Raw genomic sequence first — 113,174 nt, 5'->3', positions numbered from 1 at the left:
ATCCAGTTCAGAGTAAAGAAAAAGGGAAGGCACCAACCTTGAGCTCCTAAAATGTGCTAGACCCTTTACATGTATTATCAGTAAATCTTCCCAACAGCTTCATTGTTCGTCCTGTTTTGCAGAAAAGGAAATTGAGACTCAGAGAAGGTGACTTACCCAGAGTAACACAGCTAATTAGTGAGACGGCTGGAGCCCAGGTCTGTGCGCTCCAAAGATTCTGACTGCAGCCCTCACCTGTTGGGGATGGGGCTCTGGACTTGGAGAAAGGAGAGCCACTTCTCTGCAGCAAGAGGCTCTGCAAGAAGCCCAGAACAGGCAGGGTGCTGTAGCTCACGCATGTAATCCTAGCACTTTGGGAGGCTGAGGTGGGAGGATTACTTGAGCCCATAAGGTTGAGACCAGCCTGGGCAGCATAGCAAGATCACTGTCTCTACAAAAACAAAACAAAACAAAACACAGCCAGAGTCAGGCATGGTGACGCACACCTGTAGTTCCAGCTACTGGGGAGGGTGAGGCAGGAGAATCCCTTGAGCCTAGGAGTTTGAGGCCTCAGTGAACTATAGACCCATCAACTGCACTCCAGCCTGGGTGACAGAGCAAGACCCTGTCTTTAAGAAACAAACAAAACAAAACAAAACAAAAACAAAAAAACAGAACAGCTTCCCTGGTCATTTGTAAAGAACCTTTAATGGATTGTACCACAGGGCAAGACTTTCCCAGGTATCTCAAAACATATTTCTTCTCCAGAGATTAAGGTGGGGAGGGCAGGTAGGGGAAGGAATAGGAGGAGTTGAGGTGGAAATTCTCATTGGTGAGGCTGTTGGGGACACAGCAGGATTTGTTTTTTGTTTTTGTTTTTCTTTGAGACCGAGTCTGGCTCTGTCACCCAGGATGTAGTGCAGTAGCACAATCTCGGCTCACTGCAACTTCCGCCTCCCGGGTTCAAGCAATTCTCCTGCCTCAGCCTTTTGAGTAGCTGGGATTACAGTCATCTGCCACTATGCCTGGCTAATTTTTTTTTTTTTTTTTTTTTTTTGTATTTTTAGTAGTGATGGGGTTTCACCATGTTAGCCAGGCTGGTCTCGAACTCCTAACCTCAAGTGATCCACCTGCCTCGGCCTCTCAAAGTGCTAGGATTACAGGCATGAGCCACTGCACCCGGACTTTTTTTTTGAGACTGAGTCTCGCTCTGTCACCCAGGCTGGAGTGCAGTGGCGCGATCTCAGCTCACTGCAACCTCCGCCTCCCAGGTTCAAGCAATTCTGCCTCAGCCTCCTGAGTAGCTGGGATTACAGGTGTGCGCCACTATGCCTAATTTTTATATTTTTAGTAGAGACGGGGGTTTCTCCATGTTGGCCAGGCTGGTCTTGAACTCCTTACCTCAGGTGATCCACCTGCCTTGGCCTCCCAAAGTTCTGGGATTACAGGCATGAGCCGCCATGCCCGGCCGTTGGGGGCACGGCAGGTTAATGTCAGCTCCTACAACTGTGAAATTGTTGAGGGATGAGAGAAGCAGTTTCTACAACTCACATCTGGTGACCAGGCCTTTAGATGAAACATACTATCCCAATGATGCCACAGTCTCCCCCTGCCTTTCAGCAGAGACAGAAGTGGGTAGCAGGAGTGAGAACACTCCTGTACAAGGCAGAGGCTGCTGGCCTTTGACCTGGAGAGACGGACACTAAGCCAACCTTAACTGAGTAGCCGGAAATGTTAATGAGGGAGCAGAGTACCAGAGGTGCAGGGAGAGCCTGTGAGCCAGATTAAGTAGGATATTTAAAGCCAGCCTGCCTTGGGTAGTGTTTAAAACCTATTGGTACAGGAAGCAGGACCTTAGTGACATCCAGGGGCCCACAGACTCTGTTTGAAGGAATAAGATGATGGTGCAAGCGTTGTTTGTGACTCGTCAGGAGTGGCAACCCTTGGGCGTGATGAGTGAAACCTATTCACGGTCCACCTGAACCAAAATGGCATCCAGTAGCTGTGGACACTAACTCTTTAAAAGGGAAAAGAAGGCTAATTTTAGCGCCAGGCGCGGTGGCTCACGCCTGTAATCCTAGCATTTTGGGAGGCCGAGGCAGGTGGATCACGAGGTTAAGAGATCAAGACCATCCTGGTCAACACGGTAAAACCCCGCCTCTACTAAAAATACAAAAATTAGCTGGGCATGGTGGCACACGCCTGTAATCCCAGCTACTCGGGAGGCTGAGGCAGGGGAATCGCTTGAACCTGGGAGGCAGAGATTGCAGTCAGCCGAGGTTACACCACTGCACTCCAGCCTGGCGACAGATTGAGGCTCTGTCTCAAAAATAAAATAAAAATAAATTAATAAAATAAAATAAAAGGGAAAAGGTTACTGGCTCACGCCTATAATCCCAGCATTTTGGGAGGCACGCATGGATGGATTGCTTGAGCTCCGAAGTTCCAGATCACCCTGGGCAACATGACAAAACCCTGTCACTAGAAAATTACAAAAAATTAGCTGGGCATGGTGGCATGCACCTGCAGTCCCAGCTACTCGGGAAGCTGAGGTGGGAGGATCACTTGAGCCTGGGAGGTCGAGGCTGTAATGAGCTGTGATGGCACCACTGCACTCCAGCCTGGGCGAGAGTGAGATTCCCTCTCAAAAATAAATAAAAGTTAAAAAAAAAAAAAAAAAAAAAAAAAGAGCCAGGCATGGTGGCTCATGCCTGTAATCCCAATACTTTGGGAGGCTGAGGTGGGTGGATCACTTGAGGTCAGGAGTTCAAGACCAGCCTGGCTAACATGCCAAAACCCCATCTCTACTAAAAATACAAATATTAGTCGGGCATGGTGGCACGTGCCTGTAATCCCAGCTACTCAGGAGGCTGAGGCTGGAGAATCGCTTGAACCTGGGAGGCGGAGGTTGCAGCAAGTGGAGATCATGCCACTGCACTCTAGCCTGGGTGACAAGAGCAAAACTCCATCTCAAAAAAAAAAAAAGGTTGGGGGGAGAACAATTTCAAACCAAACCAAATTTGAAGCTCTGAATATAGAAAGGTATAAATAAGACTGGTGGAGAAAAAATGTATTCGATCCCCAAATTTATTCAAGATACAAAAGCTCTAGGTGACAACAACAACAAATGTCTAAAAGAATAACCAACATATGTCGGTATGGTGTGGGAAGCTAAAAATAAAATAGTAACCAACAAAAGGAAAGAAGCTCCAAAGAAAGACAAGAAAAGCAAATTAATTTCCAAGAAAACCAAGGATGACAGTGTAGAAATGTCAAGACTGAGTGAGCTAGAAAACTGAGATTGTTTGGGTGACTTCTCATGATTCCAGAGGAGGCCCACGAAATAGCTGCTCTCACTCACAGGACAACCTGGGCAATTTGAGAGGGAACAGAAACTAGATGCAAGTCATGAAATGCCTGGGAAGATTTAATTTGAGGAGAAGGCCCCATGGTTTCTAGGAGAGGCAATGGCGATGTCTGATGTTCTTTTTATTTATATATATATTTCTTTGAGACAGGGTCTCCTGGTGGTGCAATCACAGGTCACTGCAGCCTTGACCTCCCAGGCTCAAGTGATCCTCCCACCTCAGCCTCCCAAGTAGCTACAGGTGTGAGCCACTACACCCGGCTAATTTATATATTTTTTGTAGAGACAGGGTCTTGCTATGTTGCCCAGGCTGGTCTCAAACTCCTGAGTTCAAACAGTCCTCCCGCCTCCGCCTCCCAAAGTGCTGGGATTACAGACATAAACCACCACATCCAGCCAATATTTGATGGCCTAGAGGGGTGAGATGGGGTTTGGGCTTTAGTTATGTTGACCTGGGTTGGAATCCTAACTTTGCCACTTAAGAACTGTCTGAATTTGGTCAATCATTAATCTAAACCAACCTCAGTCTTCAGGAGCCAGGCACAGTGGCACATGCTTGCAGTACCAGCTGCTTGGCTTGGGAGGCAGGATTGCTTGAGCCCAGGAGTTCAAGTTCAGCCTGGGCAACGTAGCAAGATCTTGATTCTAAAAAAAATAAATAAATAGGCCGGGCGTGGTGGCTCACGCCTGTAATCCCAACATTTTGGGAGGCAGAGGCAGGTGGATCACCTGAGGTCAGGAGTTCGAAACCAGCCTGGCCAACATAGTGAAACCCTGTCTCTACTAAAGATACAAAAAAATTAGCCGGGCGCGGTGATGGGTGCCTGTAATCCTAGCTACTCAGGAGGCTGAGGCAGGAGAATCGCTTGAACCCAGGAAGCGGAGGTTGTAGTAAGCCAAGATTGTGCCATCGCACTCCAGCCTAGGCGACAGAGCGAGACTCCGTCTCAAAAAATAAATAAATAAAAATAAATAAACAAAACCTCAGTCTTCCCATCTGAAAAATGCAGACAAAAGACCTATTTTACAGGGGTACTTTAAAGACTAAATGAAATGCATATGGAATGCCGGCACAGGTAGCACAGATAAAAGATAAATAGGCACTACTCTGAATGAAATCTAAGTAAGTTTGCCCACATTATTATTTTTTATTTTTATTTTTTGTAGAGATGGGGGGGGTTCTTACTATGTTGCCCAGGCTGGTCTCAAATTCCTGGCCTCAAGTGATGCTCCCACCCTAATATTCCACAGTGTTGGGATTACGGGTGTGAGCCACTGTGCCTGGCCCATGCACATGATTAAAGACTGACTTGGAAGCCTGGATATGTGGATTTTTTTTTTGAGAGGGTCCCACTCTTGCCCAGGCTGGAGTGCAGTGGTGCCTTCATGGCTCACCACAGCCTCAGTCTTCATGGGCTCAGGTGATCCTCCTACCTCCCTAGTAGCTGGAACTACAGGTACACACCACCAACACCCAACTAGTTTTTGTATGTTTTGTAGATACAGGGTTTCGCTATGTTGCCCAGGCTGGTCTCGACTCCTGGACTCAACTGATCCTCCTGCCTCAGCCTCCCAAAGTGCTGGGATTACAGGTGTGAGCCTCTGTGCCCAGCCATAAGTGGATTTTTAAAATTATGGATAATATACATTTATATAAGGCAAGGTCTTTAGGGAAAAATAATCCATCTTTTAAATTAGCAAGCTATTTTTCTCATCTTAAACCCCACAGCATTCTCTGTTAACACTCAGCTCAGCTCCCTCTGACCTCCAGAAAACTTGGTATTCTATCATTTTCTTGCTCACATTGAGTCTCCCCGGCCAGATTTTAAACTGCACAAGCAAACACTGTTGCCAAACCATCCATTACATTCCAGATCTTGAGTCACTGTCAACAGGTCTGTGAAAACCTGGCAGTCAGAGGTGTCACGGTAAAGGCAGGAGCATCAGGGTGTGGAAACCTAGAGTAAACCTAATCGTTCTTCGCCCAGAGCCGTGGTTTGGCTGCAGTTGGGGTATCTATGGTTTTGGCTGGAGACTGACCCCAGGAAGCTGTGAAGCAGTAGCTCAGAGCTTCAAGTGGGTCAAAGTGTTTTCCTGAGAATAGGATGAAAATGTGGGGACTCCAGTCTGGCAAGCCAAAGGCAGTGCTGGAGTACAACCCAACCTGCAAAATCCTGGCAATGTGGCATAGTCAAGGGCTCGCTGCCTCAAGCCAGAACATTAAAACAAGCAGGCAACAAACAGTCTTGTTTTTTTTTTTTTTTTGAAATGGAGTCTCGCTCTGTCGCCCAGGCTGGAGTGCAGTGGCGCGATCTCAGCTCACTGCAAGCTCCGCCTCCCAGGGTCATGCCATTCTCCTGCCTCAACCTCCCAAGTAGCTGGGACTACAGGCGCCCGCCACCACGCCCGACTAATTTTTTTTTTTTTTTTGTATTTTTAGTAGAGATGGGGTTTCACCGTGATAGCCAGGATGGTCTTGATCTTCTGACCTCGTGATCCACCCGCCTCGGCCTCCCAAAGTGCTGGCATTACAGGCACAACCGGCCAACAGTCTTAATAGAAATAAAATAACAACTGGGAACAATGATGTACCCTGCCAGAAGGCAGGTAACACAACCAGGATGAAAACAATCAGGTAAGCGCAGTAAGCTTGCCCAACCCATTCACTATCAAGAGAAACTGGCTGCTTGGGAGACCTTTCAAATAAGTTAGGTGACTTAAAACAGAACTCCTCTGTACCCCACAAATCCTTCTGTATCTGTCAGCAACAGCCAGTTATGCACTGACAGGCTGGCAGTCCCTCTACCTCCCCTCGCATCCCCCCTTCTGTGCTTTGTCCATAACAGACAGTGGTGTTGCTGGCACAGATTGAGACACTGGGTAAGCAAAAATGAAAGCAGGGGAGGCCAGGCGCGGTGGCTCACACCTGTAATCCCACCACTTTGGGAGGCCAAGGTGGGCGGATCACTTGAGGTCAGGAGTGCGAGACCAGCCTGGCCAACACGGTGAAACCTACTAAAATACAATAATGAGCCGGGCGTGGTGTCACATGCCTGTAATCCCAGCTACTCAGGAGGCGGAGGCTGCAGTGAGCCAAGACTGTACCTCCAGCCTGGGCAACAAAGCAAGACCCTGTCTCCCAAAAAAAAAGCAGGGGGAAAAGATCGGGCTGCGCACCCTGAAGGAAGAGACAGGAGGTTGAAGTTCAGGAAGACAAGATGGAAACATTCTTATATCCAGATCTGGGTGGTGCCTGCACAGAGCACACATATAAAACTTCACTGATAAGTATGCTTAAGACCTGTGCCATTTCCTTATATAACCTACACCTCCATGAAAACCCAAAACAAACAGGCCACAACCTCCCTGTTTGCTATCCTTTATTAAAGGGCCCACATCCTCATGGGACTCCAGCCAAACCAGTCAGGTCCCCCAAATATAGCAGGAGGCCTGGAAGGGGAGGGGAATGACTTATGATCCTACCATGCCTCCGAAGAAACAGAAACCACCACAGACAGACAGACAGACACACAGGGCTGGGGAGAACTTGCCTCACTCTCAGTCCTCTCCCGCCTTCCCCTACTCGAAAAGAAAGTCAAACACTGGCTACGCAGCCCCCCAGCCCCCCACCCCACCCATAGCAGCGTTTGTGGGACACACCCCCTTGCAAGGGGTGGCCCCGAGGCAGCTTCCTATCTCTCTCTTCACTTTGGTTTGCTCCTGGCAACTCCGTGCCCTCTTCCTTTCCTCAGCCTCCGGCTCGGTCTCCCCCTCGTCTTCTATCACCTACTCGGACCTTCTCTCTCATCTCCTGGGCCTCCCTGCCCCAGCGCTTCCAGGGAAGCAGTGTCTCGGGCGTCTTCCCTTCTCCTAGCAAGGGGCCCCACCAGGCCCTCTGCCCAGGATGTGGGACTCACACAGCCGCCCCACTCTCCTTGAGGTCAGGGGCAGAACGCTGCCGTCTCATTCGTGGGGGAGTAGTGTATGGGGGGTAGCGGGGCCCTGGGGGCCGCTGGGCTGGGTAGGGTTGGGGTGGCTGGGGATAAGAGTTGTGCTTTTTGGGCTGGAAGTGCTGGGGTTCAGGCTGTGCAGAACCCACTCCCCGGGATCGGCCCCCTCCATCCAGGGAGTTCCTGCGGGGATGGTGGGACCTTCGGGGACTCGGAGGCCGGCGGGCAGGGGTGGCTGGAGGGGGAGTGACCTCCTCAGGGGGTTGGGGCGGAGTTGGAGCCTCCCCGCTCCCCATCCCTGGCCAAGACTCCCGGTGCTGGGGGTTGCTCTTGAAGGGGAAGCGTAGCTTGCAGTCGTGAGGGGGCACAAAGCGGGCTGGGGGCCTGCGCAGCCCCCCGCCCCGGCCCCCAGAGCCCTGCAGTCCCTGCAGCCGTAGCTGCTCCTGCTTGAGCCAGCGAAGACGACCACGACGGAAGGCAGGGTCCTCCTCCATGAGCCGTGACACCCGCTCCCAGCTTGACAGTGGTGGCGAGGGGGGCCGGGCTGACGGCATGCGGTCACTGGGGGCTACCTCCTCTGCTGCCTCTGATCCTTCAGGCGGGGCCCAGGGGACCTCACCACCTTCTTCATTCTCATCCTCATGATCCTGGGAGGGAGGAGTGAGAGAAAAGGAGAAGGGAAGTGAGGAGAGCTGAATCCTCAGGACATGTGGATTCAAGAGGGACCTGGAGTGGCTGGATGTCAAAGGGTCCAGAGAAAAGCCTGGAGATAAGGAAGCTCGAAAAATAGCGGTTTAGGGCCAGGCGCGGTGGCTCACGCCTGTAATCCCAACCCTTTGGGAAGCTGAGACGGGCGGATCACGAGGTCAAGAGTTCAAGACCATTCTTGCCAACATGGTGAAACCCCGTCTCTACTAAAATACAAAAAAAAAAAATTAGCCAGGTGTGGTGGTGAGCACCTGTAGTCCCAGCTACTCAGGAGGCTGAGGCAGGAGAATCACTTGAATCTAGGAGGCGGAGGTTGCAGTGAGCCGAGATTATGCCACTGCACTCCAGACTGGCAACAGAGCGAGACTCCGCCTCAGAAAAAAAACAAAACAAAACAGCACACTTTCTATCAGTGGGTCTTAGACTTCACTGTACTTCAGAAACACCCAGAGCTTACTATAAATGCAGATTTGTCCCCAAAGAAGTGGATTCAGTAGGTCTGGGGTGGAACCCAGGAATCTATTTTAATTAGCAGCCTGGTGACAGCGAGGTATGTGGTTCATAAACGATATTGAAAAAAACCATGCTATACTTCAATGCAATTTTTTCCAGACTTGGGGAAGGTTAGGCTCTGAGATGGAAGGTTCAGACTCCTAAAGGGAAGAGCTGAGGGAGGAGAGAAGGGAGGGAGAAGGCCGGTCCTACCTGGGCCAGGGGGATGACCCTCTCCATGCGGAGCATGCGGTCCCGCAGGGCCTGCAGCTCCCGGTCCTTGCTGCTGTTCTGCAGCTTCACCTCCTGCAGAATCCCCGTCAGCTTGTCGATGTGAGCCCGGAGGTCCTCCACCTCCGCCCCTCGGGCTCCCTCCTCACTGCCACCACCACTGCCAGCTCCACCTCCTTCCTCCTCGCCTACAGTGTCCCAGACATCCCGGGCCACAGCCCTCCAGGCGTCTCCGGGGCCCTCTGGCTTGCCATAGGTGCGACACAGCTCCCGCATCTTGAGGGCGGCCAGGGCCTCAATCTCAGCCCGCCCGTGGCGGAAGTCAGCCAGGGCCACCTCGTAGCAGATCTCCTTCACCGCTTGCATCTTCAGGTCAGCCATGGTGGCCCAGCGGGGGTCTTTGCCCTGCAGCCTGCGTCGCTGAGGGATCTGATAAACCCTGCGAGGGGCCCTGCGCTTGCCACTGCTGGGCAGACCACAGCGTTTGACAATGGTCTGGACAGTGGTGGGCGGCAGCTGCTCCCGCAAGGAGGAGATGAGCCTCCAGCTCTCTTCACAAGAGCGCTTGTCAGAGTCATCCCCGCTGTCCGAGTCTGCATACTGAGGCCAGAGAAAGAAAGAGGAAGAGAGGGCTAAGGACATCCAGAGCCCATGTGTCTTGGCCCAGTGTGTCCTAAGGACAGTGGAAACACGCCCGTCAGGGAGCCTGGGTTCAAGTCCTGCTCCACCCCAACAGCGCACCCTTGGGCAGACTGCTTAACGCTGCTCCTCTAGACAACAGAGATAATGACGGGATCTACCTCCCAGTTCCATGTGGAGTACTTAGAACCATGGCTGGCACCGAGAAAGTTACCATAAGTATTAGTGGTAGCTAATCAAGTGTGGAACTTTGTGCAAGACTTAAAAGACCATTGAGGGGTCGTGGCTCGTGCCTGCAATCCCAGCATGTTGGAAGGCCAAGGCAGGAGGATCACTTGAGCCCAGGAGCTGAAGACCAGCCTGGGCAATGTAGTGAGATCCCCATCTCTACAAAAAATAAAAAATGTAGCCAGGCATGGAAGTGCACACCTGTGATCCCAGCTACTCAGGAGGTTGAGGTGGAAGGACTGCTTGAACCCAAGGAGTTCCAGGCTGCAGTGAGCTATGATCAGGCCACTGCACTCCAGCCAGGGTGACAGAGCAAGATCCTGCCTCAAAAACAAAACAGAAAGTCCACAGCTGGGTGCGGTGGCTCATGCCTGTAATCCCAGCATTTTGGGAGGCCGAGGCAGGAGGATCACCTGAGGTCAGGAGTTCGAGACCAGCCTGGCCAACATGGCGAAACCCTGTCTCTACTAAAAATACAATAATTATTAGCCAGGCATGGTGGCAGGCTCCTTTAATCCCAGCTACTGGGGAGGCTGAGGCATGAGAATTGCTTGAACCCAGGAGGCGGAGGCTACAGTAAGCCGAGATCATCCCACTGCGTTCCAGCCTGAGTGACGGGAGACTCTGTCTCCAAAAAAAAAAAAAAAAAAAAAACCACAACAATCTTAATACCAACACAGGTGGTACTTGGATATGGTGAAAATCATAAACTTGGCCTAAGAAACTGGAGTATGGGAAGGCCTGGTCAACTGGAGGAATCTTCCTTCCTCACAATGGATTCCTCCTGTAGTCACATCTCTCTTCTGGCTTTTTCCCCTTGGACCCTTCCCCTTACCCCCATGCCCGTTTCCCACTCTGGCTCAGCGGTGAGCACTGCACTCGGACTCAGGCTTGCGGCTCATCTGCCCATCAGCCTATCCCCAGCCCCTGCTGCCCCTCACCAGTCGCTGCTGCTCCAGCAGAAGATCGGCTTCTTCCTTTTCTTTCCGGTACTGATTCTCCAGATCCTGCAGCCTGTTATTGGACAGGGAGGGAAGGAAGAGCAACCCTGGTGAGGTATCTGACAAGAGGAGGACATGGGCCCAGAGGCCCGGGAGGGACAGCCAAGACGGCCATGGGGCATGTGGGTACCCCCCTCGCACCTCTTCTCCATTTCCAGCTTGATGTCGATGCCTTGCTGCTCCAGCAGCTCCTTCTGGGCAAAGTTCCAGTCAACTGGCTCAGAGGGCGGTCCTGGGGGTGGGGGGACCCCTCGTTCCCGTTCCAGCCTCGCCTGCTCCGGGTGGTTGAAGCGGAAAACGTGGTTCTTGCCCATCACAATCCTATTCCCTAGAGATGGGAGGAGGGAAAAGTAAACTCGCTCCCCAACAGCACCAAATCCATCCCTACACCCAAGGCATAGAGAATCTGGTGCAGGGGCTGTGACACCCTCCCCTCCATCACCCCAAGTCTGAAGGCAGCTGGAGCCTATGCTCCCCTGGCTGACACCCAGGGACCAACCCCATTCCTGTCAACCAAAGGGAATTGCGAGAGCTTGGCATCCTCTTCCTGTTCCCTGTAGTGGAAGGAGAAACCAAGACCTGACTCCTTGACCTTCACTTCCCAGTTCCTTCTTTATATCCCCGTGCTATTTCTGATGTATTTCGGGGTCCTCCCCTAGGATGCACCCAGAAGGACCTCCTTGAGACTTCCTACACACAGCCACACCCCAGAACCCTCACTCTGTGACACATCTTCTACCTGACTTCAGCACCAGCGGCTCCGTCACAAGCTTCCCATTCACATACGTCTCAGCTCCTTCACAAGGCTCCAGAGTGACCACCACTGAATGGAGGGGCAGTGGAAGGGGAAAGATTAGACCCTGGAGGAAGGTGCGTCATGGTCACAGACTCCCACCTTGCCTTACCCCAAAAAACCACACATGCACCACCAGTCCCACCCCCAGTACCTGTGGGGGGTGCCATGGCCCCTCTGGTGGCAGGCAGCACGGGAAAGGAAGAGCAGAAGGAGGGTTAGAGCCCCAACTACAATTCCCAGAAGCCTCTGCAGTGGCTCCTGACTCATCTATCTCTATCCTCCCCAGCAGCAGCTTAGGAAACCAGTAATTGTCAAAAGGATTCATTCCTCATGTTTAACTGCTCAGAGGCCCTGTCATTTCTGCCTTCCAGATGTCCATTCCTACCTTTCCCACTGACATTATCCCTGGTGGGGCCTGGGCTCCTCCAGCAGGCTTCTAGCCCACCTCTCTGCCTCATGCATCTTGCAAACTGCCACCTGATTCATCTTCTCAAGCCACAGCTGACATGTGACAAGAGAAAGTCAACCCAACCCAAACATCCATCAAGCTGCTCCTCAGTACAAATCACTGAGCCTGCCAGTTTCTGGGGACACGAAGATGCACGAGGCAGCTCCCTGCCCTCGAGGAGCAGTGGCCATTGCCACAGAGGAACCCTGGTATCCCAAAGGCCCAGGCTCTGCAGCTCCTTAGCCAGGGATGCTGAACAAGTCAATTTAACTTCTGTGATATTCTATAAGATGGGATAATGAAGTCTGAATGAAGAGTGGTTAGAAGGCCCAAATAAGTAAACCATAAAATAACATGCAAACATGTGTTTTATTATTGTAATACTTATACTAGAAGTAACAGAGAAACACAGAAACTGGGATGAACTATAATATCAGGCAGGGATGGGGACAACGGATGCTGCTGGGAGAACAAGGAGAGCAGAGGACTCAGCTTAGGAGCAGAGGGAGACTCAGAAGATGATGGGGAAGAGAGGCAGCCAAGGGCATCACGGTGGGTCGGGGAAACAGCAGCAGCAGAAGTGGACAGCAGGACGGGATGCGGGGGTGCCATCTATCCCCACCTTTTCTTCATTTCCCATCATGCCCCAAGATTCATTTATTGATTCAAACCCAAATATACCACACTCCTACTATCTTCCAAACACTATTTTATTAGGTCTCAGAAATACAGTGGTGATATAAAACAAAAAATCCCTGCTCTCATAGAGCTTACTTCTGTCTGGTAAGACAGACAATAAACAAGATAATCTAAAGTCATTTAATCATGATGGATGGCTTTTTTTTTTCTTTTTTCTTTTTTTTTTGAGATGGAGTTTCACTCGTTGCCCAGGCTGGAGTGCAATGGTGCAATCTCGGCTCACTGCAACCTCTGCCTCCTGGGTTCAAGCAATTCTCCTGCCTCAGCCTCCTGAGTAGCTGGGATTACAGGCATGCGCCACCACACCTGGCTAATATTGTATTTTTAGTAGAGATGGGGTTTCTCCATGTTGGTCAGGCTGGTCTCGAACTCCTGACCTCAGGTGATCCGCCCGCCTTGGCCTCCCAAAGTGCTGGGATCACAGGCATGAGCCACTGCGCCTGGCCAGATGCCATTTATTAAAACTAAAAGAAGAGGGGAAAAAGGCATTTAATTCTATTAATATTTTTAAAAGCAGATAATCTAAAGTCCTCTCTAAAGAAGGGAATAGGGTTGGGCGCAGTGGCTCACGCCTGTAATCCCAGCACTTTGGGAGGCCGAGGCAGGTGGACTGCTTGAGCTCAGGACTTTGAGACCAGCCTGGGCAACACAGTAAAACTCTGTCTGTACGAAAAGTACAAAAATTAGCCAGGTGTGGTGGCACAGGTGTGTAGTCCCAGCTACTCAGGAGGCTGAGGTAGGAGGATCACTTTAACCCGGGAGGTTGAGGCTGCAGAGAACCATGATCGTGCCACTGCACTCTAGCCTGGGTGACAGGGCAAGACCCTGTCTCAAAAAATAAAAATGAAAATGAAAATAAAAAAGGAGGGAATAGGTGTTATGCAGGGAAAGTGGGGCTGGGTGAGAAGACTGCTCCAGCTTGGCCCAGGCAGCCTTACCCTGAACCCATGATAATCTGACAGTCTAGGGCAGAGCTCACAGCACAGCCCCTGGTGCCTGCCATCCTGTGTCTGAATCCAGTTCTGCCATTTTGTTTCGTCTTTTGCAAATCACCTAACCCCCGAGAGCCTCAGTTCTCTCACCTGTGAGCTGTGTGAGAAGATGCGAACGCAGAGTAGATGGCCAGTAAAAACCATTCTTCTACATCCGTACCTGTCTGTGCTGCCCCCGTCCTCTCTGCCTGTCTCTGGCCAGGTCTTAAATCTGCTGTTAAGAACTGAGGCCCAGGCTGGGCGCGGTGGCTCACGCCTGTAATCCCAGCAATTTGGGAGGTCAAGGCGGGTGGATCACCTGAGGTTGGCAGTTGGAGAAACCCTGTTTCTACTAAAAATACAAAATTAGCCAGGTGTGGTGGCACACACCTGTACTCCCAGCTACTCGGGAGGCTGAGGCCGGAGAATTACTTGAACCCGGGAGGCAGAGGTTGCAATGAGTCGAGATCGCGCCACTGCACTCCAACCTGGACGACAGAGCGAGACTCCAACTCAAAAAAAAAAAAAAAAAAAAAGTGCTGACCATACACGCCCCAGGTCCCTTGTCCCCTGGAAGGTGTTAGGCCAAGCACTCCTAGGTCTCTGAGGCACAACGCACACACCAGGTCCAAGCTGACAGACAGCACATGTGTACCACGTCCTTCCTCCCTACCCAACTCATTTTCACAGAGACTTTGATTGAGCTTATGTGAATCCAAATCATTCTATTTTTTTTAAAGTGTCAGAACGAAAACAAACTGGTGACCTCAAAAATACACCTCAGCAGGTACAATGGCTCACGCCTGTAATCCCAGTGCTTTGGGAGGCCAAGGTGGGCGGATCACATGAGGTCAGGAGTTCAAGACCAGTCTGACCAACATGGTGAAACCCTATCTCTACTGAAAATACAAAAATTAGCCTGGCATGGTGGCGCGTGCCTGTAATCCCAGCTACTTGGGGTTGAGGCAAGAGAATCACTTGAACCTGGGAGGTGGGGGCTGCAGTGAGCCAAGATCATGCCACTGCACTCCAGCCTGGGGGAGACAGCGAGACTCCATCTCGAATGGAAAAAAAAAAAAAGGCCGGGGGCAGTGGCTCACGTCTGCAATCCCAGCACTTTGGAAGGCCGAGGCAGGCGGATCACCTGAGGTCAGGAGTTTGAGACCAGCCTGACCAACATGGAGAAACCCCGTCTCTACTAAAAACAAAAATTAGCCGGGCATGGTGGCGCATGCTTGTAATCCCAGCTACTCGGGAGGCTGAGGCAGGAGAATCGCTTGAACCCAGGAGGTTGAGGCTGCAGTGAGCCCAGATCGCGCCATTGCACTCCAGCCTGGGCGACAAGAGCAAAAACTCCATCTCAAAAAAAAGAAAAAGACATCTCGGCAGTCATAGCTGGATAGAAGCAGGTTTTCCACAGGGATAAGTTCCGATATTCAAATACAGGTTTTTACTTAAAAAGGATCAGAGTGCTAGTTTTGGTTAACAAGATCAAGAAGCGCAGGATCTTCTCTTCAGCAAAATCCCACCCTCTGGCTCACCAGTGTCCCATTTCTACCTCAGAACCCTCGCCAGTGCCTGACCACGCAGTAGTCTGCCTTCTCAGGGTGGGTGCAGAGGGCCGGGCCTGTGGTATTCCTCCATTCATACCCATGAGCCCGAAGCCCCTCTGAGGACAAGGCTACATCCCATCTTTATATGGCTGCCCTCCCTGGTGCCCGACCCAGACCTCTGTGTTCAGTGTGTGGGGTGGAACATGGGGCCTCTCTCCCTGTCTGGCCTCTCTCACCCCCTCAGCCATTACCTTCTCCATCTGGCTGGGGGATGCTCCGGAACAGACAGTGTTGCTCCCGAATGAACTGTCCGGTCAGCTTGATGTCCATATCTACTTGGCCGACCCTGGGGAAGCAACGGCCAACGTTTGTGAGCATGTGCCAGACTTTAACCAAGCCCCTCCTCAACACCAGTTTATCCAACTCAATGAGCCAAGCCAATTATTCCCATTTCACAGATGAGGAAGCAGAGGCTCAGGGAGGTGAAATGGCTTGCCCGGGGTCATTCTGGTGGGCAGTGGTGATGCTGGGATCTGAGCCCAGGTCTGCCTGACTCTGAAGCCATGCTCTTAGTCACCATGTTATACAGCAGGCTCACTTCTCTTGAAGCTGGGAGAGCATGCAGGGCTGTGGAGGCAGCTGTTTAGAGATCTGAGGTATCTCCAGGGACCACCAGGGAAGGGAGACACCAATGTGGCCAACCCTTGGCAGCCACACCCCAAAAGCAGAGGCTGCCCCCCAGGCCGCTGGGTACACGCTACCTGGTGACGCCATCTTTGATGTGGTAGAGCAGACACTCAGACATCAGAGGGTCTTCGTTCAGGTTCACCAGGTGGGGAGTCTACGTGGGGAGAGAAAGGTGGTCAGGGGGAGCCAGCCAGGGGTGCTATGGAAAGGAAGAAAGGGAGCAGTGGGAGGAGACACCCCTCCAGGCCTGGCACTGCCAGCTGTGCCCCCTCACTCTGGAGAGCTGTCCTGCCCTCTGTACTCCTCCCATCGACATCCCTCCACCCTGATGACGTTCTTCGGTTCCCACCTCTCACACCAACCGCCTTCGGGACAGCCTGATCCACCCTCTCCTCACACAAGGGGCCTACATCCAGGTCAGCAACTCTTCCCAAGGCCTGTCTCTTCAGAAGCACCTCGACCCACCAGGCTCCCTGACCAGAAGCCCCGGACCCCCTGCATTCTCTTCTTCTTCCCTATATTCCTCTGTCTCAGGTCCCATCATTTCTTTCCTCAAAATGTACCTTGCAGCTTCTGGAGAGTTGGGGGAGACTGAGTGAGCAGACTGGTACTCCCCACCTTTCAACCTTGAATTTCCTACACACATGAATTACTTTCACAATTTAAAAATAAAAAGTGTCACTTCAACTTAAAAGCAAATGGAACAAACGTGTTTCTTGAAGCAGACTCCCTGACTCTTCCCCAGTGACTACCCCTCCCTGGGCTCTTTCACCTCAAGCCTGGGTCCCTGCAGCACCTGCCTGGGGCTGTCCCTGCCTAAGGTCCCCAGCTAAGTCCATCTTGAACACCTGAGTGATTGTTACGCTGCTCTGTGCTGAAAACCTGGCCCATTCCCTTCTCCCAAAGCACCGTCTCCTGACTTGTTTCCGTTACAATAGCCCTGCCTTTGCTGGGCAGTACTCTGGGTGGCGTACAGGCCATGCTGCCTCTGTACCCCCATTCATACCACTGCTGCCACGCCTGGGGAAGTCTCCCTTCCTGCCAGCTGCTGCCGTGCCACACACCTGTCCATCCCTTGGCACCACCCTGCCCCAGGCCCACTTGCCTTCCTGCCACCCCTCAGGTCTCCCAGCTTCCTGCCCACACCTCGCTATGGCCATGTCTTTGCTTCTCTGCTGAGACCTCTCCAGCTGGAACCCCAGGCCCGCTGGACTTGAGCCTACTTTTTCCCCTGGCATCCCTGGGCCTCCTCCATGTCCCGGCTCCAGTCCACCTGTCCAAGCCCCCCTCCCAGGCCTCTCTCCCAGACTCTGTACTTCCACTCAGCGGACCCCTGAGCACTCCCTCCAAAGCAGGCCTCCTGCATCCCTGACGGCCAATGTCTCCAACAACAGCCCCCCTCCCGCTCCGCCCCCACCTGCCAAAATCATTCACTTCCTTCACGTTCCTCCCAGTCTGTCTGAAATGCAACTTCCTCCAGGAAGTTTTCCTAAGCCTTCCATAAGAACACAAGACCCCTGCCTCTGCTGCAGAAGGACTGCCTGTGGCCTTTCTACCTCACCCTGGTGAAGCGCTAGGCAGGGTACAGAGATGAGTCAAGCCCAGGCACTGCTGTCCAGTCAGTCAGGAAATGAGAGTGTCAGCTAGGGGAGGTGAGGCTTGGCATGGAAACACCATTACAAGTGGGAAACGGATGCCTCATGGAGGAGTTTCTGATTGTCTCACGCCCTTGCTTAAGTTCATTTATTCATTCATTTGTTCCCAGGGGGTTGAGTGCCACTGTGTTCTAGGAGGGACTCACATGCAAAGAGGAACAAAGTGAAGAACTATGGGATTTCAAGGGGATTAGGAGGACTTAATGGAAGGGTAACATGGGAGCCGGCCTTTGAGGACGAGGAGGGTGTGGCCACGCACAAGGAAGAGCGCTCCGGGTGAAAGCAGCCTGGACAGAAGCACGGAAGCAGAAAGCACAGGGTACAGAAGGGAAACAGCACGGAGTCGAACCTCTATTTCTCTGGGAGCCACCTAACACTCAGAGCCCAAAGCTGTGTCCCCCACAGGTGTCTGTGTATCTTGTGCATCCGCCCTTCACCCAAGTGCTCCAAGGATCACTCCTGCGACACCTCTCCTGAGGGACTCCCATGCCCCTCCCTACACTGCAGTGTCAGGCCTGCTCTGGGACTGGCAAACACTGATGGGCTCCGGAAGCAGAAAGCAATCTATCCCTGGGGAGAGGGAACACGATTTGAGGCGGTGCTTCTCAACTTTTTCTTCAGCCCTATAACTCTGTTCAAAATGAAACCTTCTCTAGAAGCCTAGGACATCAAGCAGATAAGCAAGAAGCCGCTCAGGCCCAGGCTGGGGGTGAGAGCCCCAGGGTCTGGTCCTGTCCCTATCCTCAGCCCCTGAGAAGGCAGCTCAGAACCAGGTTTGAATACCACTGATTTAAGCAATCCTTAGCCCCGGTGGTGGGGGTCTTAGCAAGAGGAGGCTCCCTCCAAGAGAAACTGTAGTTTTTTCCTCTAGGACCCAACCATTCCCTGTTGGAGCTACTCACACCAAACCCATTTCCCCCATGAGTCTAACAGTTCTCTCCTCTGGCTTCAGACCACACGGCTTTTAAACATGAGAATAGTTCATCCTCACCACCTTGAGAAAAATGTAAAAGTGAACTACCCTAAGACACCTTCTCACCCATCACACTGGCAAAGAGAAAAGTCTTACTAAGCCAGAATGTGGGAAAGGGCAAGGGGAAATGGGCTGTCTTATATGTTACCCTTGGGAGTATAAATTGGTATGGTTCAAAAAATTAGCCGGGCGTGGTGGTGGGTGCCTGTAGTGCCAGCTACTCAGGAGGCTGAGGCAGGAGAATGGCGTGAACCCGGGAGGCGGAGCTTGCAGTGGGCAGAGATTGCACCACTGCACTCCAGCCTGGGCAACAGAGCGAGACTCCATCTCAAAAAAATAAATAAATAAAATAAAATAAATTGGTATGGTTATAATCTTCAGAGGGCACTTTGGCAACACAGATTAAAAATTTTTTTTTTTTTTTTGAGACGGAGTCTTGCCCTGTCACCTGGGCTGTAGTGCAGTGGCGCGATCTCAGCTCACTGCAAGCTCCGCCTCCCGGGTTCACGCCATTCTCCTGCCTCAGCCTCCCAAGTAGCTGGGACTGCAGGCGCCCGCCACCACGCTCGGCTAATTTTTTGTATTTTTAGTAGAGATGGGGTTTCACCTTGTTAGCCAGAATGGTCTCAATCTCCTGACCTCGTGATCCGCCCACCTCGGCTATCCAAAGTGCTGGGATTACAGGCATGAGCCACCAAGCCCGGCCTAGATTAAAATTTTACATGGCTACCATTTGACCCAAAATCTCCATTTCTAGGAATCTGCTCTACAGATAACACCCATTTGTAAGACTATGCATTGTAGCCTTTTTTGTAGTATCAAGGAATCGGAAACAATCTGAATGTCCATCAGTAGGAAGCTGGTTAAATACATTATCTTACATCTACACAATAGAATACCCTGACACCGTGAAAAAAAATAAAGGAAGCTTTAAAATAAGGTATGCAGGCCAAGCACGGTAGCTCACACCTGTAATCCCAGCACTTTGGGAGGCCGAGGCCAGCGTATCATTTGAGGCCAGGAGTTTGAGACCAGCCTGGCCAACATGGCGAAACCCTGTCTCTACTAAAATACAAAAATTAGCCCGGCGTGGTGGTGGGTGCCTGTAATCCCAGCTACTTGGGAGGCTGAGGCATGAGAATCACTTGAACCTGGGAGGCAGAGTTTGCACTGAGCTGAGATTGTGCCACTGCACTCCAGCCTGGGCGACAGAGTGTGACTCTGTCTCAAAATAAATAAATAAATAAATAAAATAAGGTATGCAACTACAACTATTAGAGAGGCCATGAACTACAACTATTAGAGAGGCCATGAATGTGTGCAAATGTGTATAGTCCTATATAACATATGCCTGTACATGTGTTATAACATCTCCTAGACAGCATCTCTAGGAGAACATTTTTTTTTTTTTTTTTTGAGACAGTCTTGTCTGTCACCCAGGCTGGAGTGCAGTGGTGCGATCTCAGCTCACTGCAACCTCTGCCTCCCCGGTTCATGCCATTCTACTGCCTCAGCCTCCCTAGTAGCTGGGATTACTACAGGCGCACACCACCACACGTGGCTAATTTTTTGTATTTGTAGTAGAGACGGGGTTTCACCGTGTTAGCCAGGATGGTCTCAATCTCCTCACCTCGTGATCTGCCCGCCTTGACCTCCCAAAGTGCTGGGATTACAGGTGTGAGCCACCACACCCGGCCCAAGGAGAATATAGTAAGAACTCATAACGGGCCGGGCACGGTGGCTCACGCTTGTAATCCCAGCACTTTGGGACTCCGAAGTAGGTGGATCACGAGGTCAGAAGTTCAAGACCACTCTGGCCAGCGTAGTGAAACCCCATCTCTACTAAAAATACAAAATATTAGCCGGGTGTGGTGGTGTGCGCCTGTAGTAATCCCAGCTACTCGGGAGGCTGAGGCAGAAGAATCGTATGAACCCGGGAGGCAGAGGTCGCAGTGAGCTGAGATTGCACCGTTGCACTCCAGCCCGGGTGACAGTACGAGACTTTGTCTCAAAAACAAACAAACAAACAAACAAAAACTCATAATGAAGGCTGCCTCTGAGAGGGGAAACTTAAGGGTGGGAAGGATGGAAAGTTACTTTTTTTTTTTTCTATAACAAAATGCTGTAAACTGAGAGACTTTTCACTGTACACACCTTTTAGAACTATTAGAATGTTCTTTCTGGTGTGTATTACCTTTATAAGAACAATTAAAACAAGAACCCTCTCCTTTGGTCTCCAGGCTTTGTTAGGTGGCATCTCTGCAAGCTCTCCAAGGAAGAAACCTCCACCCCACCAGTCTCCCCACTCCTTTCTGCTTTTTCTCCATCCCTGCAACCGTGGTGGAAGCGGCCCAGCTCCAGGTGTACAAAGGTGGCTGGAAGCCATGCTGAGAGCCTCTGTAGCCCCTCTTTCCACCTAGGTGTGGCTGGGTCCCAGAAGAGTCTGGCTCCCGCAGAAGGACCCTAAAGCCCCAGGGTACCCAGCCCCAGACAAGACCCCAGAGAAGCAGCCTGGCCTGCTGCCCACAGCTCTTTCACTCCCTCACTGTGACTTGGGCCAGGCAAGGCAAAACCCCTCTCCTCTTTTCAGAACAGGGGTTCAGTGATCCCTGCTTGCTTAGTCCCCCAGATGGACCTGGCTTTACAAAACAGAGAGGAGCCTTGTTCTGGTAAGCCATCACCTCTTCCAGGCAGCCCCCAGTGACCCTGTCTGGCTTAGAGCACAGTGTATCTGACTTAGGGCCTGATCCTCTGCTGCTTCACACCATGGTCCAGACAGGCTGGGCTGGTTCCCTGGTGGAACTGGAAGTTCGTGCTCTGCTCAAACTGCCCTCTGCACCATCCCTTCATTGGTATGCACCGGTACAGCGGTGCTGGCTGTCTATAGCCAGTGTCCTTTCTGACTGGTCAGTCCCTGTGCCGGATGGTTATTAATATTTGGAGTATCATTCCTGCCTCCACCTGAGCCTGACCTCTTCTGCCCTGCTCCTTCCTTCCTTTCAGCAAAGATTTATTAGGCACCTAAAACCTGGCGGCAGGCATGTGTCAGGCACTGGTGTGTCCCACTCACCCCAACATGTACCCCAGGCTGTTCAACCTCATGTTGGCCCTACTCCTCCATACCCCCCAAGTCCTGTCCATCTTTCAGGTTCCACTTTCCAAACCACTTTCTCCAGGAAACCAGCTGCAGCATAGCTCCAAGCTACACGGGTGCCTCCATCTATATAACCAACCCCTCGCTGCACTGGCAACCACTGTCTTACAACGTAGTGCTCACGCCTCCTCTATTCTCTTTCGTCTTGTCTTCCCAAGTTATCCTTTTGAAAAACAGATTTCTTTATTATCTTTTTGAGCATGCACAGAATACAAAACTCAAATGATACAAAAGCATGCACAGTGCCTCAGTCTCTATCCCAACCAACCTCCAATTTCCCAGGTCCTCTCCCTCTCCTGAGGCTGACTGTCAAATGGCTGGAGGGAGAAGGCAGAGATAACTAAACAACACAGAGATGAGGTGACAGGGGAGGGGACAGAAATGATGGCGGGACAAGCCAGGGACCTCAAAGGGAGTGATCAGGGACAGCACTCACTACCCTGCACCTGCTGCCTCTTTTCTAGACATCCAGAGAGCTCTCTAGGCCTCCTCGCTCGATTCCTCACTCACCTTCTTTGGAGAGAAGACACCCACAGTTCCCCCATCCTCCCGGACGGCCACCCCCATCTCAGCCAGCAATGCTTCTCTGTGGGCAGAGGAGAGGCAAATGTCAGTCTTACCTTCACTGCCCATGACCTCCTTCCCTGTGGGGCCTGACCTCCCTCGCAGCCTCCAACTCCACCCAGGACCCCAACTGTCGGCCCTCACACCTCTCCATCCTCAGGGCTTCCGTCTTGCGTAGCTTCTCCTCCCACGTCTCGTTCAGCTCAGCTATAATCTTCTCTGTCTCCTGGGGGCATAAGGGTGGGTAGGTTTCAGGATGGTCTGGGACAAGCAGACCCAGGGTAGGGATAACCTACCCTGGGGCCACGCTACTCCTAGAATTCCTTCTTTCTCAAGCTTGACTTTGGAGAAATAAACTCCCAGGAGTGCCCAGACCCCCAGCCCTTGCCAGCTCCAGCTTCCCACCTGCAGCCTCTCCATGGCTTCCTCAGGCCCAATCTGGGGCTCCGTGTTGGGGGAGAATGATGGCTCCAGCTCCCCATTATGTGTGGTGGGTGATGAGGGTGAAACTGGAGCCGGGGGAGATGACACAGCTGGCAGGGCGCCTCTGACACTCCCTTCTTCTGTCTTCAGGCCTGGGAGGGAGACAGAGGAAAAAGAATGAGGCTAAGGAAAGAAGGAGCTGATGAGAGACATCCAGGAGACCAAGAGCTTCACAGGAGGACCAGTCTGTAAGGACTACAGAAGACCGCTGGTCAGCCTCCTACCAGGCAAGGAGCCCTCCTACTGCAGCCATGGCAAATGGGCACCCAGTCTCTCAGCTTGAACTCCAGGGGTGGAGAGCTTGTTACTGAAGGAGGCGGCTAGTCCTTTCCACTATTAGATGACTTGCACCATCAGAAAATTCTTAGGTGGGGCTAGGTGTGGTGGCTCACACCTGTAATCCCAGCACTTTGGGAGGCCGAGGTGGGTGGATTACCTGAGGTCAGGAGTTCGAGACCAGCCTGGCCAACATGGTGGTCTCTACTAAAATACAAAAATTAGCCTGGTGTGATGGCACACACCTGTAATCCTAGCCACTTGGGAGGCTGAGGCAGGAGAATCGCTTGACCCCAGGAGGCGGAGGTTGCAGTGAGCTGAGACCACGGCATTGCACTCCAGCCTGGGCGACAGAGTGTGACTGTCTCGAAAAAAGAAAATTCTTAGCTGGGCCAGACACAGTGGCTCACACCTGTAATCCCAGCACTTTGGGAGGCCAAGGCGGGCGCATCACCTTAGGTCAGGAGTTCAAGACCAGCCTGCCCAGTCTAGAAACCTCTGTCAAACTTTTTTTTTTTTTGAGACGGAGTCTCCCTCTGTCACCTAGGCTGGAGTGCAGTGGTGAGATCTTGGCTCACCGCAACCTCCGCCTCCTGGGTTCAAGCGATTCTCCTGCCTCAGCCTCCCGAGTAACTGGGATTACAGGCGCCTGCCACCATACCCAGCTAATTTTTGTATTTTTAATAGAGATGGGGTTTCACCATGTTGGTCAGGCTGGTCTCGAACTCCTGAACTCAGGTGACCTGCCTGCCTTGGCCTCCCCAAATGCTGGGATTACAGGCATGAGCCACTGTGCCAGGCTAAAACCCCCGTCTCTACTAAAAATACAAAAATTAGCCAGGTGTGGTGGCGGGCGCCTGTAATCCCAGCTATTCAGGAGGCTGAGGCAGGGGAATCGCTTGAACCCAGGAGGCGGAGGTTGCAGTGAGCCAAGATCGAGCCACTGCACTCCAGCCTAGCGACAGAGCAAGACTCCATCTCAAAAAAAAAAAAAAATTCTTAGCTGTGTTGAGCTGAAACTGGCCCCATGTCATGTGTGCTGGTGTTTCTAGTTCTGCCCTCTGGGATAAAAAGTCTTTACTGCTTTCTCTTCTGCAAGAAAATCCCTCAAATGTTAGAAGGCAAACATCCTAGCTACCTTATCCTTCTCTTTCCAAGAACACTCATACTCCCCACACTGTGCCCCTCAGCACCCTACCTATCCTCAATGGGATGATCTCAAGACTGAATGCAGGGTCCACTCCTGACCCAGTCAACACGGATTACACATCCTCTGATTTGGACACTGTTTCCATCAGTGAGGCTGAGCATGACACGCTAGAAAGCACTCCACTGAGATCTGTTAGCTATGGTCCACTTCAACTCTGATGTTTTGCAAGAACTTCTGTCAAGAAAGTTACCCAGTAGCCTAGCCTCTTCTCAACAATTTACTGTTTGACCTGTAAGTATATATTGCCATTTTTTCCTGTAACGGTCATTTTATTAGTTCCAGGAGCCTGACAGGTACCTCTGGATCCTGATCCTCCCCTACAGAATTAGTCCCTCCCAGCTCTGTAACATCTGAAGACATACGTCCCCTCTCCACATCTGTGTCCACGTCACTGAGCACATGAAGGGTTTCATAGTGTGTGGTCCCTGCCTGGCTCCAGGACTGGGCAAAGGCAAGTGAGGAGGGATGGGGTGGGCCAAGGGGCATCCCTGAGCTGCCCCTCCCTGGAACCTCGACCTTCCAGAGCAGAGGCTGACAGTCCCTGAGCCATCAGCAGTTCCCGTAGCCGGGCTACTTCCTCCTGCAGCTCTCTAATCAGCCGGGCATTAGGGTCCTCGTTGATGATGGCATTGCAGCGGATTTGCTTAGTGCGGTCAGCATACCTGGGTGACAGAGAAGCAGGGTCGGTGAGGCCTGGGGGCAGGGGACCCTTGGTCTGCTGTTTCTCCTTCCCCCTCTCCCAGGTCTCAAGATATTGTGGCAGGGCTCCAGCATCTCCCCCGTCTCACGAGCAGGGTCCTGAGCAACTCACCTCTGAACTCCTGGCACTTTTCCTATGCTGCCCCATCCCTGCTAGAGCCAGAAGCCTCACCTGAGGGTGCTGAGAGTCTCCTCGTAATTGATGTCAGCAGGGCTCAGGGCTGCAATCATTGCTGTGCGTGAGTTCCCACCTGTGAATGGATTGCAGGGAAAGGCTTTAGCTGAGGGAGGGGCTAAGAAAAGTCAGACCGGGTCATAGGGCTGGGGCCCACTGCCCAGGCGGGGGTCTTATAGGGTCATGGTCTGAGGTAGGGGAATCTAGGGGGTGGAACTAACCATGACATCTGGTTATGGGAGGGAATGAGGTCAGGGAGATATTTCTGCAGGACAGTCACAGAACCATGGAAGGGAGATGAAGTCAGCAGTGCAGCAGTGGGTGTGAGATCAGGGATCAGGGAGGGGTCATGAGTAGCCAGGTCAGTGAGGCCCTTGGCTTGACGGGAGGGTATGGCCTTGTTCTCAGCATCAGGAAATCTTCAAAGGATGTTCCCTTTGAAGGGTCAGTGGGAGAAGTAAGACAACAGGATTTGGGATTCTCGGCATAGCAAGGGGATTTGTCAGACATATCAAAAGAGTTTGTGGGATGTGTCAGGGTCGGCAGAGAGAGAGGAAGAGGTCCTAACCCAAATTTTCCTTGAGCAGCCAGGTGAGCACAGAGTCCCTGTAGGGGATAAAATCCGACTTCCGCTTCTTTGATTGCTGGGGGATCAAAGGGGGAAAGAGGTTAGGGTGGGTCACTCCCCTTTCCCAAGCCCCTTCTCTTTCCACTGGTCTCACCATATCTGCAAGGGCCGAGATCACCTTCCCTAGTGTAGTCAGGGACTTATTGATGTTGGCTCCCTCCTGGAAAAGGATGAGGAATGTGGGGATGAGACCGTCTTCTCCCAATCTGATCCACTTCCCCTTCCTACCTCCCCAGTGAGAGTCTCAGGTTCTGACTAGAGATCTCCACATACAGCCCACAACACTGCCCCACAACAAACCACCCTCTGAAGGCCCCTCACCTTCAGGCGCATGCCCCGGGCCCCTGAGGAGTCAGCTCGCTCACTCCCAGCAAGGTCCACCAAACTGATCTTACTGACCTGGGGTCAGAGGAAACAGGCAGGAGATAAGGTGCGTGTGGGGGACAGGGCAGGCAAATCAGGGAAGCACCCAGCAGGAATGTGGGCAGCTAGCAAGGGCTAGAGCCAGGAGGAGGCGAGGGAGGAGGCCGGGGGAAACAGAATACGTGACAACAGTGAGACGGTGGTTACTCACTCAATTACAAATAGCTACAGGCCCACCGCAGGCATGGACAAGGGACACACAAGGGATCCAAGCCCTGTCCTGGGTCTCGTAAGAACAGCCGGGTGCAGTGGCTCACATCTGTAATCCCAACACTTTGGGAGGCTGAGGTGGGTGGATCACCTGAGGTCAGGAGTTCAAGACCAGCCTGGCCAACACAGCGAAACCCCGTCTCTACTACAAACACAAAAAAATTAGCCGGACCTGGTGGCACATGCCTGTAATCCCAGGTACTCGGGAGGCTGAGGCAGAAGAATCACTTGAACCAGGAAGGTGGAGGTTGCAGTGAGCTGAGATCGCACCACTGCACCACTGTACTCTAGCCTGGGTAACAGAGCAAGACTCCGTCTTAAAAAAAAAAAGTCAAGCAAACAGTAGAGGGGAACAGACTGATCTGACGGAAAAACGGTAGGGGTGGGGCGCGGTCATGGAAGTCCTGAGGAGGCACTCAACCCAGCATGGGCAGGGAGGGCCCAAGACCCTTCTACCATGTCACTGTCCCTGTTGCCAGGGGAGGTTGTGTCCGGCGCGGGATGGGGGGCGATCCCACCTTCTCCGAGTCCAGCCCCGTGAGCTGGTCATGGCAGCGCTGTGTGAAGACGATGGTAAAGACGGCATGGGAACGGCTGCTGGTCTCATTCATGTTGGTGGCAGCCACAGTCCTTGGGGGCAAAGGAAGCAGTCACTGGATCCTGCCTCTCACCTTCCCAACCCTGGCCCCCTTGCCCTCTGCTCCATCAGCCTGCCTCACCGTGCTTTATTTCCACAGTCCATGAGGTCAGCAATGTCTGCGTAGGAGGTCACAGCCAATTTGGACAGGTCCTGCACGTAGGGGCCCAGTATGGGGTGCTCCCGGACCCGCAGAGAACCCCGACTTTTGGGGTTCAAGAGGTCTCGTACCCGCTCACAATAGATCTCCATATAGCTCACCTGAGTGGGAGAAGCAAATGAGAAGTAACAAAACTAGCAAAAACAATGACAACGAAACTTAATCTGACTCCACTGGACATGATCCAGGTGACTGCAGCTAATACACAATGCGAAGCATTCTGCAGATGCTAGCTCAGCGACCTGCCCAACAAGCCAGGAGATGCGTCCGATCAATAGCATCTCCCAGATGAACATACGAAGCTGAAGGACAGAATCACTGCCCCAAAGTCAAGTCAGTAACCAGCAGAGCCAGGATTAGATCCCAGGCTGTCTGATTCCAGCGACAGCCCTCAGCAGTCTGGACCCCTCTCAGCCCCACCACCAAGACCCGGGCTTACCTCCACAGAGTAGGATAGCTGAGCACTTTGGTTCTCACTAACGCGAGAGAAGAGGTCCTCACAGAGCTGGAGGGGGACACAGGGAAATACAGAGAAGCTCCTGTTTGGGGCACACCTGAAGTGTCCAGCCACAGGCCAGGCCCAGTCCCAAGTGACCCAATTTAACCCTTGCCACAGCCCTGAGGGAGGGGTTATTCCCATTTCACAGATGGGAAAATAACCTCAGAGAGGTTCCCACTTGCCCAAGATCACAGGCTAGCATTCAGCCAGCCAGGGTGCAAACCCCAGGCGTCCCGACTCCCAAGCCTGTGTGCCAGGTTGCTATGCTGGACAGCCAGGGACAATTATGGTTAACTCTGTTAACTCAGTGGGCGTTTCTACAGTTAACACTCTGCTGATGGTACACAAGCCTGCAGGAGAACTATAGTCACAAATTATTATGAAACCAAGTAAAACAGTAGTAAGTTGTAAAACTGGCGCTCGAACCCAAGGCTCACTGATGCCAAAGCCTTGCTCTTCTCACTGAGGCTCATTGCCTCTGATAGGGGCAAAGACCCTCCCACCCCAGAGGGTTGTCCAGCTTGCAGTCAACCTCTATCTCCCATCACCAATGGTCTCAGAGCCAGGTCTCTGTTCCATAATCCTCAGACCCTGGTCCTTCCTTCCTCAGACGGCAGCTAAAGATGCTCCTGCCCTGGCTGCCCCACCAGGTCTTAGGCGTACCTGGGGCACGATGCCCTGCTGCCCTGGCTCCTGCCGCCCCATCATGGTATAGGATTTCCCAGCCCCGGTCTGCCCGTAGGCAAAGATGCACACGTTGTAGCCTTCAAAGGCGTGGAGCAGCATCTCTTCTCCAATGTCCCGATACACTTGCTGCTGAGATGCAAACTGGGGGTCCTCCACCTAGGAGAATGTGGGGGCAGAGAAAAACAGAGGAACCCTGGATATCTTTATCCTTCGTGTCTCTGTCCCAAGCGTCTTGCTTCCATCACTGATGATTCCCCAAATGTCCTGTGTGCCCTCCCACCCTCATCATTGTCCTTACCACCCCAAGGATCCTATGCAGCCCCTGCTAGTCCTAATTACCCCAAGGGATTCCGCCTTCCTGTGGAGGCCTCAATCACAGCCTAAGGGTCCTACCACCCCCACCCAGGATCATCCTCTCAATTCAGCCTGACTAATCCCCTGGGGGTCCTATTTCTTAACATGTCCCCTCCCCAGGACCTAAATCCACTGTCTCTCACTGCCTTGCTCTTCCCCCAGCCCAACAACCCACCGAAGTGTGTGACCAGTAGGAGTAGTCAAAGGTGAAGCTTTTGGGGGCATCCTTGCTCTGTTTAGGATTGATGATGGCTGAGGGGCAGGAGAGGGTAAAGGAAGGAAAGTCAAGGTTAGGTACTCCCAGTCCCTGCCCATACCCCAACCAGCCCCTGGAATCCAAGCATCCCACTCCTCACCGCTGTCCTGACTCATCTCTCCCCTTTAATATTCCCCACCCCCTCCAGCCACCAAAGCTAATTTTGGCTTCCTAGGACCCGCCCCCACTGAGCTGCCTCCCTGGATTGGGCAATGGAGGGCTCCAGGCCAACATTCCCCCTCCCAGGGACTGGGAACACGGGAAAGGCCAGCCTGCCCCAGCCCCCGCCCTTACAACTAGCACCTGCTCTATGCCCAGCATAACCCTCCTCTTAGTTTGGCCCAGCGGGACTGGCCTGTGTGGTGGGCCCGGCCTTCCCTGCCTGTGCCCAGCCAGGCCCCGGGGACTCACTCACAGGTGGTGTTGCCCTGCATGCTGACCACACACTTGGCATCCTGGCTGGTCTCACGGGCGTTAAAGGGCCGAACCCTCACTGCCACTTTCACCGAGGCACCAGCCATGGCTCCAGACACTCCTGCCCTCTTCAGCTGGAGGACAGAGAAAGGAGTGGTGGGGTCAGAACCACTGCGGGGACCCAGACATTGCCTCCCAGCTTCTTCCCGGAACCAGTCTCTTCACATCTCCCCCAGAGCCACCCAGCCTCTCAAGGACCCAGCTCTTATTCCCTTGGCTTTCCTCCCAAATGTCACTGTCTTGAGAGACTCCCAAAGGTATTTCTGCCTCTCTCCCCAGCCATATTCCAGCTTGCAGGAACCTGGGCGGTCTCCCCCAGAGTTACCTGGCGTCCTGGCCCCAGACCACGGGGGCTGTATCAGTTCTGGCTGCCACCGGCCCTCGTAGGGGGAGCCCCATCCTACTCCTGGGGCCTGGCCACACCAGCTGGGGCTCTGGGAGATACCCTGGTTGTGGGGGAAGAGTTGTTAGGAGGCACCTGTGGTTCCAGAGACCTGTCTGGGGTTCCCAGGTTGGAGGCCCAAGGTTATGGGAGGAATAGCAGGAAAAGTACGGACAGCTGCCCCTCTGGAGTGGCTGAATGCAATGTGAATCCAAGGGCAGGGACGGTGATATTTTTATTCCTTGTCACTCGCAAATGTACTGAACGTTCAGATAGAGGACAGAGAGAGAAAGAGGCTGGACAGAGGGCAATTCAGAGAGAGGGGCACATGGGCAGAGACGTGAGGGTGGCGGGAAGAGAGAGAGGAGGGGCAGAGAGTCACAGACACCAAGAAAATTAGAGAAATAAGACAAAAGGCAAGCCTGAGGTCATGCTATGAAGGAAAGAATGGGAGAGGAAAGGAGGAAGAGACACAGCACAGCAAACACAAGGCGTTAACGAGGCAGGGTGGGGAACTCCGGGGCCAAAGCACAAACTGGGAGCCCAGAAGAGAGACCAGAGAGGAAACTGCAAATGCAAAACCTGTCCTAAAAATCCCCCCCTAGTGTCAGCAAGGGAGAATCCAGTTCCCACCTGAAGCCCACAACCTCCATGCACCAGGCCGGTAGTGCGGATGGGCAAAGTCCAAGGACTGTAGGTAGGGCCCAGGACTGGGATCCACAGGGCCAGCTGTGTGGGCTCTAAGCCCCCTTGCCCAACCCCCAGCACTTCCTCCTCAGGATCCAGGACAATGGGCAGGGGAGGGTGGGGTCATCCTGCAGCCATCAGACCAACCCTCAGGGCTCCACCCTGGGGCGCCCAGAAATACCTGCGTTTGAGGGTAGAGGGTCCCTGAGGCCTCCCTGAAAGGGAGAAAGAAAAGGAAGCCGGCTGGCTGGTGCCAGCCCCAGCCTGGGGCTAGTGCTATGGCGTCCACTGCCCTGGGGAAGGTGCCAGGCTGGAGCCCAGGAATGTGGGTGATCGGGTGCCCACACCCTGGGAGGAGAGGCTGAGCAGCCCACGCCCACGGACAACAGGGAGGAGGACCACGAAGAGGGATAAGGGATGCGGAGCCCCCTCCTGTGGCCCCAGTGGGCCCCAAACTCCTGTCACACTGGGCCTCCCCTCACCAGTCTTTCTGGGCAGAGCATGGGAGGGTGAGGGGCTGGTCTGTCCCAGGACAGGAAGGGAGTAGCTGGAATCACAGAAGCTGGCTCAGGAAGAACAGCCCTGACCCCCTAGACCCTGACCAGGGGAGGGAAGGACACTGGTGGGGACAAGCGATGGTAACGCCGTTGCAGCAGCTAATGGGACAGGGAATGGGGTGGCACGGCTGGGGGCCAGCGGGGTAAGGGAATAGAGGTAGGGACAGGGGTCGGCCGGTGCAGCTGTGAAGGAGCCGTGGGGTACGAGGAGGATACTGGGCGGCTGGGGTGGGGCCGACCAGCCCGAAAGGGGGTCTTGGGCCACCTGCACCTTGCCCACCCGCCGGTTCTCACACAGGTCCCCGCCCGGCCTCTCAGGGCGGCCATGCGGACCCGTCCTCCTGTCCAGCCAGCCGGCGGCCGCCCGGGCCTGGCACCTCTCTGCGCCTCCGCGGAACAAACAGCACATGATCCCGACTCTCGAGCCTAGATCGCGCCGCCGGACCCCGGCTCCCCGCCCCCCAACCCGGCACATTCCTCCGCGGGCGTCCCTTCCCTCCCCCTTCCCCAGCCCTCACCTCGGCGCGGCGGGGCTCCCGGAGCAGCTCGGCGGAGAGGGACAAGCTTTCCGGGAAGCGTGAGGCGGGAGCGGGAAGGATCCGGGGCCGGTTCGGAGCTGCCCCCGCCCCTCGCCGGGTGCCCGGGCGGCGGGCGGCGGACTCGCGCCCCGGGGGCGGCAGCAGTAGCGGCGCCAGCGGCCGGCGCCCGCCCGGGCAGCGCGAGCTGGGGCGGGAGCGAGGGGCGGGGGACGCGCGGGCGCGCGCGGAGGGGCGGGTGCGCGCCGTCCCGGGAAGGCGCCGGGAGCGACCCGGGCTACTCTTGTTAAAGGGGCAACGCTCCTGGCCTGTAGGGCCCAGCGAGCGGGAACGTGGGGACCGAGCTGCGGACGCAGAAGGGCGAGCAGACGCCGCAACCCAGGAGGGTTGCAGACGCCTGAGGAACAGGGAAACGTCGGGGGCTGACCCCGCGGGGGCACCCAGGCCCCGGCCCAGTTCCCGTCGCCGCCGTTGGAGGCGCGTCCAGGGGGCGGAGCCTCCTGCCGAGGCCCGCCCAGAAGGCGGCTCCGCTCAGGCCCCGCCCTCAGACGAGCTCCGCCCGCCGGCTCCTCCTGCGGCTCCAATCGCCGTCTCTCTCCTCCCCGCCCCGACGAGTTCTAGAATTCGCCTCGCAGCTGCTTCAGGTGCTGGGGCCAAGTGCGTCCGGCCGTGGCGCGGCTACTCGGGCGCTCTGTCCCCGCCTGGCCCTCAAGTTCGGCCGCCCCGGAGGCCGCCTCAGGCCCAAACAACCCCTTCAGGCCCGGGTGCCGCCTAAGGCCGGAGCTGCCCTCTCAGACCCGGGGCTCCCCTCAGGCCCCAGCCTGCCCCTCAGCCTGGGCCCACCACCTCAGGGCCCCTCTCGAGGGAAGCAGCCCCCAGTCGTGCCCTCGGGCCGGGCTGCCCGGAAGGTCCGGCCACGCCCGGTCCACCTGTCGAGGGTCCCCGTCGCCCTCTCAGGCGCAGGCCGCGCCCTCCGGCCCGGCGCTTCCCTCCAGCGGGGCTCCAGGCTCCAGGCAGCCCCTCAGCCCCAGCTGGACCCTCGGGTCCTCATTCACCTCGCAGGCCCAGGCCGTGGCTGCCCCGAAGTCAACTGTGGAGGATCCTTCCTGGCTTCCTTCAGCTCCATCTTGCCCTTGGATCTAGGTCACCCGCTTGGACCCAACTATCTGAGGCCCGAATGCCCCGCAGCTCCCGCTGCCCCCTCGCGTTCTGCTGACCCCCCTCCGAGTCAGGACATCCCCTTTAGACCCCACTTTAGACCCTTTCAGCCCAACTCCAACTAGCCCCATCTGCCGCTTCCGCACGGTATGCTTCTCTCCGCTTTTGACCTCACCTGCTTTCTCAGCCCATCCCTAGTTCCCTTGGATAAATACTAGTTCACCTCTACAGTTCCAGCTGGCTGCTTCTGTCCTTCGGGAGCCTACGTGCACTCTCACCTAACTTATCTAGTATTCTTTTTTTTTTTTTTTTTTTTTTTTTTTTTTTGAGACGGAGTCTTGCTCTGTTACCCAGGCTGGAGTGCAGCGGCGCGACCTCGGCTCACGGCAACCTCCGCCTCCTGGGTTCAAGCGATTCTGCCTCAGCCTCCCGAGTAGCTGGGATTACAGATGCCCGCCACCACACCCGGCTAATTTTTGTATTTTTAGTAGAGACTGGGTTTCGCTGTGTTGGCCAGGCTGGTCTCGAACTCCTGACCTCAAGTGATCCGCCCGCCTTGGCCTCCCAAAGTGCTGGGATTTCAGTCTTGAGCCACCGCGCCCGGCTTTTTTTTTTTTCTTCTTCTTCTTAGAGCCAGGGTCTCACTCTGACGCCCAGGCTGGAGTGCAGTGGTGCGATCTTACCTCACTGCAGCCTTGACCTCCCGGGCTCAGATGATACTCCCACCTCAGCCTCCTGGGTACAAGCGCACACCACCACACCTGGCTAAATTTTTTGTATTTTTGTAAAGAAGGGGTTTCGCCGTGTTGCCCAGGCTGGTCTCAAACTCCTGGGCTCAAGCGATCCACCCACTTCCGCCTCCCAAATTGCTGGGATTACAGGCGTGAGCCACTGTGCCCAACCTTAACTGCCCTTTCTTCCCACCCCAGCTGGCCTTCAGGTCATCTTTGGCTGTCCCTATATGCAACTGACCTCCCTGCTCACCTTTCTATCCACAGGCATTCCCAACTGCGCCCTCCTTCCCTGTCACCAGTTGACCATTATGTCCACACTTAACTTTTTTTAATTTACTTTTTTATTTTTTTAGAGACAGAGTTTCACTCTTGTTGCACAGGCTGGAGTGCAATGGCGCGATCTCAACTCACCGCAACCTCTGCCTCCCCGGTTCAAGCAATTATCTTGCCTCAGCCTCCCGAGTAGCTGGGATTACAGGCATGTGCCACCATGCCTGGCTGATTTTTGTATTTTTTAATAGAGACAGGGTTTCTCCATGTTGGTCAGACTGGTCTCGAACTCCTGACCTCAGGCGATCCACCCGCCTCGGCCTCCCAAAGTGCTGGGATTACAGGCGTGAGCCACCACACCTGGCCAACTTTTTTTTTTAAATAGAGATGACGTCTCTCTGTGTTGCCCAGGCTGGTCTCCAACTCCTGAGCTCAGGCAATTCTCTTGCCCAGGTCCCCCAAAGTGCTGGGATTACAGGTGTGAGCCACCGCACCTGGCCCACACAATTAACTTTCACTAACCACTCATAGTTGATTCATTGAGAACCCTCAATTCTGTCACTTCTCTTACCCCCAAATGCCTCTGCCCCACCCAGTCTCCACTGTCATCATTTTTCAATTTCATTGTCCCATATTGCCAGTTGTCGCTTAACTGCCATCTGTAAATTTCACTTATTCTGCACATTTAGCTTCAGAAGATTTGCTTTCTCCTTTATCTTTTTACCGCATCCACTTTTCCTGTGCTCACTGTCTTCAACCTAAATGTTCAATTAATAGTCCAGCACTACAAATACCTTTTTTTTTTTTTTTTTTTTTTTTTTTTGAGACAGAGTCTTGCTCTGTTGCCAGGCTGGAGTGCAGTGGTGCAATTTCAGCTCACTGCAACTTCCTACTCCCTGTTTCAAGCGATTCTTCTGCCTCAGCCTCTGGAGTTGCTGGGATTACAGGCATGCGCCACCATGCCCAGCTAATTTTGTATTTTTAGTAGAGACGGGGTTTCTCCGTGTTGTCAGACTGGTGTCGAACTCTCAACCTCAGGTGATCTGCCTGCCTTGGCCTCCCAAAGGGCTGGGATTACAGGCATAAGCCACCGCGCCCAGCCGCTACAAATACCTTTTAAGCTCTTTTTTCAGCATCCATACGTTCTTTTTCCAATCTCTAGATCTGCTACTGGTCTCATCCCTACAGACATTATATGAATGAATGCCTTTTTTTTTTTTTGAGACAGTCTTGCTCTGTCCCCCAGGCTGGAGTGCAGTGGTGTGATCTCAGCTCACTGCAACCTCCGCCTCCCAGGTTCAAGCGATTCTTCTGCCTCAGCCTTCTGGGCAGCTGGGACTACAGGCGCGCGCCACCACGCCCAACTAATTTTTGTATTTTTAGCAGAGATGGGATTTCACTATATTGGCCAGGCTGGTCTTGAACTCCTGACCTCATGATCCGCCCGCCTTGGCCTCCCAAAGTGCTGGGATTACAGGCATGAGCCACCACACCCAACCCAAATGAATGACTTCTTTTCCATTATCCTCCCAGCACCAAAAAGGAGACTAGCTACCCAGCCCAGTCCAGTCATGCAGGTGCAGGATGATGGAGGCAACCTCATCCCCTTTGCCAAGTGAGTCCTCCCACTGGGTGGGGAGCATGGGGATGGGATGGAGGGGATATTGCATGCCTGGGTCCTTCCCTAAGAGGATTAGGAAATAAAGAACAGGAAATGCAATGCCTGGTCTCAGGGGATTGATGATTCATTAATTTATTCAACAAATAGTTTGAACACTACAATGTTCCAGGGACTGTATTAGGCATGGGGATTCAGCAACTAGCAGGATAGGGGTCCTGCTCTTGTAGAGCTTACATTCTAGAGAGGGGAACACAGAATGTGTAAACAAATACAATTTCAGCTAATAATGGGTACTATTTAAAATATAAAACAGTGGGCCAGGTGTGGTGGCTCACTCCTGTAATCCCAGCACTTTGGGAGGCCGAGGCAGGCGGATCACCTGAGATCAGGAGTTCGAGACCAGCCTGGCCAACATGACAAAACCCCATCTCTACTAGAAATACAAAAATTAGCCAGGCACGGTGGTGCTCGCCTGTAATCCCAGCTACTTGGGAGGCTGAGGCATGACATTGCTTGAACCCAGGAGGCAGGGGTTGCAGTAAGCCAAGATTGTGCCACTGCACTCCAGCCTGGGCGACAGAACAAGACTCCATCTCAAAAAAAAAAAAAAAAAAAAAAAAAAAAGACTGGGTGCTGTGGCTCACGCCTGAATCCCAGCACTTTGGGAGGCCGAGGTGGGCGGATCACGAGGTCAGGAAATCAAGACCATCCTGGCTAACATAGTGAAATTCGTCTCTACTAAAAGTACAAAGAAATTAGCCAGGCCTGGTAGCGGGCGCCTGTAGTCCCAGCTACTCGGGAGGCTGAGGCAGGAGAATGGCGTGAACCCGGGAGGCGGACCTTGCAGTGAGCCGAGATTGCACCACTGCACTCCAGCCTGAGTGACAAAGTGAGACTCCGTCTCAAAAAAGAAAAAAAAAACAAAAAAACAAAAAAGGCCAGGCCGTAATCCCAGCACTTTGGAAGCCTGAGGTGGGCATATCACCTGAGGTTGGGAGTTTGAGACCAGCCTGACCAACATGGAGAAATCCCATCTCTACTAAAAATACAAAATTAGCCAAGCGTGGTGGCGCATGCCTGTAATCCCAGCTACTCGGGAAGCTGAGGCAGGAGAATCGCTTGAACCCGGGAGGCAGAGGTTGTGGTGAACTGAGACCGTGCCATTGCACTCCAGCCTGGGCAACAAGAGTGAAACTCCGTCTCAAAAAACAAACAAACAAAAAAACAAGGTCAGGCGTGGTGGCTCACACCTGTAATCCCAGCACTTTGGGAGGCCGAGGCGGGCGGATTACCTTAGGTCAAGGGTTCAAAGACCAGCCTGGCCAACATGGTGAAACCCAGTCTCTACTAAAAATACAAAAATTAGCCGAGTGTGGTGGCGGGTGCCTATAATCCCTGCTACTCAGGAGGCTGAGGCAGGAGAATCACTTGAACATGGGAGGCAGAGGGTACAGTGAGCCGAGACTGTGCCATTGCACTCCAGCCTGGGAGACAAGAGCGAAACACCATCTCAAAAAACAAAAACAAAACACTATGCTAAGTGTGGTGGCTCATGCTTATAACCCCAGGACTTTGGGAGGCCAAGGTGGCAGGATTGCTTGAGCCCAAGAGTTTGAATCTGCAGTGAGCTATATGATTACAGCACTGCACTCCAGCCTGGGCAACAAAGCAAGACCCTGTCTCTAAAAAGAAAGCAGGGAGGGAGGGAGGGAAAGAAGGAGAGAAAGAGAACAGAAGAAAGAAAAGGAAAAGAGGGGAGGGGAGGAAGAAGAAAGAAAAAATAAATAAAACAAGTATAGGCTGGGTGTGGTGGCTCACACCTGTAATTACAGCACTTTGGGAGGCCAAGGCGGGAGGATTGCTTGAGCTCAGGAATTGGAGACCAACCTGGACAACACAGTGAGATCTCATCTCTGATAAACATTTAAAAGAATTAACCAGGCATGGTGGCACACGCCTGTAGTCCCAGCACTCAGGAGGCTGAGGCAGGAGGATTGCTTGAGCCCGGGAGTTTGAGGCTGCAGTGAGCTATAATTGAGTCATTGCACTCCAGCCTGGGTGACAGAGTGAGACTGTCTCAAAAAAGAAGAAGAAAAAAACAGTTTGGATTTTATTCAGTGGAAAAGTTTTAAGGCAGAGAGTGACATGACCAGCCTTTTTTCCTTCAACTTTTTTTATTATGGAAAATTTCAAACAAACACAGTAGAGAAAATAGTATCATGAACCCCATGTACCCTTTTCAGTCAGCTTCAATAATTATCATTATATGGATAATCTTTTCATCTCTATACTCATCTAGCCCCCTACTTCTCAAATTCTTTTGAAATACATCTGAAACCTTATATTATTTCATATGATCATCTTTCACAGTTCTGTGCAGAATACATTGTTGGGGGACGGGAATGGAAGCAGAGAGAGGGGGAAGAGACCATTGCAACAGTCCAGGAAGGGGAAGATGACCTGAAGTATATGGTGGTAGGAATGGGAATGATGAAGAGTGGTCAAATTCAGGTACACAGTATTTTAGATGTACAACTGACAGGAACTGCTGATGGATTAGATGTAGGAGGTGAGGGAAAATGAGACATACCATGTTTTTGGTCCTAGCAACTGGGCATTTGAGTGCTTTTCATCGAGAGGAGGAAGGTTGGGGAGGAGAAGTTGAGTGGAGCCCAGAGAGGAACCAGGGCTAGATATATAGATTTGGGAGTCATCAGCTTATTGACAGCATGGCACTGGGTGAGATCACCTAAGAAGAGATGCAGACAGAGAAGATAAAGGGCCCAAGGCCTAAGCCCTAAGATACTCCATTTCTTAGAGATCAGGAGGGCAATCATCATTCAGCCTGTGGGGTTTGGAAGTGATGAGCACTGTTCTCAAACAGCTCTGCACACTCCTCCCTATTTACAAGGATATTAGTCCTTCTGAGATGGGGAGACAAATGAGGTAAACAGAGGTTCTCTCCCCTGGATCCTTGCATTGACCTAAATGAATCCTATCTGTCATATAACCTGAGTAGCCAAGGCCTTCCTCTTTAACAACTCTGCTTGCTAAATATTACCTTCTCTAACTATGAGGTATAAAGCAAGCTTGTCCAACCTGCAGCCTAGGATGGCTTTGAAGCAGTCCAACACAAATTCGTAAACTTTCTTAAAACATTGTGAGATTAGGCCGGGCACAATGGCTCACACCTGTAATCCCAGCAATTGGGGAGGCCGAGGTGGGTGGATCACCTGAGGTCAGGAGTTCAAGACCAGCCTGGCTAACATGGCGAAACCCCGTCTCTACTAAAAATACAAAATTGGCCGGGTGTGGTAGTGGGCGCCTGTAATCCCAGCTACTCGGGAGGCTGAGGCAGGAGAATCACTTGAACCCGGGAGGCGGAGATTTCAGTGAGCCGAGATCGCGCCATTGCACTCCAGCCTGGGTGACAAGAGCGAAACTCTGTCTAAATAAATAAACAAATAAATAAATAAAATATTATGAGATTTTTTCCTATTTTTTTTTTTGAGACGGAGTTTCTCTCTTGTCGCCCAGGCTGGAGTGCAATGGCATGATCTCGGCTCACTGCAACCTCCGCCTCCCGGGTTCAAGCGATTCTCCTGCCTAAGCCTCCCGAGTAGCTGGAATTACAGGTGCCCGCCACCATGCCTGGCTAATTTTTTGTAATTTTAGTAGAGATGGGGTTTCAACATGTCGGCCAGGCTGGTCTTGGACTCCAGACCTCAGGTGATCCACCCACATCAGCCTCTCAAAGTGCTGGGATTACAGGCGTGAGCCACCACGCCCGGCCAGTGTTAGTGTACTTTATGTGTGGCCCAAGACAATTTTTCTTCTTCCAATGTGGCCCAGGAAGCCAAAAGATTGGATATCGCCGGTATAGAGCTTAGACTCAGTGAGATCTGAGGGTCAAACTATAGCCAGTCTCCACCCTCAACCCAGCTTCAATTTCCTTTCAAAGCAGAGGCCTTACCACCTTCTTCAGCTAAAGTGGTTAAGAAAGGACATGGCCCGAGGGAACCCGGGCAGCTTTACAGTCCCATGGAAAGATGGTCCCTGAATCCTTGCGGTGAGTAGACTGCTGTAAAGGAAGAGCCAGACCCGAGCCTACCTTGTCCTCACCTCAGGTGTTCCAGGGTGGTCAGCCGATCTCCACCCCCAAGGCTGCCTTCCCAGAGCCTCAGACCCATGCCCCAGCGTTATGGAGATGTCTTCTGGAAGAACCTTAGTCAAAGGTCCAGGTGAGTAGAGGAGAAAATGGAAACTAACTGGATGTGGTCTTAACTGGATTAAACTACCATAAACCCATATAGCAATAGGCCCTAGTCTAGGGTTAATTTCCCACTGGCTGGTGGACACTGTAGCTCCTAATGACAGAAAGGAGGTTGGGAGAGATTATTAAAGAAGCAATATGGATGGACATGTCCCCTCTGCACTTATAGCCCCCTTTTTGTTCTTCACAGCCCCACTTGGCTGGAGGAGCAGCACATTCCACCCATGCTGGTAAGACAGACCCTCTGCCATTCAACATTTCTCGTTAAAATTGCACCCACTGCTATCTTGTCCCAAGCTCTCCTTACCGCTTCCCTCTGTTATTCCCCAACCAGTGCACTGAGCAGACCTTCCTTTCTATGAATCAGTCATCATGTTTTTGAGATCACAGGGGTCTTCCCAAGACCCCAGACTCCCTACCTAGTTCAATCCAAGCTCCCTTGAGAGAGTCAGTTCTTTTTTCTAGCTCTTTTTCCCCATTCTCTGGCACAGAGAGCCACTGGTTGCTCCCAGCTTGGTCTGTATCCTCCTGAGCAGCTCCCACCCCCTGAAATGCTTTGGAGAAGAAAGAAGAGGAGGCCATGTTTGGAAGGAATGCAGCAGCAGGGCCTTGGGGGAGTCCCTGCCCGGGTGAGGGCTGTCACTTACCACCTGGAGGACCTAAGAAGGCATCAGAGCATCATCAACGAGTAAGGAAGGGAGACATCTGGGTTCCGGGAGTCACGCAGGATTTGGGGGCAGAACAGTTTGAGCTAAGGAAGAGGTTGACAGCTTTGAGGGGAGGTTGCTTGGGAGGAAACTGTGGGCTTTGGTGTGATTGAAACAGATTTCTGTAATATGGAAAGAAGGAGGGAACTGCAGTAAGGAGGGTGAGCCACATGAGCTGGAAGGAGTGGAAACTAGATCACTGAAGACAGGAAAGCAAACCATAGAACTGGAGGACAGTGGGGAGGTTGGGGTCACCTCTGGGTTCCTAGACAATATGCTTCAGTCTGAGGGGAGCAGAAAATTGGGAGTGGAGAGTTAAAGGTCAAATGACAACTCCCTGGAGTCCCAGCAGGAAGTATTTCAGAACAGAAAGGTGAAGAATGGAGAGACAGGAAGCCTGGCCTCCAGGCACTTCTCTCCTCAGCCTAAAGTCTCCACAGACTGAAGAAGGCCCAGTGGGGCAGCTCTGGGGCTGCATCTGAGCCAGTGGTGCTTGGCGAAGAGGGCTGTGGATTCCCCAGCACCAATGAATACCCTGATCTGGAAGAGGAGAGAGCAACCTATCCACAGGAAGAGAACCGTTTTCTCACTCCTGGCAGGGCCCAGGTATTGCTGGAGTGGAACTGGGTGGAGTGAGGGAGTGATGTGGGTTTCTGGTCTTGTATGGAGATGCAGAAGCTGAGAGCCAGGCTGGAGAGCTGGATTTGAGAGGAACAAAAATAACGTAGGTGAGAACCAGAGACTTCGAGGTACCTAAGCTTGGGTACTAGGAAATCTGGAAAGAAGACCTACTTTTCCATTCTCTTTTTCAATTTCTCTCATCTTTACAGCTGCTTTGGTCTCCCTGGAGTCCCCTGGGTCAGGAGGAGGCTTGTGCCTCCAGGCAGCTGCACTCTCTGTCCTCCTTCAGCACTGTCACAGCCAGAAGGAACCCCCTTCACAATCCCTGGGGGATGGAGCTGGCAGCGTCTGAAGAGTAAGGAGAAACCACCGATGCCGAGATGCTAGTGGTGCCTCAGGGACCCAAGACTAGTTCCGTCACTAGAGTCACCCTCATTGCTGACATGAAGGCGTTTCCCCTTCCTTAGTCTCTCCAACTGCCTTTCCCATTCTCTGAACTAGGCATTAACAGCCCCCCCGGGCTCCCATCTCAACCCACCGCTCTCACAGGAGCACCCCAAGTCCTGTTTTCCTCCAGGCCCCGCTCCTGGCCTTGTATTCTCTCTGCTCTATTATTAAAAAGCAAGCAAGTGGAGCCCGAGTTGTCTTTCTTCTTGGCATGCAGCGATGGAGAGGCCAATGGGGAAGGAGGGCTCCTTTCGCTTTCTCGAGGACCCAGCTACAATGAAGTCGGGCTGGGTCCCCAAACAAGGAGTCTTGTCCGAGACGAGAAGGGTCCTGCTCCCAGTCCAGCCCGGCCCCTCGGGTTCCAGCACTGGTCGGCTGCCCCCGCCCCGTTCCCTCGAACTAGGAGTCAGTCGGCCGAGCTTCCACCTCCAGGACCCTGGAATCCTGCCCCTCTGCGCTGCTGCCCTTTTGGGGACTTCCCAGCAGTCTGTCCCTCGGCCTGGCTCAGAGCCCTAGAAGCCGAGTCCCTCTGCCCAGCGCCCCACCCAGAACCCCACGTGTGCTGACCCCAGGTTCCCTTCCTGACCCTCAGCCCCTTAATTGGGAGGCCCCGCCCCGTGCGCAGTGACGTTGGACGCCGCTGTCAGCCGGCGCTGGGGGGGGTCGGTGTGGGGTAGAATGGCCGCTGCCGCCGTCACCCGCGGGACCCCGGGAGGTAAGAGCCAGGGCCTCTCGCCCGCCTCTCCGCCCCCGCGCCAGGGGGCGCAGCTCCTCCAGGTCCCGACGCGGAGCGCCGCGCCGGGGACCACCGTCCCTCCTCCCCATTCGCCCTCACCTCCCGCTTCCGTCCTCCTCCCCCGCGCCAGGGGGCGCCGCTCACCGCAGGGCCCCACGGCGGACCAGCGCGTTCCGGGGACTGTCCCGGAGACCCCCGCACCCGGCACCTGCACTGTCCCTCGCCCACCGTGTGCCCGCGGACTCTGCTCCCGGCTTCCCCAGAACATCCCTCTATGCGGGCGGGACCCTCCCACCTCGGAGGTTCTCCTGGGACCACCACTCCGCCGGGGGGCCGCCCAGAGTGCCAAGCGTCCGATCCGGCGCCGCCCAAGTGCAGCCCAAGGACCCGCTCCCGCTCCGCACCCTGGCAGGCTACCTAGCCGGGACTGCGCACCTGCGCCCTGGGGCGGAGTCCTTACCCCAACCCCAGCTTCACTGCACATAGCCGAGCCCGACGGGCCTCCTCCCATCTCCATCCTGGACACCTGGCGGAGCCAGTGCTGAGAGCCTCCTCCAGCTCCCATCTGTTCCCCGAGGAGGGCGGGGGGCTCAGGCTGGAGCCAGAGCGGTAGATGGGGTAGGCTAGGCCTGGAGGCCAGGGGAGGCAGAGGCGTTTGGGGAGAGGGAAGTAGAGAGGGCTGTCAGCCGGAGGGTGGGTTGTCCTGAGGGTGGGAATCTGGGTGTCTGGCCCAGATTCTATCAGGTCCTAACCAACCTGGAGGAGAGAATAGGTTAGGTTCAGTTATCAGATCTGCCCTTCCCCTTGGAAAAATCAGAGAAGGAACTCAGGGCGTGTCTTCTAAAGGCCTAGCTTCTACCGGAGGTAGAATCTCCTGCCCTGCCCCGAGGATCCAGGCTCTCTTGCCAAACCATCCTCCAAGGACCGGATGGCCTGAGTCCCAACCCCCAGTACCTGACCCAACCATAGCCCCAGTCTGTGCAAAAGCTCAAGCTTTAGGGCCTCTGAGGCTCCAGCCCCGCCAGTCTTCTCCCCCCCTCCCCCACCCCAACCCATTTCTTCCTGCTCACTCTTTCTGTCCAGTCTCCTCACTCATATTGGCTCCGGGCACCATGTGTGGTTCTCTCTTCTACTGTCACATCACAGTCAGCCCCTCCCTCCCTTTCCTCATCTTTCCCAGATACTATGACCCAGTTCTATACTCATTCCCTACCTCATACTTCTCATCCTGGATTAATGTTGGGGCTTCTGCCATGACCTTGTTCTCTCCCTTCCCAGCACAGACTCCCCCTCCCCCCGGCCCCTCAGGCCGGGGGTGACCTTGCCCCCTGGAGCCCTCACCATGAATACTAAGGACACCACCGAGGTTGCTGGTAAGTTCACAAACCAGGTTCCCAATGTGGCCACAGCCTTTCGTTCTCCCCATGCTTTAGTGGCCCTCTAATTCTCAGATTCTCTGTTCTCCTTAGTGAGGTTTCAGTTTTCCTCAGGGCTCTGTATTGCCTTCAGTCCTTTCCCCTTGGACTATCACAGGGATGCCCCAGGGTAGCACACTAAACCCTCCCTTCTAATTCCCTTTAGAAAACAGCCACCACCTGAAGATCTTTCTCCCCAAGAAGCTGCTGGAGTGTCTTCCTCGCTGCCCGCTGCTGCCTCCAGAGAGGCTACGGTGGAATACAAATGAGGTTTTCTAGGGAGGCTGGGGGTTGGGGCCCAGCAAGACCTAGTAGGCTGGAGGAGGGTGAGTGGGGGGTCTTTCTGTGTCTGTCAACACTCCTAAGTGCAGAGCACCATTCTAAGCTCTTTGGGGATCATAGGAGAGGTATAAAAAACATGAATCTTGGCCGGGCATGGTGGCTCATGCCTGTAATCTCAGCACTTTGGGAGGCTGAGGCGGGTGGATCATCTGAGGTCAGGAGTTCAACAGCAGCCTGGCAAACATGGTGGAACCCCATCTCTACTAAAAATACAAAAAATCAGCCAGTCGTGGTGATGTGCGCCTGTAATCGCAGCTACTCGGGAGGCTGAGACGGGAGAATCACTTGAGCCAGGGAGGCGGAGGCTGCAGTGAGCTGAGATCATGCCACTGCACTCCAGCCTGGGTGACAGAGCGAGACTCCGTCTCAAAAAAAAAAAAAAGACATGGATCTTGAAGGAGCCCTCTTTTCTGTGGCGTAGCCACCTGGGTAAAAACAAAAGCTACTGCCAATAAAGTATTCCTTACATACTGGGCACCGTGCTAAACACTTGGCCTGCCTTGTCTCATTTAATCCTCTAAGGATGCTATAGAGCAAGCCCTGTTATTGCTCCTATGTTATTGAGGAAACTGATTTACCTCATAGTTTATCTAACTTACTCCAGGGACTTTTTTTTTTGAGACGGAGCCTCGCTCTTGTTGCCCAGGCTGGAGTGCAATGGCGCGATCTCGGCTCACTGCAACCCCCGCCTCCTGGATTCAAGTGATTCCCCTGCCTCAGCCTCCCAAGTAGCTGGGATTACAGGTGTGTGCCTCCATGCTGGCTAATTTTTGTATTTTTTTTTTTTTTTTGAGATGGAGTCTTGCTCTGTCGCCCAGGCTGGAGTGCAGTGGCGCGATCTCGGCTCACTGCAAGCTCTGCCTCCTGGGTTCACTCCATTCTCTTGCCTCAGCCTCCCGAGTAGCTGGGACTACAGGCACCCGCCACCATGCCTGGCTAATTTTTTTGTATTTTTAGTAGAGATGGGGTTTCACCATGTTAGCCAGGATGGTCTCGATCTCCTGACCTCGTGATCTGCCCACCTTGGCCTCCCAAAGTGCTGGGATTACAGGCATGAGCCACCACGCCTGGCTAATTTTTGTATTTTTTAGTAGAGACGGGGTTTCACCATGTTGGTCACGCTGGTCTCAAACTCCTGACCTCAGGTGATCGTCCCATCTTGGCCTCCCCAAGTGCTGGGATTACAGGTGTGAGCCACGGAGCCCGGCCTTTTTTTTGTTTTGAGATGGAGTCTCACTCTGTCGCCCAGGTTGGAGTGCAATGGTGCAGTCTCCGCTCACTGCAACCTCTGCCTCCCAGGTTCAAGTGATTCTCCTGCCTCAGACTCCTGAGTAGCTGGGACTACAGGCGTGCCACCACACCTGGCTAATTTTTGTATTTTTAGTAGAGACGGGGTTTCACTATGTTGACCAGGCTGGTCTCGAACTCCGGACCTAGTGATCTGCCCATCTCAGCCTCTTACGGTGCTAGGATTACAGGCATGAGCCACCATGCCCGGCCGGAACTTTTGTTATTAACCACAACTGATACTGGCTCCTTCTGGAGGGGGCACAGTCCTTGTGTTACACATTTTCTGTATTCTGCATACTTACTGCCTTGTATGTAGTTGATTGTTGATATTTATCAGTTTGATGACAGAAGAGGACTGTCAGTAAACGGATGTGTGTATGTGTGTATGTGTGATTGTTGTAAGTGCTATAAAGCCTTTAGGAAAGGCCAGTGTGGTCAGCAGGGCTTCATGGAGCATCTGAAAAGGGGTTTGGTTTATAGAATGGCTATGATTTCCAGATATGGAGAGGTGTGCACATGGTACCTGCCTCATAGGGCACTAACATGCAGGAGGTAACTATTCAAAGCATGTTCAGGAAGGAATCAATGGATCCATCTGGCAGGAATTGTAGGAACAATATGGGTAAATAGTGGGAACAGTGAAAGTTTGATCCCTTGTTGGGGAGAACCTTGGAGTCAGGCTAAAGAATCTGAAATTCCTGCCAGGCGCAGTGGTTCACGCCTGTAATCCCAGCACTTTGGGAGGCCGAGGCGGGTGGATCACGAGGTCAGGAGATCGAGACCATCCTGGCTAACACAGTGAAACCCCGTCTCTACTAAAAATACAAAAAATTAGCCAGGTGTGGTGGTGGGCGCCTGTAGTCCCAGCTACTCAGGAGGCTGAGGCAGGAGAATGGCGTGAACCCAGGAGGAGGAGCTTGCAGTGAGCAGAGATGACGCCACTGCACTCCAGCCTGGGTGACAGAGTGACACTCTGTCGCAAAAAAAAAAAAAAATAAATAAATAAATAATCTGAAATTCCTGTCAATGTCAAACCACTGAAATTTTTTGAGTCAGGAACGGGCACAGAGGCCAGGAGTGGTGGCTCACGCCTGTAATCCCAGCACTTTGAGAGGCTGAGGTAGGCGTATCACCAGAGGTCAGGAGTTCGAGACCAGCCTTATCAACATGGTGAAACCCTGTCTCTACTTAAAAAAAATACAAAATTACCCGGGCGTGGTGGCGCATGCCTATAATCCCAGCTACTCGGGAGGCTGAGGCAGAAGAATTGCTTGAACCTGGGAGGCAGAGGTTGCCCAACGGTGAGCTGAGATCGCGCCAGTGCACTCCAGCCTGGGCAACAAGAGTGAAACTCCGTCTCAAAAGAAAAAAAAAACGGGCACAGGAATGAGATTTTTGGAGAGTAAAATAGTTCACAGTATGATGAATGGACGATGAAGAATGTGGACCTGCCCCCAAGATCAAGGCCCCAGGTGGGAGTAAGGGAAAGAAAAAATGTTAGACTTTTGTCTTAGGACAAAAGAGGGGTTCTTAGGAGGGCAGTGGGTCTTGCTGGGTCCAGATACCTAGAAGCATCCTCCACTAGCTGCCAGAACTCAGCAGAGAGTGAGACACTGACAGGATGACCAAGAGGCCAGGCTGAGACTCTCTGTGAAGGAGACGCCCACCTGAGTGCCACCTCTCCTACAGGAGATTGCATCCTACCTGATCACCTTTGAGAAGCATGATGAGTGGCTGTCTTGTGCCCCAAAGACAAGGTGAGAAAGTTTGAGAACATGGGGGAGTGGCAGGGGTCCTGGGTTCTGTTCACAGAACTCTAGGGCAACCCTTCCCTTCCCAGGCCTCAGAATGGCTCCATCATCCTCTACAATCGCAAGAAAGTGAAATATCGGAAGGATGGTTACCTCTGGAAGAAGCGGAAGGATGGGAAGACCACCCGAGAGGACCACATGAAGCTGAAGGTCCAGGGCATGGAGGTAAGAGAGTCAGACATTCAGCTCATCTTCCCGAGCCTGCCCTCCTCCACCCTTAGCTGGGCTCTAGCCCGACCTGGGCTTGGTGGCATTGTCCACCTCAGTCCCCTCCCAGTTACTCTTCCCTTCTCACTCACTTTGGGTCAGCTGACATTGCTTTGGCCACTCTCCACTTCCCATTTCCCTCCATGACTCAACTCTCCAGGCCGTAGGCCATGCCTCCCTTCCAGAACACTGATGCCCAGGCCCCTCACTGCTCTTGTGTTTCCCTCAGGGATCCCAGCAATGGTGCTCTCAGCACAGGTTTCTCATCCCCAAATCATTGCCCCTCATCTCAGATGCATTCTTGCTCTGACCTCTGGTTTCTAGATAGTCCCGTATCTCAAATCTGGTCCTCACTATAAGGCCCCAGCCCCACTGCTCATCTATGACTCAGGGCTGCTGGGATTCAAAAGGGGTGGGGAATAGGTGGGGGCGAGGGTGGGAGAAGGGTTGAAGAGGAACTGGTGGAAAGATTGGGATTCCTGCAAAGGGACTGAACAGAGGAAGAGTTGGGGAGCAGACTAGCCCTCCCCCCACCCCAGCCTGTCTCCTGGCAGTGTCTCTATGGCTGCTACGTTCACTCTTCCATCGTCCCCACATTCCATCGGCGCTGCTACTGGCTGCTCCAGGTAAGGACGGGAGAGCCCAGGGAGCCACACTCTTCCTGACTCTTTGAGGGACACGGGTCTGAAAGAAGGAAGTGAAAGGATGGCTGAGTTCTGAGTGAGGAAAGGAGCCTGGGAAGAAGAGAAAGGGGCTTGGGGCTGGAGACAGTCAGAAATTGGGGGTGAAGTTAGGAGGGTGCCCAGGAAGAAAGTGAGGATTAGGAAGCTGAGCCCCTGGACCTCAGGACCCCATGGCTCTGTGTGTCCCCTTATGCTCTCAGAACCCTGACATCGTCCTTGTGCACTACCTGAACGTCCCAGCCCTGGAGGACTGTGGAAAGGGCTGCAGCCCCATCTTTTGTTCCATCAGCAGCGACCGTCGAGAGTGGCTGAAGTGGTCCCGGGAGGAGTTGTTGGGACAGCTGAAGCCCATGTGTAAGGCAGCAGGCTGGGGATAGAGCTCCAAGGGGAGAGTAGAAACAGGGCTCCCAGAGGGGCCATGGTTCTGGACCCAAAGCCTGAGGGCTGATCATCTCCCTCCAAGCTGGGAGGGTGCTAGGATTCCCGGTGTGTTCTCAGGTATTAGAATATGGAGAAAGGACTAAAGCGACATATCTGAGCAGTCTTGAGGCTGCTGGCCTCTGTTCACCTGGCCAGAAGTCTTGAAGCATGTCAGGTGCTTGGAGGCACCATCAAGGCACTCTGGGGCCTGTTTCGTGGGGATCCCACAGCACTTCCCCCTAACTTCTCTAGTTCATGGCATCAAGTGGAGCTGTGGGAATGGAACAGAAGAGTTCTCTGTAGAACAGCTGGTGCAGCAGATTTTGGACACCCACCCAACCAAGCCTGCGCCCCGAACCCACGCCTGTCTCTGCAGTGGGGGGCTTGGTAAGTTACTCCCTGACCTTTTGGCTGTCTTCCCACCTAGCCACACTGCTCTTACGCAAGCCAGGGGGATATCCGTCTTGATGGGATTTGCATGCTGATTTGCAAGTCTTTTGCATGTCCCAGAAAGATGGGCCAGATGAACAGAGACGTTCCCGTCTGGGTGCACGCTGGCTCGGAGCCAGCCTTGCACTCAGCTGTCATGGCAGCCTCTGCCCTTCCTGTCTTCTACCTTCAGCAATTCCGGTCCCCTCTGCACCACCAATGACACCCAGCCTTAGCCTTCCTCCTAGTTGGCACACCCTTGGTTCTGTTCTTTTGTCCTTTTCCTATGCCTTTAACTTTTGCTTTTAGCTACTCTCCCAAGCCCTCAGTTCTCTGCAGCGTTCCTCTGGTCCTGCTTGTTTTGAGGGGAATTGGAGAGGGGGAGGGGCAATAAAGGGTAGGGGTAGAGAACAGGCATTTCTGATGCCTCCCAGTGGCTACAGTCAGTATTACACCTCTGGTTTATAGGGACGTCCCAGGAAATACTTTTAAGGGCTTCAAGGTAGAGAAGGTGCAGAATGATATGTCTTATCTCCTCTCCTACTCCTCTCCACTCCAGGTTCTGGGAGCCTTACCCACAAATGCAGCAGCACGAAACACCGCATCATCTCTCCCAAAGTGGAGCCCCGAGCTTTAACCCTGACCTCTATCCCCCACCCTCACCCCCCAGAGCCTCCTCCACTGATAGCCCCACTTCCCCCAGAGCTCCCCAAGGCACACACCTCCCCATCTTCTTCCTCTTCTTCTTCCTCATCAGGTTTTGCAGAGCCCCTAGAAATCAGACCTAGCCCTCCCACTTCTCGAGGGGGTTCTTCAAGAGGAGGCACTGCTATCCTCCTCCTGACAGGACTGGAGCAGCGGGCTGGGGGCTTGACGCCCACCAGGCACTTGGCTCCCCAGGCTGATCCTAGGCCTTCCATGAGTTTGGCAGTGGTTGTAGGCACTGAGCCTTCTGCCCCACCCGCTCCTCCCAGTCCTGCCTTTGACCCTGATCGTTTTCTCAACAGCCCCCAGAGGGGCCAGACATATGGAGGGGGGCAGGGAGTAAGCCCAGACTTCCCCGAGGCAGAGGCCGCTCATACCCCCTGTTCTGCCCTAGAGCCTGCTGCTGCCCTGGAGCCCCAGGCAGCTGCTCGGGGTCCCCCACCATCGTCAGTAGCAGGTGGGAGAAGAGGAAACTGCTTCTTCATCCAAGATGATGACAGTGGGGAGGAGCTCAAGGGTCAGGGGGCTGCCCCACCCATACCTTCACCCCCTCCCTCACCCCCACCCTCACCTGCCCCCTTGGAGCCATCAAGCAGGGTAGGGAGAGGTGAGGCCTTGTTTGGAGGACCTGTTGGGGCCAGTGAACTGGAGCCCTTCAGTCTTTCATCATTCCCAGACCTTATGGGAGAACTCATCAGTGACGAAGCTCCAAGCATCCCTGCTCCGACCCCCCAGCTCTCTCCTGCTCTTAGTACCATCACAGACTTCTCCCCAGAGTGGTCCTACCCAGAGGTGAGACTCAGGCTTATCTCCTCCCTTCTCCCTCCCATTTGTTTTCTGACTCCCCAAAACAAATTGTATTAACTTTTACCCCGTGGTCCGTGACCTAGTTTCCCTCAGTTTTCATGGCTTCTTAGTCCTCTACCTAATCTTTTTTTTTTTTTTTTTTTGAGACAGAGTTTCGCTCTTGTTGCCCAGGCTGGAGTGCAGTGGCACAATCTTGGCTCACTGCAACCTCTGCCTCCCGGGTTCAAATGATTCTCCTGCCTCAGCCTCCCGAGTAGCTGGGATTACGGGTGACCGCCACCACGCCCGTCTAATTTTTGTATTTTTAGTAGAGACGGGGTTTCACCATGTTGGCCAGGCTGGTCTCAAACTTCTGACCTCAGGTGATTGCCTGCCTCGGCCTCCCAAAGTGCTGGGATTACAGGTGTGAGCCACCGTGCCCAGCCGCCAATCTCTTTTTTTATGTAGAGTGAAGCTGCTTTCCTGTTTCCAGAGTCCTCAGCAACTTAACCTTTTTTCTGTTCCTTTCCCTTCCACGTGTTAGCATGGTTTCTGGAGTCTCCTAGGACCTCATTGTCTTCCTGACTGTTTTCAAGGGTAGGGAATTGGGGCTGTGCAGCCTGGAGAAGAAAAGAAACGTCAGGGATGTGATTGCAGACTTTGAGTAGCTGAAAGACTGTCTTCAGCAGTGGAGAAGTTCTGTTTTATGCTGCCTTTGAGAGGAAAAGGAGGAAGTACAGTGGGGGTGAATTAGCCCAAGAACAGAACTTCCTTCTGGTGACAGCTCTGTGGTAGCTTTGGGGGAGGCCCTGAATTCCCAGCTACTGGCAGATTCAGGTAGAGACCAGGCAACCACTTGGCAGGAATGTTGGGGAGGGATAGACTAACTGACCTCACCCCACTGGGTCCTGTCTATCCCTGGACCCCCAGACTCTAGCACAGGATCTGCCATATAGTAGATACCCTCTAAGGGTCTGAATAAATGAATGAGTGAGGGGATGAATGCCCAGCTCCAGTCACATGGTCTCTGACTTCTGTCTGCAGGGTGGGGTCAAGGTGCTCATCACAGGTCCTTGGACCGAAGCCGCTGAGCATTACTCCTGTGTCTTTGATCACATCGCAGTGCCAGCCTCACTTGTCCAGCCTGGTGTCTTACGCTGCTACTGTCCCGGTATGAGGATTGGGAACCGTAGGGGGAGGGACTGACATGTGGGCAGTTAGGACAGATCAGGACCTCCAGGCTTCCAGAAAGCACTGGGAACAAATGAGTTGTTTTGAGAGCATAACGACTTCATCCAGTCCTGAGGGTGAGCCCCAAGCTCTCCCAGCAGGCAGAAGAGCCCAGACTTTAGGTGTCAGAAGATCTAGGTTCTGGTCCAAGAAATCTACTCCTTAGCTAACCAGTGACCTCAGATGAGTCTGATCCTTCCTGAGGTCCTTGGCCTCCCCTCCTGTAAGGTTAGGCATTGACCAAAGGGATTTCTAATGTCTGTCCAGGCTTTCTGGCTTAGAGCCAGAGTCTCCAACTCCAATCCAGGGGGAATGAGAAAGAAGAAATGTGGGTTTCCTCTAACCAGTCTTGGGACTGAAGGACATTGGCTTTTAGAACTGTGCTGTCCAGTATGGTAGCCATTAGCCACATGTGCCTATTAATTAAAGTTAAAAAATACTTAAAATTCACTTCCCCAGTCTCACTGACCACATTTCAAGTGTTCAGTAGCCACACATGGCTCGTGTTACCCTATTGGATAGTGATGATATAGAACATTTTTGTCACTGCAGAAATGTTCTATTGGACAGCACTGGTCTAGACTTCATTGCCAAGGTTCGTTTCTGCCCTTTTGCCACCAGCCTTGCCCTTACCCTACACTCAAAAATTAGCCTTACTAGGGGACCTCAAGGACCACCAAAGTGACAGGTTGGCAGCTTTGCTGTCTACAAGTGTGTTCTCCCCCAGTCTCTACAGCAGCATTCAGCATGTGTGTAAGGAAAGGGGATGAGACCAGAGAATCTGGGGACTGGGAGAAAAAGTCTCAGCACCTGGTCTTAGGATCAGGGCCTGCTGGTTCCATGCTTATGGCCACTGGACACTGTTCATGAGCAGCTAGCTCCCCTTTCCTCCATCTCAGTAACAGGGTCATAACTTCTGGACTCTGACCCGGGGATCAAGAGGATTTTCCACCATCAAATTGTTCATAACTAGTCTCTTGACCCTCAGTTTCCAAACCTTCTTGCCGAATAACAAATATCTTCAACTACAGGGTCTAGAATCCAAGGGATCTCTGGCCCATAGTACGTATTAAGTTCTCAAACGAATGGACTCCCTTCCCAGTTAGTGCCAAGGCCACTGAAGCCAGGGGCCTCTTGGCCCACAGCAGGGCAGTAGGGGAAATAACTATGGAATAATTGTCTGTGGCTGACACAGGTAGCCATAGAAGGAGCCAGGGAAAGAGAGCCCTTCTTGCTGATCCTGCCCTCTCCAGCCCATGAGGTAGGGCTGGTGTCTTTGCAGGTGGCAGGGCGGGAGGGGCCCCTTTCTGCTTCTGTGCTCTTTGAGTATCGAGCCCGCCGATTCCTGTCTCTGTCTAGTACTCAACTTGACTGGCTGTCACTGGATGGTGAGTACTCAGCCCTCTGAACCCAAGTATCGGGCCCACAGCCTTTGAGCATGACATGCTCCTAGACCACTCAGGGTTCGGGTGGCCATCACTGAGCCCCCACTTTACCATTCTTTTTTTTTTTTCAATTCCTGTTTCATTAGTGATTTCTAAATGTGGCAGCAAACGTCTCTCACCTCCTCTTCCCCATAAATCTTGGGGTCATTTTTATACCAGTTCTTGACCTGCCCTCTCCATCCCAAAGGGTAGAATCTAGACAAGGAAGGCCAAGAGGCGAGGCAGGGCAGGGACAGGGTCTAGAGCAATATATAGGTGCTATGCACAAGTTTATATATTTATTTATTATTTACTTTTCTCTTCTTTTTTGAGATGGAGTCTTGCTTTGCCTCCCAGGCTGGATTGCAGTGGCGCGATCTCAGGTCACTGCAACCTCCACCTCCTGGGTTCAAGCGATCCTCCTGCCTCAGCCCCCCGAGTAGCTGGGATTACAGGCGCCTGCCACCAAGCCTGGCTAATTTTTTGTGATTTTAGTAGAGATGAGGTTTCACCATGTTGGCCAGGCTGGTCTCAAACTCCTGACCTCAAGCAGTCCACCCCGCCTCGGTCTCCCGAAGTGTTGGGATTACAAGCATGAGCCACCACACCCAGCTGTACTTATATATTTAAATTTCTATTGCTTTTCCTCTTCTGATTATAAAGACGTGTTTGTTAACAGAAATTTGGAAATTACACAAAAGCACAAAATAGAAAATAAAAATTTCTGGCTGGGCGCGGTGGCTCATGCTTCTAATCCCAGCACTTTGGGAGGCCAAGGCGGGTGGATCACCTGAGGTCAGGAGTTTGAGACCAGCCTGACAAATATGGTGAAACCCTGTCTCCACTAAAAATACAAAAATTAGCCAGGCGTGGTGGTGGGTGCCTGTAGTCCCAGCTACTCGGGAGGCTGAGACAGGAGAATTGCTTGAACCTGAGAGGCGGAGGTTGCAGTGAGCCAAGATTGTGCCACTGCACTCCAGCCTGGGCGACAGAGCGAGACTCTGTCTCAAAAAAAAGAAAAAGTTTCCTATACTACTACTTCTCAGTGATATCCATTGCTAATAACATGGTGTACTAACACAAACACAGAGGCACACACATACATGTATCTATGTGTGTGTGTATTTATTTATTTAAATCTGGGATTGTTTTTGTTCCTGTTACTGGTTCTCTCTCTCTTGGCCTTGAACATTGTTTCTGTCTGCACCTGCTGCTTTCTGCTTTCTCAAGGTTTGCTTTTCTCTGTCTCTTCCTCTTGGTGTCTTTGTTGTTGCCTCTTGGTTTCTCTCAGTTCTGCTGCCGTCTGTGTTATCTTAGTCTCCCTCTGTCCTTACTTCTCTCTCTCCGGAGCTCTGGTCCCTAGTTTTGCCTCACTCTTGGAGCTGACCCCCACACAAAGCCTGAGTGTGTTGGGTTGCTTGTCTCTGACTTGAGTCTGCCTACCTGGGATCTGGCCAGGTCTCTCAGTCCTGTTCTGTCTCTGTCCTGCCCTGTGACTGTTCATCACCTTATTTCTCTGTCCCTGTCTAATCTGCGTTTTACCATCTCTCCTACGAGTCTCTTCCATCCCTCTTCTTTCCATTTCTTCTTGAACCAATATCTTAACTTGCCTGTCTTTTATCATCCTTTCTTACTGCTTGTTTGGCACTTTTCCCCCAGCCCTCCTTTGTCCTTTCTCTCTCCTCCTTCACTTTATCGTTTTTGCTCTCTCTCCTCCCTTTGCTTTCCTTGGGTTTCTGTTAATCATTCTCTGTCCTCCTCCCTTACTATCACCTGTGTACCTTCATCCCCTTCTATCCTGGCATCTCAGAACATCTCCAACCTTCACCCTGTTTCTGTGTCTGTTTTCCTACAGCTCTGATCCCCTCCCGCCTCCCCTTCTTGTCCTTGTTTGATCTCAGGAGGGGACAGACATAGCTTGGGGTGATATGTGTGTACTTGCGTGTGTATTTGTGTATGGGGAGGAGGAGGAGGAGGAGAAATGGACATGGCTATATGGCCATCCATCTTTGTCACCTTCCGTCCCCCACCATCGTCTTTGTGGACAGCTGCGGGGGGCTGGGAGGAAGGGGAGGTGCTTTTCAAATCATAGTCCCTGAGCTCTTTGGGGCAGTGGTTATTAAAGGGGAGGAACCCTGGAATCCTTCACCTTCACCATGGGGGACAAAGGTAGTGTCTGCTGCAAAAACTGACAGAACATTTTACCTAGGGAAAGGCTGCGGGGAAGAGTGTGTACGGGTGGGATTTGGGACAGCTGCAGGCTGGAGGACCATTTGGGAATTCCTACTACCTCTGTACCTGGAAGGAAACAGTTTTGGTTCCAGATCCGGGTTCTAGGTCAGTGGGTAGTATTAACAGCCCTAGTTTAAGGACTGAGTCCTGGTGGGCTTTATTTAGGTGAAGGGGTAAAGGAGCTATTGTTTTGGGGAAGATAAAAGAATATGGTTCTGTGTCCTCATCCCCAGATCTTGGGACAGGTCTACTTTTGGTGTTCAGGGCATCACCTAGACTCTGCCCACTCAGCCTCCCATACCCGTTCCCCCTCAGACAACCAGTTCCGGATGTCCATACTAGAGCGACTGGAGCAGATGGAGAAGCGGATGGCAGAGATCGCAGCAGCTGGGCAGGTGCCTTGCCAGGGTCCTGACGCTCCTCCAGTTCAGGTACTTCTGTGAGGAGGGAGGTGGTCTATGGAGGGGAGCAAGGGGAGGACACAGCTAAAGAAAACGTCTAGTGCCCGTGACTCGCCTCCCTCTCCTGTCCCCAGCCTCCTCAGCCTGTCTTCCCTCTCCCTGATGTCACCCTGTTCCCATCCCCACCTTGTGGCGAGAGTGGCTATTCTGGGCACCCTCTTGGCATGACGGGCTTCAGACTATTTCTGGTCTGAAGAAGGGTGGAGGTGAAGGAGAGGGCGGGGCAGGGGTCAGAAGCACTGGGGCTCAGATCTCTGTGGGTCCCAAGTTTCTGAAAGAAGAGGGCTAAGGCTCAGAGAAGGCTCTGGCTTCTGAGGGGGAGAAGCCATGTGCGAACATGGCACTAATCTGAGCTGATGGGAAGGCACATGGGCAAGATTGTGTGAGGTCTGGCTGCTGGAGGAAGTGGCTGTGGGAGCAAGAGACACAGGCCACAGAGGAACTTCAACTGATGGGATCCTAGAGTGGGACATGTGGGGAGGGGGCAAAATTAGAAGCTGGGAGGACAGATGTGAGGTGGCCAAGGCCATTTCAAGCCAGGGGAGTAGATACCTGGGTCTCTGCCTAAGAGTGTGTATATCGCAGGATGAAGGCCAGGGGCCTGGGTTCGAAGCACGGGTAGTGGTCTTGGTAGAAAGCATGATCCCACGCTCCACCTGGAAGGGTCCTGAACGTCTGGCCCACGGAAGCCCCTTCCGGGGCATGAGCCTTCTGCACCTGGCTGCTGCCCAGGGCTATGCCCGCCTCATCGAGACCCTGAGCCAGTGGCGGTGAGCAACTGGGTGAGGGCTGGGCAGCCTCTGGGACAGAAGTGTCAGGGGACTGAAGAGGAACTGGAGGACCTGGGGCCCTACCAAGAGGGAGCTGGGGTCATTGTGGGAAGGGAGGGGGTTGGGAGAGGACTTATATTTTGGGGAACTTTCATATCTTGACTTACAACACTTTGACTTCTTGACCTCCTTAAACTAGTGTCCTTGACTGCCTCTTCCCACCGGCCCTGTACAGCTTGCCTCCTAGTGCCTTTACTTCTGATGTTCCTACTTTGCCCACTTTTTCCCTCATTGGGCTCTGCTGTCTCTCTCCCAAACCCTCCAGGAGTGTGGAGACTGGAAGCTTGGACTTAGAGCAGGAGGTTGACCCGCTCAACGTGGATCATTTCTCTTGCACCCCTCTGGTGAGGATGACGACTCCTGAGCGCACATGGGGCAGTGGGCAATGGGAACCGCCCTTGAAAAGGAAGATCCTGAGGAATGCAGGGAGTGGGGTGGGCTGGGGTCTGAAGACCTGACTACCTGGAGGAAGAGCCCCCAGCCTCACCTCCACCTCCGTCTCCGTCTCCTCCTGTCCCACCCCCTTCCTCAGATGTGGGCTTGTGCCCTGGGACACCTGGAAGCTGCTGTGCTCCTTTTCCGTTGGAACCGACAGGCACTGAGCATTCCCGACTCTCTGGGCCGTCTGCCATTGTCTGTGGCTCATTCCCGGGGTCATGTGCGCCTTGCCCGCTGCCTTGAGGAACTACAGAGACAGGAGGCTTCGGTGGAGCCCCCACTTGCCCTATCGCCACCCTCCTCCAGCCCAGACACTGGTGAGGCTGGCCCTAATCTTTTGGAGAGAGGGATGTAGGTAGGAGGATAGGCCAGGACAAAGCCAAAGGGTGTGGGAAACGAGTAAGAGAGGAGACAAACCACAGAGGCAGGGATGGGAGATAACAGAAGCAAGAACAGAACAGGATGGGGGAGGCAGGAGACTCGAGCGAGGGATGTCCGTGGCTCCGGCTGCCCTCACTCTCTTCCCTCCCCACACAGGTCTGAGCAGCGTCTCCTCGCCCTCGGAGCTGTCGGATGGCACCTTCTCCGTCACGTCAGCCTATTCTAGTGCCCCAGATGGCAGTCCCCCCCCTGCACCTCTGCCAGCCTCTGAGATGACTATGGAGGACATGGCCCCAGGCCAGCTTTCCTCTGGTGTCCCAGAGGCCCCCCTACTCCTCATGGACTATGAGGCTACCAACTCCAAGGGGCCCCTCTCCTCCCCTCCTGCTCTCCCACCAGCCTCAGATGATGGGGCTGCTCCAGAGGACGCTGACAGCCCACAGGCTGTGGATGTGATCCCGGTACTGCTTATATTGACGGAGTTATGGGGGCTAGAAGTGGAGTAGGAAGGGTGAGGCCGACTTCCATGAAGCAGAATCAAAGTCTGGCTTCAGTTTAGGAAGGGCCTATTTACTTCATTTTGGGACAGGCAAGGTAGCCTTTTGCTTAGCTCCTTTCAGACCATGTGACTTGGAAGTCATGAGGCAGCGGAGGCTGAAAATTCTGGCTGGTCCCACAATACAGATGTTGGGAAAAAAAAAAGTCTGGCCGGGCTTGGTGGCTCACGCCTGTAATCCCAGCACTTTGGGTGGCCCAGGCAGGTGGATCACTTCAGGCCAGGAGTTTGAGACCAGCCTGGGCAACATGGCAAAACCCCGTCTCTACAAGAAATACAAAAATTAACTTGGCACTGTGGTACGTGCCTGTAATCCCAGCTGTTTGAGAGGCTGAGACACAAGAATCACTTGAACCCAGGAGGCACAGGCTGCAGTGAGCCGAGATTGCACCACTGCACTCCAGCCTAGGTGACAGAGTGAGATTCTGTCTCAAAAAAAAAAAAAAAAAAAAAAAAAGACAAAATAGTAAAATTTAAAATATAAAAAGCATTAAAAAATATTCTGGCTGGATGCGGTGGCTCACCCCTGTAATCCCATCACTTTCAGAGAACGAGGTGGGAGGATCACTTGAGAACAGGGGCTTGAGACCAGTCTGGCCAACATAACAAGACCCCATCTCTACACAAAATAATTTTTTAAAAATAGGCATGGTGGCACACACCTGTAGTTGTAGCTACTTGGGAGGCTGAGGTAGGAGAACCCCTTGAGCCCAGAAGTATGAGGTTGCAGTGAGCTGACTGTGCCATTGCATTCCAGCCTGGACAAGAGACCCTGTCTCTATAACAAACAAAAATTCTGGGGAATATCTTCAGTTAGAGCTGGTTTGTAGGAGTTACCTGTTGATCTATGTAGGGACAAGGTTCTAGGAGAACCAAGATGACGGAGGGCAGCTGGGAGTTGTGTGGAGAGGTAAGGTTGGCAAGATGAGGGTATTTGGCAGTGATCTGATGCAGGAAGGAGGCTTGCACATGATAAGGCTAAGAAAGTCTTGTGGAATGAAAGTGAATCTTCAAGTATAGCCCATACTTCTCTGATAGAGACTGGGGACATACCTGCTTTAGAGAGACTAATGGAGTAAGTGGGTGGCACTTTAAGTACAAAAAACTTAGGGAACTCAAGTAGGCTGTGTTGAGTGTGTCCAGCAGGAAGTGCTGGAGTATAGGCTTCAGGGCTGGAGCAAAGGCCAGACTGGAGCCATTCATCCGGGTAGTGGTTGGCAAGTGTTGGGATGGTTCTTGGAGAGTTGAAAGGGAGCTGGGGGTGGGCACAGCCAAGCCTATGGGGAGCATGTGCTGGTCAGCTGGCATGGGGCAGGCCCAGGTAGCACAGTGGTGGTTGGCCTGAAAGGGTATCAAGTCCTCCATTTGTTCAGCTTTGAATCCCCACTTGGAGTATCTCCTTTTTATCCTATATTCTCCATAGCATCTCAGCACAGAGGGACCCCCAAGTGGGAGCCCCATCAGTATAAATGAATGAGTCTGGAACAGTGGCCCAGAAAGCAGCACCTGGCAGGGAGAGAAGGAACAAGATAGGAATGGACTGAGGTTACAGCTGGCAGTTGGGGCCCCTAAGGGCTCACTCAGCTTCTCCCTTCATCCAGGTGGACATGATCTCACTGGCCAAGCAGATCATCGAAGCCACACCGGAGCGGATTAAACGAGAGGACTTCGTGGGGCTGCCCGAGGCTGGAGCCTCAATGCGGGAGCGGACAGGGGCTGTGGGGCTCAGTGAGACCATGTCCTGGCTGGCCAGCTACCTGGAGAATGTGGACCATTTCCCGAGCTCAACCTCTCCCAGGTGACTAGCTCAGGACAAAGCCTCCAGATTCTTCAAAGGAAGATGGGAGGAAGGGAGAAAGCTGGCTTTCCCACAGCCAAAGCTCCATTCTGGCTGAGGCCCCAGGGCCTTGGAGAAGCGAACTGAACTGGCTGATGAACTCTGAAGTCACTCTCCAGACTCAGTTGCTGGTGGTTTTCCTTCGTAGCCATCCATAGATGGCAGAGGAGGGACTTCAGATGCTTCATGACACCCTCTTTCCCTACCGCCTACAGCGAACTGCCCTTTGAGCGAGGTCGCCTGGCTGTCCCTTCAGCACCCTCCTGGGCAGAGTTTCTCTCTGCATCTACCAGTGGCAAGATGGAAAGTGATTTTGCCCTGCTGACACTATCAGATCACGAGCAGCGGGAACTGTATGAGGCTGCCCGAGTCATCCAGACGGCCTTCCGAAAGTACAAGGTCAGAGGGGCAGGGGTCTCAGGATGAATTACACAATCTCCAGTCAGGGGAGACTGGGCTCCCAGGGCTTTTGGAGGATGAGTAGTCGTGCAGACAGGCCTTCGATGGGGTAAAGGGTCAGGGGAACCCCAGGAAAGTTGGAAGGACTAGTCAGATATCCCATTATGTGGGTCATGAGGTGCTGAGACTTCTCTCCCTTCAGGGCCGGCGGCTGAAGGAGCAGCAGGAGGTAGCAGCAGCTGTAATCCAGCGCTGTTACCGGAAGTACAAGCAGGTGAGACCCTTCTCCCTCAAAAGTGTAACCACCAACCCACCAACCCACACCCACACCTAACCATTCCAGAATGTTGCCAGAGCCCTAACTCCCCTTCTCTCTCCACAAGCTGACCTGGATTGCACTTAAGGTATTAGGCATGAGCTCTGAGTGTGAGGTCTGTGATGATTCAGTCTTTCCTTGAGTGTGTGGGTTACAGAAAGAGTCTTGCATCAGCCTAACTTGGGTGAGCCTCAGGGCTCTGGGTCTCTGTCCCTCTATTTCAGCCCCTGTCCCTCCTCCCCACCCCTGCAGTTTGCACTCTATAAGAAGATGACCCAGGCGGCCATCCTGATCCAGAGCAAGTTCCGAAGCTACTATGAACAGAAGCGATTTCAGCAGAGCCGCCGAGCGGCTGTGCTCATCCAGCAGCACTACCGCTCCTACCGCCGCAGGCCCGGCCCTCCCCACCGGCCTTCGGCCACCCTGCCTGCCCGCAACAAGTAGGGCCCAGCCCCAGCCCTCTGTGCCCCCCCCACTGCATCCACGCCATTCCCCCTTACTCATCCTCTTGATCATCATGCCTCACTGCCATTCCCTGCCTAGGGTTCCTGGGGGGCCGAACGCATGAGATGCCTTCTGTGAGGTCCATCTTTTGTTTCTTTCACCAGAGGCTCCTTTCTCACCAAGAAGCAGGACCAGGCAGCCCGGAAGATCATGAGATTCCTGCGGCGCTGCCGACACAGGTACTCATCCCTTCTCCCGCTGGGCTTTTGCCTTGCCACCCTCCTGATCGCCAGTCTCCTCTGACTCCTATCTTTCTCTCTGCAGGATGAGAGAACTGAAGCAGAACCAGGAGCTGGAAGGGCTTCCCCAGCCGGGACTGGCCACATGACCTGGCCACCGCCTTTCTCACCACCCTGGGGGTGCCTCGTGCAGTCTTAACAGGGAGAGGGCTTTCTGGGGCAGGGGGAGCCCCTGTCGGTAGCTTTCCTGTTCACCTTTGTTGGAGCCCTTTGTAGGCCTCCTCCCTCCTCCCCACGCTTTGCTCCCACACCCCTCTCCTCGTCCCTCCTGGTCGTGCCCCGTCTCTTTTGGTCCTGGCTCCAGAAGACCCGCGCCCCACATACCTGCATCTTCCGCTGTGACCTCCGGAGCCCTGCCTGCCCCTGCTCCCCAGCTCCTCCTGCCTGCACCCGACTCGGCCCCCTCCTGACTTGCCTTATTTATTTGTTCGACGCGTCTCTGAATGTATCCGCCTCAGTTTCCACCACTGCCTTCGCTGCGCACGCCCCTCGTGTTTCAGGGCTGACCGTGTCCCCACCCGACTCCGCATGTTTGCGTCTGTTTCCTCCCTCTCTGGCCCTGTCTTACCCCATCACCCGACTCTGGCCACCGACCTCAGGGCCGAAGGGGAGGTGGTGTACATAGGAACGCGTTGCGGAGTCCGCCCCGTCCCCCGAGGGGAGGGGTCTTGTACATACTGTAACATACAGAGTATAGTGAAGAATCTATTTAAGGCGCCGCGGGGAGGGCTGCACGGCCGGGCTTGTGGTTCTCTAGCGCGGCGGGGGCCTCCTGTCGGCTCCACGGGCACTTTCTACTTGTGCATGGGCTTGGTTTATACGAATTGCCATTAAACATCGCTGCACCAGCCAGCCTCCGGCCTCTGTCTGCGGGGGCGGGGCGGGGCCTCGGCCAGCTGGAGGCCGCCAAGCGCCGCGGGCCTGGGATCTGCGCCCAGGCCAGGCGGGCTCGGGGTTTTCCGCCTCCGACGTGTTTCCGGCCTTAAAGGCATTCCGCCCTTCCCTTTAAGACGCACCGCCCCCCTCTCAGTCACTCCCAAGATGGCGGACCTACTGGGCTCCATCCTGAGCTCCATGGAGAAGCCACCCAGCCTCGGTGACCAGGAGACTCGGCGCAAGGCCCGAGGTGAGGATCCCAAATTCACAGCCGCCTTCTTTCGCCCGGTTCTCGGGATCGCACTTTTCCCTCTTGGGACGATGCCGCCTCCTCAACCTTGAAAGACCCCTCACAGGCCCCTTCCGAGACCCTCAGAGTCCCTAAAAGGGCTGCTGACACGCCCGCTGTTCTTAGCGGACAGTGATTGGCCACCTGAAAGATAGCGCCAGCCTCCTGCCCCTTCTCCCGACCCTGGCCTTCCGCAGTCCTTGTTTCCCATTAGCCTGCCGGCCCGCCTGTCCGGTGCTGACCTGGTCTGATTGGTAGGGTGCCTCCAACCTGCCGCATTCCTGCCCCGCCCACCTCTAGCTCTATTTCAATTGGATTTAGGACACGCCCATCTACTATGCCTTCATCTGTATTGGCTATTTCAACTTAAAGCTCTGCCTCCTCAGACCTGTTCGACCTTCCTTCGGAACCACCCCGGCCTCAGAACTCCCATTGGTTGCTGGGTCCTCTGTGTCTTCTTGCCCCTCCTGCTTGATTTAACCCAGTCTCTTCTGCCTCCCTCCGACAACCTTTTTCCCATCTGTAGCCTTAAATTCCCGAGCTGCCCGGGCGGATCGTAGTGTTGATTGGAGGGATGAGAATACCCGCCGGGTCCGATTGGCCACTGTCTCCGCCTGCGTTCTCGGAGTAGCTTCCCTGCGGGTGGGCTGGAGTCCCGCGGCCGGCGTAGGGCACGGCCCGGCAGGGCGGTGGGAACTTCCCCCGGGCTGCTCTTATTGCGGCTTGGGATGATCCTGGCGGAACACAGGACCCCAACTCCCAAACCTGCGGACCTTGACCACGGACTAGCCCTGTCCCGGCTCCCCACGTGCCCCAGGGGGACCAGGGCAGGCAGGACGCCTTCCAAGAATTCAAGGGCCGCTGGATGCCTACGCTTCGTCCCCTTATTTCCTGAACAACCGTTAGGGGCCGGGGTACCCCTCAGGGAGGCCACAGTCCGGGGCTGGGGCGCTCATTGAGGTAGTGATCACACGGAAGTTTAATAACCAACTTGATAAGTGCTCTGAGAGAAAAATAACAGTGAGAGCGGCCACCTGAGGTTCTCCCCCAATCTGCAGTGAGCCGAGATCAGAACAGGTAATTCCGTAAATGAGAGAGAGAAGCAAAGCGTTACAGGCAGAAGAGTCTACTTGAAATCTCTGAGGAAGGAGGAAGCATGATGGGAATGGGGAACTGGAATTCTTTAATGCTCCGATGACTGTCTAAGTGGGGGATCACCCGGCATTGACAGACTAGGAAGCTTAAGTGAGTCACTCGCCTGAGGTCACATGGTTAGTTTGGTAAGTGGCAGAGTTTCAAACCCAGGTACGACTGGGCTCGAAGCCTATGTTCTTGACCATAATCTTGTGCCACTTCTCTAGATGCAGAGAAGACTCGAAAACCAGTTAAAGAACAGTCAGTGGGGCCCGGCCTTGTAGCTCACACCTGTAATACCACCACTTTGGGAGGCCGCGGCGGACGGATCGCCTGAGCCCAGGAGTTCAAGACCAGTCTGGGCAACATGGAGAAACCCCGTCTCTACAAAAAATAGAAAAATTGGCCGGGCGCTGTGGCTCACGCCTGTAATCCCAAAACTTGGGGAGGCCAAGGCGGGCGGATCACGAGATCAAGAGATCGAGACCATCCTGGCCAACATGGTGAAACCCCGTCTCTACTAAAAATACGAAAATTAGCTGGGCATGGTGGTGCGTGCCTGTAGTCCCAGCTACTCAGGAGGCTGAGGCAGGAGAATCGGTTGAACCCGGGAGGCGGAGGTTGCAGTGAGCCGAGATCGCGCCACTGCACTCCAGCCTGGCGACAGAGCGAGACTCCGTCTCATAAATAAATACATAAATAAATAAATATTAGCCGAGCTTGGTGGCGCGCCCCTGTGGTCCCAATTCTCGGGAGGCTGAGGTGGGAGAATCGCTTGAGTCTGGGAGGTTGAAGCTGCAGTGAGAGGTGATTGCGCCACTGCACTCCAGTTTGGGCGATGAAGTTGAGACTCTGTTTCCAACAACAAAAAATGAAATGCGCTGGTGGTCAGTGAGGACAGAGAGATGAGAGCTCCTAGGCTGTCAGGCCCTGGGGCTCCAGAGGATAACTGAACAGTAGATGAACAGGGTCCCTGCCCTCCAGGAGCTCATACTATGCTGAAGGAGACAAAAAAAAGTTATGATGTGCTAGTTCTCTGTCTATGCTATGCTGGGTGTCTGAGCCAAAGGAGCTTGGAGCCCAGGGGAAGAAGTAACTGACTCACGGTAGATCTCAATGTTTGCAAGAGGAGGAAAAGCATTCCAAGCAGAGGAACAACGTGTGCAAAGGCATGGAGTTATTTGAAAAATGAGGAGAGGGCTCATTTTTGGTGAAACATTGTCTCTATGAAAAATACAAAAAATGGGCAGGCGTGGTGGCTCACGCCTGTAATCCCAACACTTTGGGAGGCTGAGGCGGGCGGATCACCTGAGGTCGGGAGTTCGAGACCAGCCTGCCCAACATGGAGAAGAAAGCCCATCTGTACTAAAAATAAAAAATTAGCCAGGTGTGGTGGCACATGCCTGTGATCCCAGCTACTCGGGAGGCTGAGGCAGGAAAATCACTTGAACCCGGGAGGCAGAGGTTGCAGTGAGCCAAGATTGCGCCATTGCACTCCAGCCTGGGCAAAGAGAGCGAAACTCCATCTCAGAAAAAGAAAAAGAAAAAAAAATTAGCCGGGTGTGGTGGTTCACACCTGTAATCCCAGCTACTCAGGAGGCTAAGGCATGAGAATCACTGGAACGTGGGAAGCAGAGGTTGCAGTGAGCCAAGATCGCACCACTGCACTCCAGCCTGGGCACAGAGCGAGACTCTGTCTCGAAATAAATAAATAAATGATGGGGAGAGGTTCAGTGCAGCTGGAGAGGATTCAGATCCTGGGGAAGAAGGAGGCCTTAAAGATGTAAAGGATTTGGCTGGGCGCGGTGGCTCATGCCTGTAATCCCAGCACTTTGGGAGGCCAAGGCGAGTGGATCACGAGGTCAGGAGATCGAGACCATCCTGGCTAACACAGTGAAACCCCGTCTCCACTAAAAATACAAAAAATTCTCCGGACGTGGTGGCAGGCGCCTGTAGTCCTAGCTACTTCGGAGGCTGAGGCAGGAGAATGGCATGAGCCCGGGAGGCGAAGCTTGCAGTGAGCGGAGGTTGCGCCACTGCACTCCAGCCTGGGCGACAGAGCGAGACTCCGTCTCAAAAAAAAAAAAAAAGTTGTAAAGGATTTAAAATGGCAAAAGAGAAAAAAATTTCAGGCTGAGGAGCAGGAATAGGAAGAAGCATGCACCCAAATCTCTAGAGGTAGTAAAATCACATCGTGGGGAAGACAGGCAAGCATGGAGGGCCCGGGTTAGAAATTCCTTCTCCTCCAGAGGCAGAGGGGATCTGGCGCAGAGGCAGGATCTAAGGAAGAGGAAGAAAGTTAAATAAGACCCTTAGCCAGGCGAGGGGACTCAAAGCTGAAATCCCAGCACTTTGGGAGGCTGGTCTTGAACTCCCAGCCTCAAGTGATCCTCCCACCTCGGCCTCTCAAATTGCTTGAGAAGCTTGAGTCTCTGCACCCAGACCTGGCTAATTTTTTTTTTTTTTTTGAAGTTTTCTGTAAAGATGGGGTCTCAGGCATCTTCAGGCAAGAGGCAGGCAGATATCTTGAGCCCAAGAGTTCAGAAAAAAAAGACCCTTCACAGCTAACCTTGGACACCTACACTCCCAAAGGAGAAGGGTGTCAGATTATCTATTTCGGCTTCATCCTGTCTATAGAAGTGGGAAGTGGGGGATTTTACAAAATATAGGAAGTTAAATAATTTCCCCTTTCCAGCTGGGCGCAGTGGCTCAAGCCTGTAATCCTGGCACTTTGGGAGGCCAAGGCAGGTGGATCACAAGGTCAGGAGTTCGAGACCAGCCCGGCCAATATGGTGAAACCCCATCTCTACTAAAAATACAAAAATTAGCTGGGCGTGGTGGCGCATGCCTGTAGTCCCAGCTACTCGGGAGGCTGAGGCAGAAGAATTGCTTGAACCCAGGAGGCGGAGGTTGCAGTGAGCCAAGATCGTGCCACTGCACTCCAACCTGGGCAACAAAGCAAGATTCCATCTCAAAAAACAAACAAACAAACAATATTCCCCTTTCCTGTGTAAACAACGAGATGACAGACTCTTTGAGGCCAGGGTCTTAGTCTGTTTTCCTCACCTTCCCAGATGCATTATGGTTTGTTTTTGTGTTTGTTTTTGTTTTTGTCAGGGTCTTGCTCTGTCACCTAGACCTCTCAGGCTCAAGTGATCTTCCTACCTCAGCCTCCCGAGTAGCTGGGACTACAGGCATGCTTCACCATGCCTGACTAATTCTTTATTTTTTGTAGAGACGGGGTCTCATTATATTGCCTACACTGGTCTCGAACTCCTGGCCTCAAGCAGTCCTCCCACCTTGGCCTTCCAAAGTGCTGGGATTACACACGTAAGCCACCACGCTCAGCCCAAACATGTATTTAATGGCCACAATGTACAAAGAACTAACTATAGTCCGGGCATGGTGGCTCACACCTATAATCCCAGCACTTCGGAAAGTCAAGGTGGGACGATTGCTTGAGGCCAACTGGAGACCAGGATGGGCAACAAACTGAGACCCCATCTTAACAGAAAACTTAAAAAAAATTAGCCAAGGCTGGGTGCAGAGGCCCAAGCCTCTCAAGCAATTTGAGAGGCCCAGGTGGGAGGGTTATTTGAAGCCGAGTTCGATACCAGCCTGGGCCCACACTTGTAATCCTAGCACTTTGGGAGGCTGAGGCGGGCGGATCACGAGGTCAGGAGTTCGAGACCAACCTGACCAACATAGTGAAACCCCATCTCTAATAAAAATACAAAAATTAGCTGGGTGTGGTGCCACACGCCTGTAGTCCCAGCTACTCAGGAGGCTGAGGCGGGAGAATCTCTTGAACCCGGAAGGTGGAGGTTGCAGTAAGCCAAGACCACGCCATTGCACTCCAGCCTGGGTGACAGAGTGAGACTCTGTCTCAAAAAAAAAAAAAAAAAAAATACCATCCTGGGCAACATAGTGAGACCTCATCTCACAAATATTTTTAATTATTTTTTAAAAAGTAGCTGAGCATGGTGGCACACGCCTGTGGTCCCAGCTACTTGAGAAGCTAAGGTAGGACGATCCCTTGAGCCAGGGAGGTCAAGGCTACAGTGAGCTGTGATTGTGCCACTGTACTCCGGCCTAGGCAATAAAGTGATATCCTGTCCCAAAAATAAATAAATAGGCCGGGTGCGGTGGCTCACGCCTGTAATTCCAGCAGTTTGGGAGGGTGAGGCGGGGGGATCACTTGAGCTCAGGAGTTCGAGACCAGCCTGGCCACCATGGTGAAACCCCATCTCTACTAAAAATACAAAAATTAGCCGGGTGTGGTGGCGCATGCCTGTAATCCCAGCTACTTGTGAGGCTGAGGCAGGAGAATCGCTTGAACCCGGGAGATGGAGTTTGCAGTGAGCTGAGATCATGCCACTGCACTCCAGCCTGGGTGACAGAGTGAGACTCCATCTCAAAAATAAATAAATAAATAGATGTTTGTTAATTGGTTTCCCCAGTGGAGTTGGAAAAGGGGGTTAAGCATTATTCTGATCTTTGTCACTCCCACTAAACTGGGAGCTCTTGAAGGGCCACATTGTGTCTTAATCATCTCAGTACTTCAGGGTCTCGCCTGGTGCCAGATACAGTAGTTCCTGCTTCTCCCTTATCCAAGGTTTTGCTTTCCAAGGTTTTGGTTACCTGCAGTCCAGAACTGTCATATACAATAAGATATTTCGAGAGAGAGAGAGAGCACAGCCACAAACTTTTATTTCAGTACATTGTTATAATTGTTCTATTGTATTATTGTTATTCCTAATCTCTTTTTTTTTTTTTGAGATGGAGTCTTGCTCTGTCGCCCAGGCTGGAGTGCAGTGGCGCCATCTCTGCTCACTGCAAGCTCCGCCTCCCAGGTTCACGCCATTCTCCTGCCTCAGCCTCCCGAGTAGCTGGGACTACAGGTGCCCGCCACCACGCCCGGCTAATTTTTTGTATTTTTTTTTTTTTTTTTAGTAGAGACAGGGTTTCACTGCGTTAGCCAGGATGGTCTCGATCTCCTGACCTCATGATCCATCCACCTTGGCCTCCCAAAGTGCTGGGATTACAGGCGTGAGCCACCGCGCCCGGCCATCTCTTTTTTTTTTTTGAGACAGAGTTCACTCTTGTTGCCCAGGCTGGAGTGCAATGGCGCGATCTCAGCTCACTGCAACCTCTGCCTCCCAGGTTCAAGTGATTCTCCTGCCTCAGCCTCCCCAGTAGCTGGAATTATAGGCGCCCACCGCCACACCCGGCTAATTTTTTTATTTTTAGTAGAGATGGGGTTTCACCATGTTGACCAGGCTGGTCTCGAACTCCTGACCCCAGGTGATCCGTCTGCCTCGGCCTCCCAAAGTGCTGGGATATAGGCGTGAGCCACCATGCCTGGCCTATTATTCTTAATCTCTTACTGTGCCTAATTTATAAATTAAACTTTATCATAGGCATGTATGTATAGAAAAAGACATAGTATATATAGGGGTCAGTACTATCCACAATTTCAGGCATCCACTGAGGGTCTTGGAATGGACCCCCGTGGATAAGGGGGACTATTAGATAGAATAAACATCAATAAATGCTTGATGAATAAACGCTAATCCTACTTTCCCAGCCTGACACCTCCCAGTGGACACCACACTTCACTTGAAGCCTTAGAAACCTTTCCCACCCATGCTTCCAGCCCTGGCTTCATGCTGCCATTTCTCACCCCCAGAACAGGCCGCCCGCCTGAAGAAACTACAAGAGCAAGAGAAACAACAGAAAGTGGAGTTTCGTAAAAGGGTGAGAACAACTGGAGTGATCAGAGGCAGACTCAGGAAGGACTTCCAATAAGTTAAAATTGGAAGGTTGAGGATTCAGTTTTGCTGAAAATGTCTTGAGAGAGGTGACGCCTGGAAGCCAGTGGCATGGAGGCTGGGGAGGGTGCTGGGGAGGTGTAGAAGGGCCCGGGCTCAGCTGGGGAGAGGGGTACTTGAGTGGAGCCATTGTCTCATATCTGCTTCCTTTCCCCTCTCCCAAGATGGAGAAGGAGGTGTCAGATTTCATTCAAGACAGTGGGCAGATCAAGAAAAAGTTTCAGCCAATGAACAAGATCGAGAGGAGCATACTGTGAGTGTCTCTGGGCTGGGGGAGGAAGGAAATGGGTGGCTAGCGGGGCATGAAAGGGCCAGCAGGGGGCTCCTCCAGAGGCGGGCACTAGGCCCGCTCCTGGCTCAAGATACTCTTTCCCCTCTGCCATCCCATCCCAGACATGATGTGGTGGAAGTGGCTGGCCTGACATCCTTCTCCTTTGGGGAAGATGATGACTGTCGCTATGTCATGATCTTCAAAAAGGTAAAAGGCCTGAATTCCTCATTCTCTCCTTTCCCCTTTGTAGCCTTATCCCCCCTCCCCGACCAAGGAATGAAATGAAACATTTGTATGGACTCTGACCTCATCATTCTGCTCTTCTCCAGGAGTTTGCACCCTCTGATGAAGAGCTAGACTCCTACCGTCGTGGAGAGGAATGGGACCCCCAGAAGGCTGAGGAGAAGCGGAAGCTGAAGGTGAGCTATGCTTGGCAGCCCTTGGGGCCCAGAAGCCCACCACCTGGGAGGGATGGGGGTTTGGGCTGGGGCCCTGAGCACCAGTGCCCCCACTTTCACCCCTAGGAGCTGGCCCAGAGGCAAGAGGAGGAGGCAGCCCAGCAGGGGCCTGTGGTGGTGAGCCCTGCCAGCGACTACAAGGACAAGTACAGCCACCTCATCGGCAAGGGAGCAGCCAAAGACGCAGCCCACATGCTACAGGCCAATAAGACCTACGGCTGTGGTGAGGCCACAGTGTGGCTGGGGGTGGCTGGGAGAGGAGCATAGGATGTGGCAGGAGGGCAGTGGAGGCTGAGGTACGGATTTCTAGGCCCTCCCTACCCTCCTCTCTGCCCCTAGTGCCCGTGGCCAATAAGAGGGACACACGCTCCATTGAAGAGGCTATGAATGAGATCAGAGCCAAGAAGCGTCTGCGGCAGAGCGGGGAAGAGTTGCCACCAACCTCCTAGGCGCCCCGCCCAGCTCCCTTTGACCCCTGGGGCAGGGCAGGGGGCAGGGAGGGACAAGCCTGCTGCTATTAGAACCCATCCTGGAGCCCCACCTCTGAACCACCTCCTACCAGCTGTCCCTCAGGCTGGGGGAAAACAGGTGTTTGATTTGTCACTGTTGGAGCTTGGATATGTGTGTGGTATGTGTGTGTTTGTGTGAGAGTGTGAATGTGCAGGTGGGTATTTAATCTGTATTATTCCCCATTCTTGGAATTTTCTTCCCCATGGGGCTGGGGTACTTTACATTCAATAAATACTGTTTAACCCAGTGTCCTGGTTTGTTTATACACAGAAAGGTGGGTCCTGGAACCACTGGTAGAGAAGAAGGGGAATAATTTTCAGTTGAACAGCATAAAATTGCTGTTTGTGTAGGTTAAAGATGGCCAGCTGGAACTATTAGAGGTTTTTTGTTTGTCGTGAGACAGAGTCTTTCTCTGTTGCCCAGGCTGGAGTGCAGTGGTGTGATCTCGGCTCACTGCAACCTCTGCCTCCAGGGTTCAAGCGATTCTCTTGCCTTAGCCTCCTGAGTAGCTGGGATTACAGGCATGTGTCACCACACCCGGGTAATTTTTGGTATGTTTAGTAGAGATGGGGTTTCACCATATTGGCCAGGCTGGTCTCTAACTCCCAACCTCAGGTGATCCGTCCGCCTCAGCCTCCCAAAGTGCTGGGATTGCAAGAGTGAGCCACTGTGCCCAGCCCAGAGGGTTTTATAAGATGCTGTATTTTAAGAGTGCAATCAGGGGCTGGGCACAGTGGCTCACACCTGTAATCCCAGCATTTTAGGAGGCCAAGGCTGGAGGATCACTTGAGGCCAGGAGGTCAAGATCAGCCTGGGCAACATAGTGAGACTTTCTCTCTACAAAATTAAAAAATTGGCTGGGCGCACAGTGGCTCACACCTGCGATCCCAGCACTTTGGGAGGCCAAGGCAGGAGAATCGCTTGACTCCAGGAGTTTGAGATCAGTCTAGGCCACAAACCTTCTCTACAAAAAGAAAATAAAATATACAAAATTTAAAAATTAGCCATGCCTGGTGGTGTGCACCTGTAGTCCCAGCTACTGTGCAGGCTGAGGCAAGAGGATTGCTTGAGCCCAGGAGTTTGAGGCTACAGTGAACTATGATTGCATCACTGCACTCCTGCCTGGGTGACAGATCAAGAAGCTGGCTCAAAATAAATACACAAGAGTATAATCGCTGGAGTCAAATACCTTGGCTTTGGATCCTAGTCCTGCCAGCTGCCAACCGTTACCTTGGGTAAGGCATTTAACCTTTTGTGCCTCGGGTTTCCTCACCTACAAAATAAGGATAATTATGGCAGCTATCTGACAGAGCTGTTTGAACAATTGCACAGGGCAATATATGTCAAATATTTAGAACAGTTTCAGATCCTGTAAGTTCTTTTTTTTTTTTTTTGAGACAGAGTTTTGCTCTTGTTGCCCAGGCTGGAGTGCAATGGCACAATCTCGGCTCACTGCAACCTCCGCCTCCCGAGTTCAAGCTATTCTTCTGCCTCAGCTTCCGAGTAACTGGGATTACAAGCATGCGCCACCACGCCTGGCTAATTTTTGTATTTTTTAGTAGAGATGGGGTTTCTCCATGTTGGTCAGGCTGGTCTCAAACTCTCGACCTCAGGTAATCCGCCCGCCTCGGCCTCCCAAAGTGCTGGGATTACAGGCATGAGCCACTGTGCCCTGCCAAGATCCTGTAAGTTCTATAGGAGAGGCAGCCACTGTCATTATCACTCTCATCTTCACAAAGCCCTCCCTAGGACTGCAGCCTCACTCTAGCATCCTCTGCAGACCATTTACTTCACAGCCAGCTTCCCCTGCATGGTGGTGGCAGGACCCCAGTCCCCACCCTGCTCCCCTCTCCTAAAGCTGGTTTCTTATTCTCTCTCAAACTCTTTATTTAGTTTTTTTGTTTGTTTTCGTTTTTTTTGTTGTTGTTGCTTTGAGACAAGGTCTTGCTCTGCAGCCCAGGCTGGAGTGCAGTGGTACGAACATAGTGTACTGCAACCTCAACCTCCTGGGCTCAAGCGATCCTCTCAACTCAGCCTCCCAGGTATCTGGGACTACAGGCGAGCGCCACCATGCCTGGCTCCATTGGCAACTCTGCAGCTTCATTTTACCATATAGCATCTGCTTCCCCTACCTCCTTTGGAAATGTGAACACCTGTGTTGTTCTAGAACCACCCAGCTTCCTCTCTGAGTCCCTCACCTCCTCTTTGTCCTAGCAGGTTACACATCTATTTGCCTCCCCTCCCTGCCCCCATCTCTCCACCTCCTGTCTTTCCCAGCTCAGCCCAGAAACCAGCATCCCCTAGCTCCCACAAAGAAGCACACAGCTGTCTTGGTTGGCACCAGTGTTTATTTCAGGAAGCAGGTCTGGAAGACCTGGGTCTGTCCAGTGGAGTCCTGGAGCCTCCAGCTTCTCACTTGGCCTTCGGGTTACGGAACTTGCGTCCAGCAAAGATTGCCTTGTCCCCAAGAGCCTCCTCGATCCTAGAATGCAGGCAAGGTCAGGGCCGCTGAACTTCCAACCTAACAGCCTCCAGCCCCCCAATGCCCAGGCCCACTGTTCCCACTGTACCTCATGAGTTGGTTGTATTTGGCCAGACGCTCCGAGCGGCAGGGGGCGCCAGTCTTGATCTGATGAGGGAAGAAGGATTTGGAGGGTTAGGTGAGACTGGAGAGGAGGGGTTGGACCTGGCCCCAAGGGAGCATTAACCTCAAGGGCAGGAGGCCAGGGACCCCAAGAAAACTTGGTGAGACACTCAGTAGAGAGAAGCTGCAAATACCTGTCCTGTGCAGAGCCCCACCACAAGGTCAGCAATGAATGTGTCCTCAGTCTCCCCAGAGCGGTGGCTCACCATCACCCCCCAGCCATTAGACTGAGCCAGTTTGCACCTGAGTGGAGAGGACATTTGATGTGGCCTTCTAGAACCTCCTCAGTGGGAAAGCAGGGGTTGGGTGGGGCCTCTTCCTTCTCTTTTGGGTAGCAAGCACTCTGCAGAGGGCAGTGACTAAGTTCTTTGGGAAGTAGGAGAGGAAAAGACTTATCTTGATTTCGGGCTCTTGAGATGCTAGTGAGAACAGCGGAATCTGAGAGAGGTATGGTGTGGGCTGGGGGTGGGGGGTCATGACAGGGCCATGGGGGCAAAGCTCTTGGAGTCAGGCCAAGGATTAGTCAAAGCCTTGAGATCAAGGTGTGGGTAGGTCAGGTGCCAGGGAAAGGTAAGCTTGGAGTTGGTGGGTGAGACTAGCTAGAGTGGGCAGAGCTGGGGCAGAGGGAGGCTATGGTGAGCCTCAGGGTCAGGAGGCACTCACGCCTGGATCGATTCGGTCACTGAGCCGATCTGGTTGACCTTCAGCAGCAGACAGTTGCAGGCCTTCTTCTCAACGGCCTGGGCAATCCTCTTGGGGTTGGTGACTGTCAAGTCATCCCCCACAATCTGGATGTTCACCCCCGAGAGGAAGGAGGTCCAAGTGGCCCAGTCATCCTGGTCAAAGGGGTCCTCGATGGAGACCACTGGTGGGGTTTGGAGCAGAGACAGGGCAGAGACAGAGCAGAGACAGGGCTAGAGGTCAAAAGGAGCCTCATGGAGGGGTGACAGGGCAGAAGAGCTTAAATGGGGATTTCAATGGGGCTAAGGATTGGAAGGATCCAAGCCGATGGCAAAGCAGGTCACTGAAATCAGTATATTAGGCAGCTGCATGGGATTCGGGCAGGAACACAGGGACACCTGAGTGCCTCACCAGGATAGTTCTTGATAAAGCTCTTATACAGCTCTCCAAGCTTCTCCCCAGTGATGTGCCGTGCAGGATCATCGGGCGACTTGAAGTCAAGATCATACTTCCCATTGCGATAGAACTCAGATGCTGCCACATCCATGCCGATCACCACCTTGTCTGGGTAACCAGCTGCCTGGATGGCCGTCTTCAGCAGCTCCAGGGCTGGGGGAGGACCAAGAAAGGACCTGAGACTCCAGTGCCCCTTGTCTGCAGCCTCCCCTGCCCATGTGGAGATCCAGGGGGTCTGCCCCCCAGGGTGCTCAGCACTGACCCTCATTATTCTCCAGGATGTTGGGTGCGAAGCCGCCTTCATCACCCACATTGGTGGCATCCTTCCCATACTTGGCCTTGATGACCCCCTTGAGGTGGTGGTAGACCTCAGCACCAATGCGCATGGCTTCCTTGAAGGAGCTGGCTCCCACAGGCAGAATCATGAACTCCTGCATGGCCAGCTTGTTTCCAGCATGGGAGCCCCCGTTGATCACATTGAAGGCCTGAGATGGGGAGAGGACGTCTGGACCTGGGCCAGGGCATGAGGGCTCAAGAAGGGACGGGGGTGGAGGGTGTTGGGGTGGAAACCTGGCTTTCCTACTTAATAGCTCAGTGGTCTAGGATGAGTAATTTTGCTCAAGAGCCTCTTTCCTCATATCTTTCTTTCTTTTCTTTTTTTTTTTTTTGAGACGGAGTCTCGCTTTGTCACCAGGCTGGAGTGCAATGGCACAACCTCCGCCTCCCGGATTCAAGTGATTCTCCTGCCTTAGCCTCCCCAGTAGCTGGGACTATAGGCAGGCGCCACCGTGCCTGGCTACATTTTTGTATTTTTAGTAGAGACGGGGTTTCACCATGTTGGTCAGGCTGGTCTCGAACTCTTGACCTCGTGATCTGCCCGCCTCAGCCTCCCAAAGTGCTGGGATTACAGGCGTGAGCCACCACGCCCGGCCTCTCTTTCCTCATTTCTATAAAATGGGGATAGCACCTACTTCCCTGTAGGATCTTTTGCAGAAAATTAGAGAAATTGAATGTAAAGTTCTTAGCATGTGCCTAGTATACAATAGCTAACACTTTTACATAGCATTTACTACATGCCACGCACTAAGTACTTTACATGTATTAACCCATTTCATTCTCAAAACACCTCTATTCATTGGTATCGTTATTACCCCCCATTTTACAGATGGGGAAACCGAGACAGAGCAGTTAAAGAACTTGCCTAAAATCATACAATTAATAACAGGCAGAGCCAGGATTCAAACCCAGCAATCTATCTCTAGAGACCATGCTCTTATGCAATCCTCCCAGTAAGTAACAAGAAATGGTAACATTATTATTGAGATTAAATTCGAAGAGTTTCCATTCATCAAGAGGGCACTGGTTTAAGAAGGACTCAAAAAGATACAAAGAAATGCCAAGATCTTTGCCTCAAAGAAACTCTCAATATGATTTGGGTGTAGGGTGCGGGGTTGGAACGAGGCTGGAGTTATCGAGCCTAGGATTGGAATGGGAAGGAACTGGGTTATATGGCAGGGAAGGAAGCACATAGAGGCTTCAGGGAAGGTTTGGATTGTGGAAAAGAGGGAGGGGCGGGACCACAGCAGGAGAGATTCAATTTCAGGAAACTGCTTCTTAGGAGCTGCTCTGAAAGGTGGATTTTCCAGGGGGGCAACCCTGGCTGGGCCGGGCTGGCTCCGTCCAGGCGAGATCTAGGAGGGGGCGGGTAGCTGCACTCACTGGCACTGGGAGTATGAGGTCAGGGTTCCCAGCGAGATCTGCGATGTGACGGTACAGGGGGACCCCCTTCTCAGCTGCTCCCGCCTTACACACGGCCAAGGACACGCCCAGGATGGCATTGGCCCCAAACTTGGCTGGAAGGAGGCAAGCGGGAAGAAAGGATGAGAGCTTCTGCAGGGTTTGGGGTGGCTACTCCAGGAAGACACCAGAGCTCCAAACCACTGAGCATGAAGAATTGGTTAACAGATCTCTCCCCAACAGCCTGAGTAGCCCTGGGAACCCCCACCCCGGGGGAATGTGTCAGCTGCATATCTGTGTCCACAGCCCGGCCTAGGCCTGGCAGAAGGCAGGCATAGGAAATGCCTGTGGAATGAACACAAATCCATCCAGCTGCGGTGTGACCCAAAATGGGGGACCCAGAAATAACCCATCAGGCCTCACCCCTATGGCCTCCTGCCATCTCTCCCACACCTCATCCCTTCCCCACCGCTAGCCCTTCACTCACACTTATTCTCGGTCCCATCCAGCTCAATCATAAATTTGTCAACTTTTTCTTGATCCACAACACTTAGTTTCTGGAAGGGTGAGTTTGAGAAGGGAGAGCAGAGGTCAGATTTCTCAGAAGTCAGGGCATATGCAGGGGAAGGATAAGTGAAAATGTTTGGGGAGAGGCCTGTCTGGGGTGAGGGAGCAGGGGCATGGGGAGGAGGCTGCAGGGAGCAGGCTTCCCCACTTGCCTTTTGCAGCAGAGCAGGGCCCAGAGTCTTGTTGATGTGCTCCACAGCCTTCATGACTCCTAGACAGGCCAGAGGACGAGGTTTGGATCTCAATCAACTGGGCCTCTTTCTGTGGACCCCAGCTCCTCAAGAGCTTTGGGGGTTCCAGTCCTTTACCCATTATGCACCCATGTCCTAAAGCCACCCACACAGGCTCCTTCTGCACCAGTGTCTCCTCACCTTTCCCCAGGTAGCGGCCTTTGTCCCCATCTCTTAGTTCCAGAGCTTCATAGATACCCGTGGAAGCCCCACTGGGCACAGCTGCTCGGAATCGGCCTGGGACAGGAGGAATTGGGAGATCGCAGGGATGGCTGGGCGAGGTGGCCCACGCCTATAATCCCAGCACTTTGGGAGGCCTAGGCAGGTGGATCACTTGAGGTCAGGAGTTCAAGACCAGCCTGGCTATCATGGCGAAACCGTCTCTGCTAAAAATACAAAATTTAGCTGAGGCCAGGCGCGGTGGCTCACGCCTGTAATCCCAGCACTTTGGGAGGCCAAGGCAGGCGGATCATGAGGTCAGGAGATCGAGACAATCCTGGCTAACGTCGTGAAACCCCATCTCTACTAAAAATACAAAAAATTAGCCGGGCGTGGTGGCGGGCGCCTGTAGTCCCAGCTACTAGGGAGGCTGAGGCAGGAGAACGGAGTGAACCCGGGAGGCGGAGCTTGCAGTGAGCCGAGATCACGCCACTGCACTGCAGCCTGGGCAACAGAGCGAGACTCCATCTCAAAAAAAAAAAAAAAAAAAAGTAGCTGGACGTGATGGCACAGGCCTGTAATCCCAGCTACTTGGGAGGCTGAGGCACAAGAATCACTTAAACCCTGGAGGCAGAGGTTGCAGTGAGCTGAGATTGCACCACTGCACTCCAGCCCGGGCCACAGAGCGAGACTCCATCTCAAAAAAAAAAAAAAAAAAAAGGACCTCACAGGGAGTCTCTCTACCCCTCAAAGGGCTGAGGTGTCCTCTCCGAGCTCAGGGACGGGAGGCAGTGCAGAGACAGACTCCTGCTTCTCCCAGCTTCCAGCTCTGGTTCCATGTTGGAAGAAGGGGGCTTGGGAAGAAGTCTGGGAAAGGGAACCTGAGAGAAAGGAGAGGATATGGCACAGAATTGGGGGGCAAAGGCCAAAGAGTTGGGGTCTTCTGAGGCGAGCCTATCCAATGGGCCTTGTGTTACCCTTGGCTGTGTGCAGGTCCACCTCCACTGTGGGGTTGCCCCTGGAGTCCAAGATTTCCCGGGCAAAGATTTTCTGCATGGCCATGGCTGCAGGACAGGAGGTGTGAGTGAGTGTAGACAGTTGATCTCTTAAGGAACCAGAAATCCCTTGCCCTTTAAGAGTCTTCCCCACTCCAAGAAGGCAGGTGCTGGAGCTAAAAATACCCTACAAAAAGGTCACAGACCAAAGAGGCAGGCGCAGCCCCCTCCCCCACTCAGAACAGCTCTTATTCCACCCTCCCATCCTAAGAATCCAGGGGCCTCTCATCTATAGCTCCTGGGATGCCACCACTCACCAAGCCCCCACCTCCCCCAAGCCTCCACTTAGGCCTTCTCCTTCCACTCCTCTGGTCGAGCAGTCTGTTCTCCATGGCTGGTGGCCTTCAAATCCATTCTGGTTCTCATTTTCCTGCTCTGCAATCTTCTTGGGCCCCCAATTCCCTATCAGGTTCCAACTCTAGCTGCCTTTTCTATCCATCCCTGCTGCCCCTCCTCACAGCCACCTTTCCCTAGATCCTTCGGTGTTCCCTGAGTTTGTCCCATCTGCTTGCTCCAGCCGCCCCTTCCCCCAGCTTTTTCAAGCATCTCCAGTCCCAGGAGGAAAAAAAGCAGAAATGTCCCCCACTTCCTCCAAGCCAACCCCATGCGCACCCTTTACTACCTCCACCCCCGGGGATGGAAGATTCACCCGACCTGGGATGTCTTTGCTGGAGGTTTGGATGGAGCTCCGAGTCTAGGTGGCAGCTGGGACAGTGTCAGCTCACCCCCTCTCAGGCTGCGCATTTATCCCTGAGCCACTCGGTCCCCAGCCAGCCCCGCCTCTCTCTCTCTCCATCCTCCCCCCTTCGCACTGGGCTGGCAGCCAAGTGCCCACTACAGCCTAAAGCAGAAGCCTCTGGCCCTGGGCACCTGCCCCCTTACCAAAGGTCAACTACTATCCCCCGCTTTCTTTCTGTCCCCCAATAACAGTCCCTGTTTTAATTCCACCCTTTGGGAGGAGCTGGGGAGGGACTTCAGAAGAGGGGTCTCCCCCCACCCCAGAATTACATTCCCCTTTTGCAAACGTCAAGAGGATTGAGTGACCTTTAGGAAAGGCCAGGGGTAACCTGAGCCCTGCAAGGCTGGGGAGGGGGCCTGGAAGAGGGGCTGCAGGATTGACGTCCACACATGCTCAGATCGCTGGGCGGGCCTCTGTCCTCAGTGGGGGAAGGGACGGGACTTCTGGGCAAGCTCTGAGGTCTAAAATTGAACCCCCCCACCCCAGAAGGCGAGAGGGTCTCACCTCTTAGGGTTCTCACAACGGCCATTCTCGGCGCCGCCCCATCCTACCCTGTCCAGGCCAGCCAGCGCGGGGATGAGTTAGGGGACAGGAGACGAATTGAGACGGGCCCTCAGGGCTGGCGCGGCGCCCGACTGATAACGCTGGGACAGCACTTGTCGCCCGGCGTGGGGACGGTCGGTCAGAGCCCCTTTCCCCATCGACTGTGGGCGCTCAGCGCAAGGCCCCAGCCCATCAATGAATGGGGTTGAATCAACAGTGAACAAAAATGAATGGACCGAGGACGGGTGGCCTTTTGTGAGCTTCTGCACGCCTGGGGCTCTTCCGGCGCCCCGCTTGTAGCACTGCGGGGAGGTGGGTCTCTGCTCTCGGTAGAGATCTCCACTTTGCCGGCTCTGGGGCCAGTGCGGGGTCTGCCCCGAGCTCCTCTGCAGCCATACCAGCCGACCGGCGGGGGTCACAGGGCGCTTCGGCCGGACTCGGAGGCCCTTCCCGCCGGCGCCGGGACAGCCCGCGCCCGGTGACTCACCCCCGCCGCCCTCTCCCCACCCCTGCTCCCCGCCCCGCCGGCCCGCGCGGCCTCCCAGCCCCCACCCCAGGCCACCTGCCCCGCCACCCGTCCCGTCTCCCCTCTCGCCCCGCCCCTTCATCTCAGGCCGCTCCTCCCGGGATTTTTCCACCCCGGGGTGAGGGTGCGGCGGGCCAGGGGTCAGGAGATGGCGGGCGGGGAGCGCCGCCACGTGCCCGGGTGCGGCCCCGCCCGAGCCCGCCAGTGACTCAGCCGCGCGGCTGTCGAGGAACACGGGCTTGAGGGGCGTCGGGGACTGTGGGGTTCGGCGTGGACGCCAGGGATGCGCGCCGCGCTCGGGAGGAGAGAGAAAACCAAGCCCCTTTCCGCCCGGGCCGCGCTCGGTGACCCCGCGCCCCTAGCCCGGGCTCCGGAAGCGGCCCAGCCCTCGGCGGCGGGTCGGAGGAGGCGGCTTCACCGCGGCCGCCGCACGGCCGCCCCGCCCTCCCCAGGTGGCGGTGAGCGCACATCTGACTGCGAAGAAACCCAACAGGCCCGAAGTGGGACTTTCCCCTTCTAGAAAAAGTTGCCACTGTTGCAACTTGAGTATTCTTCCGCCTGGAAAAATAGCCCCGCCTGTTAAGCCCAGCGGGTGTCCACGCTCAGTGACCTCTGCAGACACAGGCCAAGGGGCACGGCCGGTGATCCAGACATTGCCTGCCCGGGGCGGGTGGGGCTGGGATGTGGGGTGAGGCCCTGGGCTAGAGCCGATCCAGAGAAGGGACAATCCTCTAGACTGAGAATGGGCCCTGGTGAACCCAACCTGCACGACCCGGGAAGACGCTGGGGACAGAAGTGGCCCCGGTGGGTGCCTTCAGCTATGAGAGCGACTAGAGGATTTGGCCAAACTCTTCTTTGCTTTCTTATTTCTTGAATAAGTAAAATCAAGGGTGGTGAGGCGGCAGCGCGCACGGCTTCGCCCCCGCCCCTTCCGCCAGGCGGGAGACACGTCCCCAGCCCGCCTTCCTTTCCCGGAGGGTCCACATGCGTCGGGCCGGGCGCGCTCCCGTGCAGCCGGCTCCGGCCCCGACCGCCCCATGCACTCCCGGCCCCGGCGCAGGCGCAGGCGCGGGCAGACGCGCCGCCGCCCGCCGGTCCTTCCCTTCGGCGGAGGTGGGGGAAGGAGGAGTCATCCCGTTTAACCCTGGGCTCCCCGAACTCTCCTCAATTTGCTTAATTTGCAGCTTGCTAATTCCTCCTCCTTTCTCTTTCCTTACTTCTTCTGGCTCACACCCTACCCCGATACCGAAGTCTGGTTTATATTCAGTGCAAATTGGAGCAAACCCTACCCTTCCCCTCTCTCCCGCCACCCCCCATCCTTCTGCATTGCTTTCCATCGAACTCTGCAAATTTTGCAATAGGGGGAGGGATTTTTAAAATTGCATTTGCAAAGTTCGGTGTCTGGGCTGGCGAGTGGGGGAGGGAGGGAATGGGGAGCAGGCCCCGCCCCTACCGTCCTTTGCAAATAAAAATCTAGCGGGGCGGGGGGGGGGAGGAGCAGGAAGTGGCGGTGCGAGGGCTGCTGCACAGCGAGCAGAGCCGCGGTCCGGACGGCAGCGCGTGCCCCGAGCTCTCCGCCTCCCCCCGCCCGCCAGCCGAGGCAGCGCGAGCCCAGTCCGCGGCCCCAGCAGCAGCGCCGAGAGCAGCCCCAGTAGCAGCGCCATGGCCGGGTGGAACGCCTACATCGACAACCTCATGGCGGACGGGACCTGTCAGGACGCGGCCATCGTGGGCTACAAGGACTCGCCCTCCGTCTGGGCCGCGGTCCCCGGCAAAACCTTCGTCAACATCACGGTACTGCGAGGCCTGCGCGGTCCGGGGCACTGTTCGGGCTTGGACCCTGAGGGAGGGACTTGGGTGGGGGCGGGCGCGGTCTAGGGCGCGCAGCGAGAGGCCCTGACTGGGTGCTTGCCCTGGAAGCGGCGCGAATGGCGGCTGCACGTGAGTGGGTCCCTCGGTTGCCCGTAAGTCTTATGCCCCAGGCGGCGGCGCCCATCCCGCCCGCTACCCTGCTTTCCGCGACGGGGCGTTACATCCGGGGCACAGGGCGGGGAGGGGCGCGGCGCCCGGTGCGGCGGCCCACTTCCGCCTCTCCCAGGGCGGGGCGGGGACGTGCCTCATTTTTACTGGGGATTGGGATTGAGAGGGGACCCGGGGACCCTTGGTTCCCCAGCTCCCCGTCCGGCTGCCAGCTCGCGTCCCTCTACCATTGTTTCCCCTGGTGCGGGAGGGAGCCCCAGGCGCGTGGTCTTGATCCCTTGCCCACCCTCTGTGGGCTCCCGGCCCCTCCTAACTCCGTTAGAGAGGGCGAGGCCGCTACACGCCCCCCCAGCTCAGCACGTTGGACTCAACATTCCTGCGAGGCCAATCCCGGAAGTCCCCTCGCCCTCCGTTCCCGCCATCCGGCGGGGCCTGGAGCAGGGGAACTTTGTGAGAAGTTCTGAGACAGCATAAGCGAAAGTATATGGGTTTACTACCGCTGCTCCCACCACCATCTCCCTGTCCACACTGCCCGGAAGTGGGGAGGGGGAGCGGAAGTTCGATGGGGGGGAAGGGGGTTTCCGGGCGGGAGGGGACCGGATGTGGGGGCTTGGGGTGAAAGGGGGAGGGGGGAAAGGTTCCCGGGGTACCTAGACCCGAGAGCTGGCCTGCCGGGTCTGGCCCCTGTCCACCTTCAAAAGTTTTCCAACTTTCCCGGAAAGCCCCCAGGGGTCTGCTTCCTCATCTCAGGGCAGAGATACCTGGAGCTAAACTCTAGGTTACTTGGAGACCCAGGCGTCCGGGCCCTAACAGCTCCTGCAGAACCTTTGACCAAATAAGGGCAAAGTTGCTTCTCTTGCCTGGCCCGCCCCCCTCCCTTCCCCTCTACGCTTCTGCTTTTCCTGAAGGAGAGTTCTGAGCATCCAAAGGCTCCTCACTTACCTCACTGATTTCCTTTATTTCCTGGGTTTACTTTCCCCATAAACACTGAGATCTAAATCTCTAGAGGGGTATGTCATCCCTTCCTCCCTGGTCCCATATTCTAGGTTTGAGAATCATGATCTTTTTCTGCACTAACGTCCCACAGTCCTCAGAGTTTCCCACAGTTCATTGATGTGTACTGAGTATATAATTTATACTTAGCCCCCACGGCGGGGTGGTTCTCAGAAGTGGAAGACAGGTGGGTCTTTGGAGAACAAGGTGGGAATCGTGGTGCACTGACTAACTTGATGGGCGCTTGGTTCCTCTTCCAGCCAGCTGAGGTGGGTGTCCTGGTTGGCAAAGACCGGTCAAGTTTTTACGTGAATGGGCTGACACTTGGGGGCCAGAAATGTTCGGTGATCCGGGACTCACTGCTGCAGGATGGGGAATTTAGCATGGATCTTCGTACCAAGAGCACCGGTGGGGCCCCCACCTTCAATGTCACTGTCACCAAGACTGACAAGAGTGAGTTCCTGAGTCTTACCCTTCCTTTAGCTCCAAGATCTCTAACGTACCGCCTTCTGGTAATCTTGAGGGTGTTTTTTTGTGTGATTCCCCAACATGAAGGGAGTCAGACCAGTATTGTGTTCCTTGTCTGCTGGATGCTGGAACACGGGATAGTCCCTCCATTCTGTCTCAGTTCCTCATCTTGTAATTCAAAGTTGCTGAACTGCATTACCTCTTAAATTACTTACTGCCTTGAGCTCAGATTAGAATCTGTTTTCTAGGAGTATAGGTAGATTGTTGGGGTCCTGAATCATCATTCGGTTCATCGTTTGAGCTCTTTTGTTAGAACCTGGAGGTGGTATGCACATCCACAGCCCTTTCTAGCCTGAACACACGAGTCAACAGTCTATGAGCCTTTGACCTCTAAGTTTTTAGTCTGTTCCTCCCCAGCATTTAAGCTTGATTTTCCTCTTTTGAAAAGCCTTATTGTTTCAGGGTGACTGACAGCCTGCCTGTGTGTGTGGTGGGGGGGGGGTTGGGAGAGATGAGGTTGGGTTACAGCCCCCAGGGCTGGACAGCTGCTGAACAGCTGGCAGGGGGTGGAATTGTGACACCTGGGTCCTAGCCGCCTCTCTCTTTCCTCCTCCTCCAGCGCTAGTCCTGCTGATGGGCAAAGAAGGTGTCCACGGTGGTTTGATCAACAAGAAATGTTATGAAATGGCCTCCCACCTTCGGCGTTCCCAGTACTGACCTCGTCTGTCCCTTCCCCTTCACCGCTCCCACAGCTTTGCACCCCTTTCCTCCCCATACACACATACACCATTTTATTTTTTGGGCCATTACCCCATACCCCTTATTGCTGCCAAAACCACATGGGCTGGGGGCCAGGGCTGGATGGACAGACACCTCCCCCTACCCATACCCCTCCTGTGTGTGGTTGGAAAACTTTTGTTTTTTGGGGTTTTTTTTTCTGAATAAAAAAGATTCTACTAACAAGGTGCTGTGTGATTTGAGCTTGGGTGTCAGAATGGGGGACAGGCAGTGTGACTTGCCTCCTTTATTGTGGCTTGGGAACAGGAAGGTTGAGGCACTACAAAGTGCAGGAATTTGAGCTCCTGGCCAGGTGGCCCTGCCCCTCCACAGTGGCATTTCCAGGCCTAAGTCCTCAGTGTGCTGGTCAAATTGGTGGATAATGGAATAGAGCCATCTGGACCAGAGAATGGGTGCAGGCAAGGCAGGGCTAGTTGAGTCATCCTTGTGGGTGGGGCTCCCCCTCTGAGTCATAGCAAATGCCTGCTGGGGCTGTCCCCATGACTATAGGTTAGTGTCTCAGCATTCCCTTGCTCCTTATGGCTAAAGGGGTGATTCCACCGAAGGGTTAAGTTCACCTGTGTGAGAATGATCTTACCCTTCCTTAGTCCACAAAAAAACAATTTTATTAGCCCAAGAAGTGAAGACCCAGTCCCTTTGCTTGCCCCAGCCCCACCCCAAAGCCCCTCAAAAGGATAGGTGGGGGTAAGGGAGAAGCTTGGGATGGAATGTCCCCTATCCCTCAATTTAGAAGAATGGAGGGAAGACGACTGTCTGTGCAAATAGGTCACCAGAAGTGTATGTGTAGGGGGTTATTAGACCAGGATAACAGGTGAAGAGGGAGGAGAGGGTGGCAGATCTGTTGAAGGCCCAGGAAAAACAAGGGGAGCTGGGGCTAAGGAACCAAAGGAGGTGGGAAGAGTGGGGCTAGAACCCAAAAGTGGGGTCCTTTCTGAGGCAGGGTGGTCCCTTGGCTCCCCTTCATCACCCTCCTCTTGCCCCTGAGTTTCTTCCTCTTGCTCTTCGTCCCCAGGACCCCGATGAACGGGCTGCTTGCAAATGGGGCAGGTCTTCCGGGTCTGAGTGAGCCAGGGGTCCACGCAGCGGCTGTGGTAGGCTGCAGAGAGGAACAAGGTGAAGCACCTGGTGGCTGCTGGTGGCAGAGGGGCATGGGCAGGCAGTGAGGGCCTCACCATGAGCACAGGGGAGTACCCGCAGCTTGTCCCCATCCTCATATTCATCCAGGCAGATGGCACAGACATCATACTGGTCTCCTGGGACAGAGAGAAAATAATCTAGTCCTTCACTGAGCCACCATGACCCAGGACTAAGGCTTTTAAAGCCTTGCAAAAATTTTCCCTCACCTACAAAGCCAGTGGAAGAGCTAAGACAGGTAGGTAGGATAAGGTCAGGGCAGAACATGGAAGAACTTAGGGCTAGAAGAGACAAGCAAAGAGAAGCAGAGGTAAGAAGGGAAGTGGGTTTTTGGGGAGGTGTGAGGGTGGAGACAGGGAGTGGAAGGAACGGAAATGGGCAGGGCTTCTGCCACAGCCTTATACGGGCACTGGAGGCCCCAGGGCCTAAAGCCCCAGCCCCTCGGTACCGGTTTCTTCCTTCTCTAACTGAATCCTCCCCATTCCTCCCATTTTTCTGCTCTCTCCACACCCCCTATAAGCAAAGTCTGTCCCTCTATTGTTTCCCACAATTATTTCACTTAATCATCTTTGCTTTCCATCTCCTTTCCCATCTTCATTGTATTTTATGCGTAAAAACAGAAGACAGCATCTCAAGCTGAAACCTTACTGCCATCTTTATTTTTTTGAGAAAGGGACTCTGTCGCTCAGGCTGGAGCACAGTGGTGCAATCTCAGCCCCCCACAACCTCCGCCTTCTTGGTTCAAGTGATTCTCCTGTCTCAGTCTCCCAAGTAGCTGAGACTACAAGTGCACACCACCACGCCCAGCTAATCTCTGTTATTTTTTATAGAGATGGGGTCTCACCACATTGCCCAGGCTGGCCTGGAACTCCCAGGGTCAAGGGATCCACTTGCCTCAGCCTCCTAAAGTGCTGGGATTTTTTTGTTTCATCATGTCGCCCAGGCTGGTCTCAAACTCCTGGGCTCAAGCAACCTGCCCACCTTGGCCTCCCAAAGTACTGGGATTACAGGCACTTGGGATTACGTGAGCCACTGTGCCTGGCCACTGCCATCTTTGTATATCCTATCTTCTGGGCTCAAAGTCCTTCAGAACCAGGTAAACTGTGGAAAAGGCCTCTTCTCCCCTAACCCCCTCACCCTTCTGATAGTCATGTGTAGGAATCTGTTTCAGTTGCTCTTTGGTAAGTCGATTCCGCTGGAGCCGTTTCCGGTGCTGGATACAACGAACTATCTGGGGGAAGCGGGGGTGGATGGACAAGGCTTAGGAACAAAACTAGACAATCTAGGACAAGCCACTCCCATCTCCCAACTCCAGATCCAGTCTGGCCTCACAGGCCTCAGTGCTTCCCATCATGTTCCCTCAGCTACTCACCATTACTGCTCCCATGGCCAAAACCAGCAGTCCCACAATCCCTGTGAAAGGGATGAGGTAATAGCCCAAGGGGAAGGTATTGTCTGGAACCAGAAGCACCCGAGCCCTGGGGAAAGGACGACCAGTCTCAGCAGGATGAGAAAGGCAACGGGAGAAAAAAAGAGGGACAAAGTAACTGGCTCTGGACAGAGCCCATAGGTGGGGATGGGAATGGGAAGAAAGTCAAAAGAGGCAGGGAAGGAAGGACAGGAGGCTGAATGGTTCGGGTAATGAGGAGGCCTAGGCTCCAGGTTGGCATGGAACTGCTTGCTGAAGGAAGAATGGGAAGGAGGCACATGTCCTACCCCTTCTCGTAGACAAAGAGGGCACGCAGGTACTCGGAGCTTCTCTCCCCAATAAATACAGATGGGATCCAGATTTGCTGCTGGATTTCCTCTGCAGAGATCAAGGTGTTACTCTGGGGACTCACAATCTTCTACTCAGATCCTCTGGGAACCCTGACATCTTGCACTTTGGCCCCACCCCACCTAAAGGATTGGCTTCTTTTCCTGAGGCCTTCAGCATTCCCATCATCTCTGGGTCCTACTGAAAGCCCAGCTGTATAGATTCCCCCAGCCTTACCACTATTCCACACCATGTTCAGAAGTTCATTGGAATTCACATTGTGTACTACAGCGGCACCATATCCAGCCTTCTGGGCATTTAGGACCTAGGGAGACAAGGTAGAGGACAAGGAGCCATCATGGGCCTACCTGTCTTCATTCCTGGTGCCTTTTTTTTTTTTTTTACCCTCAGCTGCCCAGCTCCCCCTCCACATTCAGCAACCTTGAGGTCAAAGTTGCAGTCGAATCTTCGAAGCAGCGCAATAAAGACTGACCCATTGACCGGGGCTGGGGGTGGTGGGGCAATGGGGCTGCAGGCATTGTCTGGGTGAGCCTCCACAAGGAACCCCTGAAGGATGGAAGCAAACAACAGTGAGATTTCTCCTCCCTAGGTTCTGCTCTCTACAGGGGCCACCAAACACACCAGCCCACATGCTGCACATCCTCTATCCTCACTTCCTCCTCCTTCCTGGGGTCTGAGCATCCCACCATCATAACCTTCTCTTAGCCTCTTGAAAAGGCAATGACATAAAACATCCCTTCACCAAACTCTCCCATCATCCCTCTCGCTGTCCCAGATGGGCTAATCTGTACCCTATACTGCAGGCTAATGCAATTATTTTTGTATTCTAATATTCCAATTGTAATTCAATTCTCAAACCACCCATGTCACTTTCTCTCAAGTTCTGTTTCACAGTTCCCTCTCCAGCACGTACTCATACAGACGCACTCCCCTCCCTTCAATTTTCTTTTTTTCTTTTTTTTTGAGATGGAGTCTCGTTTTGTCACCCAGGCTGGAGTGCAGTGGCGCGATCTCGGCTCACTGCAACCTCCACCTTCCGGGTTCAAGTGATTCTCCTGCCTCAGCCTCCCAAGTAGTTGGGACTACAGGCGTGCACCATCATGCCCAGCTAATTTTTGCAATTTTAGTAGAGATTAGGTTTCTCCATGTTGGCCAGGCTGGTCTTGAACTGGCATTACAGATGTGAGCCACCGCGCCCGGCCTCTTCAATTTTCTAATTACGCATCTCACAAACAACTCGACTGCTACTAAGGGCCAACTGAGTTCTTGCTATGTGGCAGTCTTTGGGATGAAGTGCCACAAAAATTGCGTATCTAATTTGATCTTCACAATAACCCTGGGAGAACTTCTAATATTCCATTTTACAGTAAAACAAACTAAGGCTCAAAGAGAAATTAACTTACCCAAGGTCATACAAGCAATAACGAGCACCTGAGACCTTCCTGATAAGGACCGTTGATCCTGCCTTCTGTTTTTGTCCACTTTCAGTCTCCCTGATAACCTCGGAGTTCCAGGGGTGGACACTATCTTCACCCTCTAGATTCTGGGTTCTACACTAAACGTGCTCAGTTCCTAACTTCATTTTCCTACCTCCAGTTTCACCCAGGACAAACCTCCCCAACCCCAGCCTAGGATGGAGGATCTTGCGAAACACTAAAAAAAGAAAAAAGACAGAAAAGGAAGGAAGGAACAAAGAAAGGAAGGGAGGGAAGGAGGGAAAAAAAATAAAGAAAATCACCTGGAGGCCCTCTTGGCTCAAGGTAGCCCCAAACAGAGCTGGAAGGTCTGCAAAGTCCATGCTGGCATTGTGGTCCGAGGTCTGCGGACAAAAAAGGCCATGTTCCCCTTCAGCCTGCAACCCTTCCCTTCAGTGCCCTTTCCCCATCCGTCCCTCAGACTCACCGCTCGAATGAGCCCCCGCGTCGGGGCCGCTCCCCACAGCACAGCGGCCACAACCACAGGAAGCGGGAAGGCTGTAGGGTGCATGGCAGCGGGAGGAAAGAGGCTGAGGAGGCCGCGCGTCCTGGTAGCAAGGAGCAGAAGCGGAGTTCTGCGCCCTCCCTGCCCCTCCTTTAGGATCCCAGGGGTCCAACCACCCCCAGGTCCCACTTCCCAGCTACATGGGGGCGCCGGGGAAGGAACCCCGACTCAAAGAATGAGATATCCAACCCGTTTAGTGGAGCTGGGTGGGAGGCACTAAATGTATCCTTTTCTGGTACGGCGATAGAACGGGGAAACGGGACGGAGCCTAACACAGGTGACAGAAAAACTTCGGGAAGGGTGGCGGAGCTCAAGGAGGTGGGACTTCCTGCCAGGTGGGCCGTGTTCCCAGCCTCTGGAAAAGGGCTTCCGGTAGAGAAAGTCAGGCCGCTTTCAGCATTGGATGCTTGAGATGAAGGACTTCCGGTCCTAAAAGGCCGGTTAAAAAAAGGTTAGCGATGGAGGGAGTGCCTGTGGAGATGGAAGGGGCACTGGTAGCCCAGAAGACGACCTAATAAAGGTGCCCGGAAACCCGGAGCCTTCTAATTTACAAACCTCTCCTCCCTCTGGCGGCCGCCGCTCCTTCAAATCTCGCGAGAGTGCTCACCACCTCCCCCGTCCCCTCGCAGCTGAGTGCTTGCTATGTCTATCGCGAGAGCTCTCCTACTCTGGCAAGCCGTACTCACTCGATCTCGCGAGACCTTCAAACAAACTCTTCTCTATTTTCCCGCGATTCTAATTCGGTGAAAACAGCGCCTTTCCTCTGGTTTCCAAATCAGTTACGCCCCTTCTCGCACGCTTCCCTCAAGCTCCTCCTTCAGCTCCGCCTTACTCCCGGCCGCCTTTGCGCTGCGCGCCTGCGCCCGCGCCGGTTTCCAGCGGGTGTCGGACCTGAGAGCTGGAGGGGCGTGCGCGCGCCCTCGCCCTGTTGCGCGCGCGGTGTCACCTTGGGCGCGAGCGGGGCCGCGCGCGCACGGGACCCGGAGCCGAGGGCCATTGAGTGGCGATGGCGGCGACGGCGAGTGCCGGGGCCGGCGGGATGGACGGGAAGCCCCGTACCTCCCCTAAGTCCGTCAAGTTCCTGTTTGGGGGCCTGGCCGGGTAAGCTCAGGCCCCAGGGATGGGAAAAGAAGAGGAAGGGACGGGCACAAGGAACCGGGCCCGGTTCATCTCTGGGTCTGTTGCAGTGAACTGTGCCGGCATGGGGTCAGCGCGGTCTCCAGCGTATTGCGAGTTCCCCGATGGGCTGCTAGGGCCCCATTGCAGGACCCTTCTGGACTGCATGCGGGGTCGTTGCACAACCCCCGCCGGGCCAGCTGAGTTTCCCAGCGTATTGCTAAGCTCGGCCGGGCGGCAGGGGGTTCCAGGCCATTAAATGGCTCCTGCAGGACTACCTGGAGTCCTAAATCTTGGATGCCCCTTCCTCCCCTCCCTGTGTCGGACTGCGTGCAGCCCCAGGTCACTGCTTGACTGTCATGAAGCTGCTCGGAGCACTTTCATTGCATGGCCCCTCCTGGACAACTAGACTTTTCAGACCCGTTGCACTTGGTGTACATATAGACTCTTTTACACATGCTCACCAGCATCCTGATTCTTGAATCACATGGCAGGCCCTGACCTTTGTAACCTCTTGCTGCCAGGCTCCAGTGAGCACTGGTAGATCTGGAATGCCTGGCCCTTCACTCCACCTCTGTCTTCCCCCAGGATGGGAGCTACAGTTTTTGTCCAGCCCCTGGACCTGGTGAAGAACCGGATGCAGTTGAGCGGGGAAGGGGCCAAGACTCGAGAGTACAAAACCAGCTTCCATGCCCTCACCAGTATCCTGAAGGCAGAAGGCCTGAGGGGCATTTACACCGGGTATTGGGGCCTCAGGATGGAGGGTATGCTGTGGGTTGGCAGCTGTAGACCTTGGCCTGATATGCTGACCCCTCTGCTCCTCAGGCTGTCGGCTGGCCTGCTGCGTCAGGCCACCTACACCACTACCCGCCTTGGCATCTATACCGTGCTGTTTGAGCGCCTGACTGGGGCTGATGGTACTCCCCCTGGCTTTCTGCTGAAGGCTGTGATTGGCATGACCGCAGGTGCCACTGGTGCCTTTGTGGGAACACCAGCCGAAGTGGCTCTTATCCGCATGACTGCCGATGGCCGGTGAGTTCCAAGTCTGAACCTAACCCCAGCCCCATTCCCTCGAATCTAGAATGAAAGGACCAGTTTTTTCTCCCAGATCTAGAGCAGAGTGTTTACCTGTTCTGGCCTTCCTTTCTTTGCACCTGTGGGCAATCCTGATCTTGACCTCTTTCTGCCTTCCCACCAGGCTTCCAGCTGACCAGCGCCGTGGCTACAAAAATGTGTTTAATGCCCTGATTCGAATCACCCGGGAAGAGGGAGTCCTCACATTGTGGCGGGTGAGTGGAGAGGCTGGAGACTTGGGGGCTGTGAGGTCCGGTTTTAGGGGTTTCTGACTCTTCCCCGCTCCCCTCCCTCCAGGGCTGCATCCCTACTATGGCTCGGGCCGTCGTCGTCAATGCTGCCCAGCTCGCCTCCTACTCCCAGTCCAAGCAGTTCTTACTGGACTCAGGTGAGAGCCAGAGCTGGGCCCTTAGCTCCCAGCCTGGCCTGAGCCACCTCTGAGCTGACTGCCACCCCCGCCTCACCTCCCCCAGGCTACTTCTCTGACAACATCTTGTGCCACTTCTGCGCCAGCATGATCAGCGGTCTTGTCACCACTGCTGCCTCCATGCCTGTGGACATTGCCAAGACCCGGTGAGTGTGCAGCCTGGGCCTGGAGGCGGGTGGGAGGGTGTCCTTTCGGTCTCTCATGCCCCTGCCTCCTCTCCTCCAGAATCCAGAACATGCGGATGATTGATGGGAAGCCGGAATACAAGAACGGGCTGGTGAGGAAGCCATTCTGGGGGCCTGGGAGGGGGTGTCGGATCCCCTGGGAAAGGTGTGAAGGCAGCTGGGTAAGGGAGACAGGGCCCTAGAGTCCTAGCCCCAGCACCCTGCCTGTCTGTGTCTAGGATGTGCTGTTCAAAGTTGTCCGCTACGAGGGCTTCTTCAGCCTGTGGAAGGGCTTCACACCGTACTATGCCCGCCTGGGCCCCCACACCGTCCTCACCTTCATCTTCTTGGAGCAGATGAACAAGGCCTACAAGCGTCTCTTCCTCAGTGGCTGAAGCGGCCGGGGGCTCCCACTCGCCTGCTGCGCCTATAGCCACTGCGCCCTGGGGGCCTGGGCTCTGCTGCCCTGGACCCCTCTATTTATTTCCCTTCCACAGTGTGGTTTCTTCCTCTGCGGTAAAGGACTTGGTCTGTTCCACCCCCTGCTCCAGCTTGCCCTGCTCGTCCTGATCCTGTGATTTCTCTGTCCTTGGCTATTCTTGCAGGGAGCTGGAAAACTTCCTGAGGATTTCTGGCCTCCCCCTGGGTTTTAGTTTCAGGGCACACAGGACAGCAGAAGATCCCCCTTCTCAGTGGGGAAACCAAGGCAGAGCTGAGGGGACAGGGAGGAGCAGAAGCCGTCAAGACGGTCAAAGGGCCTGCAGAGGGAGATGTGGCCCTTCCTCCCCCTCACTGAGGACTTAATAAATTGGATTGATGACACCAGCCCCAAATCTGGAGAGTCTGGGGGGTGGCTAGGAGAGGGGAGGAGACTGGACAAAGAAGCTGGTGCCCCTGGAGAATAGGAACTGGAGTTTTTAAGAAAAATTGTTAAAGAAAAAGCAGCCGCTGGTTTTTTGCAAATGCTGTATATATCTGTCATGCCACAGCAGCTGAGAGGGCTGGAAAAACTCAAATCCCAGGCCTGGTGTGTTTCCTCCAGCCACTTGCCCAAGAACGCCACAGATGCACAGATCCTCTCCCATAATCCCCAGGAAAAGCCCCTCCGTCTGATGACTGCTTCTGCAGCCTAAAGAGGGAGGAAATAAAGAGACTCAGAGAGGAAGTCAGACCATTGTGGACTGGAGGCAGTGCAGGTGGAGGGCCAGGGCTTACGCGGGTGGGCACTGGAAGCTTGAGGAAAGGGGAATGCTGGCCAGAGACCTGATCTGGGTCCTTGGCTGGGGGGAGTGAGAACCTTGTCCATTTCTTTAGAAGATGTGTGCTTCCCAGGCCAGCCTTCAAGGAGCCTTAAAACCTCTTGGGGCATAAAAGAGTTTGGGAAGGTCAAACTGAGGAGTGCTCGCCAGGCTAGGGGACAGGCAGGCAGCAGGTGGGAGCTGTCCCTTTGGCAGAGCCTCATCCGCAGAAGAGGTGGAGCTCAGCATCCTGGCGCCCCTGCTGCTGCCTCCATGTACACTGTGTCCTGGGCTTTGGTGGCTATTGTGAGACACCTGAAGCCTAGACCTTGTCCTTAAGTAGTTCCTGGTCCAGAAGACAAGATTATACAGGAGCAGTTGGGAAACTGAGTGTAGCGATAGTGTTGCAGGGTAATCTGGAGCACCTGGCCTCACCTGGGAGTAGTGACTTGCAGACTGAGTGGTTAGACTGGCTGGGGATGGGGCAAGGACAGCACACCTGGCTGGACTGAGGGCAAAGGCTTAGAGTAAAACACTGTTGGGGAGCAGGTGATCTATAGGTTTGTGATAGTTGGAGCACAGACTGTGAGGTATCTCCCTTGAGATGAAGCTGGACTGTCAGATGGGGTCAGTGCTTGGCACTCCCTGACTGCCAAGCTCAGGAGTTGGTCCTCCACCTGGGGAGAGAGGCAGTCAGACTTTCAGGTTTGGCAGATCTTCAGGACCATCTGGAGGGGTATGGGGGTCTCCATAGTCCCATTCTCTGGGCCCCAAGCCCTGGATTGGGCTGGAGACAAGGCAGGAGAGGAAGCCACACCAGTGTGTTTAGGGAATGGCAGGATTTATGAGAAAAGAAATGGGGTTCCATTTGCCTGTGTCCCAGCCTGAGAGCAGGAAACCCAAGACTATTCAGTCACACCAAGATGGTGCATGCTGCAGGGCTCACCCCTTGCTGTCCTGCTGACCTGGGCAGTGAGGAGAGCTGCACTTCTGAGGCTGCAGGTGCAAAGCAGCCACCCACCTTTGCTCCTAGTACTGCAGGCTGCTGCCAGGTAGGTCTCAGCAGTTGTCATTAAACTCCAGGAAGACCATTTTTGAGCTGGATCTGATGCCTGGGGTGGCCTGGTGGGTGGCCAGCCCTGGAGGAGAGGAGGCACCCCAGGCAGGGGGAGTGTAGGCTGTAACGAGGTCTATTGGATAAGTAGTTGTGACCAGGGTAGGGGCAGTTGGAGCCTTGTGAATTTTCATGACAGGTGCCCCAGCCACTCTTCACCAAAAGAAACCAAGTTGTTTTGAGACAGGCTCTCACTCTGTCACCCAGGCTGGAGTACAGTGGCACCATCAGGGCTCACTGCGGCCTCCATCTCCCAGGCTCAGGTGATCCTCCCTCCTCAGCCACCCAGGTACCTGGGACCACAGGTGCACGCCACCACACCTGGCTCATGTTTTGTATTTTTTGTAGAGATCGGGTTTTGCCATGTTGTCAAGCCTGGGTCAAACTCCTGGGTTCAAGCAACCCACCCACCTCAGCCTTCCAGAGTGCTGGAATTACAGGCGTGAGCCCCTGCACCTGGCCAGAAGGTTTCTTTTCTTTTTTTTTTTTTTTTTTTTTTAGATGGCGTCTCACTCTGTTACGCAGGCTGGAGAGTTCAGTGGCACGATCTTGGCTCACGGCAACTTCCGCCTCCCAGGTTCAAGCGATTCTCCTGCCACAGCCTCCCGAGTAGCTGGGATTACAGGCGTGCACCACCATGCCTGGCTAATTTTTGTATTTTTAGTAGAGACAGGGTTTCACCATGTTTGCCAGGCTGGTCTCGAACTCCCGACCTCTGGTGATCCACCCGCCTCGGCCTCCCAAAGTGCTAGGATTACAGGCATGAGCCATCACTCCCAACCCTAAAATTATTTTTTATTATACAGATAATACACAATAATAGTGGAAAACTAGAAAATGCTAAACAGGGAAAAAGAAAATAAAACCACTCATATTTGTAACATCCAGACACGAGTGCTCACATCCTGATAAATCACTTTCCAGATTTTCTTCTGTGCATAGATGCACATGGGAACCATGCTGTATTCTGCCAAAATGGTTCACTGTGAGATCTGGCAGTGCCCCATGCAGCATCGGGAGCTTTGTCCTGTGACCCACCCAACTCCATGTCATTACCCCTTCTGCTTTGGCTGGGACTGAAATTGTGCCTGTGGTGTGAAGATGGGGCTTCTGATACAGAAAAAGGAACTAAGACCCCTCCCCCACGACCCTGTGTTCCTTACCCCCTCCAACCCCCAACTAGATTCCAACAGGAGAGCCCACAGGCTCTTCTCTCAAGGTCCCCAAACCTCCCACCCTCAGAGGCTGTGGCCAGAGTACCTAATGCTCACTGTGCCCAGCAGGTCCTGACCACGACCCTGACTCAGAGCTGAGGGCCTCCTTCCTGCCACTAGAGGCCCCACATGGCCATTAGGCCGTACCCATAGGAAGAGGCTGGAACGGAAAGTGGGGAGCGAGCCTCGAAGGAAGAGCAGCCAGGCCCGGGGCACCGTCACTTGCCGTCCCCTCTGCAGCTCCAGGTGTGTGGTTTGTGTGGCTGTGGCCAGAGCAGCATCTTGGCCAGGGTCCAGGGCCTGTGGTTTCACATGCCTGAGCCAGGTCAGCAGCAGGATGAGGACCACAGAAGCAAAGAGGAGCCAGAGGAGACCCAAGACATAGAAGCCCAGGGGAAGGAGGCAGCAAAAGTCGGGGTGGAGAAAAGGGTCATTTCTGGAGCTCTGGAAACGCCCTTGGAGCACCCCATGGAGCTTTGGTGGCTGATCAGATTCAGGGATGGTTTTTTTGGTGGATTCTGAGAGTGATATGGGTTTTGTGGTAGTTAAAAATATGATGCTTTTTGGAGTGATCAGGCTTGTGGCAGACTCCAGGATGGTCGGGCTTGTGGCGATAGTCGGGATTGGGGTGGGCTGTGGGGTGGTCGGGCTTGGGGCGGGCTCTGAGGTGGTCCGTGGGGTGGTCGGGCTTGGGGCGGGCTCTGAGGTGGTCCGTGGGGTGGTCGGGCTTGGGGCGGGCTCTGAGGTGGTCTGTGGGGTGGTCGGGCTTGGGGCGGGCTCTGAGGTGGTCTGTGGGGTGGTCATGTTTGGGGCGGGCTCTGGGACGGGCTCTGAGGTGGTTGGGCTTGGAGTGGGCTCCGGGGTGGTCGGGCTTCTGGCGAGCTCCGGGACAGGCTCTGAGGTGGTCGGGCTTGGGATTGGTTCAGCAGTGGATTTTGGAGTTTTGGAGAATGTGATGGATTGCATGTGAAGTGTGAAATCTGGGGTCCATCTAGGTGGGAATGTGGTCTGCTCCTTACTGGATTCTTGTGTTGGGTGCAAGGAGGAGGGCATTTGGCTGTCTAGAGAAGCAGTAGACCATGAGTAGAATACACCCCAGGGGGTTGTGTGGGCTTTGGTGGGGAACTTGACCACAGTCCTTGTGGCACGCACCTTATCGCCCTCAGTGTCGTCTTCTGTGTAGTAATCATATAGGTCTGTGTCACCTTCATCACCAAGGGTGGGGCATCCCTTTCCTGGGTATTTGTAGACGGGAATCTTGTCTGAATTGTCACACTGCACACTGGCCACGTTAGAGGTCATGGCCTTGACGTCCACACCTTGCTTCCATACGTAGACATTTTCGGCATTGTCCTGCAGCCAGCGACGAAAATAGAGGATCTCACAGTTGCATAACCAGGGATTCCCGTGGAGAAAAGCAAAAGGCAGGAGGTGGGACCCAAAAAAGCCCTTTGGTATCGTATACAGCGAGTTCTCTTGGAGGAGAAGGGTGTCGAGATTCCCCAGCCCATTCAGGAGCCCAGCAGGGAGCTCAGTCAAGTCGTTGTTAGCCAGACTGAGCTTCTCCAGCTTGGGTGTGGGCGTCAGGAGCCCTGGGGGCAGGGTCTTCAGCTCATTGCCTTTCAGGTAGAGCTCTTGGAGTTCGCCAAGACCACGCAGGGCACCAAGAGGCAGCGAGGTCAGCCGGTTGAAGGAGACGTCCAGGACGGTGAGAGCAGGCAGCGTCTGCCCTAGCAAGGGCAGGCTTTGCAGCTTATTGTGGGATAGATCCAGGGTCCCCAGCACTGGCAGCATCCCATCGACCTGGAGCTTGGTGAGCTCGCACTTATCTAGGTACAGCTGAGTGAGGCGAGTGTAAGGCATCAGGGTTGCCAGGGAGAAGGTGTACAGGAGGTTCTCACCCAAGTGGAGGATGGTTGTGTCTTTCGGCAGGTCTGGAGGCAGTGCTGTCAGATTCCTCTTGTCACAGTTTACTTCTAGGTGGCTGGCCACTTTGGAGACCTCACAGATGGGATGGGGGTGTAAGGGGCTTGGCAGCAGGAGCAGCAAGAGGAGGAGAGGCATGAGGACCTGTGGGCAAGGGGGCCTTGAGTGGACCCCCCTGCAGCCCCTGGAAGCATTCCCCCAGGCCCCAGCCCTCTTCCCCCCCGCAGCTTCGCTTCCAGAAACAGCATCCACACCTCCTGTCTTCCCTACTCCCGTCTCCCACCCTTGCCTGCAGAACTTAAACTACTAGCTCCAGGCCCTTGGCTCCTTCCCCTCCCTCAGACCCCTCTCCTGCCCCAGCACCAACCCCAGCTTACAGGCAGGCAGAAAGACCTCCGAAGGCACAGAGCGTCTTCTAGGGTGCCAGTCGACTCCGTCCTTCTCTCTTCTAGCCCCATGGAGGACTAAGCCAGTGGCAAGGAAGGGGATGGGGGTGAGGAGGAAATGCAGGCCTGATAGGGATTCCAGTGACCGGGAATCCCTTGGACACAAGCCCTTATCGCCTCACTCCACGGCTTTCCCCCAAGCCCTCTTTGTGGTTCTTTCTTCCGCTTTCCTTTTACACAGGGGAGATGGGGGTGGACTCCTCCAAACAGCCTTCTGCCATCTTTTAAAAACCTCTCCAGGGCCGGGCGTGTGGCTCACGCCTGTAATCCCAGAACTTTGGGAGGCTGAGGCGGGCGGATCACCTGAGGTCGGGAGTTCAAGACCAGCCTGACCAACACGGGGAAACCCTGTCTCTACTAAAAAATACATTAGCCAGGTGTGGTGGTGCTTGCCTGTAATCCCAGCTACTCGGGAGGCTGAGGCAGGAGAATTGCTTGAACCCGGGAGGTGGAAGGAGGTTGCGGTGAGCCGAGATCGTGCCATTGTACTTCAGCCTGGGTGACAAGAGCAAAACTCCATCTTAAAAACAAAAAAAAACCTCTCCAGATGCCCCCTTCTCTTCCTCTTCACAGCTGTATTCTGAGAGTTGCCTACTTTTAATTCTCTCCCACCTTTCTCTCTGCCTTCTCACCCCAGTCTATGCTGATTTCTTTCCCCTGCTACTCCATTGACTCGGTTCTTACCAAGGTCTTTAATACACTCCCTCCTCTACATCCATGGGACACTTCTCCGCTGTGATCTTACTTTATTTTGGCAGCCTGCATACCCATGGCCACTCGCCCCTTGGGATTCTCCTTTTGGCCTCTATGACACATGACCCTGTAATTTTCTTGGTTTTCTTCTTACCTGTTTGGTTGGGCCTTCTCAGTCTCCTTCATAGATTCCCCTTCTTGAACAATTAAACTGCCCCCAGAGTTTGTGCTTAGACTCTCTTCTTTCCCTTTTTTTTTGAGACGGAGTCTCACTCTGTTGCCCAGGTTGGAGTGCAGTGGCACGATCTCGGCTCACTGCAACCTCCGCCTCCCAAGTTCAAGCAATTCTCCTGCCTCAGCCTCCCGAGTAGCTAGGATTACAGGCGTGCGCCGCAATTCCCAGCTAATTTATATATTTTTAGTAGAGACGGGGTTTCACCATGTTGGTCAGCCTGGTCTCTAACTCCTGATCTCAAATGATCCACCCACATTGGCTTCCGGAAGTCCTGGGATTAGAGGCATGAGCCACCGCGCCCGGTCTTCTCTTTTTTTCTTATGTTATGCAACCACCTGAGATTATCCTCATCCATTCCCTTGCCTTCAACCACCACCTACAACCTAATGACTCTGAAATCTACGTCTCTAGTCCAGACCCCTCTCCTGAGACACAAGCACATATGTCCAGCTGCCTTCTGGATATCTCTGCTTGGGTGTCCCACAGACACCAAAACAATATGTTCAAAGCTGAACTCACCATCTCTCTCCAAATGGCTTCTCCTCCTGTGTTGCTCAGCCTGGTGAATGGCACCATCGTCCACTCATTTACCTAACCATTCAATCAACACAAACAAAATCCCTAATAGTCATCTCTAACGTCTCCCGTCTTTCATCCCCATCACCAAGTTCTGCTGATTTTATCTCCCGTCTCTCTCAAATCTACTCTCCATCCACACCATCCTGCCAGCATTCCTAGTCCAAGGTTGTTGTTTTTTCTTCTTCGTCGTCGTCCTCCTCCTCCTCTTCCTCCTCTTCCTCCTTTTTCTTTCTTTCTCTTTTTTTTTTTTTTTTTTTTGAGATGGAGTCTTGCCCTGTCTCCTAGGCTGGAGTGCAATGGCTCGATCTCAGCTTACTGCCACCTCTGCTTCCCAGGTTCAAGCGATTCTCCTGCCTCAGCCTCCTGAGTAGCTGGGATTACAGGCACCCGCCACCATGCCCGGCTAATTTTTCGTATCTTTAGTAGAGACGGAGTTTCACCATGTTGTCCAGGCTGGTCTCTCTTGCTCTGTCTCCCAGGCTGGAGTGCAGTGGCGCAATCATGCCTCACTCAATGACAAACTCCTGGACCCAAGGGATCCACCTGCTTCAGCCTCCCAAGGAGTTGGGACTACAGGCATGCACCACCACACCCGGCTGATCTAAGAATTTTTTTCTAGAGACAGAAAAAAATTTTTTTGTTGCCTAGGCTGGTCTCAAACTCCTGGGCTCAAGCGATCCTCCCACCTCGGCCTCCCAAAGTGCTGGGAGTACAGGCGTGAGCCACCATGCCCCACCCAGGACACCATCTTCTCGCTACTGCTTCCCTGCAACAGCCTCCTTGCTGGTCTCCCAACTTCCCAATTCCCTTTCTTCTCTTTATTCTCCACTGGAGTGGTCTTTCAGAACTGCACATTTGCTCATATCCTTCCACTGCTTGAAATTCACCAATGGGCCAGGCACAGTTCCTCACACCTGTAATCCTAGCAGTTTGGGAGGCCGAGGCAGGTGGATCACCTGAGGTCAGGAGTTTGAGACCAGCCTGGCCAACATGGCGAAAACCCGTCTCTACTAAATATACAAAAAATTAGCCGGACGTGGTGGCCGGCACCTGTAATCCCAGCTACTAGGGAGGCTGAGGCAGGAGAATCGCTTGAACCCCGGGGGCCATAGGTTGCAGTGAGCTGAGATCACGCCCCCTCACTCCAGCCTGGGCGAAAGAGCGAAATTCTGTCTCTAAATAAATAAATAAATAAATAAATTCACCAATGGCTCCTCATAGATCTCAGGAGAAAGTCTAAAGTTGCCAACATGGCCTGCCGGGTCCTGCAAGATCTCACCTTTGCCTGCGTGTCCAGCCCCACCTGTTACCACTCTGCCCTTCCTCTTGATCATTCTCTCCTGTGCCTGAACTTTTTCTTCAACCCTTATCCCCTTCTGCCTAACTTTTACTTATTTGGCAAGTTCCAGCTCAGAATTCCTTCCTCTGGAAAGCCTTTTCTGACTTCCCAAGACCAGGTTAAATGTGTATTACAGAAAGTCAGACACCATGCCCTGCCTGTTGGTCCACTGCCCCTTCTGTGATGAGGATGTGGCCCTGCACTGTTCCCCAGTAGGGGCTCCATGCAGCCGCCTGAGCCTGCCCCTATCTGCTTCCAGCTGGTGACTGGACAAGGGATAGACACTTAAGCCAGATGCAGTTAATCCACAGATTTGCCATTTATATAATTTGCCAGCTGCAAAGGTATTGGAAAATTGGGGAAAACAAGGTAGTATAGAAAGTGAGGTGGGAGGTTGTCTAGCGAGAAGCCGTGAAATTGAACAAGGACCGCGAGCCCAGAGGCTGTTGATTATTTTTTTCTTTTTGACACTCACCCAGGCTGGAGTGCAGTGGCATGATCTCAGCTCACTGCAACCTGTTCAAGCAATTCTCCTGCCTCAGCCTCCCAAGTAGCTGGGATTATAGGTGAACACCACCATGCCGAGCTAATTTTTGTATTTTTAGTAGAGATGGGGTTTCACCACGTTGGCCAGGCTGGTCTTGAACTCCTGCCCTCAAGTGATCTGGCCACTTCAGCCTCCCGAAGTTCTGGGATGAGAGGTCTGAGCCACTGCGCCCAGCCGGCTGTTGATTTTTGAGGGCATTTTACTGTATCAGAATGTTTAGTTGCAAGCAACAGAAAATGGTCTGCCTAATTTAGGCTGCAAAGGAATTCATTAAAAATACGTTGGTGGGGCACATTTTCTCAGGACCTCCTGGGACAGTGTCATGGGTGAAAAAACAAAAACCGAAACAAAACAACAACAACAAAAAAAACCCTGGCTACTTCAAAGACTTCCCAGTGAGGTCTGGAGAAGCAGACATGGAGCTTTGCAGTCAGGAACAGCGCCCAGAACCAGGCTGCAGAACCAGTCCGGTGAGCAAAATTCTGCTCCTGCTGCAAGACCAGGTTATGGAAGTGTGTAGAGCTCGTGTTGCTGAACCAGAAACAGTGTTATCACAACAGCACCTGCTGCAGACAAAATCCTACACCGTCCCTATTCCTTTGTGATCCTGGCTCCCAATTCAAAGTCTGGGCCAGGCGCGGTGGCTCACGCCTGTAATCCCAGCACTTTGGGAAGCCGAGGCAGGTGGATCACCTGAGGTCAGAGTTCGAGGCCAGCCTGGCCAACATGGTGAAACCCCATCTCTATTAAAAATAAAAATTAGCTGGGCGTGGTGGCACATACCTGTAATCCCAGCTACTCGGGAGGCTGAGACAGGAGAATCACTTGAACCTGGGAGACGGAGGTTTTGGTGAGCCAAGATCGCGCCATTGCACTCCAGCCTGGGTGACAGAATGAGACTCCGTCTCAAACAAAACAAAACAAAACAAAACAAAGTCTGGGTGAGTCTGACTGGGCATGTGCCTGTGACTCAGCTGCAAGAGAGTCTGGGAAAGCAAGTATCTGGCATTTTCAGCTAGGAAAACTGAAGCATGCTCCGCTTCTCCAAAGATTCTGAAGTTGAAGGATTTTCCATAGACTCACCTGCTTTGGCACCTACTAAAGTGATTCTGTGTTTTACTTTCTTCAGATGTCAATGTCCTGGTTTTTTTTTTTTTTTTTTTTTGCGCCTTCTGGCTCTGTTGCCCAGGCTGGAGTGCAGTGGCACGATCTTGGCTCACTACAACCTCTGCCTCCCAGGTTCAAGCAGTCCTCCTACCTCAGCCTCCCAAGAAGCTGGGACTATAGGCGCGTGCCACCATGTCTGGCTAATTTTTGTGTTTTTTGTAGAGATGGGTTTTGCTATGGCTGGTTGTGAACTTTGAGTTCAAGCAATCTGCCTGCCTCGGCCTCCCTAAGTGTTGAGATTACAGGTGTGAGCCATCGTGTCACGCCCTGAATTATATTAATACATTTCCAAATTTTGCATCTTTGAGTCCTTGGAATTACCCTTACTTGGTCAATACAATTCTGAGTTGATTTTCTCACTTTTTTTTTCTTTTTGAGACAGAGCCTCGCTCTGTTGCCAGGCTGGAGCACAGTGGCATGATCTTGGCTCACCACAACCTCCGCCTCCCAGGTTCAAGCAATTCTCCTGCCTGAGCCTCCTGAGTAGCTGGGATTACAGGCACACCACCACACCTGGCTAATTTTTTTTTTTTTTTTTTTTTTTTTTTTTTTTTTTTTTTTAGTAAAGAGGGTGTTTCAGCACGTTGGCCAGGATGGTCTTGATCTCTTTTTTCGCTCTTGTTGCCCGGGCTGGAGTTCAATGGTGTGATCTTGGCTCACTGCAACCTCTGCCTCCTGGGTTCTCCTGCCTCAGCCTCCCAAGTAGCTGGGATTACAGGCATATGCCACAACGCCCAACTAATTTTGTATTTTTAGTGGAGACTGGATTTCTCCATGTTGGTCAGGCTGGTCTTGATCTTCCGACCTCAGGTGATCCGCCTGCTTCGACCTCCCAAAGTGCTGGGATTTTAGGGGTGAGCCACTGCACCCGGCCAGTCTCGATCTCTTGACCTCGTGCAGGCCTTGGCTTCCCAGAGTGCTGGGATTACAGGCATGAGTTGCCGCATCCAGCCTGCTCACATTTTATTTAGGACTTTTGCATCTAAGTTAAAAAATAGGAGTGGCTTATAGATCTCTTTTGGGGATCTTTGTCTGTTTTTCTGTTTGTTTGGTTTTATGATCAGAGTTATGCTAGCTTTGTAAAATAAATTGGAAAACTATATTCTCTGGAACAGTTATAGATAGGGATTTTCTGTTCTATATAGATTGGTGGAGTTCACCTATAAACCCATCCGGAGGCCAGGCGCGGTGGCTCACGCCTGTAATCCCAGCACTTTGGGAGGCCGAGGCAGGCGGATCACGAGGTCAGGAGATCGAGAGCATCCTGGCTAACACGGTGAAACCCCGTCTCTACTAAAAAATACAAAAAAAGCCGGTCGTGGTGGCAGGCACCTATAGTCCCAGCTACTTGGGAGGCTGAGGCAGGAGAATGGCGTGAACCCGGGAGGCGGAGCTTGCAGTGAGCGGAGATTGTGCCACTGCACTCCAGCCTGGGCGACAGAACGAGACTCCGTCTCAAAACAAAAAAAAAAAAAAAAAAAAAAAAAGGACCGTCTGGATGTGGTGCCGTTTTGGAGATAGCTTTTTGTGTTTTTTGTGTGCTTGGTTTGGTGTGATTTGAGATAGGAGGGTCTTACTTTGTCACCCAGGGTGGAATACAGTGGTGCCATCATGGCTAACTGCAGCTTCAACCTCCCAGGCTCAAGCGATCTTCCCACCTCAGTCTCCTGAGTAGCTGGGACCTCAGGCATGTGCCACTATGCCCAGCTATTTTTTAAAATTTTTTGTAGAGACAGTGTCTCACTATGTTACCCAGGCTGGTCTCGAACTTCTGGGCTCAAGCAGTCCTCCTGTCTCCACCTCCCAGCCACTCAAAAGGCTGAGGTAGGAGGACTGTTTGAGCCCGGGAGGTTGAGGCTGCAGAAAGCCATGATTGCACCACTGCACTCTGGCCTGGGTGACAGGGTGAGACCCTGTCTCAAAATAAATAAATAAGTTCCTTCCCTAATATTCTTCCTGTTATTGAAGCCACCTTTGCAAAATTATCACTGAGACAGTGAAAGAGATCTAACCTAACCAACTCCATCTTGCTTCTAAGCTTTAAGCCGTGCTTGTTCCTTCCTGGGCATAGGCTGAACTAACTTTGAGAGGAACTTAGTTTATTGTTTATAGTTACAGGCGTGAGCCATCACACCCGGACTACAGTTTATAGTTTAAAACAAAGACGGTAATAGCCCTTTCCCAAAACAAACCTACTTCTTGCCTGGGAACTAGACTGCCTTTGTAGTACTAACAAACTAGCCACAAGATTAGCAGTTATGGTTTAGGAGTCCGGGCGCAATGGCTCCCGCCTGTAATTCCAGCACTTTGGGAGGCCGAGGTGGGCAGGTCACCTGAGGTCAGGAGTTTGAGACCAGCCTGACCAACATGGTGAAACCCCACCTCCACTAAAGATACAAAAATTAGCCGGGTGTGGTGGTGGGCACCTGTAATCCCAGCTGCTCGGGAGGCTGAGGCAGGAAAATGGCGTGAACCTGGGAGGCAGAGGTTGCAGTGAGCCGAGACCGCGCCACTGCACTCCAGCCTGGCCGACAGAGCGAGACTGTCTCAAAAAAAAAAAAAAAAGAAAGAAAGAAATTCTGGTTTAGGAGTCATGCAGCTGGAGGCTACAGGATTCTGACCCTCCTTGGACTGCCCCTAAGATCAGTGCTTGAGATATTTTGCAGACCCTGCACTTGATGGATCAGCTGGCGCCACTCAGATCAATAAACTGGCTAATCTGATCTTGTGGCCCCCACCCAGGAACTGACTCAGCACAAGAGGACAGCTTCAACTTCCTATATTTTCATCTCTGATCTGATCAATCAGCACTCCCGGCTCACTGGCTTTCCCCCACCCACCAAGTTGTTCTTAAAAACTCCGATCCCTGAATGCTCAGGGAGACTGATTTGAGTAACAGTAAAACTCTGGCCTCCCACACAGTCGGCTCTGTGTGAGTTACTCTCTCTATTGCAATTCCCCTGTCTTGATAAATCGGCTCTGTCTAGGCAGCGGGCAAGGTGAACCCACTGGACGGTTACCTTATTACCTGAGCCTAGCCCAGGGGTGTGACCTAATCATGGACAACCGCACTCCTCCTAGGATTTCACATGGTGAATAAGGTGATAAGAGGATGCAGAACTGGTCTTCATTCATTTCAGCAAAGTGTTCAGGAAAAGCTGTAGTGAAGTTCCTGCTACTAAGGTCCCCAAAGTTACCTCATTCCTGAGCCGTCCTGCGTTGTTTCTTACATCCAGTGAGCTCCTGTATCTCTTTCCAAGAAATTTCTGTTGGATTAAGTTAGCTAGAGTAGATTTCTGTTACGTGCATTCGAAGAAACCTAATCCAGTTCTTGTTTTTGTTGTTGTTGTTGAGACAGTCCCACTCTGTCGCCCAGGCTGGAGTGCAGTGGCACAATCTCGGCTCATTGAAACCTGCTCACTGCAACCTCTGCCTCCCGGGTTCAAGCGATTCTCCTGCTTTAGCCTCCTGAGTAGCTGGGATTACAGGCACACGCCACCATGCCTGGCTAATTTTTGTATTTTTGTAGAGACGGGGTTTCACCATGTTGGCCAGGCTGGTCTTGAACTCCTGACCTAAGGTGATCTGCCCACCTCGGCCTCCCAAAGTGCTGGGATTACAGGTGGGAGCCACGGCACCTGGCCCCTAATCCAGTTCTCTAGTGTAGTTCATTTATTTTTCCTTCCTTCCTTCCTTTCTTTTTCTTTCTCTCTCTTTCTTTTTTTTTTTTTTTTTTGAGATAGGGTCTCACCCTGTTACCCAGACGGGAGTGCAGTGGAGTGGCATGATTGTGGCTCACTGCAACCTCCACCTCCCAGGCTCAAGCGATTCTCCCACCTTGGCCTGCCTAATAGCTGGGACTGCAGGCATGTGCCACCACGTCTGGTTAATTTTTGTTTTTGTTTTTCTGTAGAGATGGAATTTGCCATGTTGCACAGGCTGGTCTTGAACTCCTGGACTCAAGTGATCTACCTGCCTCAGTCTCCCAAAGTGCTGGGATTACAGGCCTGAGCCTATGCGCCCACCCTAGTATAGTTCATTTCTAAAGAATTTGTATAGAAGATGCGGGGCGTGGTAGCTCATGCCTGTATTCCCAGCACTTTGGGAGACCAAGGTGGGTGAATCACGAGGTCAAGAGATCGAGAGCATCCTGGCCAACATGGTGAAACCCCATCTCTACTAAAAATACAAAAAATTAGCCGGGAGCGGTGGCGGGCGACTGTAGTCCCAACTACTCAAGAGGCTGAGGCAGGAGAATCACTTGGACCCGGGAGGCGGAGGTTGCAGTGAGCTGAGATTGCGCCATTGCACTCCAGCCTGGTGACACAATGAGACTCCATCTTAAAAAAAAAAAAAAAAAAGAATTTGTGTAGAAGACATTAGTTAGAGATCTATCTGAAATCCATTCAACTTTTACTCTTTTCTTTTGAGAAACTACTCCTACCTCATCCCTAGAATTTTCGATGACATTGACTCTCAGCTGCGAGAATGGATCTAAGCCACTCAAGACTCCCTCCTCTTTGACACAGTTTAAGGACCCAACAAGTACCCTGACATAAGCTGATTAGGGTGTTCATGGTCATAGTGATTGGCCCAGGGATAGAAATAGGAAGCAAGTTGGTCCTTTCATAATGAAACCCAAGACTCTTGTTTGATGGTTAAGGTATACAAACCTTCTCTGAATGTGGACGGGAAATGTGTAACTCCAGGTGAGCTGTCAGCTGTTGGCATTATTCGGTGATTATGATGGGGTCTGGCCTTCAGATGAAGCTACCGTCAGAAAAGGTATGTGTTCATCAACAGTTGACTGGATAAAGAAAATGTGAGGTCAGATGTGGTGGCTCCAGCTTGTCATCCCAGCACTTTGGGAGGCTAGGGTGGGAGGATCATTTGAGCCCAGGTGCTAGAGGCTGCGGTGAGCTATGATCATGCCACTGCACTCCAGCCTGGGTGACAGAGTGAAACCCTGTCTCTAAAACTTAATTAATTAGGCCGGGCACGGTGGCTCGCGCCTGTAATCCCAGCACTTTGGGAGGCCGAGGCAGGCAGATCACTTGAGGTCAGGAGTTTGAGACCAGCCTGGCCAACATAGTTAAACCCTGTCTCTACTAAAAATACAAAAATTAGCTGGGCGTGATGGCAGGCGCCTGTAGTCCCAGCTACTCGGGAGGCTGAGGCAGGAGAGTCGTTTGAACCCAGGGAGTGGAGGTTGCAGTGAGCTGAGATTGAGCCACTACACTGCAGCCTGGGCGACAGAGTGAGACTCCGTCTAAAAAAAAAAAAAAATTAATTAAAGAAAATGTGATACACACACAAACACACACACCATGAAATGCTATGCAGCCACTAAGAAGAATGAAATCATGTCCTTTGCAACAACATGAATGGAGCTGGAGGCCATTATCCTAAGGGAACTAACTCAGAAACAGAAAACCAAATACTACATGTTCTCGCCTATAAGTGGGAACTAAACAATGGTTACACAGGGACATAAAGATGGAAATAATAGACATTAGGGGCTTTGAAAGAGGGGAGCTTAGGAGGCAAATGAGCATTGGACAATTACCTAATAGGGCCAGGCACGGTGGCTCACGCCTGTAATCCCAGGAGGCTGAGGTGGGCAGATCACCTGAGGTCAGGAGTTTGAGACCAGCGGGGCCAACATGGCGAAACCCCGTCTCTACTAAAAATACAAAAATTAGCCAGGCTTGGTGGTGGACACCTGTAATCCCAGCTACTTGGGAGGCTGAGGAAGGAGAATCACTTGAACCCAGGAGGTGGAGGTTGTAGTGAGCCAAGATCGGGGCACTACATTCCAGATTGGGCGACAGAGCAAGATTCCATCTCAAAAAAAAAAAAAAAATTACCTAATGGGTCCAGTGTTCACTGTTTGGGTAATGGGTACACTAGAAGCCCAATCCTTACCAGGATGCAATATATTCATCTAACAAATATGCACATGTACCCCCTGAATCAAAAATAAAATAAACATTTTAGAAAAGAGCTTGGGGATGGTGGCTCATGCTTGTAATCCCTGCACTTTGCGAGGCCGAAGCTCGAAGATTGCTTAAGTTTAGGAGTTTTGAGACCGGCCTGGGTAACACAGTGAGACCTCATCTCTACCAAAAACAGAAACAAAAACATTAGCTGGACTTGGTGGTGTACTTTTTTTTTTTTTTTTTTTTTTTGAGACAGAGTCTTGCTCTGTTGCCCTGGCTGGAGTGCAGTGGCATGATCTCGGCTCACTGCAACCTCCACCTCCCGGATTCACGCCATTCTCCTGCCTCAGCCTCCTGAGTAGCTGGGACTACAGGCGCCCACCACCACACCTGGCTAATTTTTTTTTGTGTTTTTAGTAGAAACAGGGTTTCACCATATTAGCCAGGATGTTCTCGATCTCCTGACCTCGTGATCTGCCCGCCTCGGCCTCCGAAAGTGCTGGGATTACAGGCGTGAGCCACCGCATCCAGCCTGGTGGTGTACTCTTGTAGTCTCAGCTACTGAGGCAGGAGGATCGCTTTAGCCCAGGAGGCCAGGGCTGCAGTGAAACATGATCGTGTCACCGCACTCCAGTCTGGATGACAGAGCCAGACCCTGTCTCCCTGTCTCAAAAAAAAAAAAATTGGGAGGCCGAGGCTGACGGATTGCTTGAGCCCAAGAGTTTGAGACCAGCCTGGGCTACATGGCAAAAACTGGTCTCTACAAAAAAATACAAAAAATTAGCTGGGCATGGGCATGGTGGCTCCTGCCCGTGGTCCCAGCTACTCAGGACACAGAGGTGGGAGGATCACCTGAGCCCAGGAAATCGAGGGTGCAGTGAGCTGTGATCTCAACACTGCACTCCAGCATGGGCAACAGAGCTAGACCATTTTTTGTTTGTTTGTTTGTTTTGTTTTGAGATGGAGTCTCACTCTGTCGCCTAGGCTGGAGTACAGTGGTGCGATCTCGGCTCACTGCGACCTCCAGCTCCCAGGTTCAAGCGATTCTCTTGTCTAAGCCTCCCAAGTAGCTGGGACTACAGGCCCACACTGCCATGCCCGGCTATTTTTTTTTGTATTTTTAGTAGAAACGGGGTTTCACCGTGTTGCCCAGGCAACATGCCCAATCCAACAGTTTTGTATTACCTTATGAGTCTCTAGGTCTTATTTAAACCTTCTTTTTTAGCTAGCTTTCTTTGGCACTGCTCTGGCAGTTAAAGGGGAGGTACTGCCAGGTGGAGGTAGAAGTCCAGATTCCCCGCTCAGCCTCTGTTGACAGCTGACGGACAGCAGGGACAGGAGATCGTCCTTACTCCAGGTGAGAGCAGGCGTTCCAGTTCCCTACATAAGCTCCACTGACTGCAGCACAGGAGGTCTCATTCCCAGCTGGCAAGGGTGGAAGTCCACACTCCCTTCTTGACGTTCTCTGAAAACACCACAGCAGGTATCTTAGTCCGTTTTTGCACTGCTAGTAAGGAATACCCGATACTGGGGAATTTATAAAGAAAAGAGGCTAGGCGCTGTAGCTCATGCCTGTAATCCCAGCACTTTGGGAGGCCAAGGTGGGCAGATCACCTGAGGTCAGGAGTTCAAGAGCAGCCTGGCCAAAATGGTGAAACCTCATCTCTACTAAAAATACAAATATTAGCTGGGCGTGGTGGCGCTCACTTGTAATCTCTGCTATACGGGAGGCTGAGCCAGGAGAATCAGTTGAACCTGAGAGGCAGAGGTTACAGTGAGCTGAAATCATTTCACTGCACTCCAGCCTGGGTGGATAGAGTGAGACTCAGTCTCAAAAAAAAAAAAAAAAAAAGAAAAGAAAAGTTTAGGCCAGTGTCTCATGCCTGTAATTCCAGCACTTGGGGAGGGTGAGGCAGGAAGATCGCCTGAGGCCAGGAGTTCGAGATCAGCCTGGCCAACATGGCAAAATGCCATCTCTACTAAAAATACCAAAAAAAAAAAAAAAAAAAAATTAGTCGGGCATGGTGGCGGGCACCTGTAATCCCATCTACTCCAGAGGCTGAGGCAGGAGAATTGCCTGAACCAGGGAGGTGGAGGGTGCAGTTAGCTGAGATCATGCCATTGCACTCCAGCCTTGGTGGCAAAAGTGACTGTCTCAAAAAAAAAAAAAAGAAGAGAAAGAAAAAAATTATTTATTTATTTTTGTTGGGGAGAATTCAGGGAAGAAATGAGTTGGGTTTGTTTGTTTTGTTTGTTTTTCTATTTTATTTATTTATTTATTTTTTGAGACAGAGTCTCACTCTGTCACTTAGACTGGAGTGCAATGGCGCGATCTTGGCTCACTGCAACCTCCTCCTCCCAGGATGAAGCGATTCTCCCGCCTCAGCCTCCTAAGTAGCTGGGATTATAGGCACATCCCACTACCCCCTGGCTAATTTTTGTTTGTTTTTTTTTTGTTTTGAGACAGAGTTTTGCTCTTTTTGCCCAGGCTGGAGTGCAATGGCGCAATCTCAGCTCACCACAACCTCCGCCTCCCGGGTTCAAGCAATTCTCCTGCCTCAGCCTCCTGAGTAGCTGGGATCACAGGCATGTGCCACCACACCCGGCTAATTTTGTATTTTTAGTAGAGATGGGGTTTCTCCATGTTGGTCAGGCTGGTCTCGAACTCCCGACTTCAGGTGATCCGCCTGCCTCGGCCTCCCAAAGTGCTGGGATTACAGGAGTGAGCCACTGCGCCGGCCCTGTATTTTTAGTAGAGATGGGGTTTCACCGTGTAGGCCAGGCTGGTCTTTGAACTCCTGACCTCAAATGATCCACCCGCCTCGGCTTCCCAAAGTGCTGGAATTACAAGTGTGAGCCACCACGCCTGGCTCCATGTAGTTTTGTTGTTTTTTTTTTTTTTGAGACAGAGTCTCACTTTCTCACCCAGGTTGGAATGCAGTGGTGTGATCACAGCTCACTGCAACCTCCGCCTCCTGGGCTCAAGTGATCCAAACACCTCAGCCTCCCAAGTAGCTGGCACTACAGGTGTGCACCACTACACCTGGGTAATTTTTGTATTTTTGGTAGAGATTGGGTTTCCTCATGTCGGCCAGGCTAGTCTTGAATTCCTGACCTCAAGTGATCCGCCTGACTCCCCAAGTGCTGGGATTACAGGTGTGAGCCACTGCGACTGGCCTAGACTAGTGTTTGACCAAACAACTGGCTACTACTATTAGTCTGGCCAAGTTGACACATAAAATTATCCATCACACCATACCTTGGATGTTTATTGTAAACTGCAATAAATTTTAAAGTTTACAATAGGCCAGGCATGGTGGGAGGATGGCTTGAGCCCAGGAATTCCAGACCAGCCTGGGCAACAGAGCAAGATCCCACCTCTTAAAAAAAAAAAAGAAAGAAAGAAAAAAGTTTATATTAAAAAAAATCCCTCTGAGAGACTTCTGCTTCTGGGAAGATGGAGTACACTTTCTTTTACCTATTCTGCCTGCTAAGTACAACAAAACCCTGGATTATACATAAAACACAAAAGCTGAACACGGTGGCAGGTTCCTGTAATCTCAGCTATTCAGGAGGCTGAGGCAGGAGAATCGATTGAACCTGGGAGGTAGAGGTTGCAGTGAGCTGAGATTGCACCACTGCTCTCCAGCCTGGGCAACAGAGCAAGAGTCTGTCTCAAAAAAAAGAAAAGAAAACAAAAACGAAAAATGAAAAAACAACCCAGTATTCTAGATGTTGCTGTGAAGGTATTTTCAGATGTGATTAACATTTAAATCAGTATGCTTGGAGTAAAGCAGATTATCTTTCATAATGTGGGTGGGCCTCATCCAACCAATTGAATGGCTTAGGAGGAAAGGCTGAGGTTCCCTTGAGAAGGAAGGAATTCTGCCTCCAGACTGCCTTTGGACCCAGGATTACGTAAACTCTTCCCTCGATCTCTAGCTTGCTGACTGGCTAGTCAAGGTTTTGGACTTGCTAGTGCACATAATCATGAATCATGTGAGCCAATTCCTTAAAATAAATATTTGTCGTGTGTGTGTGTGCGTGTGTGTGTGTGTTTATGTATACATCCTATTGGTTGTATTGGGTCTCACTCTGTTGCCCAGGGTGGAGTGTTGCGGCATGATCATGGTTCACTGCAACCTCCTGGGCTCAAGCCATCCTCCTGCCTCAGCCACCCAGGTAGCTGGGACTACAGGCACGTGCTACCATGTCTGGTTATGGTTCTGTTTTTGTAGAGTGCCCTGACTAGTACCCATGATTTTCACTTTCTGGATTTTTTTTTTTTTTGAGACAGGATCTGTCTCTGTCACCCAGGCTAGAGTGCAGTGGCGCGATCACGGCTCACTGCAACCTCCGCCTACCAGGCTTGAGCAATCCTCCCACCTCAGCTTGCTCAGTAGCTGGGACTGCAGGCACACACCACCACACCGAGCTGATTTTTGTATTTTTAGTAGAGATGTGGTTTCGCCATATTGCCCAGGCTGGTCTGGAACACTCTTGCCTTGGCCTCTCAAAATGCTGGGATTACATTAGCGAGCCACCAAGCCCGGCCTCTGGAATTTGTTATTCTCTTTATGTTCTATGTGCATTTTAAAATAATATGTATTCCCTGTTGAGATAATATATACTCTCAAATCCTGTATACTTTTTATTTTTTGTGTACTTGATCTGTCCATTTCTGAGCGAGGTATATTAAAATCAAGCACCCCAATTGTGGATTGTTCACTTTATTGTTTATTTCTATACAATTTTACCTTATCTTAAAGCTATGTTTTTAGATAGACAAATGCCTATGACTATTAGCTAGTCGACTTGCTGGCTGCTGTAACATATTACCACAAATCAAGTGGCTTACAAAAATAAAAATGTATCCTCTCACAGTTCTGGAGGCCAGAAGTCTGGAATCGAGGTGTCCCCATGGCCACACTTCCCCTGGAGGCTCTAGGAGAGAATGCTCCCCTGCCTCTTCCAGCGTCTGGCAGCTGCCAGCATTCCAGTGCTTTCCTTGCTTGGAGCTTTATCGTTCTAATCTCTGCGACTGTCTTTATATCAGTTTCGCTTCTGTGTGTCTGTGTCTTCTCCTCTCCTGTCTCTTATAAGGACACTTGTCATTAGTTTTCGGGCCCTCTTGGATAATCTAGAATCATCTCCTTATCTCAGGTCCTTAATTCATTTACATCTCAAAGA

General features: G+C 53.1%; 9 protein-coding genes and 1 long non-coding RNA gene across 35 annotated transcripts; 6 read left to right on the top strand and 4 right to left on the bottom strand.

Moving 5' to 3' along the window:
* Window positions 1–6,709: 6,709 nt before the first annotated feature.
* KIF1C (kinesin family member 1C) lies at window positions 6,710–31,623 on the bottom strand. 2 transcript variants are annotated; one of them, XM_054459418.2, is made up of 24 exons: window positions 31,411–31,605; window positions 30,517–30,550; window positions 29,592–29,712; window positions 29,208–29,340; window positions 28,712–28,788; window positions 28,159–28,338; window positions 27,436–27,501; window positions 26,919–27,097; window positions 26,718–26,829; window positions 25,888–25,965; window positions 25,661–25,726; window positions 25,507–25,582; window positions 24,936–25,014; window positions 24,581–24,726; window positions 22,501–22,670; window positions 22,242–22,321; window positions 22,042–22,117; window positions 15,824–15,903; window positions 15,314–15,408; window positions 11,335–11,418; window positions 10,737–10,923; window positions 10,536–10,608; window positions 8,710–9,327; window positions 6,710–7,943 (listed from the first exon to the last, which is right to left on the bottom strand). In XM_054459418.2, exons 4-24 carry the CDS (start codon window positions 29,311–29,313, stop codon window positions 7,260–7,262), a joined length of 3,312 nt encoding a protein of 1,103 aa, XP_054315393.2. In that variant the 5' UTR covers window positions 29,314–29,340; window positions 29,592–29,712; window positions 30,517–30,550; window positions 31,411–31,605; the 3' UTR covers window positions 6,710–7,259. The 2 variants fall into 2 exon arrangements, with proteins under 2 accessions (XP_054315393.2, XP_054315392.2); XM_054459417.2 differs by lacking the exon at window positions 30,517–30,550 and having other exon boundaries at window positions 31,411–31,623.
* A 24-nt stretch (window positions 31,624–31,647) lies between these two features.
* On the top strand, window positions 31,648–41,446 carry INCA1 (inhibitor of CDK, cyclin A1 interacting protein 1). 4 transcript variants are annotated; one of them, XM_054459430.2, is made up of 7 exons: window positions 31,648–32,072; window positions 35,124–35,205; window positions 39,339–39,452; window positions 39,675–39,714; window positions 40,021–40,172; window positions 40,632–40,797; window positions 41,022–41,446. In XM_054459430.2, exons 2-7 carry the CDS (start codon window positions 35,162–35,164, stop codon window positions 41,169–41,171), a joined length of 666 nt encoding a protein of 221 aa, XP_054315405.2. In that variant the 5' UTR covers window positions 31,648–32,072; window positions 35,124–35,161; the 3' UTR covers window positions 41,172–41,446. The 4 variants fall into 4 exon arrangements, with proteins under 4 accessions (XP_054315405.2, XP_054315402.2, XP_054315403.2 ...); XM_054459427.2 differs by having other exon boundaries at window positions 39,976–40,172; XM_054459428.2 differs by lacking the exon at window positions 31,648–32,072 and adding an exon at window positions 32,667–32,733 and having other exon boundaries at window positions 39,976–40,172.
* A 414-nt stretch (window positions 41,447–41,860) lies between these two features.
* CAMTA2 (calmodulin binding transcription activator 2) lies at window positions 41,861–61,778 on the top strand. 15 transcript variants are annotated; one of them, XM_054459409.2, is made up of 23 exons: window positions 41,861–41,974; window positions 43,274–43,368; window positions 43,577–43,680; window positions 46,732–46,799; window positions 46,883–47,018; window positions 47,600–47,686; window positions 47,944–48,097; window positions 48,416–48,550; window positions 49,152–50,089; window positions 51,128–51,254; window positions 52,567–52,701; window positions 55,285–55,400; window positions 56,016–56,200; window positions 56,526–56,604; window positions 56,793–57,015; window positions 57,236–57,540; window positions 59,237–59,433; window positions 59,688–59,871; window positions 60,074–60,145; window positions 60,255–60,275; window positions 60,440–60,627; window positions 60,796–60,870; window positions 60,956–61,778. In XM_054459409.2, exons 2-23 carry the CDS (start codon window positions 43,338–43,340, stop codon window positions 61,017–61,019), a joined length of 3,624 nt encoding a protein of 1,207 aa, XP_054315384.1. In that variant the 5' UTR covers window positions 41,861–41,974; window positions 43,274–43,337; the 3' UTR covers window positions 61,020–61,778. The 15 variants fall into 15 exon arrangements, with proteins under 15 accessions (XP_054315384.1, XP_054315383.1, XP_054315381.1 ...); XM_054459406.2 differs by lacking the exon at window positions 41,861–41,974 and adding an exon at window positions 42,476–42,613 and having other exon boundaries at window positions 47,615–47,686; XM_054459405.2 differs by lacking the exon at window positions 41,861–41,974 and adding an exon at window positions 42,476–42,613.
* A 144-nt stretch (window positions 61,779–61,922) lies between these two features.
* SPAG7 (sperm associated antigen 7) lies at window positions 61,923–70,546 on the top strand. Its single transcript, XM_054459416.2, has 7 exons — window positions 61,923–62,056; window positions 68,919–68,986; window positions 69,225–69,313; window positions 69,454–69,538; window positions 69,661–69,750; window positions 69,856–70,012; window positions 70,129–70,546. Exons 1-7 carry the CDS (start codon window positions 61,972–61,974, stop codon window positions 70,236–70,238), a joined length of 684 nt encoding a protein of 227 aa, XP_054315391.1. The 5' UTR covers window positions 61,923–61,971; the 3' UTR covers window positions 70,239–70,546.
* Window positions 62,063–63,937, top strand: LOC134738654 (uncharacterized). The gene is made up of 2 exons (XR_010124570.1): window positions 62,063–63,375; window positions 63,457–63,937. It is a non-coding gene; the product is annotated as an uncharacterized LOC134738654 (long non-coding RNA).
* Window positions 70,547–72,629: 2,083 nt separating the features above from the next.
* ENO3 (enolase 3) lies at window positions 72,630–80,543 on the bottom strand. Of its 3 annotated transcripts, none has more exons than XM_054459392.2 (12): window positions 80,400–80,543; window positions 77,751–77,837; window positions 76,756–76,851; window positions 76,537–76,595; window positions 76,305–76,374; window positions 75,800–75,933; window positions 74,343–74,565; window positions 74,036–74,233; window positions 73,607–73,808; window positions 73,078–73,186; window positions 72,870–72,928; window positions 72,630–72,781 (listed from the first exon to the last, which is right to left on the bottom strand). In XM_054459392.2, the coding sequence occupies exons 2-12, from the start codon at window positions 77,833–77,835 to the stop codon at window positions 72,712–72,714; spliced, it is 1,305 nt and encodes a 434-aa protein (XP_054315367.1). In that variant the 5' UTR covers window positions 77,836–77,837; window positions 80,400–80,543; the 3' UTR covers window positions 72,630–72,711. The 3 variants fall into 3 exon arrangements, with proteins under 3 accessions (XP_054315367.1, XP_054315364.1, XP_054315365.1); XM_054459389.2 differs by lacking the exon at window positions 80,400–80,543 and adding an exon at window positions 79,072–79,574; XM_054459390.2 differs by lacking the exon at window positions 80,400–80,543 and adding an exon at window positions 78,483–78,570.
* Window positions 80,544–80,623: 80 nt separating this feature from the next.
* On the top strand, window positions 80,624–84,040 carry PFN1 (profilin 1). Its single transcript, XM_063655780.1, has 4 exons — window positions 80,624–80,749; window positions 81,138–81,430; window positions 82,870–83,062; window positions 83,697–84,040. The coding sequence occupies exons 1-4, from the start codon at window positions 80,674–80,676 to the stop codon at window positions 83,792–83,794; spliced, it is 660 nt and encodes a 219-aa protein (XP_063511850.1). The 5' UTR covers window positions 80,624–80,673; the 3' UTR covers window positions 83,795–84,040.
* A 418-nt stretch (window positions 84,041–84,458) lies between these two features.
* RNF167 (ring finger protein 167) lies at window positions 84,459–89,612 on the bottom strand. Of its 6 annotated transcripts, none has more exons than XM_054459393.2 (11): window positions 89,453–89,586; window positions 88,689–89,195; window positions 88,525–88,605; window positions 87,207–87,332; window positions 87,003–87,090; window positions 86,726–86,816; window positions 86,382–86,487; window positions 86,147–86,240; window positions 85,219–85,290; window positions 85,048–85,128; window positions 84,459–84,971 (listed from the first exon to the last, which is right to left on the bottom strand). In XM_054459393.2, the coding sequence occupies exons 2-11, from the start codon at window positions 88,770–88,772 to the stop codon at window positions 84,670–84,672; spliced, it is 1,125 nt and encodes a 374-aa protein (XP_054315368.1). In that variant the 5' UTR covers window positions 88,773–89,195; window positions 89,453–89,586; the 3' UTR covers window positions 84,459–84,669. The 6 variants fall into 6 exon arrangements, with proteins under 6 accessions (XP_054315368.1, XP_054315372.1, XP_063511849.1 ...); XM_054459397.2 differs by lacking the exon at window positions 85,219–85,290 and having other exon boundaries at window positions 88,689–88,809; window positions 88,956–89,195; XM_063655779.1 differs by lacking the exon at window positions 85,219–85,290 and having other exon boundaries at window positions 88,689–88,759; window positions 88,956–89,195.
* A 117-nt stretch (window positions 89,613–89,729) lies between these two features.
* SLC25A11 (solute carrier family 25 member 11) lies at window positions 89,730–92,372 on the top strand. Its single transcript, XM_054459402.2, has 8 exons — window positions 89,730–89,867; window positions 90,471–90,623; window positions 90,708–90,914; window positions 91,081–91,171; window positions 91,254–91,344; window positions 91,430–91,529; window positions 91,609–91,660; window positions 91,787–92,372. The coding sequence occupies exons 1-8, from the start codon at window positions 89,773–89,775 to the stop codon at window positions 91,940–91,942; spliced, it is 945 nt and encodes a 314-aa protein (XP_054315377.1). The 5' UTR covers window positions 89,730–89,772; the 3' UTR covers window positions 91,943–92,372.
* A 2,765-nt stretch (window positions 92,373–95,137) lies between these two features.
* On the bottom strand, window positions 95,138–97,211 carry GP1BA (glycoprotein Ib platelet subunit alpha). Its single transcript, XM_054459387.2, has one exon. The coding sequence runs from the start codon at window positions 97,175–97,177 to the stop codon at window positions 95,138–95,140; it is 2,040 nt and encodes a 679-aa protein (XP_054315362.2). The 5' UTR covers window positions 97,178–97,211.
* Between the last annotated feature and the right edge of the window lie 15,963 nt (window positions 97,212–113,174).

This window comes from Pongo pygmaeus, chromosome 19, assembly GCF_028885625.2.
Source record: "Pongo pygmaeus isolate AG05252 chromosome 19, NHGRI_mPonPyg2-v2.0_pri, whole genome shotgun sequence".
NCBI classification, from domain to species: domain Eukaryota; kingdom Metazoa; phylum Chordata; class Mammalia; order Primates; family Hominidae; genus Pongo; species Pongo pygmaeus.
Note: the sequence above shows the minus strand (reverse complement) of the source record. Positions and strands in the feature narration are given on the sequence as shown.

Coding starts and splice junctions, on each gene's coding strand:
- KIF1C (XM_054459417.2), bottom strand. CDS start 29,313: ATGGCTGGTGCCTCGGTGAAAGTGGCAGTGAGGGTTCGGCCCTTTAAC. Junction 27,098..27,435: donor AGCTATCCTACTCTGTGGAG/GTAAGCCCGGGT, acceptor TCTCCCACTCAG/GTGAGCTATATGGAGATCTA. Junction 22,118..22,241: donor GAAGCCCTGAGGATGGAGAG/GTGTGAGGGCCG, acceptor CTCTGCCCACAG/AGAAGCATTGCTGGCTGAGA.
- INCA1 (XM_054459425.2), top strand. CDS start 35,093: ATGAATGACTTCTTTTCCATTATCCTCCCAGCACCAAAAAGGAGACTA. Junction 35,206..39,338: donor AACCTCATCCCCTTTGCCAA/GTGAGTCCTCCC, acceptor TCCTCACCTCAG/GTGTTCCAGGGTGGTCAGCC. Junction 40,798..41,021: donor TCACTCCTGGCAGGGCCCAG/GTATTGCTGGAG, acceptor TCATCTTTACAG/CTGCTTTGGTCTCCCTGGAG.
- CAMTA2 (XM_054459405.2), top strand. Junction 56,605..56,792: donor ATTTCTCTTGCACCCCTCTG/GTGAGGATGACG, acceptor CCCCTTCCTCAG/ATGTGGGCTTGTGCCCTGGG. Junction 57,016..57,235: donor CTCCTCCAGCCCAGACACTG/GTGAGGCTGGCC, acceptor CTCCCCACACAG/GTCTGAGCAGCGTCTCCTCG.
- SPAG7 (XM_054459416.2), top strand. CDS start 61,972: ATGGCGGACCTACTGGGCTCCATCCTGAGCTCCATGGAGAAGCCACCC. Junction 68,987..69,224: donor AAGTGGAGTTTCGTAAAAGG/GTGAGAACAACT, acceptor CCCTCTCCCAAG/ATGGAGAAGGAGGTGTCAGA. Junction 69,751..69,855: donor AGGAGAAGCGGAAGCTGAAG/GTGAGCTATGCT, acceptor TTTCACCCCTAG/GAGCTGGCCCAGAGGCAAGA.
- ENO3 (XM_054459389.2), bottom strand. CDS start 79,096: ATGGCCGTTGTGAGAACCCTAAGAG. Junction 75,934..76,304: donor GGATGGGACCGAGAATAAGT/GTGAGTGAAGGG, acceptor GCCTCCTTCCAG/CCAAGTTTGGGGCCAATGCC. Junction 74,234..74,342: donor CATCCTGGAGAATAATGAGG/GTCAGTGCTGAG, acceptor GTCCTCCCCCAG/CCCTGGAGCTGCTGAAGACG.
- PFN1 (XM_063655780.1), top strand. CDS start 80,674: ATGCACTCCCGGCCCCGGCGCAGGCGCAGGCGCGGGCAGACGCGCCGC. Junction 81,431..82,869: donor AAACCTTCGTCAACATCACG/GTACTGCGAGGC, acceptor TTCCTCTTCCAG/CCAGCTGAGGTGGGTGTCCT. Junction 83,063..83,696: donor TGTCACCAAGACTGACAAGA/GTGAGTTCCTGA, acceptor CTCCTCCTCCAG/CGCTAGTCCTGCTGATGGGC.
- RNF167 (XM_054459393.2), bottom strand. CDS start 88,772: ATGCACCCTACAGCCTTCCCGCTTCCTGTGGTTGTGGCCGCTGTGCTG. Junction 86,817..87,002: donor GAACATGGTGTGGAATAGTG/GTAAGGCTGGGG, acceptor TGATCTCTGCAG/AGGAAATCCAGCAGCAAATC. Junction 85,291..86,146: donor TACACATGACTATCAGAAGG/GTGAGGGGGTTA, acceptor TGTCTCTTCTAG/CCCTAAGTTCTTCCATGTTC.
- SLC25A11 (XM_054459402.2), top strand. CDS start 89,773: ATGGCGGCGACGGCGAGTGCCGGGGCCGGCGGGATGGACGGGAAGCCC. Junction 91,345..91,429: donor GCAGTTCTTACTGGACTCAG/GTGAGAGCCAGA, acceptor CACCTCCCCCAG/GCTACTTCTCTGACAACATC. Junction 91,661..91,786: donor CGGAATACAAGAACGGGCTG/GTGAGGAAGCCA, acceptor GTCTGTGTCTAG/GATGTGCTGTTCAAAGTTGT.
- GP1BA (XM_054459387.2), bottom strand. CDS start 97,177: ATGCCTCTCCTCCTCTTGCTGCTCCTGCTGCCAAGCCCCTTACACCCC.